Raw genomic sequence first — 144,179 nt, forward strand, 5'->3', positions numbered from 1 at the left:
TACATTCAAGTTCAGGTAGAAATTTTGATTCAGTGGTGAAAATTGTTTCAAAGGAACATATGATGTCCTTTCCTGGTTTCCAGGATCATGCATCATGCACACGGTTGCACAGCCATATCTAGATGTATATGTTTCACACCCACAAACACATACACACACACACATACACGCGTGCGCGCGCACACACACACACACACACACACACACACTCACACTCACATACCATACAAGACAAAAGAAGAAATGTCTATTTCCCTTCATTGACATTGAACTGTGAGCCACTGACCTGACAATGAAAGGTGAAACCTTGGAAATCACTTAAGATTTCTAATAAGCAATAACATTTAAAATAAGTGTAAAAAAATGTTTATTGGGAATAAGTCTAGCTGATTTTGAAACAGAACTTTAAAAAGGGTTTTTTTAAGTTGTGCCTTTATGTATTTTTTGGGTTTGTGTGTGTGTGTGTGTGTGTGTGTGTGTGCATGTACGTGTCTTCTCCAAACAGAGGTTATTATGCCCTTCTGTACACACCATCATCTTAGTCCCTAAAGTCTAGGCATGGAGCAAAAGCCCCCATCTAAATGCACACCAGATGTATCCTTCAGCAAGTGATCTCTAAGAGTCTGAAAAATGTCTGAAAAAAACTCCTGGCCATGCCCTCAATTCTGGGAGCTTCACTGTGCATATCAGAAAGTTGGAAGTTTTGACTTGTGTAATGAGTGTTTATAGGTCATCCATCCTTGGGGATGAAGCTTGTGGGCAGAGCATTTGTTTACCTAGCAGGAAAAAGTCCCTTGTTTCAATCCCCAGAACTGTAAAAACAGAAACATAAAACCCCCCACGAACAAAGAGATCAAAGCTTAAGTCAGGTCTTTTAGATCCTTTTGGCTATTAACCTCCATCATTTCTCTCCCTGTGTTGGGAAACATTCCTGAATCCAGTTCTCATTTGCATATGGCAAGATGGGTACATGGGCAGGTCTGGAAGTGGGGTTTTAGGATGTCTAAAGAGCTCAGATAGAATAGGGCAAACTTGAGATTGCTGAATGGAAATAATTAACCCAGGCAGTTTCCATCTCAATCCAGCCTTCCCAACTAAGTGCTTCTGCCCCAGTAAAGCTCATTCCTTGTCAAGGCTATACTGGTCATTGGCATCTCTCTAGATTTTCATTTTATCTGCCTTGGAAACTCAGGAGGAGAGAGATTCCCTCAATATATTCAGCCAAAGAGATTAATTTTCGCCAACTTCAGGAGTGGTCAAAGATATTTCCCTTCTCATGACCCAGGAACAGCCAGTTAAGCCTGCTAAATGTTTGATTGGCACTTACGATGATCTTTACTGGGATGGAGCATAGAGGAAGTTGGAAACAGCTATTTGAAGTATTGATGCATTGGCTAACTTTCATACCAATGAAGCCTCCAGTAAGTGATCGTCACACTTGGACAGGTCAGGAATGAGGACCCTGAACAGTGTTAGGAGTAACAAAAGCAGTCTGGTCCCAAAGAACTTTTGAGAAGTCGCTCTTCTCACACCAATCCATCACGGAAGAAACTTACATCTGAGATGAAGATAGAGGAGAAAGGGAGCAGTGCAACCTGAAAAATGAGAGCATACACCTGAGGCTGGTGCTCTTCAGAACCTAGGGTGCTGAAACCCAACCTTTGGCTAATGGCAAAAGCATATAGGAAACTTAGTGTGGCAGGGGCTACTAGGCAGTTGGTGAGCAGAGATTCCAAGCCCACTAACTCCAGAACAGGCCCTGGATCTCCCAGTTTTCTAACTGCGGAGCTGTGATGAGCCTATGAGTTAGTTGAAAGTTCCCAAAAATTCTGTTGTCTGTCTAGTTCAGATTATGGGCCTTGGAACACCCACCTATGGCTGTGGAAAAGAAGCAGGACCCAGGGGGGTAGAGGAGAATCCCAGCCTGGAGGATTCTAATCTGAGGGCAGACTTTGTATTTCAGGAGAGATATAGGTTCAGTGGTGGCAAACAGAAACTACAACAGAGGAGGTTTGAATCTGAATGTATCTAGGAGCTCTAAATAAGTATTTTTATACAAGAAGAGTTGCCATTACCATTTCAAAAGATGTAGCCAGTAAGTCAGGCACAATTATTATAAGCATTTGGCACAAGGAAATGCAAAATCAATCAGGCACAATGCTTCTCATGTAACAGATTTAGAGGATCAATTTACAGATACTTGATAGTATCTGTAGATACTTGGTAGTATCTTCCTGATTAGAATACAGAGCTACTTGTAGTTAACAGCAAACCTTTAAAAAGAGTTTCAAGTTTCTTATACACCCTGGGGCTTAATGAGTTCCCAGGTGAAATTCTTATCTATCATTTACCTTTTAACTTGTAAAAACTTATAAACTTAATCAATGCTTTCCTTAGTACAGTGTCAGAGCCACCCTCTTCTAGATATGCATAGCCATATAAACCTGCATGATGTTGGGGGTTGTAATTATGTAAATGACTATGAGGTAAAATGTTGTAGCTCTTAAAAACAGTTTGCAGTCAGTGATTCCACTTCAAAATATGGAGTATCGGCCAGGGCTCTTAGGATCAACTTGTGAGAGAAGAAAAGAGGAAATTTTAGAGAAAACTGATTTTGAGAACAAAGGCACAGAATTATTCTCCAACTGGAGATTTCCACAGACTTTCCAGGAGACTTACTCCTTTGAGTCAAATGCCTCATTCTGTGGAAAATTTTTGCCAGACAGAATATACTGGGGTTGGTGTGGCATCTCTCCCTTTTCTAGTTTTTTAATTGAAGCTCTTAAATATCTCTTTTGGCAGAAATGGAGGAGAAGACTAGTCTGAAAATGAATGGAAGAATAAGGAGGAGAAAAAGGGTTATTCCTGTAGCCATAGTGATGACAATGATCCAATGTAAACAATTTAGAGGGTTCAGAGACTGCAGACCAAGACTAATAGATTGAGCTAAGTCTTCTAGATTTGTGGACCCATCATATGCCTTGCTCATAGCTGAAATTTGAGTTAGTAATTGAGCCATATCATGAGTAATACTATTATCTTTCCAAATTCCCAACACATGATTTTTAATAAGAGTCCAATTATGTTGTTTATCATAAGCTAATGGCATTATGCATATGTAGCGAATGCTTGCATGGCACCTGGTAGAAAGCTGAATCTTAATATTTTCTACCTCTTGTCCTAATCCTAAAACTACATCCACTAAAGCATCAAACTGTGCTTCTACTTTCTTATCTATAATTTGTTGCTTTAGTAGTATCAAAGAAATATTTTTATTTAAATCATTAACGAGGTATGCAGGCTTCATTTCTGAGACTAGAGTCACTGATGAAGCTTTAAATGAAGTTATAATTGTAATCAAAGGACTAATATTTAATATCAAGGCTGTCATAAAATGCTTTGGTCTAATAAGCCCCTTCAATCTTTTAAATAGCAGTAAATTTTCCTTGTTAAACCAAGCATCTTAGAAATCTATAGGAAGCATAACATATGTAGAATCATATGTTGTATGATTCTAGAATCATGACTGTTATATATTTATCTATGTCAGAATCCACACAATTGGTAAGTCTACATGCATAGCAATTAATCATACAATGCAAGGAAAATAAATTTAAGAGTTTGTGGCTGCTACTGAACAGTCACCAACTCTATAACTTCTCTTGTTAGCTTCTTTAGCTGCGTCCATGTCAGCAGTCAGCAGTCTCTTTGGAGCCAGTGAAAGGTTTTGTAGCTTCTCTTTTGTCTTCTGTCTCTCTTGCTTTTCTTTTCTCTGCTGTCTCTCTGAACAGCTGAAGATCACACATGCTGCTCAGGGATCTCAAGTGAGGAGTTAGTATCCTGTGGAGACATATATGAATATCCCCTCTTGAAGGAGATTAAAGTATTTGGTCCTTTTTAGGCTCCCTGCCTAAAGGACAGGAATTTAAGGCCCATACCTAAACATAGTAAAAGCAAAATACAGCAAACTGGTAACCAGCATCAAACTAAATGGAGAGAAACTTGAAGCAATCCCACTAAAATCAGGGACTAGATAGGTCTGCCCCCTTTCTACTTATCTTTACAATATTGTACTTGAGGTAATAGCTCGGGCAATTAGACAACATAAGGACGTCAAAGGGATACAAATTTTAAAGGAAGAAGTCAAACTATCATTATTTGCAGATGACATGCTAGTCTACTTAAGTGACCCAAAAAACTCCACTAGAGAACTCCTACAGCTGATAAACAACTTCAGCCAAGTGGCAGGTTATAAAATCAACACAAGCAAATCAGTAGCTTTCCTAACTGAAAGGATAAACAGGCCGCGAAAGAAATTAGGGAAATAACACCCTTCACAATAGCCACAAACACTCTAAAGTACCTTGGGGTGACTATTACCAAACATGTGAAAGATCTGTATCACAAGAACTTCAAGACTCTGAAAAACGAAACAGAAGAAGACCTCAAAAAATGGTAAAACCTCCCAATGTCATGGATTGGCAGGATTAATATAGTTAAAATTTTCATTTTGCCAAAAGCAATATACAGATTCAACGCAATACCCATCAAAATCCCAACGCAATTCCTCATAGAGTTATAAAGAGCAATTCTCAAATTCATCCGGAATAACAAAAAATCCAGGATAGCTAAAACTATTCTCAACAACAAAAGAAACTCTGAGGGAATCAGTATCCCTGACCTCAAGCAATACTACAGAAAAATAGTGTTAAAAACTGCATGGTATTGGTACAGTGACATGCAGGCAGATCAATGGAACACGATTGAAGATCCAGAAATGAACCCACACACCTATGGCCACTTGATCCTCGACAAAGGGGCTGAAAATATCCAATGGAAAAAAGATAGCCTTTTCAACAAATGGTGCTGGTTCAACTGGAAACCAGCATGCAGAAGAATGTGAATTGATCCATCCTTGTCTCCTTGTACTAAACTCAACTCCAAATTGATGAAGGACCTCCTCATAAAGCCAGACACCCTGAAGCTAATAGAAAAGAAACTGGGGAAGACCCTTAAGGACATCAGTACAGGGGGAAAGTTCCTGAACAGAACACTAATAGAACTTGCTCTTAGAACTTGGCGCTAAGATCAAGAATTAAGAAATGGGACCTCATGAAATTACAAAGTTTCTGTAAAGCAAAAGACACCATCAAAAGGACAAATTAGCAACCACCAAATTGGGAGAAGATCTTCACCAACCCCTACATCAGAAAGAGGGCCAATATCCAATACATACAAAGAACTCAAGAAAGTAGACCCCAGAAAACCAAGTAAACCTATTAAAAATGGGGTACAGAGTTGACTTTCTTTATTACAGATATGTAAGTATTTAAAGGACTGTTATTTTTCTTAATATGTTTCTTTGCCAATTGTTTTTGTACAAGTTTATTTATAGCCTGTATTTTTTTCTTCCGTTAGGAGCCATAATTGAGCCATATAGGATTTTTTTCATTTTTATTTCACCTTATCTATATTAAAAGAGCCTTTATTGGCCCTTATGAAAAATGCTGTTTATTTTGCTTGTCTGAGGTTACTAGTTCTGTGTCCATATTAACAGCAGTTTCCTCTCTTTCAAGTTTGTGGCTGAGGGGCTGCCTCTGATTTAAAAAATCTAAGTTGAGTTTTCCTTTCTTTTCCCCTATAAGGGGTGGTCGATCCTTGTGGAGCTTTGATTTCAATTCATCATTCCAATGCTTGCCTTTTTGGCAATGAGCGCAAACTCCTGGAGGAGCACTCCTTTTATTGGAGTTGCTCTTATTATTTCCTAGACATTGCCTTTGCATATGTCCTGACTCTCTACATTTAAAACAAGTAGGCTTGGAGGTTCCTTTTCCTCCTCTACCATAGGATTGTTTAACATATGTGCTGAATTTCTGACCTTTCATAGCTGCAGCATAAGCCATTCCTTGCACTATGGCTGGTGAGGCATCTATGCAGGCCTTTATATGTTCCTGCACTGTTCCTGTTTTCACTGTTCCTGTTCCAGCTACAGAGCGACAGCGCCATCCATGCTAAAGAGACTTTCTGCTTAATGGAAATGGAAGTAAGAGCAGATAACCTGGGAGGGCCAGAGACACACACAGTTGACAAAGGAAGACCAAGGGAATACTGTTACAGAAGACATTTTAATCCATGAATGCACGTTTTTATCACATACGCTATAGCTCAACAGAAGCACACATATATATTTATACATATAACTTTTCTTTTGGTGTGGGAGCTTTTTAATTGGCCACCAGTTGAGAACAGCACACAGAATGAAATACTGAAACTCAGCGTGTCATATTGAACAGGCACACTGAAATTGCAGTGACTAGCAATCACAGGTAAACAGGAGTAAAAGACAGATATCTTGAGGACAGAACACAGGAACATGGAGGGGCTGAGCTAAGCAATTTCCATGCTTGGCAACTGAGCATATGAAACACTGCAGCCCAGAATCCCTGTCAACCTTGAGCAGCAACAAGAGTATCAATAGCTGCATTAATACCAACAGCTGCCTTCCTAATTACTATTTCAAGAGTCACCAAGACAGCCATAAAGATAGGAAATCCAGGCATTTCTGGACTTCCACTAATTAATTAGATCACTGGGGTTAATTTAGAAATGCTGGCCCAGGCTGTGGTGGCACACACTTTCAATCCCAGCACTTGTGAGGCAAAGGCAAGCAGATTTCTGAATTCAAGGACAGCCTGGACTACAAGTTGAGTTCCAGGACAGCCAGGGCTACACAGAGAAACCCTGTCTCAAAAAATGCTCTATTCTGCTTGAGATTCATGCCTATCACCAGGGTTGCAATAAGATCATTGGCTCTTAGGTGGATGCATCATTCTAGGGAGTCAGGATCTTACCAGGGTTGCCCAAAGTTAGCTACCTGCACCATCCCTCCACAAAGAGTAGGTGGGAATGCCCTGAAGATTTCTGACTGCAGTGCCCAGAGTGATTTACATCCAGGACATTTTGATTTTCAAACACAGCTCACGCCTTTGAAATGCTCTGTAGAATAAGGGGGGTAGGAATCTGCTTGGACAGATTGCACTGGGAACAGAAGAAAGGATAAAGTAGTCCCACTGGTTTCTGAAGTTCTCAGAACTAATCCTTCTCAGAAATAAGTATATTTCATCTGGTGGGTGCTAAGTTTTAGCCCAAATTAGGAAGTAAAACAAAGAAGCAATTACCAGTTTTTGGAAAAGTTGTTCTTTGTTTGTTTGCTTGCTTGGTTTGTTTTCTTCTTGATGTTTTTCCTCTTCTTAAAATGCACAGCAGTAAGTGGTGCTCAGAACCAGCTATTCTACACAGCCAGATTCAGTGATTCTATCTCTGTGTGTGTGCTGGGAATCTACCCAAGTTTTCACTCATGCTGAGCACATATTCTTCTACTGAGTCACAGCACAACCCACTGCATTTGTTTCTGTTTGTTTTTCTTTCTAACTAGCCACACACTGTGTACCAGTCATTTACCCAACTCCTACCCTGCATGGTAACCAGCATATCCCCACTTCTGGAAGCAACAGTGCTCAGAAAGATGCAAAATGGGAATACAATCTAGAGATTAAATTTTAGAGGTCACATGAGCTCCTACCCCCATCTAAATGTTTAAAGACACAAAACCAAACAATCCAAATCACCCTGTGGAGACCTGTTGGCCCTGCAGGCCTTTAGGCTCCTGTTTTGGAGCATGTTGACAAGGTCCAAGAGCAGGAGTGGCCAGATGAGGGAAGTTAAATGCATAACACATCCAACACATGATGTCATCAATACAGAAGAACAAAAGATGGAATCTGGAGCATGCACATGGACCCTGACACTTGCAGGTTCATCTCTGGGTTGCTCTGTTACACCCATTCACACCTCTGAAGGTCAGGAAAATGCTCTGAGTTAAACACTGATGGAGTACAACCAAAATGTCACAAATAACATTTGCGAATTTCCGAGACAGGGGCTGAATGAAAGAAGTGGGCTTTGAGCCTTTATATGTTTCTACATGTGTGTGTGTGTGTGTGTGTGTGTGTGTGTGTGTGTGTGTGTGTGTCTGTGTGTTTTCTCTTAGTAGAGAAGCACCATGTCCCAGTCACACTAGAATATGGAGATTTATAAATGCTAGTCTCACCTTCAGGTCTTGTTTCTCTACACAAGCTTTCTTTCCTAGGTGTCGACCAATTACTTCCACCTGTCTGCCTTTTCCAAATGACATCTGTTAATCAAGCTGGCCCTTTGGACCAGAGTGCTGTCACCATGGTTATGCCTGTACTATCCATAGGGAACACCATTAGATGGCCTCAGTTTCCCACGAGTTGGAAACAGTGCTCTGTACAACTATCTATATCTTGGTTTTACCCAGTGTAACCAGTGGGGCACCTGAAGAAGTTCTTCAAACATCTCATATTCATGAGCTCAGTAGAGTTACAACATATGAACAGTTAGGAGAATTATACTTTGCACATAACTGAAATACACAGACAACAAAGAGTCAGACCTCAACAATATTTTTAGTAGCAAGACGATTCTGCCAGCCTTCTCAGAGTGATTATATAGTGTGAGGGCATCAGTATCCCTGAATTTGACCTCTGGGATCTATAAGCCATCTTGAAGCTTTAAATGTAACTCAGGAGGGAAGACATGTAGGCATATGTAAAATTGTTCCATATTTTAGTTAAGCTCTATGAAAAACAAAGGTCCAAAGAATACAAAATCATGTTGATGTTTCTTGACAACAAAAAGCTATTAACTTTTTTCCCTTTTACTTTGGAGAGCTAGGAGTTTCTCAAGGAATAGTTTGCTGGCTTCCAAATGTAGCATGCAAAACTCTACTATATGGTGTAACATCACTGAACAGGTGCAAGTAACCCTTTAGTTCAGCAGTACTGTCTGATCCTCTGCAGAAGCTGGTCTCTGATAATCTTGAGGGACATTTGCCCTCAAGGTAGAAAAATACAGGCATATGATATTTTGCAACTGCCATGCTGAAAAAAAAAAAAACTGTTTCCCAACCCGCAGAATTTGCTCAACTTCTGTGTGTGTGACTCCTATCAGTGGAATTTTGTTCAATTGATCAAGGCTATGTCAAAGGCAGAAGAGAAGGGAGAGGCCACATGCACAGGAGGCACTTGCAAACAGATTCCTTGCAGATGCAGTCTCCCACTGCAAGGTCCTACTTCTAATCTGACCTATGTATTTATTCCTGATGGAACATCTTTATTCCTCCACAATTAAGCTTTGGAATTCTGGCCACTGTGTCATATTCTCTAGTCCTGGAGCGGCTCACTGTGTACAGAGTGTTCATGTTTCACAGTGTCATCAAAAGGAATAAAGAATAAATCTACATTCAAATATTCATTTAAAAATAAGAATGAAGGCTGTTTAGAACAACTGAAGCATTAAAAGAGCAAAGACCAGTTCTTCTGAAATAACCCTCTACCTTTTCAGTGGGGAACTAAAACAGAGGAAGTAGTTAAATGATTCCCTTAAGGTCACAGACTCAGTGTGTACAGAAGCCAGAACTGAAGTGCTCAGAACCAGGAATTCACTTCCTCTCCTGTTGCTGCAGAGTGGCACCACTTTTGAGGACTTTTCAATCACATTCTCTAAGTCATGAGGTACTGGAGTGGCAAGAACTGCTGTCAGGTCTTCTGTTGTGGTAATCAGGAGTTTCCAGCCAGGTGCCAAACACTGTCCTACAAAGCATTTTATGGGTTGTTATTCTGCCAATCCTCCTCTTCTGTGTTGTTTTTGGTTTGTTCCAAGGCTACATTTCCTTGTCTTTGATTAGATTCTCTTTTTACTCTTAATGGAAAAAAGTATGGAGAGAGAGGGATGGTGGGAGAGAGTATCATTCATTAAAGGAGAAAGGAATTTAAACTTTTGAAATGATAGCATATAATCCAAATTTTTTCATTCTTTTAAAATGTAATTAAAAGATAATTAAAACATTTCTATGTCCATTTTCTCACTACTACCCATTTCTTGTCTGACCCAGCCCCTCCCAAATCCACGGCCTTCTTGTCTTTAATCATTGTTGTTACAAAAGTAAATGAATAAATATATGAATGTAAGCTCTACATGAAAAAACAAATGAATAACTATATGAATTTAACACTAAAGTTCATTCACTGTTGCCTCAATTTATAACAAAGTCTGAGCTAAGAAAGCTTTTACAAGTCATCATGTTGGGCTCAGTAGTTAGAGCCATTGAGGAATAAGCCTGACTTTAATTCCAAGGGCCCACAAATGGTAGAAAGGGGAGAACTGGCTCCTGCAGCTTGTCCAGTGGCTACCTCTCATTCATCTCATGCCTGAAAATGTTAAGACTTTATAAATAGTCACCATGCTTACATTCCAGTTCACAAATATACTACACAGGGGTAATTTAACAATTAAAAAACAGCGACAAAAAAAGGCTCCTGCTATTTCAAAATCTCCATCCTGGAATTGCATTCTTTTTTATTGTCATAAAAATAAAAACTTAAAAATATATTGCCATGATGGCCCAGTGAAACCTGGAAAATCATATTTTACAGACAGAGGTGAGAAAAGTCTCCTAGGAAAAAGTGGAACTCCCTGTATATTCATAAGATGAAAATCTCACTTGGCAATTTACTATACTTCTGAAAACTCTCCTCCATCCTAGTGACAGGGAAATAGTATAACCAAGCAAATATAGATATGAAAGAATCCATCTTGTAGCCAAAATTCTGTTAAGCTTTGCTCTAATCATTTATGTAATCACTGTAAAAAAATTCCAGGAACTCTAAATCACAGGTTCTTTCTTTCTTGCTTGCTTTCTTTTCTTCCTTCCTTCCTTCCTTTCTTCCTTCCTTCCTTCCTTCCTTCCTTCCTTCCTTTCTTTCTTTCTTTCTTTCTTTCTTTCTTTCTTTCTTTCTTTCTTTCTTTCTTTCTTTCTTTCTTTCTTTCTTTCTTTCTTTCTTTGTTTCATTCTTTCTTCTCTTTCTTTCTTCTCTTCTCTTCTCTTTCTTTCTTTCTTTCTTTCTTTCTTTCTTTCTTTCTTTCTTTCTTTCTTTCTTTCTTTCTTTCTTTTATTCTTTCTCTCTTAAGAGCAGGTAGATTACAACAATAGGTCCAGCCTAAGGATATTTACATCAGAAAAACCTTACAAGGTTCTTGCCATATGAATGGATATTGGACAAAATAGAAAGATTTTACATTTGAGTTGGTACCTGGCTCATAGCTACCTTCCCCCATTCCAGAGGCCAGGCTTTCTGTCTTGCAACTGAATTTGGATATCCCAGGGACATCCACTGACATGTTAAGCCTGTTCTGCTTTTAACTCTTGAGCTTGCTTGTTATGCAGACAGGATATGTCTTCCAAGGCCCACCTGGATGGCAAGGGAAGTTTGTGAAGAACTGCTTTTGTGTTACAGACTCCACCTAGGGAGTTTTTGACCAAAACAACATTTTTACCTTATCCATGTGAGATTCAGGAGACAGTAGGTACTTTTAATTCAGAGAGATAATTGGAGTAGTAGTGAGTTAGTTAGCACACCAAGCTGAGCCTAAGGGTTGCAGCTGGTTAGTTCACCAGGCTGGGCCTTAGGGCTACAGCTGGTGAGTTCATCAGGCTGGGGGCTAGAGGCTGCTATCAGAGCTGATCATCAGGGGCCTCAGAGGCCTATGGTGGCACCGGGCATGGCACAGAGAAGAATACAATTGGCGGACTAGGCATAAGTGCTCTTTGAAGACAGCTCGAGCCAGGCAGCTTCCCAAACTTTTCAATACCGCCATCTTTTTCCTGAAGAGCAGACATGGGAACCATCCTTCTTCAGCTCCCAGGATAGCATTATGGTGGAGCCAAGGTGAGGAAACCCTTTAACTGCATGTGCCCTGGACTTTGGGTAAACATCCTATATTGCCCTAGAAACCCTAGCATTTTACAGAGGAATGTGATGCTTAATTTGAGATGTTAACTTGACTGTGTTGGGGTTTTGTCTAAGCTCCACCCCACACCTATCTGGCAATAGCCTGTTATGCCCCGCACCAGAGATCTGGCCCACTATAAGAGGTGCTACTTGCTCCTCCTTTCTCTCTTTGCTCTCCGATCTCCCACACTCTCTCACCTCTCTGCCCCTGGGGCTCTTCCCCCCTCCACGTGGTCATGGCCGGCCTCCACTCTCTCTCTCTCTCTCTCTCTCCTCTCTCTCTCTCTCTCTCTCTCTCTCTCTCTCCCTCTCTCTCTCTCCCACTAACTCCCATCCCCTATTCTGAATAAACTCTATTCTATACCATGTATGTGTGTGTGTGGTCCCTCAGGGGCAGAGATGCCCAGGCAAGGGCCCGCCTGGACACCTTCCCCCCACGCCGCCTAGCCACACTCACCTAACCCCCTATACTCCCCCCTTTTAAGCCCCTTCATCTTGCTGCCGAAAGTCCTTCACTTGGTGCTGAAACCTAGGAATGAGAAACACCATGGGATATTACACCTCTGTGTAAGTCTTACACCCCCACTGGTGAGAGCAATAGTCTCTGCACTTCCCGCATTTCCCCGCTGCTGTTCTGTTCCCTCCCTCTATCCGGGTGGAACTCAGCAGTGTGCAGAGGCAATGCCCTGCCAGGCAAGTGCCACCAGGCTCAGCTATCTAATTCACTCCTGCATCTTATTGATATGACAGCATCATTTATTCTACTGGTTCCCCTTGTTTTCCCGCGTGCTGGCTTTGTGGCCCGTGGGGCTCATGGCACGCTGGCCAAGCCCCGGCCTTGGCTGTGGCTGCTTCAGCCCACGCCAGACCCCCTCCTGCTCCAGAACTGCTGATGAAGCTGCTGTGGCTGCTGCCACATCCTTGGCAGCTCTGCCCCTCCTGCGCCATTGCTAGGATAAGAAACAAGCTACTTCCCAGCCACTGCAGGCTACCTAACTTCCTACTTCCACTGCTGACAGGAAGTTCTGCCCTGCGCATGCGCGATCACTAACTTTCATCAGAACCGCTGCAGAGTTGGGACAGTGACTGCTACCCATGGCGAGGTCTCTCCAGGCTCTCTGAATCTGCTGTGATCCATCCCTGCCGAGCAATGCTGCCTCCTCGCCACAACAAGCATGCACTCCTTTCTTGTTGCTGCACACCCCCACCACCATACTGTCCCGCTCTGCTGGCTACAATGCAGATTTCTAGGGCCTTTACCTGCAAAAGCCTAGCCACAGACCATGCCCAGCTCTGCATTGGCTGCTGGGATGCCCCATCAATTCTACTACCCGATTCTCTCACAGCTCTATGGGTTCTCCCTACAACCCTGTCTTTCCTCTTCTTCACTGCGAGGTCCCACCACTCCCAATGTCCTCTACTGTTAATAGAGCAGGCCATGACTGGTCTTGCAGCCACGCACAACCAGGAGAAGCAAGGTTGGGGGACCGGGTCCCACAGTCAAGCCGTCTACACTGGCTTCCACTGATGTGTGCTACATGTCAGATTCTTCCCTCTAGCAGATTAAAAATTTAAATAAACATTAACCATAATAGTAAATAACCCTTAGCTTTCAAATGAAGTCTGGCCAACCTCTTTTGGAACGAAGGGTTTCCTCTCATGCCAAGTCGACACTCCTGCTTAGGACTTCTAGACCCACCCTCGGGTGTATCCTAATCCGGAAGTGATCCTGAGTCTCCCTTTGGCTTTTGCAGCTGTCCTCGAAAATCCTGGTCCAGGAGGGATGCTTCCTCCCGCTTTTAAAGCTCCGGCATTTCTAGCCCTGGCTCCCAAGGGTCCTCATGACTATCTGGACTCTTTGGCTTAGCTGCCTTTCAGTTGTTTCTGCACTCTTTAGGACGCTAAGTTTGCAGAAAAACTCTCTCCCCTACCCAGTGGGTGCTACTTGTCTTCGACTGTATACTTTTAAAATTAACAGTCTGGTAAATGATGAAGAATCTGAACCTCACCTATTCTGTGTTCCCACACCCTTAACTCATTTGCTCCTATAGCTTGTGTGCTCAAGTTGATGTTAACAAGCCTAAATCTGCCTAGACAAACTCATTTTCTGTCACCACAATTTTATCCATTGCTGCCAGCTTTCTAACTCTGATCCTAGCATCTTTACTAACCAAGTCAATATACTTTCCTCTACCTATGCAACCTGTCAAAGCTACTTAAGATTTCCATTCCTATTCTCTATTAACTATTGCTCTCCTCTCTTGTGCTCAATTTTGTCAGACATTTGTTATTAAATATAAGACAGATAGAATTCCCAAAGGCTTGACAGCTTCTCCCAGGAGGTCTCAGAAGAAAGATGGACACCGCCACAGGATGCTGCGTGAAAGAGTGCAGTGGACAAAACTGGATTCCTTGAGTCAAATGACTTAGTTAAACAAAAGTAAGCCATTTCTCATGTCATGGGTATCCATTCCACAGAAAAAGCTGTGCATCGTCTGTGCTTGAAAGCCAGACTGACAACCAAAGCCGCCATGGAGACCAGAGACCACAGAGAACTGCTGGCTACTGAAATCTGTCATTCTTTAATAATATAACTGCTAAATTATTGTTTATTCCTCAGACTTCTGACTACATTGACAGCTAGACAGTTATCTCCTTACCTAAACTCTGCTTCCATTAAATGCTTCATATTTCCCCTTTTGCTCTGTCACTGTCCCAACCTTCAATTCTATTCCTTCTGATCCACAAAGGCTCATCTTAAAGACTGTTCATGTGTTTAGCTCTTGTTGTTATCTCTTTAATAAACTTGTTAGCTACAGGAAACCTACCCAGATCTACTGCTCATGGACCAAGTAGGCTCCATCCAGATAAGTACATCTGCCCAAGTTCCCACTTTACTACCTTTCCAAAGGGTGGGATTCCTCTGGGTTTCAATTGTACATCTTAAGAAAATTTTCCTTTCTCCCAAATGTACTTAGTCTTATTCCCTAACTATACTAATGTGTTCCAACATCTTGTTAAGTCCAGGCCCTTGCCATATCCAGGACAGCTCCAGAGAAGCAACCTTCAGATGCTCCAATCTCCTCTCAACTTCTCCAAATGCAGACAGCTTCTACTGGACCTGTTCTCCTGACCTATCTTCAAATGGCTCTATAAACCCTGGACAGCAAAGAAGCAGCCTGTCCTCCTGAGACTGGACAATCACCCCCCCATACCGCTTTCTCTAGGTTCCGCAGAGACACGTCGCCCCAATGTCAGCATGAAGCAGCCAGATCTCAAGAACGACCCTATTCCTGCTTCACTGTATTCTCCGTCCCTTCTTTTCTTTTTTCTTTTTCTTTACTTAATTAACCAAACCTTGGGGTATGTTGGGGTTTTATCTAAGCTCCACCCCACACCTACCTGGCAATAGCCAGGTATGCCCTGCCCCAGAGATCTGGCCCACTATAAGAGGGGATACTTGCTCCTCCTCTCTCTCTTTGCTTTCTGCGCTCCCACACTCTCTCGCCTCTCTGCCCCTGGGGCTCTTCCCCCCTCCACGTGGTCATGGCCGGCCTCCACACTCTCTCTCCTCTCTCTCTCTCTCTCTCTCCCTCTCTCTCTCTCTCCCTCTCTCTCCACCCTGTCTCTCTACCACTAACTCCCATCCCCCATTCTGAATAAACTCTATTCTATACCATGTATGTGTGTCTGTGGTCCCTCATGGGCAGAGGTGCCCAGGATGCCTCCTAGCCACACTAACCTAACCACCTATACTCCCCCCTTTTAAGCCCCTTCATTCTGGTGACGAAAGTCCTTCAGACTGGACTAGGGGACATCCAGAAATATACATTCTTATTTCATACTGCTTCTGTGGTCCTGTCAGTTTGTCATCACCCTGGACCTGTGCCTTCCTGGACCAAAGAATCCTGGTTATCTTGTGGCAGATTTTTGTCTATAACATATATGAAATCCCTGCAAACAAAATCTGCCTATATGACATCATTTTAAGTCACTGGTATACAGCTCAGAGTTACTTACTTTTCTTTGTTGAAAATAATAAATTCTTTCAGAACAGCATCAAGATGCACTTGAAGAAGGCATGTCTTCAAGGGGAACATGACAAAGAAACAGAGGCACACTTATTTGACACATGGGGACCTCAAATGTCCCATACACCATAGAGCATTCAGTGAGCACCATATATAGAGGAATACCTGTTTCCAGATGCACAAAGTGTCCGACATATATATATAACCTTGGCCAAATTAATTGGCAAAGGGAGTGGCACGACTAGAAATTGTGGCCCTTTTGCAGTAGGTATGTCAATGTGGGTGTGTGCTGTAAGACCCTTATCCTAGCTGCCCAGAAGTGCGAATTCTGGTAGCAGCCTTCAAAAGAAGATGTAGAACTCTCAGCTCCTCCAGCGCCATGCCTGCCTGGGTGCTACCATGTTCCTGCCTTGATGATAATGGACCGAACCTCTGAACCTGTAAGCAAGCCCCAATAAAATGTTTTCCTTATAAGCATTGCCTTGGTCATGGTGTCTGTTCACAGCACTAAAAGCCTAACTAAGATAGTTCTCAACGTTGTATCATTGCTCTATCAGAATTAGGTACAATGTTTTTGGAACTCTAGAATATAGACATACATATTGTGTGTGTGTGTGTGTGTGTGTGTGTGTGTGTGTGTGTGTATGTAATCACGCATAACTTCCATGAGTAGGTGCAGATAAATTGCAATTTCACTGCTAATACTGTAGCGGTTATTCCACCCATTGTGTCTCTGAGAGGAATCCTGCACATGTACCTTCAGAAACCTGTACCACACCTTACAGATGGGAAATTGTGACAATATCTTTTAAATCCTGGGAAACTGTCTTCTGCTTGCTGCTTGATGCTGCATCACAGGGCTGAAGACAAATAACATAATGTCCTCTGTTGCTGAGCCTCCCTTATTATTATAAGCCCCCAACATCATGCAGGTGCAAGCTTCCAAGATGTACTGCCTTAGCAGATCTGAAATGAACTGCCCTTCCCTTAGCTTGGTTGGGAGCCTATCTACCTGAGAGGAGTCACTTTTCCTCATTTCCTACTCCTTTTTTTGCCAGGAGCCTCTTTTTTTTGTGAAGAGTTTTAGACTCCAAAATCACTTCTTCCAGTTCAAAGTGGGATCACAATTGAGCCTGCCTTTCTGTAAGAAGGAAAGCAGGGCTCAGTCCTCAGATCCCTGTATCATTCCTAAAACATAGAAGACTAACAGAGAGAGTAATGAATAGTCTTGATGGGGTAGCCCAAGAATAATAACAGGTTCTCTCTCTCTCTCTCTCTCTCTCTCTCTCTCTCTCTCTCTCTCTCTCTCTCTCTCTCTCTCAGAATTTATAGCATTTAATGGCAGCATTCATTGTTACATTCTTTGATAGTATAGTTTAGTTAATTTTACAAATATCTAACTATACCTAGGTGAGCAATGAGGCAGACCATACTATAACAATATTGCTAAGGTTTGAAATTATGGGATTCTCAGTAGACCAGTATCATGGCCACTGCTTGGTCACCATCCAAGTTCCACAACCAGGTTTCAATATCAGGATTTCTGAATGTGAGGCCAAGAATTTGAAACTTGATAAATTCTGCAAAGAGTCAGATTTACAGAAAGGGCCAAGATCTATAAGGTGGATATTCTCTTAGGATGTGAGGAGCAGCTAAAAGAAGGAAGGTGTTGTCTGTGGCAGGTGGCACCCAGGGTCCCCCATAGTCACCTCACTTTCCTCTTAATCACTAGAGTAGACACTGACATACTTGAATGCCACCACACTGTTCCAACTTCCACAAGGCTTTCATCTGACACATTGACAATGCACCGTTTCCAGCTGTTCATTGAAACAGCCAGTTGCCCATGTCTCCAGGACAAGTGCCTCGCTTGGACATGAAGAGAAAACCACGATTTATCTCTATACGCCTCTGCAGAGCACATTGCTCTTGCCAATATTCCTATATCCTGTAGTATAATTTAAATACCAAGGAAAGAAAAAGAGAGAGGAGCTTCAGTATGGCTCCAGACTAACACTTACCCAGCAATATTCCATGGGACACAATATCCCTTGATTGGGTACTGAACCAACGGAAAATATTTCTCTGTCACTATTAGTTTTTTTTAACTTTTATTAATTTATTTATATTATTATTATTAATTATACTATTAGTCCGGAATACTATGGATCAGTACAATAAAACTAACAAAAGAGGAGGAATGATCCTGGAATTTTACCATTAACCAAATCATAGATTTCAATGGACATTAAAGAGTACCTCATTGCAATAAGGAAACTTCTTTTTCTATGAGAATATTTCTGAAAATGACTATTAGGAACACTAGAACCACTTATAGAAAAATGTGTGGCTAAAGCCTAGAAGTTCATATGTTGACATCCTGCTTAGTGACTTGCCAATCATGTGACTTAGGGTTTTCAACTTACCATACATATGCCTCCATTTTCTTCTCTGTAAAACTAGCATCAGGGTGTTATTTTACTGGTGTACTCATCAAGTGCGACCCAGGGTGGAGTTGTGCACAGAGTAATGGGAAAAGAGTGTGGGAGCGTTTTGGACTTGTAAGGCTTGACTCACCGTTGAACAAAGCCTAGAATAAGCCTCTTCTGCAGGACTGTGTCCCAGTTCATTTCACTCATGTAAGGGAAATTCTGAATGTCAGTCAAGTGAAAAAAGCTTTGGTCTGGATTAGGTTCAAGCATCTGCCAATGATATACAAGTATTTTTATTCCTAGGAAGGCCAGACAGGTGGACCAAGTACGCAGATACCCACTAAGTGTTCTAAACTGAGTGTCCAATGGAAGTCTAACGTTCTGATCCAAATAAAGTATATCGTGGAGAATTCTATGCTAGAATAAATGCTTAAACAACCACAAAATTTTCTAAAATAATTAGTGTCATCTATAACGGCCAAGGACCAACCTTGGCTTAAAGAAGGGTTCTAAGAGAAGGGGTGTGTGTCAACGGTTGAAAACAAACTCAAATCAGCTGTCCAAGCTGATGACCTGTTTGGCTCAAGGCATCTGGGAGATTGCTTTTTTTTTTTTTTTTAATTTGCTCAGTTTGGAGATTACCAAGCAGCTTTTTCTCTTTTGATAGCTGTTGTTGTTGTTGTCGTTGTCGTCGTTGTTGTTATTTTGGTTTTTTGAACTATGGTTTGCCTTATAACCCTAGTTGTCCTGGAAATGACTGTAGAGCAGGCTGGCCTCAAACTCAGAAATCCACCTGCTTGTGCTTCCCAAGTGCTAGAATTAAAGATTTGTGCCAGGACTGCCTGGCTATCTTTATTCATCTAACACTTCACACTGTTGTTCATCACCAAAGCAAGTCAGGGCTGGAAGTCAAGCAGGTCAGGAAGCAAGAGCTAATGTAGAGTTCTTGGAGGGATGTGACTTATTGGATTGTTCTCCTGACTTGCTCAGCTTGCTTTCTTATAGAGTCCAAGACTACCAGCCCAGGGACAGCACCACCAACAATTGGCCCTCCCACCATTGATGACTAATTGAGAAAATGCCTTACAGCTGATGAGCAACAATAGTAATATTATCTCATGGAGACATTTCCTCAACTGAGACTCCTTTCTCTGTGATAACTCCAGCCTCTATCAAGTTGACAAACAAAACTGACAATACAACTCCATTATTGTTTTAGTTTTTTGTTAACTTATTCACTTTACACTCTGGTCACTGCCCGCCTGCTGGTCACACCCTCTCACAATAGATCCAATAGAGTGATAGGGACACAAACCCACCCACCAAACTCTAGACACAAAATGTATCCTGTCCACAAGAAATGTAGGGATGGAGGATGGAGCAGAGACTGAGGGAAAGGACAACAAATAACCAGCCCAACTTAAGACCCATCCCACCGGCAAGCACCAATCTCCAACACTATTAATGATACCCAGGTATGCTTAAGACAGAAGACTAACATGGCTGTCCTCTGAGGCACTCCACCCAGCAGCTGACACAAATAGATGCAGATACACCCACAATTATATAAAAATATGTATCAGCAGGATGCAGAGAATAGTGGTGTTAACACTTACAGAACACTTAGCATGCAACAGGTATCGGTGAAGCACCTTATATATGCATCATTCACTTAGTCAAATTGCAAACTTAGATGGAAAATAATATCAGAAAATGTTCCCTATTTACTTAACACCCATTTTTAAGAAAAGAAAGTCTAGGTTTCAGAAAGCTAGCAATTTGTTCCAAGTCCTGGAGTCTACTAAGCAGGAAGGACCAGGAATGAGGCAGGGAGACCAAGCTGTGTCTGAGTCACACATTTTGCCCTCTGTCTTCAGTTGACCATGTGGTGCTTGAACCTGAGTCTAACCTGACAGAGGCCTATGAAAAGTGGCATAAGTCGGCTGATGCTAACAGCTGCTGCAACTATGCTTTGCATAGCGTGATGTGGACATCACACACTTGAATGACAGTGTCTAGCAGGAAGTGCAGAACCTCATAAAAGCAAAAGGTGAGCCAAAGCAAGTTCACCAGCCTTGTCTCTCTGCTGCCTTGTCTGCACCTCCCACAACTTCCCATGCATGTGAGTCATTACTCTTGATTGGAGTCTGATAACTAAAACATGAGTGATGCCTGAGGGGCTTTTACCTTGTTCCAGGCACTTTCTTTTTATGAAACTTTACTTTTTGTAGGATCTTCATGAGATAAATATTCACTATGCAGATGAAAAACGCAGGAAGGAATCCAGCGGGACCATGCGGGAGCCTTCAGGTGTCTGCTTCAAGTGTGCTCTGGTGAACCCAGCAGGCTCCGGCAGGAGCATTCAGGGGTCTACGTTGGGATCTGAACAGCCTGGGCCACAGCACTCGGTCTCCAGGAAGTGCGGGAGACCTGGTGTGCACCCGGAGGCAGTCTAGGAGCACACAGCTTACTCCGGTGGCACGCAGCTTACATTCTAGTCCTGAGGCCTCTGGCGGGAGCCCTCAGATCGCTCTGCTTCCAGATCCAGATCAGCCTGGGTGGCAACACCACGCACTTCTCCAGGTCCTGCAAGAGGCAATAGGGGCTTCTGGGAGGCCAGCTGGGAGTAGTCAATGTGCTCTGGTGAATCCAGCGGGCCCCCAGCAGGAGCCTTCAGGTCCTGCTCCAGGCAGTGCAGGAGGTAAGCTGTGCACCAGAGGCCACCTGGGAAGAGGCAGCTTGCACTGGTGAGTCCAGCATTGACAAGACCAACTAACACCAGTGAGAACTAGATGGCAAAAGGCAAACACAGGAATGTCACTAACAGAAATCAAGGCAATATGTTAATATCTGAACCCAATTCTCCTTTAACAGGATTTCCTGGATACCCCATCACACCAGTAAAACAAGACTTGGATTTAAAATCACTGGTCATGATGCTGGTACAGGAACACATGAAGGACATACATAAAGAAATTCAAGAGAATATGGATCAAAAGTTAGAAGCCCTTGCAAGGGAAACACAAAAATCATTGAAAGAAATTCAGGAGAATACAAAAGCCAATAAGGAGGAAACGCAAAAAAACACTTAATGAAATACAGGAGAACTTTGGTCAACAGGCCAATGTCATGAAAGAGGAAACACAAAAATCTCTTAAAGAATTACAGGAAAGCACAAACAAGCAAGTGAAGGAGCTAAGCAAAGCCATCCAGGATCTAAAATCCGAAGTAGAAACAACTAAGAAAACTCAAAGGGAGAAAACTTTGAAGATAGAAAGCCTTGGGAAGAAATCAGGGGACATAGATGCAAATATCAACAACAGAATACAAGAGATAGAAGAAAGAATCTCAGATGCTGAAGATACCATAGAAACCATGGACTCAACAGTTAAAGAAAATGCAAAATGCAAAAAGCTTGTAACCTAAAATATCCAGGAAATCCAGGACACAATGAGAACACCAAACCTAAGGATTATAGGAATAGATGAGAGTGAAGATTTACAACTTAAAGGGCCATCAAATATCTTCAATAAAATTATGAAAGAAAACTTCCCTAACTTAAAGAGAGAGATGCCCATGAATATACAAGAAGCCTACAAAATGCCAAACAGACTGAAGCAGAACAGAAATAATTCCCATCACATAATCAAAACACCAAATGTACTAAACAAAGAAAGAATATTAAAGGCAGTAAGAGAAAAAGGCCATGTAACATATAAATTAAGACCTATCAGATTCACAGCAGACTTTTCACCTGAGACTATGAAGGCTAGAACATCCTGGGCAGATCTCATGCAGAGTCTAAGAGAACACAAATGCCAGCCAAAACTACGATATCCAGCAAAACTCTCAATCACCATAGATGGAGAAACTAAGATATTCCATGACAAAACCAAGTTTACCCAATATCTATCCACAAACCCAGCCCTACAAAGGATAATGGGAGGAAAACAGCCATACAAGGAGGGAAACTTCACCCTGGAAAAAGCAAGATAGTAACCTTTCATCAAACCCAAATCAAGTTAACCAATCAAATGTAAAAAAAATAACGTCATAAATGACAGGAAGTAACAATCACTATTCCTTATTATCTCTTAACATCAATGGACTAAATACCCCAATAAAAAGACATAGACTAGCCGGGTGGTGGTGGCCCACGCCTGTAATCCTAGCACTCTGGGAGGCAGAGGCAGGTGGATCTCTGAGTTCGAGGCCAGCCTGGTCTACAGAGTGAGTTCCAGGACAGCCAGGGCTACACAGAGAAACCCTGTCTCGAAAAAACCAAATCCAAAAAACAAAAAGACATAGACTAACTGACTGGATACGTAAACAGGACCCTATATTTTGCTGTATACAGGAAACACACCTCAGGGTCAAAGACAAACACTACCTTAGAGTAAAAGGCTGGAAGACAATTTTACAAGCAAATGGTCTCAGGAAACAAGCTGGAGTAGCCATTTTAATATCAGATAAAATTGACTTTCAACCCAAAGTCATCAAAAGAGACTCTGAGGGACACTTCTTGCTGGTCAAAGGAAAAATACAACAAGAAGAACTCTCAATCCTGGACATATATGCTACAAATGCAAGGTCACCCTCATTTATAAAAGACAGTTTATTAAAGCTCAAAGCACACATTGCACCTAACACAATAATTGTGGGTGACTTCAACACTACAATTTCCTCAATGGACCGATCAGGAAAACAGAAACTAAACAGGGACACAATGAAACTAATTGAAGCTTTGGACCACTTAGATTTAACAGATATGTATAGAACAATCTATCCTAAAGCAAAAGAATATACCTTTTTCTCAACACCTCATGGTACCTTCTCCAAAATCGGCCATATAATTGTTCACAACACAGACCTCAACAAATATAAGAAGATCAAACTAATCCCATGCCTCCTATCAGATTACTATGGAGTAAAAGTAGTCTTCAATATCAACAAAAACAACAGAAAACCCACATACAGGTGGAAACTGAACATTATCCTACTTAATGATACCTTGGTCAAGGAAGAAATAAAGAAAGAAATTAAAGACTTTTTAGAACTTAATGAAAATGAAGACACAACATACCCAAATCTATGGGACACAATGAAGTAGTGCTAAGAGGAAAACTCATAGCCCTGAGTGCCTCCAAAAGGAAAATGGAGAGAGCATACACTAACAGCTTAATGACACACCTAAAAGCCCTGGAACAAAAAGAAGCAATTTAACCCAGGAGGAGTAGAAGGCAGGAAATCATCAAACTCAGGGCCGAAATCAATCAAGTAGAAACAAAGAGAGCCATACAAAGAATCAACAAAACCAGGAGCTGGTTCTTTGAGAAAATCAACAAGATAGATAAACCCTTAGCCAGACTAACCAATTGACATAGAGATAGTGTCCAGATTTACAAACTTATAAATGAAAAGCGAGATATAACAACAGAAACTGAGGAAATTCATAAAATCATTAGATCCTACTACAAAAGCCTATACTCAACACAACTGGAGAATCTGGAGGAAATGGACAGTTTCCTAGACAGATATCTGACACCAAAACTAAATCAGGATCAAATAGATCAACTAAACAGTCCCATAACACCTGAAGAATTAAAAAGGGTCATAGAAAGTCCCCCAAACAAAAAAAGCACGGGACCAGATGGCTTCTGTGCAGAGTTCTATCAGACCTTCATAGAAGACCTAACACCAATACTCTTCAAACTATTCCACAAAATAGAAACAGAAGGAACTCTACCCAACTCGTTCTATGAAGCCACAATTACGATGATTCCAAAACCACACAAAGATCCAACAAAGAAAGAGAACTTCAGGCCAATTTCTCTTACGAATATTGATGCAAAAATACTTAAAAAAATTCTTGCAAATTGAATCCAAGAACACATCAAAATTATCATCCACCACAATCAAGTAGGCTTCATCCCAGGGATGCAGGGATGGTTCAATATAAGGAAATCCAACAATGCAATCCACTACATAAACAAACTCAAAGAAAAAAATCATATGATCATCTCATTAGATGCAGAAAAAGCATTTGACAAAATCCAGCATCCTTTCATGCTAAAAGTCTTGGAAAGAACAGGAATTCAAGGCCCATACCTAAATATCGTTAAAGCAATATACAGCAAACCGGTAGCCAACATCAAACTAAATGGAGAGAAACTTGAAGCAATCCCACTAAAATAAGGGACTAGAAAAGGCTGTCCTCTCTCCATATAATTTTAATATAGTACTTGAAGTTCTAGCTAGAGCAATTAGACAACATAAGGAGGTCATGCGGATAAAAATTGGAAAGGAAGAAGTCAAATTATCACTATTTGCAGATGACATGATAGTCTACTTAAGTGACCCAAAAACCTCCACCAGAGAACTCCTACAGCTGATAAACCACTTCCACAGAGTGGCTGGTTATAAAATCAACTCAAGCAAATCAGTTGCCTTCCTATACTCAAAGGATAAGCAGGCTGAGAAAGAAGTTAGGGAAATGACACTCTTCAAAATAGCCACAAACAATATAAAGTATCTTGGTGTGACTCTAAACAAACAAGTGAAAGATCTATATGAGAAGAACTTCAGGTCTCTGAAGAATGAAATTGAAGAAGACCTCAGAAAATGGAAAAATCTGCCATGCTCCTGGATTGTCAGGATAAATATAGTTAAAATGGCCATCTTGCCAAAAGCGATCTAAAGATTCAATGCAATCCCTGACAAAATCCCAACTCAATTCTTCACAGAGTTAAAAAAAAAGCAATTCTCAAATTCATCTGGAATAACAAGAAACCCAGGATAGCTAAAACTATTCTCAACAACAAAAGAACTTCTGGGGGAATCAGTATCCCTGACTTCAAGCAATACTACAGACCAATAGTGTTAAAAACTGCATGGTATTAGCACAGTGACAGACAAGTGGACCAATGGAATAGAATTGAAGATCCAGAAATGAATCCACACACCTATGGTCACTTGATCTTCGACAAAGGAGCCAAAAACAACCAGTGGAAAAAAGATAGCCTTTTCCACAAATGGTGCTGGTTCAATTGGAGATCAGCATGCAGAAGAATGCGAATTGATCCATTCTAATCTCCATGTATTAAAATTCACTTCAAGTGGATCAAGGACCTCCCTGTAAAACCAGACACACTGAAACTAATAGAATAGAAAGTGGGGAAGACACTTGAGGACATGGGAACAGGGGAAAAGTTCCTGAACAGATCACCAATAGCTTATGCTTTAAGATCAAGAATTGACAAATGGGACCTCATAAAATTACAAATTTCTGTAAGGCAAAGGACACTGTTAAAAGACAAAACGGCAACCATCAAATTGGGAAAGAATATTCACCAACCCCACATCTGATAGAGGGCTAATATCCAATATATACAAAGAACTCAAGAAGTTAGACCCCAGGGAACCAAATAACGCTATTAAAATGGGGTACAGATCTAAACAAAGAATTTTCACCTGAAGAAATTCGGATGGACGAGAGGCACCTTAAGAGGTGCTCAACATCATTAGTCATTAGGGAAATGCAGATCAAAACAACACTGAGATTTCACCTTACACCAGTCAGAATGGCTAAGGTCAAAAACTCAGGAGACAGGAGGTGTTGGCGAGAATGTGGAGAAAGAGGAACACTCCTCCACAGCTGGTACAACCACTGTGGAAATCAGTCTGGAGGTTCCTCAGTAAACAGGACATGAGACTTCCAGAGGACCCTGCTATACCTCTCCTGGGCATATTCCCAAAGGATTCCCCAGCATGCAATAAAGACACATGGTCCATTATTTTCATAGTAGCCTTATTTATAATAGCCAGAAGCTGGAAAGAAACCAGATGCCCCTCAAAGGAAGAATGGATTCAGAAAATGTGGTATATTTACACAATGGAATACTACTCAGCAATTAGAAACAATGAATTCACAAAATTTTTAGGCAAATGGTTTGATTTGGAATATATCATCCTAAGCGAGGTAACCCAAGCACAAAAGAATACACATGGAATGCAATCTCTGATAAGTGGATATTAATTAGCCCAGAAGCCCTGAAAACCCACTGCACAAATCGCTTAACAAATGACTCCCAAGAAAAAGTATGGAGAGGCTCCTGATCCTGGAAAGTATTGATCTAGCATTGGAAGGGAATGTAAGGAAAAAGAAAAAGGAGGGAGGTGATTGGAGAAGCGATGGAGAAAAGAAGGTTTATGGGACATGTGGGGAGGGGGGATCTGGTAAAGGGGAAATCATTTGGAATGTAAACAAAGAATATAGAAAATAAAAATATTAAAAAAAAAGAAAAAAGAATGCATAACGTATTTTTGAGCCATTTTTCTTTGTAAGAGTGAACAGAATGGCTGGTTTACTTATGTATTGTGAAGTCTGTGTTGTATTAGCAGGGTCCTTGTCAAGAATTTCTTAGAATTAAAACCCCACTGCCCTGTCTCTTTCTTGTTCCAGAGTTGAAGAAGATCATTTATGAGCTCACGGATTTAAAGATCATCATATCTAAGACTGTACAAACAAGCACAGGGAGACAGACATTTCCCCAGATCAAGTACAGCTGAGACAAGATCAGACACTCGAAAGCAAAAAAAGGACATGTATAAAGTTGTAACTTCCTTTCTAAATAAAAGCTGTTTTTAAAGCCAAAATAAATAAATAAATAAATAAATAAATAAATAAATAAATAAATAGAAAAAAAAAAAGAAAAACGCAGGAAGTCAGGATAACTGCCTAGGGTGACATTTAATAGGCAACAGATCTGCACAAAGATGATGATTTCCACCTTCATGGGCATCTGAGTTAATTATTGCTATGATTAAAAACCATGATAAAAAACAAATCAAGGACTAAAGGGTTTCTTACATCTTACAGCTGGTAGTCTGTCACTGAAGGGAGGCAGGACATGAACTCAAGCAGGACAGGAACCTGGTGGTCAGAGTGGAAGTATAGACCTTGAAGAAGCACCTCTGACTGGCTTGCTCCTCATGGCTTGCTTAGTCTGCCTCTTACAGCACATAGAACTATCATCCCAGGGATAACTCTGTCCACAGTGAGCTAGATTTCCCACATTAGCCACCATTCAAGAAAAATATATTACAGGTTTGCCCACAGTAGAAACATTTTCTCTGTCTGGGTTCCCTCTTCCAAAATGACTCTAGCTTGAATCAGGTTGACATGAAACTACCCAGCACAATGCATCAATACCAGTACTACAAAGGCAGAACTTGCAGCAAGGGCACTAATCTTTCCTGAGGTCACATTCCTAACAAATCTGAGAAAAAATGATTCTAACCTCTATCTGTTTTATAAGACCAAATGTTAATATCATGTAATAATGACACATCTTTAAGAAAGTCTAAAACATGCAAGGAGCAAGGATAGATTGATAGTAATAAAAAATGCACTTTGTGTGTGTGTGTGTGTGTGTGTGTGTGTGTGTCCGTCTTATCATTGCAATGATGATTTGGGTTCCATTATCATCATAGATTCTTCTGGTCTCTTCTTATGTTCTTGTCATTAGACTCTGTACATCCACAGGATCACACATAGTTATGCAAATGTGTGTCATGTGCTTAGCTTTGTAAGGTGATCCAGAATATCAGAGATGGATAAACAACAGCCTCTGCTGATGGTGTGGTGCAAAGGAAAGCAGTTGAAGGAATGACAGCAGATAGGATGCTTCAAAGCACCAGTTCTGTTTTGCCACTGTGCAAAAACTTTAGGGAAATATTATGTGTCTTAGTTGGAGGAGAGAGGATGCTCCCTCAAAGGATGCCTCTTCCTTTCTATCCCTTCCTGCACCCTATCAATCTTGCCCAATCCTTGAGCACACAAAACAACAATTAGCCCCATCCTCCTTCTCTGTTACCTGACACACAGAGAATCTTAATAGTAGTAAAAATTCAGCTGTTTTAAGGAAATTACACCACTTGGGTCATTCCAAGAATTATTTGGAGGCTTTTGGAAATGAGAATATTGTGGAAAACTGCCCTCAGATGACCCACACTGAGTTCCACCATCCCAACTACTTATTGATTTGGTTGAAAATCCAATAGATCTTTTCCTATAATGCTGATGACTTAGGTATGAGAGTACAAGGCAAAGATGCAAGTCACAAATTGCTATCTGTACATTCTGTTAATTGACTGAAGCCAGGTTTTATATCTAATTTTTATTTCTACATTTGAAATTTAGAAACTGCATTCAAAGCTTAGAAACTTCACACGTGAAAGAGTTATTCTTCAAACTGTTGAACATTGTCTTAGTCAATGTTATTTGCTGTGAATATACCATGACCACAGCAACTCTTATAAAACTGAAACATGTCATTGAGGCCACCTTACAGATTTGGCTGTTTACTCCTTTATTCCCATGCTGGGAAGGATGGCACTACCCAACAGACATGGGGCTGGAGATGTAGCTGAGGCTTAGACATTTAGATCTGTAGGCAGGAGGAAGAGAGAAAAACACTAAATCTGCAATTGAAAACTCCAAATCACACCACCTGTGACAAGTTTGCTTCAATAGGCCATACTAAACCCAACAAGGCTACATCGTTATCAGTGTCAAGCATTGTCACTCCCTAATGACCATTTAAATAACTCAGCCTATGGGAGTCACTCCTATCCAAACAGCCACACTGAGTAGATAGTATGCACCCTTTTCTAATAAAAGTCATGGTATTTTTACATGGAAAACTAGCTTATTTTTTCTTTCTGAGATAGGGTTTCTCTGTAGCCTTGGTTGTCCTGGATCTTGCTCTGTGGACCAGGCTGACCTTGGACTCAGATTTTTGCCTGTCTCTGCCTTTTTAGTGCTGGGATAAAAGTAGATTTGGGCCACCACCACCTGGTTTATTCTTCAAACAAATTGTAGAGAATGGTGGGAAAATAATATAGTTAGAAAAAACTGTGCAGGTGTGCTGTTTATGTGTGAATGCTCGTGTACATGTGCTGTGTATGTGTGTATTGAAAAGTGTAAGTTCCATGACAGAAAATATTGCATCCTATAAGTATATACATTCTACAAATTACAAAATAGTTTTTATGGAGGATACAAGGCTTTCAGATATTTGGCTTTAATTTTATTTTGATGCAAAGCCTTACTGGGTGGCCAGATAAGTTTTATGTAGCCCAGGCTACTGGCAAAACTCATGGGATACACCAAGTAATAGAAAGAAAATTCAAGGTAATCTTCCTGCCTTAGCCAACCCAATAATAGGATGAGAAGCTTGTCCCATCACCAGGTCTAACCCATAAGTAGTTTTTAAGGTTAGTTTTATTGTATTCTTTCTCCTCTTTGGCACATCAGCCTGAAGCATATTATATAACAGTCTTTAACCAAATAGTGAAATAAACCCACCCCATGGAGACCATATGCTTGCCTCACAGGGACTAAAAGACCATTGGCTCCTTTAAAGGTGAACTACTTCCTTATGAAGTGAGTGCTATTTTCCAATTTACAAGGGTGGAGGAACAGATGCCCCAAAGGGAAGCATTCCCAGGTGATCGTGGTTTGGTGGTACATTCATGTTCTACAACCACTAGTGTCTTTGCACAGATGGTATGTTAATGTAACTTCTTGGTATCTGCTTCCTCAAACAATATCAATTTTGCTCTTCTAAATTCTGGCAGTGCTTGGAATTGGGATTAGCTAAAGCTGCAGAAGGGAGACACCATTCTGCCAAGACACTACTAACAAACTATGGATTTTACAGGACAAGAAAGGACTTGATAGGATAAAAGCATTGCAAATGTCTTCACCTCTATTGGACAGGCATCTGAGCCATGTGCTCAGGGTCTTTCTGTCTCTCTGTCTCTGTCTCTGTCATTCTCTCTCTCTCTCTCTCTCTCTCTCTCTCTCTCTCTCTCTCTCTCTCTGTGTGTGTGTGTGTGTGGGGGGGGATTGGGTGGGTGGGTGCGGTTTTGTATATATATATGATAAACATGAGACGACTATGTTGATAGCTAATCATGACTTTTCCCTGACTTTTTTCCTTTTCTTGCCTGGCAGGTGTAAATTCCTTCATGGTTTACATGGCCTACAAGGATTTATATCAACTGTTCAACACTGATGTAACACCCCATTAGGCTGTCTGGTTTGGATGGTCTGCATGGTTTTCCTATTGTTGCTGTTGACCCTGGCTTTTGAGACATGAGCCACTATGGTTGCTTGTGGGTGGCCACTATGCCAGGTCATTTATTGAAGACCTTGCTGTACATACTACATTTTAAAGAAGGTTATGTGTTGGGTACCTAAGGTGCTTGAATAAGGGAAAGCTGGTCTCTGAACCTCTTATAAACCTGGTGAAAGTGTGCATTTGTCTACCTCATAGAATCAGGTAGGCTTCCTGCTCGTTGCACTGGCTTGGCTGTCATATTTGTATCAGTTTGCCTTTTCCTAGAAAATATCATGGATGTGCATGAGATTTGATAAACATGAATCAATCATGGGAAATGCAAGAAAATAGTAGTCTTAACTTGGTGGAGAGTAAGGGTAATTTTGTCTTGAAAGACTCAGAGTAATAGTTTGAATATGTGTGTTAGCTTTGACCAGGCCCTTGGGGGCTGTTGGAGCACTTGTTGAAAAGAATTCTAGTGTACCATGTCTAAGCTCAATGAAAAATTCCTCCATTCAATCTGGATGCCTGAGAGAAGGTTCCTCAGATACTGGTCCAAACTGTATGTAAGTCCTGACAAATCTTTTATAGAGACAAAGCCTCTTAAATCTCTTTGGACTATATTCCTATCCATTTTAAGACAGGTTAAGTCCTGGTTTTAATAAATGGCCATTTTTGTCATGATGCTAAAAGATGCTGTGGTGCTGTTTATTTCTGTTTTAGCTCAATGAGATCTTCGCCTTCCTGGAAAAGCTGGAGGCCATTGCTCAAGTTCATGCCAAGAGTGCAGATATCATTGCCCAGGTAACTGCATGGAGTGAGTAATCTGTGTGAACTTGGTTCTGCTTCCCATCCATTTCTTCTCTTCAGCATAGCTTGAACACCCCACGTGTTCATGACTCTGGCATATACACATTGCTAAAATCAAAATCCATGCTCAAAAAGCTTATAGCTCCGGGCTTACCTTTTACTCCAAATATTAGGTCTGCAGAGGTAGGAGGGTACTCAAAATTTCAAGGCAATTAGATGTGATTTCAAGCTTTTTGTTCCTGGGTGGAAGTACTGTGTCTTTGTTCTTTAAGAATCAAAATGATCATCCACGAGGATCAAGTAGGCTTCATCCCAGGGATGCAGGGATGGTTCAATATAAGGAAATCCATCAATGCAAACCACTACACAAACAAATGCAAAGAAAAAATCCACATGATCATTTCATTAGATGCTGAAAGGGCATTTGACCAAATTCAGCATCCTTTCATGCTAAAAGTCTTGGAAAGGACAGGAATTCAAGGCCCATATCTAAGCATAGTAGAAGCAATATACAGCAAACCGGTAGCCAACATCAAACTAAATGGAGAGAAACTTGAAGCAATCCCACTATAATCAGGGACTAGACAAGGCTGCCCCCTCTCTCCCTATCTTTTCAATATAGTTCTTGAAGTCCTTGCTAGAGAACTTTGACAACATAAGAAGATCAAATGGATACAAGTTGGAAAGGAAGAAGTCAAACTATCACTATTTGCAGATGATATGATAGTATACTTAAGTGACCCAAAAAACTCTACTAGAGAACTTCTACAGCTGATAAACAACTTCAGCAAAGTGGCTGGCTACAAAATCAACTCAAGCAAATAAGTAGCCTTTATAAACTCAAAGTATAAGCAGAATGAGAAAGAAATTAGAGAAATGACACCCTTCAAAATAGCCACAAACAGCATAAAATACCTTGGGGTGTCTCTAACCAAACATGTGAAATAACTATATGACAAGAACTTTATGGTTTACATGGCCTACAGGGATTTATATCAACTGTTCAACATTGAGGTAACAACACATTAGTCTGTCTGATTTGGATTGTCTGCATGGGTTTCCTATTGTTGCTGTTGACCCTAGCTTTTGGGACATGAGCCACTATGGATGCTTGTGGGTGGCCACTATGCCAGGTCGTTTATTGAAGACCTTGCTGTACATACTACATTTTAAAGAAGGTTATGGGTTGGGTACCTAAAGTGCTTGAATAAGGGAAAGCTGGTCTCTGAACCTTTTATAAACCTGGTGAAAATGTGTATTTGTCTGCCTTATAGAATCAGGTAAGCTTCCTGCCCGTTGCGCTGGCTTGGCTGTCATATTTGTATCAGTTTGCCTTTTCCTAGGAAATATCATGGATGTGCATGTGTTTTGATAAACCTGAATCAATCATGGAAAATGCAAGAAAATAGTACTCTTAACTTGGTGGAGAGTAAGGGTAATTTTGTCTTGAAAGACTCAGAGTAATAGTTTGAATATGTGTGTTAGCTTTGACCAGGCCCTTCGGGGCTGTTGGGGCACTTGTTGAAAAGAATTCTAGTGTACCATGTCTAAGCTCAATGAAAAATTCCTCGATTCAATCTGGATGCCTGAGAGAAGGTTCCTCAGATACTGGTCCAAACTGTATATAAGTCCTGACAAATCACTTATAGAGAAAAAGCCTCTTTAATCTCTTTGGACTATATTCCTATCCATTTTAAGACAGGTTAAGTCTTAAACGCAAAGAAAAAATCCACATGATCATTTCATTAGATGCTGAAAGGGCATTTGACAAAATTCAGCATCCTTTCATGCTAAAAGTCTTGGAAAGGACAGGAATTCAAGGCCCATATCTAAACATAGTAAATGCAATATACAGCAAACCGGTACCCAACATCAAACTAAATAGAGAGAAACTTGAAGCAATCCCACTAAAATCAGGGACTAGACAAGGCTGCCCCCTCTCTTCCTATCTTTTCAATATAGTTATTGAAGTCCTTGCTAGAGAAATTAGACAACATAAGAAGATCAAATGGATACAAATTGGAAAGGAAGAAGTCAAACTATCACTATTTGCAAATGATATGATAGTATACTTAAGTGACCCAAAAAACTCTACTAGAGAACTTGTACAGCTGATAAACAACTTCAGCAAAGTGGCTGGCTACAAAATCAACTAAAGAAAATCAGTAGCCTTTATATACTCAAAGTATTAGCAGAGTGAGAAAGAAATTAGAGAAATGACACCCTTCACAATAGCCACAAACAGCATAAAGTACCTTCGGGTGACGCAAACCAAACAAGTGAAAGAACTATATGACAAGAACTTCAGATCTCTGAAGAAGAAAATTGAAGAAGATCTCAGAAAATGGAAAAATCGTCTTGCTCGTGGATTGGCAAGACTAATATATTTAAAATGGTCATATTGCCAAAGGCAATGTTCAGTTTCAATGCAATCCCCATCAAAATCACAACCCACTTCTTCATAGAGCTGGAAAGAGCAATGCTCAAATTCATCTGGAATAACAAAAAACCCAGGATAGCTAAAACTATTCTCAACAGTAAAAGAACTTCAGGGGGATTTAGTATCCCAGACCTCAAATTTTACTACAGAGCAATAGTGATTAAAACTGCATGGTATTGGTACAAAGTTAGGCAAGCAGATCAATGGAATAGGATTGAAGACCAAGAAATGGACTCACACATCTATGGTCACTTGATCTTGGACAAAGGAGCTGAAAGCATCCAGTGGAAAAAAGATAGTCTTTTCAACAAATGGTGCTGTTTCAATTGGAGGTCAGCATGCAGAATCATGCGAATCGATCCATTCTTTTTTTTTTTTTTTCATTGTTTTTTTTTTTTTGTTTTGTTTTTAATTTTTTTATTCGATATAATTTATTTACATTTCAAATGATTTCCCCTTTTCTAGCCCCCCACTCCCCGAAAGTCCCGTAAGCCCCCTTCTCTTCCCTTGTCCTCCCACACACCCCTTCCCACTTTCCCGTTCTGGTTTTGTCGAATACTGCTTCACTGAGTCTTTCCAGAACCAGGGGCCACTCCTCCTTTCTTCTTGTATCTCATTTGATGTATGGATTATGTTTTGGGTATTCCAGTTTTCTAGGTTAATATCCACTTATTAGTGAGTGCATACCATGATTCACCTTTTGAGTCTGGGTTACCTCACTTAGTATGATGTTCTCTAGCTCCATCCATTTGCCTAAGAATTTCATGAATTCATTGTTTCTAATGGCTGAATAGTACTCCATTGTGTAGATATACCACATTTTTTGCATCCACTCTTCTGTTGAGGGATACCTGGGTTCTTTCCAGCATCTGGCAATTATAAATAGGGCTGCTATGAACATAGTAGAGCATGTATCCTTATTACATGGTGGCAATCCTCTGGGTATATGCCCAGGAGTGGTATAGCAGGATCTTCTAGAAGTGAGGTGCCCAGTTTTCAGAGGAACCGCCAGATTGCTTTCCAGAGTGGTTGTACCCATTTGCAACCCCACCAGCAGTGGAGGAGTGTTCCTCTTTCTCCACACCCTCTCCAACACCTGCTGTCTCCTGAATTTTTAATATTAGCCATTCTGACTGGTGTAAGATGAAATCTCAGGGTTGTTTTGATTTGCATTTCCCTAATGACTAATGAAGTTGAGCATTTTTTAAGATGCTTCTCCACCATCCGAAGTTCTTCAGGTGAGAATTCTTTGTTTAACTCTGTACCCCATTTTTTAATAGGGTTGTTTGGTTTTCTGGAGTCTAACTTCTTGAGTTCTTTATATATATTGGATATTAGCCCTCTATCTGATGTAGGATTGGTGAAGATCTTTTCCCAATGTGTTGGTTGCCGATTTGTCCTCTTGATGGTGTCCTTTGCCTTACAGAAACTTTGTAATTTTATGAGGTCCCATTTGTCAATTCTTGCTCTTAAATGCAATACCCATCAAAATCCCAACTCAATTCTTCACAGAGTTAGAAAGAGCAATTATCAAATTCATCTGGAACAACAAAAAACCCAGGGTAGCTAAAACTATTCTCAGCAACAAAAGAAAATCTGGGGGAATCTGTATCCCTGACCTCAAGCAATACTACAGAGCAATAGTGTTAAAAACTGCATGGTATTGGTACAGTGACAGGCAGGAGGATCAATGGAACAGGATTGAAGATCCAGAAATGAACCCACACACCTATGGCCACTTGATCCTCGACAAAGAGGCTAAAAACATCCAATGGAAAAAAGATAGCCTTTTCAACAAATGATGCTGGTTCAACTGGAGGGCAGCATGCAGAAGAATGCGAATTGATCCATTCTTGTCTCCTTGTACTAAGCTCAAATCCAAATGGATCAAGGACCTCCACATAAAGCCAGACACTCTGAAGCTAATAGAAAAGAAACTGGGGAAGACCCTTGAGGACATCGGTACAGGGAGAAAGTTTCTGAACAGAATCGATCCATTCTTATCTCCTTGTACTAAGCTCAACTCCAAATGAATCAAGGACCTCCACATAAAACCTGACACACTGAAAGTAATAGAAAATAAACAGGGAAGACCCTTGTGGACATGGGCACAGGGGAAAAGTTCCTGAGTAGAACACCAATAGCTTATGCTCTAAGATCGAGAATTGACAAATGGGACCTCATAAACCTACAAAGTTTCTGTAAGGCAAAGAACACTGTAAAAAGGACAAAATGTCACCCAACAGATTGGGAAAGGATCTTCACCAGCTCTAAATATGACAGAGGGCTAATATCTAATATATACAGAGAATTCAATAAGTTATAACGTAGAGAACGAAATAACCCCATTAAAATGTGGGGTACCGAGCTAAACAAAATTTTTCACATGAAGAACTTCGGAGGGCTGAGAAACACCTTAAGAAATGTTCAACATCATTAATCATTAGGGAAATGCAAATCAAACAACCCTGAGATTTCACCTCACACCAGTCTGAATGGCTAAGGTCAAAAACTCAGGAGACAGCAGGTGCTGTCAAGGATGTGGAGAAAGAGGAACACTGATCCATTGCTGGTGGGATTGTAAGATGGTGCAACCACTTTGGAAATCAATCTGGCGGTTCCTCTGAAAACTGGGCATGGCACTTCCGGAGGACCTTGTTATACCACTCCTGGGCATATACCCAAAGGATTTCCTAGCATCTAATAAGGACACATGCTCCACTATGTTCATAGCAGACCTATCTGTAGTAGCCAGAAGCTGTAAACAACCCAGGTGTCCCTCAACAGAGGAATAGATACAAAAAATGTGGTATATTTATATAGTGGACTACTATTCAGTCATTAGAAACAATGAATTCATGAAATTCGCAGATAAATTGATGGAGCTGGAGAACATCATACTATGTGAGGTAACCCAGTCTCAAAAGGTCAGTCATGGTATGCACTCACTTATAAGTGGATAATAACCTAGAAACTTTGAATACCCAAGAAATATTTCACATATTAAATGATGTACAAAAAGAACAGAGGAGTGGCTCCTGGTTCTAGAAAGACTCAATGCAACAGTATAGGGGAATACCAGAACAGGGAAGTGGGAAGGAGTTGATGGAGGAACAGCGGGAGGAAAGAGGGCTTATGGGACTTGTAGGGAGTGGGGACCAAGAAAAGGGGAAATCATTTTATATGTAAATAAAGAATGCATCGAATAAAAAAAAATAGAATTGGTCATCAGCCAGGCAGTGGTAGCAAATGCTTTTTAATCCCAGCACTCTGGAGTCAGAGGATGTAGGGTCTCTGAGTTTTTGGCCAGAATGGTCTACAAATCCAGGTTAAGAACAACCAGGACTACACAAAAAAGGCTATCTCAAAATCAAAACAAAACGCAAAAACACATGTTAATTTTCAAGGTCAGTTAATGGTGTGTACCTTTAATCCCAGCACTAAGGAGTCAGAAGAAAGGTAGATCCTGTGAATTCCAAGACAACCAAAACTGTATAGTAAAACCCTGTTTCAGAAAACCAAAGCCCATACAAACAAACAAACAAAACCCCCAACCAAAAAAAGATGAATCTTCAAATTTTCACCATAAATCTGGTTACTAAATTTTCTTTCTAATTTGACTGATATCTTCTCCAATTGTTTTTAATTTTGAGGCAGCAATTTCAACTTATATATTTAGTTAGATAAGAAGTGAAGAAAGGAATATCTAAAAGTTACATGCGAAGTAAGTCTTTTGTCACTAAAAGAGTTTACATCTAGAAAATTTTGATTGGATGATTGGCCGTTCTTTTCATTGCATCTGGAATCAAAAACAAATACCTGAACAAGGTCGTGCACAGCTCCTCTCTCTCTCTCTCTCTCTCTCTCTCTCTCTCTATCTCTGTCTCTCTCTGTTGCATATCTCTCTCTACCTCCCTCCTTCCATCTACAACTTTCTATATACACAAGTCCCCAATGGAGCTCAAAGAAATCCCCTTGCTTCTACTACCAGAATTCTTGGATTAAAGGTGTGTGTTACTATGCCCAGATACCAAGGAGTTTTCTGTAATTGACCATTTGATGTGAGGCCCTCCCTAAATGTGGGCGGGGCCTTTTGCCTGGGGCATCTATAAAAGGGCTTGATGGAAGGAACCTTTGCTTTTCTGCCACTTGCCCTCCTTCTTGCTGGCAAGTTACATTGTCCTGCTGGTTGCTGCTCTGTCACTGGAAGTAGGACCAAGTTCCTTGCGATTTCACCAAAGACCAAAGACTGCAGAACAGTACAACAGGATTCTGTTCAGATTTTTATGCCAGATTGAGACTGTGGAGAAGTCCAGCTTGGTGCACTGAGCAGCTCTGGATTGTCAGCTTTTTCAGATTAAGAAAGACACTGACTGTTGGATTATGCAGACCACGTCCTTATCTATGAAAGAAGGCTTCTTCTACAGAGTTCAAGAAATGAAACTCCTCGGAGATAACTCTACATCCAATATCCTCAACATGGCGGAACCTGAGATTGAGGTGGAAATCAAAGATGACCAAGAGGTAATTGCTGCTGAAGAGAATAGCATTTTCCATGATCCTGCGTTAGGCCTCGTGGACAACCCCGAGTACCAGGGTATCCTGAACCAACAGGGTGATAAGAACCTGGGAGTCAGCTTCAATGACCTTGGTGTTGATGTCGGCTTCTGGAATCACGAGAGTCATCAAAACCCCAAACATCTACAGTTGGAGGGATTGGACACCTTAGATGCCAGAGTTCAACAACCACAAGTACTTGCTGCTGAAGAGAACAGCGTTCTCCTAGAACATGTACTAAGCTTTCTGGACAACCCCGAGCACCATGGTATCCTGAATCAACAGGGTGATAAGAAGCTAGAAGTCAGCTTGAACGACCTTGGTGGTGATGTCACCTTCTCAAACCAAGAGAGCCATCAAAACCCCAGACATCTACAGTTGAAAGGATTGGAGACCATAGTTGCCAGAGTTCCAAAACCTCAGCCCCGGCGCACTCGACCACGAATACGTAGAGGTCTTACACCCTGGCAGCAAGGCACACTTGAGCAAGCTTTTCAAGAAGTTCAGTACCCTAATGATATCACAAAGAAGATCCTTGCAAGACAGCTGTATATGGGACAATCCGAAGTGCACCGGTGGTTTAAGATGAGAAGAGCTAAGTTCAGGAAAATTCAGAGACTGCAAAAGCTCAAAAGTGTCCCTAACGGTACCCAAATTTCCATTGACTAACATTTCTGGAGAAGTCCTGGCATGCCATCTTAGTCCAGGAGCAACCTAACCCCTTTCATCAGTCACAATCAGAGTATTAAGAAAGAGAAACAAGTTTTCATTTCAAGGCCAACCATAGCTACTTAGGGAGATGCTGAGTTAGCAGAAAACATCTGTAAAATAAACCCTTGAGCTTCCTGGTCTCTGAGAGAAGAACAAAAAACACCAGAAACAACAAGTATAAAAAAAGATAGAGCAAGTCATGAAAAGTAAAACAAGCAAGGAGAGGACTGGACAGTCTAGGGAACCAGGCTATAATAGAAAGAAGAGTTTGAGAGTGAGCCAAAGCAATGTGATGTTATGCCTGTGCTAAGGCAGCATTTCTTCAGAAATTTGACCCAGGACAGCACATCTGAGAGCCTTCCATAATAATGAATTTAGGTCATGTTGGGATCCACTGGCTTCTCAGGAACCATATTAACTTGCTAAAGAAATGATGAAAGGAAGAGCTACAAGGTCCACAATGATCATCTGTAGGAAGCAAAGCCATTCACTACCCATTTCCTGGACTGCCTAATCAGATGGATGCACAGTCCCGACATGCTTTGAGAAATGCACTCAGCCCTGAACCAGGAGGAACCAGGATGAAAAGGAGATGGAGATCTCCATTCATCTGATGACATTCACAGCGAGGAAAACAGTTCCTTCCTGCAGCATCTCTTGAACACCTGGTGCCAGGCACTTGACTGTAGAGGCCATCACAAACAGGCTTTGCATAGCCTTCGATGCCAAAGAGAATTTGAACTAATCTCCTTCAGAACATAAGCAGAGGTCAGTGACTGTGGCAGTCAGGCCTACAGGAGTGGTATATAGGCTCTCATGTTGTTCTGTGACCCCTTCCATTCTCACCATGTAGCTTAGGCTGTCCTTGAATTTACAGAGATAGATCTGCCTGCCTCTGTCTCCTTTGTGCTGGGATTAAAAGTATGTGCCACAAGACCATTTTAAATAAAATAAATAAAGAAAACTTGGTCTCTCAGTGCAGTTATTTGGGGACTAATATAAGTTTGAAACTGTGGGAGGGGTAGCTGGGAAAGGGACAACATTTGGGATGTAAATAAAATGATTAATTTAAAAATCAAAAGAGCCACTCAACTTCAGGCTCAACAGAATGTTACCACTGGCTTATGGATCATAATGAATAACCAGTAGAAGCAATTTTAATCTCTCAAATTGATATCCCCCAGCATGGATCTTTACTCAGAGATACTGTATCTGGGGCTCCTTTCCTTTTCAAGTCCCAAAATACAGGACTCTAGTTGTTGTGATTTCAGAGGCTCAGCAATATCTTGAGATAGGAGGAGGTGAGCGAAGTATACAATTCACTCTGATATGTTTTAGTGCAGTGATATGCTTTCTTCCTATGTCTCCTGAACACCCAAACTTAAATCTATTTACCCAGAGTCCGCAGTTTGTAGTGCTCTCATGGGATAGACCATGGGTGCTAGAACTGTTACCCCTTCCCCCTTCCCATGTGTTCAGTCCAGCAGCCAGAGGCCCTAGCTCTTCCTGGCAGCCATGAAATCCAGTCTGCTTGTTGTATTTCAGACTTGTAGTGCCATTGCTTGGTTGGAAAGTCTCCCCCCTGTGGCTCCTCAGTGCAGATGCTCTCCCCATCCTCTTCACCCCACTTCTTCCTGATATTGGAAAGATCTGTTCTCCATATGGAAGAAGAATCGGGGCATTTTTCCATTTGGATAAGTTTCTAGTGTGTTTTTATTAGATTCAGCTACAGCTGAACATTATATCACGTCACCTAAATGAAGGCTACTGCTATCCTCAAGAGTTTTCCTGTATGCTTCCACAGGAGTAAGAGCAAAATGCAATCTCCATGTGGTAGAAACAAGGAGAATTTTCAAGTCTCCCAAATTGCCAAGCTAGGGCTGAGCTTTCTTAAATGACACAATGTCATTAAACCCACAGAGAAATGTTTCTCCCCTCCTCATTAGATGTGTAGATCTGACCTTGCCTTAAAGATGGCGCTGCCCTAGCCTGGCCATCCAGAGTAAATAAGCCCGTATAAAGCTTGGATCACTCGGTGGCGTGATCTCACGCCATGTTGCTTGGCCAATGGTAGCGCGAAGTGTCATCTTGGACCATGGGCCGACCTAGCAAAGGTATATCAGTCACGCTCTAGGGAGATTCGGGCGCACACCCAGCAAGCTGTAGCTAAACATTCATTCTGAGTAAACTCTCTCTGGAAGGAACTGGTGTGCTAATCTTTCTTCCCTGCTGGTCAGGGAACCGGCATGGCATATTTGGTGGCCTGTCCGGGCACCCTTTTTTCTTCATGTCCCCGGGAGTTCCAGAACCTGTTGAGAGTCAGAGCAAGTGCTTGGTAAGTGGCCGGTAAGTTGGGCCCCACATTAGAAAGTCCTCAGAAGGAGGCCTCATCCCTTTTAGGTCCTTGGAAGGAGGCATCATAAAGTGAAAGTAAAAGCAGCCAGCAGACTATGTTCATACTGGGAGGAATCCCTCCATTAATTGTCATTCTGGTGTTTGTAGCAGTGGTTCTGATAACTTTAATCAGCTGTTTTTGCCTCCACTGCCATAACTTCAAAGGCAAAACTATTCAGAACTTTTTAACGAGAGTGTGGGGATTGTGGAAAGTTATCCGCAGCTGTCTGACTTGTGAGAATTGCCTGCCTGCGATACAGGCTACAGCTGAGGCCTTAGAGCAGGTTAAACAGGCCCGCTCTGATCCACGCTCTGTTAAATCTCAAGAGCCTCCTAGCAAACCACCGCGTCTGTATCCTAGCTTGAAAGGAATAGAGGGGGAGCAGGATTCAGGAACAGATGGCATCTCTGAGAGTGAGCTAGATATGGAGGATCTAGAAGAAGCTATACGGGAGCTCCTAGTAAAGGTAGAACGAAGGAGAAAAAAGAAAGAGAAGAAGGAAAAGCAAGACAAGGAGTTAAAGGGGGAGAACATGGAAGTGAGACACAGGGTGTTGCCAACAGCCCCTCCGCCCTATGCGGAAGTGTCTGCTGGTCCATCATCCCTAGGATCAGCAGAGGGCACCAAAGCATCTCATACCTTTTGCCCTAATACATGGAGAGAAGCCGCTATGGCTTTCCCAGTCTATGAAGATGCTAATCAAGTGAGATCTCATGAACTGCCCGACATCAAGCTCCTAAACAATTTGGCAGAGTCAGTTCAAGCATATGGCATTAATGCCTCTTTAACCCTTGCGCTGGTTGAGCGCATATCTGGGAATGTTATGATGCCCTCTTATTGGCAATCCACAGTTAAGGCGTGTTTGACTATGGGGCAATATCCAGACTAGAAGTCCATATACGCTGAACTGGTACAACAACAAGCCAGGGAGAATGTTGCTAATGGCCAGGCTGCTTGGACTTATGACATGCTCATGGGCAAGGGACAGTGGCTGAACAATCAGATTAACTTTCCCATCCAGGTGTATGATCAGGTGAGACAGATAGTCAAGAAGGCCTGGAAGTCTCTCCCATATAAAGGAGAGGTTTCTGGGAACAGCCAGATTCAGGGAGGCCTCATGGTAGTCAATCAGCGAATTGACTTAGTGCAAGAACAAATAGATACACTCTGGCAGATAGCCCAATTGGGATGTGAGTGGAAGTTTTCTGGATTGTGTGTGACCTCTGTATATTATAATAATTATTCTCAAGCTGCAAATTTTTCTAAAGAATTGTCTAGCTATCTTACAGGTAATTGGTCCAGATCATTTGACAGTCTCATGAAAGAATTGCGTGTCTCCATTACCATGGTTAATTCTCCACGTTTGGATGCCTCGATTGCTGAAGGATTTTCTTCTTGGATTCTTCAAGCAATGTCTCACCTAAAGGAGTGGGCAGGAGTAGGAGTGTTGACTCTTGCCCTGCTGGGGGCCTGTGCTCTGGGTGAGTTTTATCTCTGCCGGATGGCTCTAGAGCATAGGCCCTTGAGGCAGGAGATTCTCCTCAGGCGTGGCTGGCAGTGATTGATTAGCTCTAACCTTCTTTCCCCAATTTCTCGAGCGTAAGACAGCCCTTGCACCCCACGTGACATTGTTCACATTCTACTGTGGATGGGTGTCCATTTGTTTTGTGGCCCAGCCTTTGCACCTGGAGGAATTCTTGCACATTGCACTCAGTAAGGTGGGTCAACTTCTTGGCCTAATCGTTCTTGATCACAGGACCATTCATGAAGGGTTTTGTTTGAACAAATGGTATCAGCCTTTTATAAAAACAAAAAGGGTGAACTGTGGAGATCTGACCGCGCCTTAAAGATGGCGCTGCCAGAGCCTGGCCATCCGGAGTAAACAAGTCCGAATAAGGCTTGAGGCTTGGATCACTCAGTGGTGTGATCTCACGCCATGTTGCTTGGCCAATGGTAGAGCGAAGCGTCGTCTTGGACCATGGGCCATCCTAGCAAGGGTATGTCAGTCACGCTCTAGGGAGATTCAGGGGGATACACCCAGAAAGCTGGACCTAAACATTCATTCTGAGTAAACTCTCTGGAAGGAACTGGTGTGCTAGTCTTTCTTCCCTGCTGTTCAGGGAACCAGTGTGGCACAATTAGGAAATATCCATTTGCAGTAGACAGAGACAATCAGAAAACTGCACCAGGTCAAAGACAGAGAAGTACTATCTAAGTGGTTATAGCTACAACAGAGCTGCTCTCACACTGACAGGACTTAGAGGAGTCAGAATTGTTGTAAGATCCTCTAGGAAGTCAGCCGTGAGAGTGTGTCTTCAGGAAACAACTGGCAAACCTCAACCCTGTTAACACCATCTTAGAACATCAAAACAAGACCCAAGCAAAAACACTAGTAGATATGATGACCCAGAAGAACAAACTAGGCAAAGAATTGCAGGTAAAATAAGAACTAGCTTCTCCCAGGATTAGTATAGTATAGATATCTAATATAAATTAGTTAATCCTGAAATTATGTGCATATGAGTGCCTCCAAAAAGATTCAACTTGATTAGATGTCTCTGCTATTACATTTTCATTTCAAGGCCAGCCATAGCTACTTAGGGAGATGCTGACTTAGCAGAAAACATCTGTGAAATAAACACTTGAGCCTCCTGGTCATCAGGTTGATTAGATTTCTCTGCTATTACATATATGTAACAATAACAATATTTTTAAAAACCATGTCAACAGGCCATGCTTTTGAGGGGAAGTTACAGGCAGGTATTTGAGAGGGGGTGGAAGGAAAAAGGGAAGGGAGAAAGTAATATAATCATATTTGAATCAAAAGAAATAAAAATTAAAAAAAAACATTTAATCTGTATATCCTAGGTTCCAAGCAAAAATAAAACAAGGGTCATTTGCTCATTCGTGCAAGGAAGCCACAGCTGTGCTTTGTCCAGAATAGTGAAGTCTTTATTGTTGTGATGGACTCATGGAAGCTGTGTGTTAAGAGTTTGACCCTGATAAACTGGCTTCATTATGCGTTAACACATGTTACCCGAAGATAGTTGATATAAGGCAGAAGATATTTCATTGTAAACCTTAACCTTTATGTGCCTCATTAGGGAGGAGGGCTCTTACTAGGGCCTTAAAGAAAATATTTCTAGAATTCAATCAATGAGAATGGCCAGAAGACAAAAGGAGGTTGATATACTAGAAAAATCAGCCTCTGAGGTGTTAAGAGATGTTTTCATAGTGTGTGTGATATAAGTTTTTAAGGCATCCTCCTATGTGTTCACCCTGCCATACCACACCAACCATCCCCATGCCAGATTTGTTTTTCTGAGATAGGGTTTCTCTGTATAGCCCTAGCAGCCCTGGAACTTGATCTGCAGACTAAGATAACCTTGAACTCAGATATTTGCTTGCCTCTGCCTCCCTAGTGCTGGGCATTTGGCTTTCTTTTTTGTTTTGTTTTGTTTTGTCTTGTTTGGTTTGGTTTGCTTGGCTTTGGTTTGCTTTGGTTTGCGTTGGTTTGCTTTGGTTTGCTTTGGTGTGGTTTGGTTTTTTCAAGACAGGTTTGCTCTGTATAGGCCTGGCTGTCCTGGAACGAACTCTGTGGAGCAGGTTAGCCTCAAAGTCAGAAATCCCCAAGCCTCTACCTCCCAAGTGCTGGGATTACAGGTGTGTACCACCACTGTCTGGCCCTTGGCTTTCTGTTGGTTGTTTGAATTGTCTGGAAGAATTTGGCCCACCCTCAGTTAATCTGCACACACACCCAGAAGTATTACTCACTAATCTAGTCTCCTAGGTGATAACAAATTCAATCACGTTGCAGAAAGAATGCTAAGGCTGAGGTAACTATTTTCTGTCTAGTCTGCCATTTTTTGCTATCTTTAGAGCTATAAGAAAGTCTTCTCACATATATTTGCTGCTCTTATTAGGATGTTCTGCACTTTGGTGTTCTTAGAATCCAATCACAACGGAAGTCAGTTAGAACTGCTGTGTATACTTAGCCACAATAAGCTTGGATCTGAATCAACCACTCAGCTATATTTCCTGATTCTGTGTGTGACCTTTTATGCTATTGCATTTATAAGCTGCCCCTGGGATGGACTCCAAGAAAAGAGAGACACTTGCACCTATTTAGCATAAGAGTTCCATTTTGAATAGGAGTTGAATAAAATTTTTTAGCCCTCAATTTTATTTTATTTAATTTTTTCCTGCAAAGAAAATTTATTGTAAGTACAATATAATTAAACATTTATATAAGTGTTGCCAATTGAAAGATTTTATAAATGATAATATTTTCTGATACATTGTTTTATAACATTTGCATGTCCTAAAGAACTTTGATAACCATGGTACTGTTCCTTATAAAGTGTTATAGATCAATGAGAGATGAATACATATGACAATAGTGAGTAATTTTTCCAAGCAAAACTGAGTGATATATTAAGTTTAATTTGTCCCAGGCTGCTTTATCTGCCTAGACTATCCTATCTCACAACATCTGTTCCTTTACAAACCATCAAAATATCAAATGCTTAAATATATTCTATTGTATATTTCTGTAAACACCAGAGAAAAGAACGTCGATTTTCAATTATCTTTTGGTTCTTTTATAGTTGGTTATATTGCACTTTTAATTTTTTTAAAGAATACTTTGTACCTCATAGTTTAAAAATAATTCTATTAGCATACACATTGCTGAACATATGAACTTATTTATTTTCTGCTTTAAATGGTTAAATAATTCTATTATGGATTTTTAACACTCTAGTAAAATTTCTTCTCTAGAGACATCACTAATTATTTAATGATGATCTCTAAGTTGGGTTTTGACTAGAATTTGAATAAAATCTTCCAGAAAAGCTTTTATTAAATAGAGTCATGTTAAAATCATGACTTCTGTATACAGTCCCAGTTAGTGAATGCAAGCCACAATATTTTACATTTGAAGTTCTTCATATAATATCACTCCCAACTTTTCTTAGTATGTCTTAAAATATTTACAAGTTTCTACTTTATGCAGTAGCTTACAAGGTATTTCATATCACCACACCCTGCACTGTATCAATACCACAGAAATGAGAAAAAGATACATTGCTCTCTGTAAGAGCATTACCAAAGTGCTAATAATGAAAGAACATCATAACTAGGATGTGGAACCAGAGACAACTAGAAGTTTTAAATAAAAAGTAAATGGATTCAGCATCCATTGTAAGTAGAAATACTTGAACACCAGTGTCAGTAGCTATAAAACAAAATCACTCATTAATCAGGATGTTCATCTTTTATTGACTGGATAAAATAGTACCAGTGAACTAACTCTAAGTACTGACATGAGTAGGTTTATTACTGTGGGTGTGTATATTCATTTCCAGATACAGATTGTTGTTCATAGGTCTCTTTTTTTAAATGATACATTTACTAAAACTAACCAGGTAATTAACATTTCACATTGTACAAGACCTGTATTTTATATATACACACACATTCTTTGTTTCCATTGCAAATGATTTCTCTTTCCCAGTTCACCCCTCCCCATAAGTTTCATTAACCCTATACCCTCAGCCCATTCTCTAATCAACCCTTCCTAATTCTCTGTCCTGTTACTCCCCTACAATGCAGGAACAAATCTTTCCAAAACCAAGGCCCTTTCTTCCCTCCTTCTTGGGAATCATTTGATATGTGAATTATGTCTTGGGTATTCAGAGCTTCTGTGCTAATAACCACTTATCAGTGACTGCATTCCATGTGTGTTCTTTTGTAATTAGGTTACATCACTTAGGATGATATTTTCTAGTTCCAAACATTTGCCCAAGAATTTCATGAAATCATCATTTTTATTTGCTGAGTAGTATTCCATTGAGTAAGTATACCACATTTTCTGTATCCATTCTTTCCTTTCATTGAATACAAATAAAGCAAAGATTGACCCATTCACCAAGTATGCAAGGAGATGTTCTCAGGGTGTTGCGTATGAAAAACGTGGAGAATAAGTGACATTTTATTGGTAATGTAGATAAAACAGGGACACTCTTCTCAAGAGATTTTAATAATAATGATAGAAATATTAATAATAATGATAAAATAAAACAGGTAACTTTTTAAATATTTGACTATATTGCTCCAAATGTGCAAATATATTTTCATTGCGTGTGATGTAAGTCCTTAAGGCTTACTCCTGTGTGTTCCCCCTGACATACCACACCAACCAACCCCACGCCGGATTTGTTTTGTTTTCTTTGATTTTCTGAGATAGGATTTCGCTGTATAGCCCTAGCTGTTCTGGAACTTGATCTGCAGACTCGGATAGCCTTGTACCCAGATATCTGCTTGCCTCTGCCTCCCAATGGCTGGACATTTGGCTTTCTATTTTGTTTGGTTTGTTTGTTTGTTTGTTTTGTTTTGTTTTTTTGTTTTGTTTGTTTTGTTTGTTTTTGTTTGGTTTTGTTTGGTTTGCTTTGGTTTGCTTTGGTTTGCTTTGGCTTGCTTTGGTTTGGCTTTGTTTGGTGTGGTTTTTTTTTATTTTTTTTTTTTTTTATTTTTTTTTTTTTTCCCCCGAGACAGGGTTTCTCTGTATAGCCCTGGCTGTCCTGGAACAAACTCTGTAGACCAGGCTGGCCTTGAACTCAGAAATCCGCAAGCTTCTACCTCCCAAGTGCTGGGATTAAAGGTGTGTACCACCCTTGTCTGGCCCTTGGATTTCTTTTGGTTGATAGAATTATCCAGAAGAATTTTGCCATCCCTCAGTTAATATATAGACACACCCAGAAGTATGCCTCACCAATCTAGTCTCCTAGGTGATAACAAATTCAATCAAGTTGCAGATAGTTGAGGTAAGTATTTTATGTCTAATCTGACATTTTGTGCTATCATTAGCACCATAAGAAAACTTTCTCACATACTTTACTGCTCTTATTAGGATGTTCTGCACTTTTGTGTTCTTAGAAGCCAATCATACCAGAAGTCAATTAGAACTGCTGTAGATACTTAGCCACAATAAACTTGGATCTGCACCAACCACTCAGCAACACTTCCTGATCCTCTGTGTGACCTTTTATGGTATTGCCTGTCTAATCTGCCCCTGGGATGGACTCCAAGAAAAGAGAGACACCTGTACCTATTTAGAATAAGACTTCCATTTTGAGTAGGGGTTGAATGAACTTTTTTTAGCCCTTTATTTAATTTTATTTTTTTTCATGCAAAGAAAATTAATTGTATGTACAATATAATTAAACATTTGTATCAGTGTTACCAATGGAAAGATTTTATAAATGATAATATTTTCTGATATATTGTTTTATAACATTTGCATGTCCTAAATAACTTTGATAACTATGGTACAGTTCCTTATAATGTTTTATAGATCAATGAGAGGTGAATACATATGACAATAGTAAGAATTTTTTCCAAGCAAAAACTGTGTGATATAATAAGTTTTAATTTTCCCAGGCTGTTTTATCTGCCTAGACCATCCTATCTCACAACTTCCGTTCCTTTACAAACCATCAAAATATCCAAATGCTTAAATATATCCTATTGTATATTTCTGAAAACACCAAAGAAAAGAACATTGATTTTCAATTATACTTTGATTCTTTTGTAGATGGTTTTATTGCATTTTTAATGTTTTAAAGAATAATTTCTACCTCATAGTTTGGATAGAATTCTATTAGCATCCACAATGCTGAACATATACGATCTTATTTATTTTCAATTTTAAATGGTTTAAATAATTCTATTATGGAATTTTATATCTCTATTTAAAGTTTTGTTTTTTGTTTTCTAGAGACATCACTAATTATTTAATAATGATCTCTAAGTTGGGATTTGACTAGAATTTGAATAAAATCTTCCAGAAAAGCTTTTATAAAATAGAGTAATATTAAAATCATTACTTCTGAATACAGTCCAAGTTAGTGAATGCAAGCCACAATACTTTACATTTGATGTTATTCATATAATATCACTCCAACTATTCTTAGTATGTCATAAAATATTTACAAGTTTCTTTTTTATGCTGTAGCTTACAAGGAATTTCATATCACTACACCCTGTACTGTATTAATACCACAAAAATGAGAAAAAGATACACTGCTCTCTGTAAGAGCATTACCAAAGTGCTAATAATGAAAGAACATCATAACTAGGATGTGGAACCAGAGACAATCCAGAAGTTTTAAATAAAAAGTAAATGGATTCAGCATCCCTTGTAAAGTAGAAATACCTGAACACCAGTGTCAGTAGCTATAAAACAAAATCACTCATTAATCAGGATGTTCATCTTTTATTGACTGGATAAAATAGTACCAGTGAACTAACTCTAAGTACTGACATGAGTAGGTTTATTACTGTGGGTGTGTATATTCATTTCCAGATACAGATTGTTGTTCATAGGTCTCTTTTTTCTATGATACAGTTACTAAAACTAACCAGGAAATTAACACTTCACATTGTACAAGACCTGTATTTTATATTTACACACACTTTCTTTGTTTGTAGACCTGTAGACACATTCTTTGTTTCCATTGCAAATGATTTCTCTTTCCCAGTTCACCCCTCCCCATAAGTTCCATAAGCCCTCTTCCCTCAGCCCATTCTCCAATCAACCCTTCCTAATTCTCTGTCCTGGTACTCCCCTACAGTGCAGGAACACTCCTTTCCAGGACCAGGGCCCTCTCCTTCCTTCTTCTTGGGAATAATTTGATATGTGAATTATGTCTTGGGTATTTAGAGCTTCTGGGCTAATACCCACTTATCAGTGACAGCTTTCCATGTGGGTTCATTTGTGATTAGTTTACATCACTTAGGATGATATTTTCTAGTTCCAAACATTTGCCTAAAAATTTCATAAATTCATCATTTTTATTTGCTGAGTAGTATTCCATTGAGTAACTATACCACATTGTCTGTATCCATTCTTCCTTTTCATTGAATAGAAATAAAGGAAAGATTGACCCAGCCAGCAAGTAGGCAAGGAGTTGTTCCCAGTGAGTTGGGTCTGAAAGACTTGAAGAATAAGTGACATTTTATTGGTAATGTAGATAAAACAGGTACACGATTATCAAAAGATCTTAATAATAATGATATTAATAATGATGATGATGATTATGAAAGAAACCAGTTAACTTTTTAAAGATTTGACTATATTGCTCCAAATGCAGAAATATTTATTTGCCCAACATAATAAATTTTGTACTTTTACCCCTTGAATGCATTTTAGCCCAGAGCATACAAATATAATTTTCTCAAATGCTGCCTTCAGTCATCTAAGAATATTTCCCATTTTGTTTCTCTTATTTTAGGAGCAGACATGGATGCTAGACATGTGGATAACTGACCTAGAAGCCCATATTCTGAGCTGACAGGAGGAGGTGGGTTTCACGGGGGTTGAGGGGATAAGCACAGGGTGAAAATCCAAGATGGGCATGAGACTTGTTTTCACCAGTGTTTTCTGGGAGACTGGTTGTCACAGTCCTAGCTTGCCAGTCCCTTAATGTACTCTGGGATGTTTCTATTTGTTTTTGCTTGAGCCACTTCCACAGAGTTTAGGCACAAGTGCGACTGGAAGAATGTGATAGAATCTAAGATTCAATTTATCATTGTTGGGTGACTTCTCTCAGAGACCTCTTCTGGCTAGGAAGTGTAATGGAGATGCTCTCTGCCCTTCAATTACTTATGCTCCCTAGTGCTTGATTAGTAGAGCTGTATGTCTCCTCCTTTGCTAATCATCCCAAATTCTAGAGAAATTCTATGCACTTTTTTCACATTGCTGTGAGTCTTACAAAACATTGACAAGGGGGGAAGGAAGTTCAACAGACTTTTCAGTCAATATGCCTAGTGGTTCTTGTCTCTTTTGTCAGCACCTGCTACTGGCACAGGGCACAGAACTTGAAATTAGTTGCCCACCAATCTGAGATCAGTGTTGTTCTGACCTTCCACATTATGGGATCTCAAGGCTCCCATATCAATGAAGCTAATCCTCTTTTGGCAAACTCCACTGAAGAAGCAGAACCTAAACATTTAGATCTTCCCTCATCTCTTCTATAGCCAGCAAGAATTTTACATGTAACACAGATATAGGGAAAGTTTCCTATTACAATGGTGCTATACATTTTTGCAAGCTGAATAATACATTTGTATCAGGTACATCCAGAAGGAGATGTAGAACATGGTCAGCTTTCTAGATGTTGTCAGTTGATATTATCTGTAAATTAAGGATGGGCATTCCAGTCACACACAACATTTGTGAAAAAAATATGTGCCTTATTGATTCCAGGGTCTTTGTTAGAGACACTTATCCCAGCTGTGTTAACTTCATTCATTATTTCAGGTATTATTGCTTCCGTTCAATGTACTGGCCATTCGTAGGTAAAGTTAGAGGTCAGCCATGGGCTAATCGTGTTTGAAGGATTAAAAATTCATTTCTATGGAGTTAGCTGGCCATACTGGTCAACACTTTGTGAAACCGGAAATTCTGGTCTCTGGAGAGATAGGCTGGCAAGACAGATTTCTTCAGAAGCAATCAGGGATTTCACAGCAAAGTTTATTTTTGTTCCTTGGTTTCATTTCTCAACCTTGCTCTACATCCACCACCTCAACCATTGCCAGATCCTTCTCCTTTTTAGGATGAAGGCCACTTAGCTGTAAGTCTCTCCAGCTGTTGAAGCTCTTTTGAGTATAGTTGAAACGAGAAGTAACCTTCTAGAGATAGTCATGTCATCCAAGTGCAGGAAATCCTTTGTCAGCTGGAGGGAACAGGATCAAAGGGGCCAGGGCTGGAGTAATAGAGGCTGCTGAAGTGGTCAGCAAAGGTATGAAGGGGAGGAGGGCTGAGCCTAGGTAAAGCCAAAGCCTTTCAGCTCAAAGATCACCAAGACATAATCTCAATTGATGCTGTTCAGAAAGCAGAGCAATGGGCACTGAACATATTCTCCGGGGTGCTGTGTCTGAGTGCTTGCAGTTACCTGCACCCCAAAGCCATCTGGAACATTCCAGCTCAGTCAACCCAGTTCCTCAACATGACTGAACCATATATACAATGGAGTGACTCCTTTGCTTTATGAAGCCACTAGCATCTGTAAGCCATTTGAAGCAATTTTTTTAGTATTGGTCTGTGCAAGCTAATCCAGAAAGTTATATCCATATGAAAAGAAATGGCTGCTGAATCCATGATGAATCACCACTGTGTCTGTACTCTAGAAGGAGCTGGACTTGCTCAGGGTTTAGGCAATGGCAGACTTAGCATTGGTCAGAAACTGACCAACAATCACACCAACAGCCACTGGTCCAGGCAGTGATTTCTCAAAGGGATTAATCATTTCATCCTTACAATGGCTCCAGAGATCAGGATTCTTTGGTGCTCCCACTTAGCCAGGAGAGCAGCAGCACCACTGAGAGATTCTGAGATCTACCAGAGGTTCCCTGCCTTGTACATAACAGAACCAATTTTTACTCTCAGTCAATCAAGAGAGCCCAAGCTCTCAGATCACCATTGGTTAATCAAGTGTGGGTAAACTAATCAGTATTCCCCATATGGATTAAGTGCAGCTGGCTTAGTTGGCATATTTGGAAGCATGAACTCTACATTGTAGTAGGCTTGAAGAGATCAGTAATAAAAAGAGTTGCTGTGCTTTGCGGCTTGGTAAAAATTCTAATAAGAAATCCTATGTAGAACTAACCCTTTCCTGACAACATAGCTGCAGGAAATCTCTTGAAGAACTCATGTTCCTAATAGTCTTCACCTGTGAATGATGGGATTTTGCTTTCCCAGATACTCTGCCCTGAGGTTGGGGAATAGAGGCATATTGGAGGGGGGTGCTTCATACTAACTATAGGAGAGGAGAAAGGTACAATGACAGGCAGTGCCCTGGGCACAACCCTATGATATTCTCCTCCTCCCAGACAGAGGGAAACACAGGAATGTAGGAAGAGGAATCCCAGAGGCAGATCCAAGTCATGTAAATTCAAATCCTCCTGGGTGGTTCTTATTCTCATCAAAGTACTTTATCAGCACCTGTTATAGAGGCAGGACCTGTCAATGGTGAGGAGCTCTGTTTTACTGATTGGGTCTATTTATAGTTGGAAACTGAGGCTGTGTTCCGTGCCATCACTGTCACCAGCCAGAACAACTATCCACTCTATGTCACCAAGGTCATGAGCAAGAGTGTCGCTGATGTCCTCTCACATGCCAGGAAGAAAGGTGATCTGTTCTTCCAGGATGGTGAAATTCCCACTGCCCTATGTAGCCCCTCCCCTACCTCTCAGGGTGCCCAGTGTAAAAGAAATGGCATTTCTTCTGTTCCTTGCCATTGTCTCTAGGAAGTCCTATCTATAACTAGAATTCTGAGGCGTCTTTCCATCTTTCATTTGAGTAAACTAAACTCAGAATGCTTAAGTAATTTGCCCAAAATAACACCACAAATTAATTTCTCTAAGACTTAGTTCATGTTCCACTCATTTTCCATCTGTCTTCAGTCAGTCCACATTATATAAGAATCAAAAATAGATAGTTCACTAAATATTATGCATACTATACAAATCAAAGATCCTGGTCAAAACTGGGTTAAACCAACCATCAACAAGTAAAATATTGCTTCTGATTGGGGCACAGTTAGCTTGGCAGGTTTCAGCAATGACATTAGGACACTAACCCTCTCATCCACCATTTTTTGTAGTTCTTTATCTCCCTGTTGGTTCCACAATCAGTATTAACTGTGAAAGGAATAGATGATAAGGGAAAGGGGGTATCTATTGTACTCAATTCACAGTGAAGGAAACAATGAAGAAATGGCCCAAGCAAGCATCTAAGAATTTGATTATTTTGCCTGGGTTCTGGTTGCATGTCTGAATCAGAGGCTGCCCCAGAGCCAGTATCATCAGGCCAGTCCCCAGAGCTTATCAGAGGTGTTGTCACTGTACCTGAACATTCAGGTCAGAACAAGCTAGTTTAGAAAGGAGTAGAATGACTTTTGTGCTGTGGTCTTCAGGACACAGGGCTCTGTCCTCCTTGCCTTTCTGCCTTCTGCTGTCCACTGCTTTTAATTTAATCAGGGCTTGCAGTGTCTAGAACTCCCTGTTCAAATGTTTTATTTTATTTTTTTAATTTTGTGTCTGTCCTTTCTGAAAGGCTCTTGGGCTTAGTGTATTTGAGAAACTAGAGATGTGGACTCTCTTGATTGTGAAAGAAGCTTCCCTAGGCAGTCATGCATTGTTGGTGCTGTGTTCTGATGACCATCTGCTCGCAGAGACCTAAGATGAGTGATTCATTAACTAAGTGGTCCCATGGAAAATCCATTTCATAGTGACTATGGTGCTTAGGGGCAGTCCAGCTGAATGCTGACGATGTTTCTCAGTTCTCTGGCTTTTTGGACCCTTTTCCAATGGGACAAGAATCTCTCTAAGTGTCCAATTGTCTTTCTAGTGGTGAAGTTCTGTGGTATTTCTCACTTTTCCATGTTTATGGAAAAACTGCTGGTTTATTACTCAGCAGTTAATGATCCTACTGCAGTGGATAAGAGGCATTTGGGAGAACTAGAAAAGCAGTCAAATTATCCTTACTAGAAGTGAGGTTTGGATAGGAAGTGGTAAAACGGAGGGAGAAAGGAAGAGCAGGAGAGACCATTACACTCACCCTATCCACCCAGTATATTAACCTCTCCTGCCCTCAGCTGGTGTATCCCACATGAGCTCTGTGCTTGGAATAACCCTCAGACAGTGTGTTTTCAAGTGTAAGCTACCCTTGCTTCATATTTCACGATAGAAAATTCATTGCATTAGCATTCTGACTTGTGATTGTCTGGTAAGGAGGACTCACTCAGCTCTTCTTCCATGGTTAAGGAGGACATGCAATTGTGGGACAGACTAAAGGGCTTCAGATATTGAAACTATGAACATTTTTTTGGACAACCGTTCTCAGGGAGAATTGAGAGTACTGCCAACAGAGAGATGGAATATGGCTTCCTCCTGGATTTATTAAAGCTCAATTTCCAAAGGATCTCATCATCCAACATCAGTGCTTTTTAAGACCTCTGGTTCTCATAATTAATATAAAAAAGCCTAACTTAGGGCTGGTGGGTAGGGGAGGTGCCCTAAGCACCTGTGTAAAAGCACTTGTGACAAAGAACAAGGATCTGGGTCAGGCTCTTTCTACACACACACATATTCAAACGCACACACAAACTGTGTAATAAAGCAAGCAATGACGTGAGTATTATAAATACAGTATTCTCAAACAAATCTAAGTCATATGATGTGGGCATTGTTATCACCTTGTTTTGAATTAAAAATTTAGTTCAATCAGCTGAATGGACCAGTATTCTAATTCCAATCAATTGAGAATGCTACTTTCTATAAATTCTATTCTAAATATAGTCCTAAGGAACAGATGGTCCTCTCAAGGATATGTTTCTTATCATTGCTGAGCGTTTTCCTTGAATCTCACTTCTTAATTTCCTTTTGCCCCTATATTTTTGTCAATCCTTTTCGTTACCACCCCATCAAAATGGATGCATATGTCAATCACTGCTATTCTTGTATTGTTTTCTGTAACAGATACCACTAATCAATCATGGATATCTTCTAGTGAAGACACAATACACAATAGACACACAAAGAGAATTCCCCCCCTACCTACTATTCCAGGGAATTGTTAACAGTTGAAATTGAAACAAAGTAATACCTCTTTATAACGCTCGCTGCAAAACCTCATAGAACATGATTGTGCAAACTCTGGAGGCAGAAGGTAGAAAAAGATGAAAGCCAAAAAACTTGTAAGGATTATCGACATATGTTTGTCCCTTATGCTGAACTAATGAAATGAGGGGCTGACCAAATTTAAGGAATAGCATTTCCTTCTGAATCTCTACCTACTTTTTAAGAAGTATAACATAGGCCTCATACAGCATCACAAGGCCAGTTCCATCTTGATGCATTTCAAAGGAGGGAGGTGAGTACCAGCGATGTATGATGGTTAGAAGGTGTTAAGAATCTCATGAATTCCCTGGGATTTTTAGGACTAGGCTCCCTCAGACACTCCCAGGCACGGCCATAGCAACAGATTCTTGCCAAAGCAATGGTGGGCAGAATTCAAAGTATGAAAACAGGATTTCTAAACAAGTTTGGCCAAAGAAAATTTCGTTTCCCCCAATAATTCTTACATATTATTATAATACTTAAGTTTCAAATTGGAAGGATTTGACATAATGATAATATTTTTATAGACAAATTCTTCCCAAAAGGCTTAATACAAGAACAACTTGATAACTAGCCATCTAGCTTGCCCAAGGTTGCTCCATTGGGAACATGCTTACAGCTTTCAATTACTGTGGTTCATATGAACTCTCTCTCTCTCTCTCTCTCTCTCTCTCTCTCTCTCTCTCTCTCTCTCTCACACACACACACACACACACACACACACAACTGGAGTAGTCTGGGTGATTTAAAGATGGGGTCTCCGTCCTCATTTCTCTGAGTCCTTCTTCTCTCCTCATCACCTTCCAGTATTCTTGGAATTCTCCTCAAGTGAGTTATCCGAGACCCTGAGAATGTGATAACAGTGGATGTCTTGAGTTCTCTACTTTAGTTTTTGGCTTACTAGAAAAGAGAATGAAAGCCAAACTTCCCCAGTATAGACATTTTCTTACTGTAATTTATATTCTGGGACTGAAGAAATGGCATTCTTCAGTGTAGCTGGATGAGCAGTACTGATTACTCCCCCATCACTCATACTATGTGGACAGGGTCACTGTGCCTGGTCAATGCACAGAAGGCAGGGGTAGGGCTCCACATGCTTCATCCTTCCTTGACCGGTTCATAGGGATACACATTCTCCCTGCGTCAGTATGGCCCATGATGTGACAAGGATTGGATTGGATTTCTGCTGCTTGGGTGGTCTAATCATGCTTGTCTCATAGGCCATAAACACCGCTGTGGGACATGGCATATTTCACAGGGATATAAACCCCAGCCCTTGGCATAATCTCTGCACAACACACAAAGGTGATTGATATTGCTGACTGACTACACAGTCCCCAGGCAAATTTATAGCTGAAGGTCAATGATGGAACAGTAGACACTCAGTTTTGGGCCTTGAATGCCCAACTTGAGAAAAGACCTGAAATGCCCTGAGTGAACCTCCCTTAGGATCTTATTCTGCCAGTGTATGTGACCGCTTCTTAAGACTCCTGTCCTTGCTACTGGCGCTACTCCAACTGCCTTAATAGTTCTTCCATTCTATCATGTTCCTTCTTCTAGCTAGCTATACTTGCTGATCTTTTGCTGCCTCTATTGACATCTACAGCAATATTTAGTATCCTCTCAGCCATTTCCCTCTCTAGAGGCCAAGATGGTCATTTGATCCTTTAGAACAGTTGTTCTCAACTGGTAGATCTTAACTGCTTTGAGGGGGATACGGGGGGGGGGGGGGAGGCGCGGGGGGGGGCGGGATGGGGATTGTGATCTTCCCTTTATATTGGCTTGTGTAAAACATAAAATTTGACAGCTTAATTGGGATTAGACTTGCTGTCGGTTTCTTTGTGTTTTTGCCCCTCTGCCCTCATTTTATGTAGCTCCAGGAACACTGTTGGCTGTCCTGCAGGTCAGGACACTCTGGCACCCAACAGTGAAGTAACTGTGGAACTAGTAAAATGAAGAAGGCCATAGGAAAGAAAGGAGGAGGACCCTTCACATACAGCTCCCAGAGTAGATTAGTTCAAGGCATAGTTGACAGGCCAGTGCAATTTGCCAGAGGAAAATCTCCATGTCAGCTCATCTCGAAGGTGTGACACAATGGGGCAAAATTCATTCAGCCTGATTTAAGGCTCTAGACACAAGGGGCTGGTTTAAGAAAAGGAGATCTTAGTTAATTCTTTGAGAAGTACTTAGGGTCTTAAGCATTATCCCGGACAAATTTTCCCAGTTCCCAGAGGAAGGACCCATAGATAAGAAAACATGTGCTGGAGTAAGAGATTACAATGCAATTTTTTTTCCGGGAACTAAAAATGTTCCGGTTACTGCCTTTAACTTCTGGTCTCTCATTAATGACATTATTCAGAATTCTTCCCGCTTCCAGCATTTAGTTCTCTGAAAATGTGCTCGTCCAGACACTGTCTCTATGCTTTCTTATCCCTCCTGCCTCTGACAGATATGGAGGACGGACATTTCAAATGGTCTCTCTCTATGTCTCCATTTTTCACTAATTCTCAAAAAGACCAAAGTCTATCCTTCTTTATAAACTCTTAAATCTAGTCATAATTCAGGTGCTGACACTCTCTCTCCCGGGGAGCAAGTCAACTTGGAGGAGAAAGCTGCCAGCAGAAGAGCCACTGGAAAATATCTTCTCTCTGCCAAATGATAGCCAAAGAAAGCAAGTAGCCCTCTTAAAGGAGCTACGAGACTTAAAGGGACAAATGGTCACTCTAACTTCAAGATTTATTTCAAAGACAAACATCTAGAAAAAGCAGAATCAAAACAAACCCCTTGACTTTAAAATTTTAGAAAAATTAAGGTCCACAGTCACAGCCTATGAGCAGACTGCTCCCTTTACTTTGGCACTTAGAATCTTTCACTGAGAGCTGGATCACACCTGAGGAATTTATCCAGGTTGTCCAACCTGAGCTCTCTGGGCGAGAATTTTTTCTTTGGAAGTCAGAGGCAGCTGAAGCACCCAGAGAAATCAAAAGTAAAAGCCACTCATTGGCAGAGTATAAGTCTTGGACTGCAACAAAATTCCTGGGCTCTCCTCGCCTCCCACCTCCCTACACATGGTCATAATCAGTCTCTAAGTAGCTATACACACTCTCTCTGCCTTTCTCTGTCTCTACTACCCCATTTACTCTCATTCTCTGTCCTGGATAACGTTTATTCTATACCATGTCTGTGTGGTAGCCTAGGCACCCCCCCTTCCATATACCAACATATATCATATTCTCTAAAACTCTTTCTCTTTTGATGAACCCAATAGGGATAAAAGCAGGGTACTATGGAGTAACTATCAGTGCTTTCCACTGTGCTTCCCCTCCCGTCTCGGGCAGAATTCCCAGAAGAAAAAGAAGATTAGGAGTTAAATCTTAGACAAGAGAAAAAGCAGGTTTCAGAAAAGCAGTTTTCCCTTGTGCAGGGTGTGCTATCAAAAAAATGGTTAAAAGCTATTTCAAAACTCTCCCGGGGAGGAGAGTAAAATAGAAGATGTCCTGATTCCTCTATGAATCCTACTGGAGATATCCTGAGTTCTGGTTTAGATATTTAGATCTCTTTAAAACATCAAGATCCCTCTCTGTCTGTTGTCTGTCTTTGGTGCACCAAAACCTGTCCATATGTGTGTCAATTTATGTTTGCCTATTGTTTTGATTGGCTGAATGATTTTTTTTTAATCTTTTATGTTGAACAGAAAAAAACATGGTAAAAAAGCATTATATGTTGGCAGTCCTGCCAGTCTGCAATTTACACAGAGGAGGGTGATTTAAGGTGCCTCACATTAATAACTAGGAGTCAAACACAGCTGAACAAAAGCTACTTCTTAAAGGGCCAACAGTCTCAACCTCTAGGACAAGTAGGAATGGTTAATTCTCCTAGAAAAATTCTACCATGGTGATGATTGGTTTCAAAGTGCGTTATTCCCCTGAAATTACAGCTGGAAAAAATGTATTTGTTTTAAATTTATGAGATTTGTGTGATCACTTTTCTTTATTTCTAATTGATCTTAAAGGTATAAATGTTTTATGTGCCTTGACTATAGAGTATTGGCTCATAAGTTATTGGACATCATTTAAAAAATATAATGATGGTAACAAAAGGAAAGTTTAAAACTGATAATTCAGGGTTAGAGCTATCTTAAGCAGCATGTGACTTGACACAACCCAAGATAAACAGACCTCTGAGATATTTCTAAATTGGCATAATGTTTTAAGTGGTTCTTATTCTAGAAATCAGACTTATAAAAATAAGATTTAAAATATTAAGTTACACTGTCATACATTCAAACATACAAGATGATGGACAAACTTTGCAATGTGAAAGTGCTGTGTTTGACATTAATTTTGAGAAGAAGAGATTGTTTAAAACTGGGTTTTGCTTTCAAAAAATTGTAGTTATGCTTTGATATTACAGGTTCCTTTTGTTATTTGACCTTCATACAGTGGGGTCTAGTTAAAAGGCTACTCCTTGCCAGACTGATGTGTGTAGGTCTGGTCTTAGAGATAATCAACTCAGATCAGAAGTTTTACATTTGATTTAATACAAAGCTCAGAGCTGTCTAAGCAGAGGCTTGAGAGATGCAACTTTCCTCTTGCAGGCCTCACCTAGAGAGTTTCTGTCCAAAAGAACCCTTTTAACACATTTATACAGATGTGGTTCAAAATAAATTCAAACTTAGATCTGTGAAAGGTTAATATGGCTTTATAGAAGCTAACTTAAAAAAAAAACAATAAAGTAATTTCATTAAAAAGTTCTTCCTCAAGAAATGGCTTTCTCTTAACAATGTGCTTCAAAAATTTTAAGTAAATGATTTTCAAAAATGTTAAGATAATTTCTTTGGCTAAGATACTGCTTTAAGTTTGCCATAAGAGTTTGCTTCTGATGTTCTCAACGTAAATGCAAAATAAATATTGAGAGACATAACTTGGAGAAAGCTACAATAAGTATTTGTTTCCAGTTTATGATATATCTTCATTTCCATTGCTTGACAAAGAGAACTTTAATGTAAAATCTCTCCAAATAAAGTTCTAACACCTCGAATAATGATTTGGTGTAATAATAAAGTGTTGCAAGATAAAATCATAAAAAAATTTTTGAAAGGAATGTTTTAACAGCATGATGAAATGGTTGTTCCTTATTTTAAACAGCAATCAAATTGATTATTATTAACTGATAATCTATTACATGGCAAGCCTTTCTTGACAAAATTAATAATTGTTTTCTAAAAGATGAATTGTTTAAAATGTGCCTCCATACATGTTTTTATATATTTATAGACTTATACATGTTTCCTATAAAAATGCATCTACTGTGGGAGTAAAGCAAATATAATTAGATCACATCTTTTTTCCTTTGAGCTTCCCCTTGTTTTAGCACAGATAACTGAATTGGGTGTGGTAGCTGCTCTTTTTACAATGTTAAAAATCAAACTATTTATTTATATGTTAATAATATATATACTTCATGGCTTATAATTGCTTGAAAATTTTTTATACTACTAATTCTTACCTTTTAACTATTTATACAAATACAATTTAAAAAGTTTAATTAAAGATATACATATGATTATTAACAGCTTTTCAGGGTTTCTAGTTATAAATGTTTTACAGAAGAAATAACAACAAAAATTAAAATTAGTCATTACATATATTATTTTTTCTATACTGAATGTTCCATATCAGATTAAGACAAATATAATAACTGATTATTAAAGTCAGTAAGATGTTTTCTTATTTATTTATTATTATTCATATTACTGAGATTCCTTATAACCCTCAAGGACAAAATATTATGGTACAGGCCCATAAAACTTTACAACAATATTTTAATGAATAAAAGAGGGGAGAATCATATCTTTATATACAACAAAAATTTTAAAATTTTAATGCCAGGGAACACTCTGAGTGTAGAAAAGAGGGCATGCTTGTATTTTTTTTCTACAGGATGCAGAAGGAACATGTTAGCTGTCAAACTATGCTAATGCTGAGACAAATAATGATGCTGATTATAATCATTAAAAATGGATACAGTCCTCAACACCTTTGGATATCTCCTACTAATGCTTACACCACAGACATCAACATCCCTCTTTGCATGGCAATGTTATTTAGCTGAAAATTACAAAATTATAAGCAGATTAAAGGGGAAATACTGGCTACTGCTGATTGCCCCTCCTTCAGGGTGTCAAAAGGCTGTATATTTAAATATTACAAATTTCAAGTGTAGACAAGATAGAAGGTGGCCTGCCATTTATTTTCTTTAAGACATCCACAGGATTTACTTTGGTTGTTTGGGACCCTTGAGAGAGCCTTTAAACTTCTTGTGGGATTTCATTCAAGTAAAGCATAATGTTACACGCTTAGCTAGATCTCAAAAATATGATGAGTACTGCCTGGCCTCTAATCCTTCTACAAAAGAATGGTGCACACCTTTATGAACTACATTCACTACCCATGCAAAATCTCCCAATCTACACTGGCAAATAGGCTATGAATGAGGTCTTCGCCTCTATGTACTTGGCATTGATGCAGGTATTATTTTCTCTATTAAGCTCCTTAAAGAGCCTTTATATCATGCCCAGCCAGTCCCCATGGGACCTAATTCTATGTTGATACCTAACCCTGTTCCTCCTAAAGGAATTGATCAAGACACCACCCTTGCTCCTGCTTTTAAAGGCACCTCCCTACCTTCTGTAGAAAATACCTTCTGTATTTCCCCTCCAGCCAGCAGCTAAGGCACCAAAACTAAATTGCCTGTACAGACAACTTACACTAAAAATCTTGTACCTTGTTTAGTTAATGAGATATTTCTCACCTTAAATGACATTTCCTCTGAACTTGTTGAGGATTGCTGGTTGTACTACCATTCCCTACCACACTTTTATGAAGGAACTGCTGTTCTTGGTGATACTCCCCATGCTGATGATCCATAGCACTGCCATTGGCAAAAGGGCAATTTTACAGGTCTTTCATTAACCCAAATATATGGCCTGCGAATTTGTGTGATCTCTAGTGGAACAAATGACCCCTCAGTTTATGCTCACATGTGTAATCAAACCTAATTTTCCCCTCCTGGCAATTATTTTATTCTGCCCCCCAGAAGGAACATGGTTGGCATGCCTTGATGGCCTTATACCTTGTCTCACCACCTCAGTTTTTCAAAATCAAAAGAATTGTGTGAGGCCTGAGTTTTTTATCCTTATTAAGATGATTCTTCACTTAGTTTATTATCACTCTGAAGACTTTTTTCACTTGTGGGATCAATCCACATCCACTGAAGTTTCCACTTCTTTGAGCCACCCTTGCAGAGAACCTTTCTCTGCTGTTACTCTCTCTGTCCTACTTGGCCTTGGATCTGTGAGAGTGGGGACAGGTATTTCTTCCCTTATTCTTTGCAACTCTAGGTACACAGAGCTAAGTGCCACCATCGATCAAGATGTCCAACGCCTTCAGTAGGGGATAATTGATCTCTCTGACTCCATTGACTCCCTAGCTCAGGATGTCCTCCAAAATAGGCAAGGACTTGATTTAATGTTCTTCCAACAGGGTGCACTTTGTGCAGCTTTAAAAGAAGTGTTCTGTTTTTATGCTAGTAAGACAGGAGTTGTAAACAATAGCATGAAAATAGAAAAGGACTAGAAAAACATAAGAGAGAGAACAGAAAGAAAGTTGGTATGAAAATTGGTTTTCCACCTCTCCATGGCTCAATAAACTTTTACCCTGTATATTAGGACTCTTTGTAGGAATATTACTGTTATTTTCTTCTGTACCATGGGCTTTTAAATGTGTCACTGCCCTAATTAAGAAGCAGGAAGATGACTTGGCAGCCAAGCCTATTCAGGTATATTACCATCATTTGGTTTTGTAGGATTGAGTGATGGCTACCTATATCCCCAGAGCAAAACAGCCCAAACAGCACACTCTAGTAACTTAACAGAGAGTGCATCTTTGTCACAGCCATTCCAGCTGGGATTCCAGAAGGAGCCCCACAAGCTGAAAGCATCAGTAACAATTAAATTTCTGGGTAGTTAGCCAATGACTCGCAACTTCCCAGATCCAGTCCCACCTAAGACAGGAGTTTCTGGAGGCTGGCAGAGACATCATAATGGGAATAGGATGTTGGATGACTGGGTCGATTGTTAAGACAAGCACTGTACCATTATTTTGATTCCTTATCTGCTTTACATCAATGGCTGTCTGAACTCTGGTCTCTACTATACAGAGAAGGTGGAGATGTCAGGAGACATCCTCACTTAGATCTCAATGCCAAGAAATCTCCATACCAGAAGCCATCCCCACCCGGATCTCAATGCCAGGAGACCTTGATAACAGTGGTCATTCTCATTTAGATCTCCATTCCAGGAACCAATCATACATAGATGTCGATACCCCTTCCTTTCGAAGCTCTTCTGTGGATAGGCGACTATAGCAACCCTTTTCCACTTTACCTTCTCCTGACCCCCTTTATCATGCCAAAATTCCAGCATCAATAACTAGCTTTACCCAGAAATTATGTTTCTTAGAATGATGCCAACCCCCTGAGATTGTTCCCCCCTTTACACCTCCCAAACCGTGTGAGCTTCCCTTTATATTGGCTTATGTAAAACATAAAATTTGTCAGCTTGATCAGGATTAGACTTGCTGTCAGTCTCTTTGTGTCTTTGCCCTTCTGCCCTTGTTTTAGGTAGCTCCAGGAACCCTGTTGTCTGCCCTACTGATCGGGGCAGTCTGTCAGAGATGGAAGCCCATCTTCCTCTCATACCATTTCCAGAATCAATCATGACCCACATTCTGTGAGCAAGGCAGGGGTGTGTATTAGCCAGCTACTCTCCTGCAGAAGACATGGCAGCCACCTTGGCTCAGACTTCTGTGCTCTGGGGGCCATCTTGGTGAGAACTATTGCACTGAGCATTAATTATCCTGAGGAACAGAGCAGGCCTCATACACTTTCTACTTACTTATGAAAAACCACTATCTCTGCCTGTAGGTATTGTTTGTTTTTGCCAAGTTATCTTTTTTATTCGATATATTTTTTATTTATATTTCAAATGATTTTCCCTTTTCTGGCCACCCACACCCAGAAAGTCACATTAGCTCCCTTCCCTCCCCCTGTTCTCCCATCCCCTCCTTCTCTATTCCCTGTTCTGGTTTTGCCCTATACTGCTATACTGAGTCTTTCCAGAACCAGGGGCACCTCCTCTGTTCTTCTTGTAAGTGATTTGATGTGTGGATTATGTTTTGGGTATTGTTTTTGAGGTGGGGAATTTTTGTTTATTTCATTTTGTGGTGCTGAACAACTGAGTCCAGGGCCTCTTGAATGCTAGGTAAAACTCTGCCACTGTGCCCTTGCCCCGAGCCCTGACTGTAGGCTGTAATAAAACTGAAAACTAGAGAAATATGAGCAGTTTGGATACATAAAGTCTTGGAAGTAGCAGAGAATGGAATTTCCTTAAGAAAGCTCCCTTCTGTTCTAATCATCGAAAAGACTCTTTTAACTCATAATTGGAATCTTGTTACTTTAAAGGTCTCATGGTGCTTTCATTCTAAAGGCAACATTAGCAGAAAAAGACAGGAATGAAGTTTTGAACTACAATTCAAATTTGGGGACATATCCAGGAAAACAGAAGGACTTTTAGATGCAAAGGGTGTTTGCCAGTTCTGCAGCATGTAAACTAAATACCTCAATAGCCAGGTTTGGCAGCCACACAGGATATACTACCACCACTGGCCACATAATGGGGAAGAGACATGTAAATGAACTGTAATTCTGGGCCTCCAGCATTGTCTGGTTGCCCATACCTGAGGCCCTCCAGGGTCTCCCTGGTCATGAAAAATGAATTCAGCTGGGTCATCTGCACTGCACTTGGCACTTCCAAAGTATCCCAAAAACCTTATATTCCACTCAAGCAAGGAGCAGCTAGCTTCTCCAAGTTCTCAAGGTGCCATCTCAGTATGTGCCCCTATCTTCATTCACTATAAGTAGCACCAAGGATAGTATATCCTGAGCATTCCTGAGCAGCTCCAAAACTGTAATTTTTCTTGGCAACTGTGTTACTAGGAATTACAAGTTTAAATGTAAATTGTTTTTGCTTCACAGACAAGACAGCCCCAGTCAGTGGGTTTCAGGGAGGAAAATGACAGTGAGCTGCATTTTGCTCTATGGTTGCTCTCCAAGATCGCTGGCACGTGAGTGAAGCTCAGGCGAGTATGCTTTCTTAAGAGGCTTTGTCTTCTGGGTTTTTCACCAATCCCCCTCTAAGAAAACCCTGCAATCTCCCACTGCCACGTTATTTCTGAGATCGCAGTGGCAATCTGTTTATCAACATTCTTTCTGAAACGGCCACAGATTCAAGAGCTTGATATGGTCTCTCTGGAACAATTAAAGCAGCTTCTCCAGAGGAAAATCTGAGATCTCAATGTTTTGGGGGGTTGGTTGTTTTTCTAAAACTAATAGGATTATAGTTATGTGCCAAAATAGCCTCACTCCATCTTCAAAGTTCAGTAGCACTTTGGATTTTCTTTATTGTGATATACAGAGGTCTAACTCCCAAGGCCTGAGTCCTAACCCTGGAAACATTTCTGCTCTTTCTGTTAAGTCCCTTCCAAAAGGCGAGTGCTTCCTGACATTGTTTCTTTCCCCAAGCCTCGCAACTTCTCCCCTAGACAGCCCAGCTTGAGTTGTGATGCAGTCATGCGCTGGTCCAGGCAGTCAGCATTCCTCGAAATTCCCCATTGAGACATGGTGTGTGTGTGTGTTCAGTTCTGTGTCTTGTGGCTTTGGAAAGATAGTGAGTCCCCCTGTGACCTGTGCTAATTGTGAGGCAGCTTGGAGACTGAAGAGTTATTTGGTTTGAACCATGAAGAAAACTGTGTATTGAGTTAGCTGAGATTAAAGGATCAAACAAAATAGCTCACCAACTGACTGTTAATGTAAACCTGGTTACTCAAATAATTACAAAGTGACCACCTTTGCTCTCCAGTAGTTTTTGTGAGGGAAACCATTTCACCTAATATATTGAAAATTTGGGAGTCTAGGAAATGTTTCAGTGAATAAGAAAACTCACAGTAGAAGAAAGAAGACCTGAGTTCCAATCTCAGTGCCTACCTAAAAACCTAGATATGACTAACATGTGTACCCATAACCATGGTGCTGGGGATGAGGTAGAGACAGAAGGACAGCTGGGTTTGGTAGCTTCAAGTTCAGGTAGAGATTTTGATTCAGTGGTGAAAATTGTTACAAAGGAACATATGATGTCCTTTCCTGGTTCCAGGATCATGCATCATGCACACAGATGCACAGCCATATCTAGATGTATATGTTTCATACACAGAAACACATACACACACACACACACACACACACACACACACACACTCACATACCATACAAGACAAAAGAAGAAATGTCTATTTTCCTTCATTGACATTGAACTGTGAGCCACTGACCTGACAATGAAAGGTGAAACCTTGGAAATCACTTAAGATTTCTAATAAATAATAGCATTTACAATAAGTGTAAAAAAAGTTTATTGGGAATAAGTCTAGCTGATTTTGAAACAGAACTTAAAAAGGGTTTTTTTAAGTTGTGCCTTTATGTATTTTTGGGGTTGTGTGTGTGTGTGTGTGTGTGTGTGTGTGTGTGTGTGTGTGTATGCATGTACGTGTCTTCTCCCAAAAGAGGTTATTATGCCCTTCTGTACACACCATCATCTTAGTCCCTATAGTCTAGGCATGAAGCAAAAGCCCCCATCTAAATGCACACCAGATGTATCCTTCAGCAAGCTGATCTCTAAGAGTCTGAAAAATGTCTGAAAAAAACTCCTGGCCATGCCCTCAGTTCTGGGAGCTTCACTGTTCATATTAGACAGTTGGAAGTTTTGACTTGTGTAATGAGTGTTTATAGGTCATTTATCCTTGGGATGAAGCTTGTGGGCAGAGCATTTGTTTACCTAGCAGGCAAAAGGCCCTAGTTTCAATCCCCAGAACTGTAAAAACAGAGACATAAAACCCCCCACGAACAAAGAGATCAAAGCTTAAGTCAGGTCTTTTAGATCCTTTTGGCTATGAACCTCCATCATTTCTCTCCCTGTGTTGGGAAACATTCCTGAATCCAGTTCTCATTTGCATATGGCAAGATGGGTACATGGGCAGGTCTGGAAGTGGGGTTTTAGGATGTCTAAAGAGCTCAGATAAAATAGGGCAAACTTGAGCTTGCTGAATGGAAATAATGAACCCAGGCAGTTTCCATCTCAATCCAGCCTTCCCAACTAAGTGCTTCTGCCCCAGTAAAGCTTATTCCTTGTCAAGGCTATACTGGTCATTGGCATCTCTCTAGATTTTCATTTTATCTGCCTTGGAAACTCAGGAGGAGAGAGATTCTCTCAATATTCTCAGCCAAAGAGATTAATTTTCGCCAACCTCAGGAGTGGTCAAAGATATTTCCCTTCTCATGACCCAGGAACAGCCAGTTAAGCCTGCTAAATGTTTGATTGGCTTCTAAAGGGGTGGTAGTCACTTACAATGATCTTCACTGGGATGGAACATAGAGGAAGTTGGAAACAGCTCTTTGAAGGATTGATGCATTGGCTACCTTTCATGCCAATGAAGCCTCCAGTATGTGATCGTCACACTTGGACAGGTCAGGAGTGAGGACACTGAACAGGGTTAGGAGTAACAATAGCAGTCTGGTCCCAAAGAACTTTTGAGAAGTCGCTCTTCTCACACCAACCCATCATGGAAGAAACTTACATCTGAGGAGAAGATAGAGGAGAAAGGGACCAGTGCAGCCTGAAAAATGAGAGCTTACACCTGAGACTGGTGCTCTTCAGAACCTAGGGTGCTGAAACCCAACCTTTGGCTAATGGCAAAAGCATATAGGAAACATAGTGTGGCAGGGGCTATAAGGCAGTTGGTGAGCAGAGATTCCAAGCCCACTACTCCAGAACAGGCCCTGGATCTCCCAGTTTTCTAACTGTGGAGCTGTGATGAGCCTATGAGTTAGTTGAAAATTCCCAAAGATTCTGTTGTCTGTCTAGTTCAGATTATGGGCCTTGGAACATCCACCTATGACTGTGGAAAAGAAGTAGGACCCAGGGGGGTAGAGGAGAATCCCAGTCTGGAGGATTCTAATCTGAGGGCAGACTTTGGATTTCAGGAGAGATATAGGTTCAGTGGTGGCAAACAGAAACTACAACAGAGGAGGTTTGAATCTGAATGTATTTAGGAGCTATAAATAAGGATTTTTATACAAGAAGAGTTGCCATTACCATTTCAAAAGATGTAGCCAGTAAGGCAGGCACAATTATTATAAGCATTTGACACAAAGAAATGCAAGATCAATCAGGCACAATGCTTCTCATGTAACAGATTTAGAGGATCAATTTACAGGTACTTGATAGTATCTGAAGCTACTTGGTAGTATCTTCCTGATTAGAATACAGAGCTACTTGTAGTTAACAGCAAACCTTTAAAAAGAGTTTCAACTTTCTTATACACCCTGGGGCTTAATGAGTTCCAAGGTGAAATCCTTATCTAACATTTACTTTTTAACTTGTAAAGACTTATGAACTTAATCAATGCTTTCCTTAGTACAGTGTCAGAGACACCCTCTTCTACATATGCATAGCCATATAAACCTGAATGATGTTGGGGGTTGTAATTATGTAAATGACTATGAGGCAAAGTGTTGTAGGTCTTAAAAAGTGTTTGCAGTCACTGATTCCACTTCAAATATGGATTATCGGCCAGGGCTCTTAGGACCAACTTCTGAGAGAGGATAAGAGGAAATTTTAGAGAAACTGATGTTGAGAACAAATGCACAGAATTATTCTCCAACTGGAGAGTTCCACAACCTTACCAGGAGACTTTCTCCTCTGAGTCAAAGCCTCATTCTGTGGAAAATTTTGGCCACACAGAATATACTGGGGTTGGTGTGGCATCTCTCCCTTTTCTAGTTTTTTCTATTGAAGCTCATAAATATCTCTTTTGGCAGAAATTGAGAAGAAGACTAGCCTGAAAATGAATGGAAGAATAAGGAGGAGAAGAAGGGTTATTCCTGTAGCCATAGTGATGACAATAATCCAATGTAACCAACTTATAGGATTCAGAGACTGCAGACCAAGACTAATAGATTGAGCTAAGTCTTCTAGATTTTTGGACCCATCATATGCCTTGCTCATAGCTGAAATTTGAGTTTGTAATTGAGCCATATCATGAGTAATACTATTATCTTTCCAAATTCCCAACACATGATTTTTAATAAGAGTCCAATTATGTTGTTTATCATAGGCTAATGGCATTATGCATATGTATCGAAAGCTGGCATGGCACCTGGTAGAAAGCTGAATCTTAATATTTTCTACCTCTTGTCCTAATACTAAAACTACATCCTCTAAAGCATCAAACTTTGCTTCTACTTTCTTATCAATAATTTGTTGCTTTAGTAGCATCAAATAAATATTTTTATTTAAATCATTAATGAGGTGTGCAGGCTTCATTTCTGAGTCTAGAGTCACTGATGAAGCTTTAAATGACGTTATAATTGTAATCAAAGCACTAATATTTAATATCAAAGCTGTCATAAAATGCTTTGGTCTAATAAGCCCCTTCAATCTTTTAAATAGCTGTAAAATTTCCTTGTCAAACAAAGCATCTTTGAAATCTATGGGAAGCATAACATATGTAGAATCATATGTTGTATGATTCTAGAATCATGACTGTTATATATTTATCTATGTCAGAATCCACACAATTGGTAAGTCTACATGCATAGCAATTAATCATACAATGCAAGGAGAATAAATTTAAGAGTCTGTGGCTGCTACTGGACAGTCACCAACTCTATAGCTTCTCTTGTTAGCTTCTTTAGCTGAGTCCATGTCAGCAGTCAGCAGTCTCTTTGGAGCCAGTGAAAGCTTTTGTAGCTTCTCTTTTGTCTTCTGTCTCTCTTGCTTTTCTTTTCTCTGCTGTCTCTCTGAACATCTGTAGATCACACAAGCTGCTCAGGGATCTCAAGTGAGGAGTTAGTATCCTGTGGAGACATATATGAATATCCCCTCTTGAAGGAGATTAAAGCATTTGGTCCTTTTTAGGCTCGCTGCCTAAAGGACAAGAATTCAAGGCCCATACTTAAACATAGTAAAAGCAAAATACAGCAAACTGGTAACCAGCATCAAACTAAATGGAGAGAAACTTGAAGCAATCCCACGAAAATCAGGGACTAGATAGGTCTGCCCCCTTTCTCCTTATATTTTCAATATTGTACTTGAGGTAATAGCTCGGGCAATTAGACAACACAAGGAGGTCAAAGGGATACAAATTTGGAAGGAAGAAGTCAAACTATCATTATTTGCAGATGACATGATAGTCTACTTAAGAGACCCAAAAAACTCTGCTAGAGAACACCTACAGCTGATAAACAACTTCAGCCAAGTGGCAGGTTATAAAATCAACAGAAGCAAATCAGTAGCATTCCTATACCCAAAGGATAAGCTGGCCGTGAAAGAAATTAGGGAAATAACACCCTTCACAATAGCCACAAACAGTATAAAGTACCTTGGGGTGATTCCTACCAAACATATGAAAGATCTCTATGACAAGAACTTCAAGACTCTGAAAAATGAAACAAAAGAACACCTCAAAAAATTTTGAAACCTCCCAAGCTCATGGATTGGCAGGATTAATATAGTCAAAATTTTCATTTTGCCAAAAGCAATATACAGATTCAACGCAATACCCATTAAAATCCCAACTCAATTCTTCATAGAGTTATAAAGAGCAATTCTCAAATTCATCTGGAATAACAAAAACCCCAGGATAGCTAAAACTATTCTCAACAACAAAAGAAACTCTGGGGGAATCAGTATCCCTGACCTCAAGCAATAGTACAGAAAAAGAGTTAAAAGCTGCATGGTATTGGTACAGTGACAGGCAGGCAGATCAATGGAACAGGATTGAAGATCCAGAAATGAACCCACACACCTACGGACACTTGATCTTCGACAAAGGGGCTGAAAACATCCAATGGAAAAAAAGATAGCCTTTTCAACAAATGGTGCTGGTTCAACTGGAGACCAGCATCCAGAAGAATGTGAATTGATCCATCCTTGTCTCCTTGTACTAAGCTCAACTCCAAATGGATGAAGGACCTCCACATAAAGCGAGACACTCTGAAGCTAATAGAAAAGAAACTGGGGAAGACCATTAAGGACATCGGTGCAGGGGGAAAGTTCCTGAACAGCACACTAATAGAACTTGCACTAAGATCAAGAATTAAGAAATGGTACCTCATGAAATTACAAAGTTTCTGTAAAGCAAGGGACACCATCAAAAGGACAAATTAGCAACCACCAAATTGGGAGAAGATCTTCACCAACCCCTACATCAGACAGAGGGCCAATATCCAACATTTACAAAGAACTCAAGAAAGTAGACCCCAGAAAACCAAATAAACCTATTAAAAAATGGGGTACAGAGTTGACTTTCTTTATTACGATATGTAAGTATTTTGAGGACTATTATTTTTCTTAATATTTTTCTTTACCAATTGTTTTTGTATAATTTTATTTATAGCCTGTATTTTTTTCTTCCGTTAGGGGCCACAATTGAGCCATATAGGCTTTTTTCATTTTTATTTCACCTTATCTATATTAAAAGAGCATTTATTGACCCTTATGAAAAATGCTGTTTATTTTGGTTGTCTGAGTTTCCTAGTTCTACGTCCATATTAACAGCTGTTTCCTCTCTTTCAAGTTTCTGGCTGAGGGGCTGCCTCTGACTTTGAAAATGTAAGTTGAGTTTTCCTTTCTTTTGCCCTGTAAGGGGTGTTCGATCCTTGTGGAGCTTTGATTTCAATTCATCATTCCAATGCTTGCCTTTTTGGCAATGAGCGCAAACTCCTGGAGGAGCACTCCTTTTATTGGAGTTGCTCTTATTATTTCCTGGACATTGCCTTTGCATATGTCCTGACTCACTATGTTTAAAACAAATAGCCTTGGAGGTTCCTTTACCTCCTCTACCATAGGATTGTTTAACATAGGTGCTGAATTTCTGTCCTTTCATAGTTGATAACAGCACACAGAATGTAATACAGAGACTCAGGGTGTCATATTGAGCAGGCACACTGAAATCGCAGTGACTAGCAATCACAGGTGAACAGGAGTAAAAGACAGATATCTTGAGGACAGAACACAGGAACACGTAGGGGCTGAGCCAAGCAATTTCCATGCGTGGCAACTGAGCATATGAAACACTGCAGCCCAGAATCCCTGTCAACCTTGAGCGGCAACAAGAGTATCAATAGCTGCAATAATACCAACAGCTGCCTTCCTAGTTACTAATTCAAGAATCACCAAGACAGCCATAAAGATAGGAAATCCAGGCCTTTCTGGACTTCCACTAATTAATTAGATAACTGGGGTTAATTTAAAAATGCTGGCCCAGGCTGTGGTGGCACACACTTTCAATACCAGCACTTGGGAGGCAAAGGCAGGCAGATTTCTGAATTCAAGGCCAGCCTGGACTACAAGTTGAGTTCCAGGACAGCCAGGGCTACACAGAAAAACCCTGTCTCAAAAAATGCTCTATTCTGCTTGAGATTCATGCCTATCACCAGGGTTGCAATAGGATCATTGGCTCTTAGGAGGATGCATCATTCTAGGGAGTCAGGATCTTACCAGGGTTGCCCAAAGGTAGCTCACTGCCCCACCCCTCCACGAAGAGTCAGTGGGAATGCCCTGGAGATTTCTGACTTCAGTGCCCAGAGTGATTTACATCCAGGACATTTTGGTTTTCAAACACTGCTCAGGCTTTCAGATGCTCTGCAGAATAAGGGGGGTAGGAATCTACTTGGACAGATTGCACTGGGAACAGAAGAATGGATAAAGTAGTCCCACAGGTTTCTGAAGTTCTCAGAACTAATCCTTCCCAGAAATAAGTATATTTCATCTGGTGGGTGCTAACTTTTAGCCAAAATTAGGAAATAAAACAAAGAAGCAATTACCAATTCTTGGGAAAGTTGTTGTTTGTTTGCTTGCTTGGTTTGTTTTCTTCTTGATGTTTTTTCTCTTCTTAAAATGCACAGCAGTAAGTGGTGCTCAGAACCAGCTATTCTACACAGCCAGATTCAGTGATTCTATCTCTGTGTGTGTGCTGGGAATCTACCCAGGTCTTCACTCATGCTGAGCACATATTCTACTACTGAGTCACAGCACAACCCACTGCATTTGTTTCTGTTTGTTTTTCTTTCTAACTAGCCACACACTGTGTACCAGTCATTTACCCAACTCCTACCCTGCATGGTAACCAGCATATCCCCACTTCTGGAAGCAACAGTGCACAGAAAGAAGCCAAATGGGAATACAATCTAGAGATTTAAATTTTAGAGGTCACCTGAGCTCCTACCCACATATAAATGTTTAAAGACACAGAACATAACAGTCCGAATCACCCTGTGGAGACCTGTTGGCCCTGCAGGCCTTTAGGCTCCTGTTTTGGAGCATGTTGACAAGGTCCAAGAGCAGGAGTGGCCAGATGAGGGAAGTTAAATGCATAACACACCCAACACATGGTGTCATCAATAGAGAAGAACAAAAGGTGGAATCTGGAGCATGCACTTGGACCCTGACACTTGCAGGCTCATCTCTGGGTTGCTATGTTTCACCCATTCATGCCTCTGAAGGTCAGGGAAATGCTCTGAGTTAAACAGTGATGGAGTCCAACCAAAATATCACAAATAACATTTGAGAACTTCAGAGACAGGGGCAGAATGAAAGAAGTGGGCTTTGAATCTTTATATGTTTCTACACGTGTGTGTGTGTGTGTGTGTGTGTGTGTGTGTGTTTTCTCTTAGTAGAGAAGGACCATGTCTCAGTCACACTAGAATATGGAGATTTATAAATGCTAGTCTCACCTTCTTGTCTTGTTTCTCTACACAAGCTTTCTTGCCTCGGTGTCGACCATTTACTTCCACCTGTCTGCCTTTTTCCAAATGACATCTGTTAATCAAGCTGGCCCTTTGGGCCAGAGTGCTGTCACCATGGTTATGCCTGTACTATCCATAGGGAACACCATTAGATGGCCTCAGTTTCCCAAGACTTGAAAACAGTGCTCTGTAAAACTATCTATATCTTGGTTTTACCTAGTGTCACCAGTGGGACACCTGAAGAAGTTCTTCAAACATCTCATATTCATGAGCTCAGTAGAGTTACAACATATGAACAGTTAGGTAAATTATACTTTGCAAATGACTGAAATACACGGACAACAAAGAGTCAGACCTCAACAATATTTTCAGTAGCAAGACAATTCTGCCAGCCTTCTCACAGTGATTAAATAGTGTGGGGGCATCAGTATACCTGAATTTGACCTCTGGGATCTATAAGCCATCCTGCTGCTTTAAATGTAACTCAGGAGGGAAGACATGTAGGCATATGTAAAATTGTTCCATATTTTAGTTAAGTTCTATGAAAAACAAAGGGCCAAGGAATACAAAATCATGTTTATGTTTCTTGACAACAAAAAGCTATTAACCTTTTTCCTTTTCACTTTGGAGAGCTAGGAGTTTCTCAAGGAAAAGTTTGCTGGCTTCTAAATGTAACATGCAAAACTCTACTATATGGTGTAACATCACTGAACAGGTGCAAGTAACCCTTTAGTTCAGCAGTACTGTCTGATCCTCTGCAGAATCTGGTCTCTGATAATCTTGATGGACATTTGCCCTCAAGGTAGAAACATACTGGCATATGATATTTTGCAACTGCCATGCTGGAAAAAAAAAACTGTTTCCCAACCCGCAGCATTTGCTCAACATCTTTGTGTGTGACTCCTATCAGTGGAATTTTGTTCAATTGATCAAGGCCACCTCGAAGGCAGAAGATAAGGGGAGAGCCCACACACACAGGAGGCACTTGCAAACAGATTCCTTGCAGAAGCAGTCTCCCACTGCAAGGTACTGCTTCTAATCTGACCTATGTATTTATTCCTGATGGAACATCTTTATTCCTACACAATCAAGCTTTGGAATTCTGGCCCCTGTGTGATATTCTCTAGACCTGAAGCGGGTCACTGTGTACAGAGTGCTCATGTTTCACAGTGTCATCAAAAGGAATAAAGAATAAATCTACCTTCAAATATTCATTTAAAAACAAGAATAAAGGCTGTTTAGAACAACTGTAGCATTAACACTGCAAAGACCAGTTCTTCTGAAATAACCCTCTACCTTTTCAGTAGGGAACTAAAACACAGGAAGTAGTTAAATGATTTCCTTAAGGTCACAGTCTCAGTGTGTACAGAAGCCAGACCTGAAGTTCTCAGAATTAGGAACTCTCTTCCTCTCCTGTTGCTGCAGAGTGGCACCACTTTTGTGGACTTTTCAATCACATTCTCTAAGTCATGAGGTACAGGAGTGGCAAGAACTGCTCTCAGCTCTTCTGATGTGGTAATCAGGAGTTTCCAGCCAGGTGCCAAACACTGTCCTACGAAACATTTTATGGGTTGTTATTCTGCCAATCCTCCTCTTCTGTGTTGTTTTTGGTTTGTTCCAAGGCTACATTTCCTTGTCTTTGATTAGATTCTCTTTTTACTCTTAATGGAAAAAAGTATGGAGAGAGAGGGATGGTGGGAGAGAGTATCATTCATTAAAGGAGAAAGGAATTTAAACTTTTGAAATGATAGCATATAATCCAAAATTTTTCATTCTTTTAAAATGTAATAAGATAATTAAAACATTTCTATGTCCATTTTCTCACTACAACCCATCTCTTGTCTTACCCAGCCCCTCCCAAATCCATTGTCCTTCATGTCTTTAATCATTTTTGTTACAAAAGTAAATGAATAAATATATGAATGTAAGCTCTACATGAATAAACAAATGAATAACTATATGAATGTAACACTAAAGTTCATTCACTGTTGCCTCAATTTATAACGAAGTCTGAGCTAAGAAAGCTTTTACAAGTCATCATGTTGGGCTCAGTAGTTAGAGCCATTGATGAATAAGGCTGACACCCTGACTTTAATTCCAAGGGCCCACAAATGGTAGAAAGGGGAGAACTGGCTCCTGCAGCTTGTCCAGTGGCTACCTCTCATTCATCTAATGCCTGAAAATGTTAATTCTTTATAAATAGTCCCCATGTTTACATTCCAGTTCACAAATATACTACACAGGACAAAAAAAGGCTCCTGCTATTTCAAAATCTCCATCCTGGAATTGCATCCTTTTTTATTGCCATAAAAATAAAAACTTAAAAATATATTGCCATGATGGCCCAGTGAAACCTGGAAAATCATATTTTACAGACAGAGGTGAGAAAAGTCTCCTAGGAAAAAGTGGAACTCCCTGTATATTCATAAGCTGAAAATCTCACTTGGCAATTTACTATACTTCTGAAAACTCTCCTTCTTCCTAGTGACAGGGAAATAGTATAACCAAGCAAATATAGATATGAAAGAATCCATCTTGTAGCCAAAAATTCTGCTTAGCTTTGCTTTAATCATTTATGTAATCACTATAAAAAAAATTCCAGGAACTCTAAATCACAGGTTCTCTCTTTCTTTCTTTCTTTCTTTCTTTCTTTCTTTCTTTCTTTCTTTCTTTCTTTCTTTCTTTCTTTCTTTCTTTCTTTCTTTCTTTCTTTCTTAAGGGCAGGTAGATTCTAAACAATAGGTCCAGACTAAGGATATTTACATCACAAAAACCTTACAAGGTTCTTGCCATATGAATGGGTATTGGACAAAATAGAAAGATTTTACATTTGAGTTGGTACCTGGCTCATAGCTAACTTCCCCCATTCCAGAGGTCAGGATTTCTGTCTTGCAACTGAATTTGGATATGCCAGGAACATCCACTGACCTGTTAAGCCTGTTCTGCTTTTAACTCTTGAGCTTGCTTGTTATACAGACAGACTATGTCTACCCAGGCCCACGTGGATGGCAAGAGAAGTTTGTGAGGAACTACTTTTGTGTTGCAGACTCCACCTAGGGAGTTTTTGACCAAAACAACATTTTTACCTTATCCATGTGAGATTCAGGAGACAGTAGGTACTTTTAACTCAGAGAGATAATTGGAGTAGTAGTGAGTTAGTTAGCACACCAAGCTGGGCCTAAGGGTTGCAGCTGGTTAGTTCACCAGGCTGGGCTTTAGGGCTGCAGCTGGTGAGTTCATCAAGCTGGGGGCTAGAGGCTGCTACCAGAGCTGATCATCAGGGGCCTCAGAGGCCTATGGTGGCACTGGGAATGGCACAGAGAAGAATACAATTGGCGGACTAGGCATAAGTGCTCTTTGAAGACAGCTTGAGCCAGGCAGCTTCCCAAACTTTATAATGCCGCCATCTTTGTCTGGAAGAGCAGACATGGGAACCATCCTTCTTCAGCTCCCAGGATAGCATGACAGTGGAGCCAATGTGAGGAAACCCTTTAACCGCATGTGCCCTGGACTTTCGGTAAACATCCTATATTGCCCTAGAAACCCTAGCCTTTTACAGAGGAATGTGATGCTTAATTTGAGATGTTAAATTGACTGTGTTGGGGTTTTGTCTAAGCTCCAACCCACACCTATCTGGAAATGGCCAGGTATGCCCTGCCCCAGAGATCTGGCCCACTATAAGAGGGGCTACTTGCTCCTCCTTTCTCTCTTTGCTCTCCGCTCTCCCACACTCTCTCACCTCTCTGCCCCTGGGGCTCTTCCCCCCTCCACGTGGTTATGGCCGGCCTCCTCTCTCTCTTCTCTCTCTCTCTCTCTCTCTCGCTCACTCTCTCTCTACCTATCTCTCTCTACCACTAACTTCCATCCCCTATTAGGATTAAACTCTATTCTATACCATGTATGTGTGTGTGTGATCCCTCAGGGGCAGAGATGCCCAGGCAAGGGCCCGCCTGGACACCTTCCCCCACGTCGCCTAGCCACATTCACCTAACCCCCTATACTCCCCCCTTTTAAGCCCCTTCATCTTGCTGCCGAAGGTCCTTCACTTGGTGCCAAAACCTAGGAATGAGAAACTCCATGGGATATTAAGGCTCTGGGTAAGTCTTACTCCCCCACTTGTCAGAGCAATAGTCTCTGCACTTCCCGCATTTCCCCGCAGGAACACTGCTGTTCTCTTCCCTCCCTCTTTCCCAGTGGAACTCAGCAGCAAGCAGAGGAAATGCCCTGCCAGGCGAGTGCCACCAGGCTCACCTATCTAAGTCACTCCTGCATCTTATTGCTATGATAGCAGCATTTATTCCTCTGGTTCCCCTTGGTTTCCCGTGTGCTGGCTTGGTGGCCCGGGGGGCTCCTGGTGTGCTGGCCAAGCCCGTCCTTGGCTGCGGGTGCTGCAGCCTATGCCAGACCCCCTCCTGCTCCAGAACTGCTGACGAAACTGCTGCGGCTGCTGCCACTTCCCCGGCAACTCTGCCCCTCCTGCACCATTGCTAGGATATGAAACAAGCTACTTCCCAGCCACTGCAGGCTACCTAACTTCCTACTTCCGCTGCAGACAGGAAGTTCTGCCCTGCGCGTGTGCGATCACTAACTTTCATCAGAACCGCTGCAGAGTTGGGACAGTGACTGCTACCCATGGCGAGGTCTCTCCAGGCTCTCAGAATCGGCTGTGCTCCATCCCTGCCGAGCGATGCTGCTTCCTCGCCACAACAAGCCTGCACTCCTTTCCCGTTGCTGCACCCCACCCCCCACCACCATACTTTCCCGCTCTGCTGGCTACAGTGCAGATTTCTAGGGCCTTTACCTGCAAAAGCCTAACCACAGACCATGCCCAGCTCCACACTGGCTGCAGGGATGCCCCATCAATTCTACTACCCGATTCTCTCACAGCTCTATGGCTTCTCCCTACCACCCTGTCTTCCCTCTTCTTCACTGTGAGGTCCCACCACTCCCAATGTCCTCTACTGTTAATAGAGCAGGCCATTACTGGTCTTGCAGCCATGCACAGGCAGGAGAAGCAAGGTTGGGGGACCAGGTCCCACAGCCAAGCGGTCTACACTGGCTTCCACTGATGTGTGGTACATGTCAGGTTCTTCCCTCTAGCAGATTAAAAATTTAAATAAACATTAACCATAATAGTAAATAACCCTTAGCTTTCAAATGAAGTCTGGCCAACGTCTTTTGGAATGAAGGGTTTCCTCTCATGCCTAGTCCACACTCCTGCTTAGGACTTCTAGACCCACCCTCGGGTGTATCCTAATCCAGAAGTGATCCTGAGTCTCCCTTTGGCTTTTACAACTGTCCTCGAAAATCCGGGTCCAGGCGGGATGCTTCCTCCGGCTTTTAAAGCTCCGGCTTTTCTAGCCCCGGCTCCCAAGGGTCCTCACGACGGTCTGGACTCTTTGGCTTAGCTGCCTTTCAGTTGTTTCTGCACTCTTTTGGACGCTAAGTTTGCAGAACAACTCCCTCCCCTACCCAGTGGGTGCTACTTGTCTTTGACTGTATACTTTTAAAATTAACAGTCTGGTAAAGGATAAAAAATCTGAACCTCACCTATTCTGTGTTCCCAAACCCTTAACTCATTTGCTCCTATATCTAGCGTGCTCAAGTTGAGGTTAACAAGCATAAATCTGCCTAGACAAACTCATTTTCTGTCACCACAATTTTATCCATTGCTGCCAGCTTTCTTACTCTGATCCTAGCATCTTTACTAACCAAGGCAATATACTTTCCTCTACCTATGCAACATGTCAAAGCTACTTAAGATTTCCATTCCCATTCTCTCTTAACTATTGATCTCCTCTCTTGGCTCAATCTTGTCAGAAGTTTGTTATTAGATTTAAGACAGACAGAATTAGCAAAGGCCTGACAGCTTCTCCCAGGAGGTCTCAGAAGAAAGATGGACACCGCCACAGGATGCTGCCTGAAAGAGTGTAGTGGACAAAACTGGATACCTTGAGTCAAATGACTTTGCTAAACAAAAGTAAGCCATTTCTCATGTCCTGGGTATCCATTCCACAGAAAAAGCTGTGCATTTGACATTCTTTAATAATATAACTGTTAAGTTATTGTTTATTCCTCAGACTTCTGACTACATCGACAGCTAGACAGTTATCTCCTTATCTAAACTCTGTTTCCATTAAATGCTTCATATTTCCCCTTTTGCTCTGTCACTGTCCCAACCTTCAATTCTATTCCTTCTGATCCACAAAGGCTCATCTTAAAGACTGTTCATGTGGTTAACTCATGTTGTTATCTCTTTAATAAACTTGTTAGCTACAGGAAACCTACCCAGATCTACTGCTCATGGACCAAGTAGGCTCCATCCAGATAAGTACATCTGCCCAAGTTCCCACTTTACTAACTTTCCAAAAGTGGGATTCCTCTGGATTTCTATTGTACATCTTAAGAAATTTTTCCCTATTCCCAAATGTACTTAGTCTTCTTCCCTAACTATACTAATATGTTCCAACATCTTGTTAAGTCCAGGCCCTTGCCATATCCAGGACAGCTCGAGAGAAGCAACCTTCAGATGCTCCAATCTCCTCTCAGCTTCTCCAAATGCAGACAGCTTCTACTGGACATGTTCTCCTGACCTATCTTCAAATTGCTCTACAAACCCTGGACAGCAAAGAAGCAGCCTGTCCTCCTGAGACTGGACAATCACCCCCCATACCCCTTTCTCTAGGTTCCGCAAAGACACATCGCCCCAATGTCAGCATGAAGCAGCCAGATCTCAACAACGACCCTATTCCTGCTTCACTGTATTCACCGTCACTTCTTTTCTTTTTTCTTTTCCTTTTATTAATTTACCAAACCTTGGAGTATGTTGGGGTTTTGTCTAAGCTCCACCCTACACCTCCCTGGCAATAGCCAGGTATGCCCTGCCCCAGAGATCTGGCCCACTATAAGAGGAGCTACTTGTCCTCCTCTCTCTCTTTGCTCTACGCTCTCCCACACTCTCTCACCTCTCTGCCCCAGGGGCTCTTCCCCCATCCACGTGGTCATGGCCGGCCTCCACACTCTCTCTCCTCTCTCTCTCTCTCTCTCTCTCTCTCTCTCTCTCTCTCTCTCTCCCCCCTCTCTCTCCCCCCTCTCTCTCTACCACTAACTCCCATCCCCCATTCTGAATAAACTCTATTTTATACCATGTATGTGTGTGTGTGGTCCTTCATGGGCAGAGGTGCCCAGGCAAGGGCCTGCCTGGACACCTTCCCCCATGCGGCCTAGCCACACTAAACTAACCACCTGTACTCCCCCCTTTTAAGCCTCTTCATCCTGGTGACAAAGTACTTCAGACTGGAGTTGGAGACATCCAGAAATATACATTCTTATTTCACACTGCTTCTGTGGTTCTGTCAGTTTGTCATCACCCTGGACCTGTGCCTTCCTGGACCAAAGAATCCTGGTTATCTTGTGGCAGACTTTGGTCTATAACATATATGAAATCCCTGCAAACAAAATCTGCCTATATGATATCATTTTAAGTCACTGGTCTACAGCCCAGAGTTACTTACTTTTCTCTGTGGAAAATAATAAATTCTTTCAGAACAGCATCAAGATGCACTTGAAGAAGTCATGTCTTCAAGGGGAACATGACAAAGAATCAGAGGCACACTTACTTGACACATGGGGACCTCAAATGTCCCATACACCATAGAGCATTCAGTGAGCACCATGTATAGAGGAATACCTGTTTCCAGATGCACAAAGTGTCCGACATATATATATGTATATATATATATATATAAAACCTTGGCCAAATTAATTGGCAAAGGGAGTGGCACGACTAGAAATTGTGGCCCTTTTGCAGTAGGTATGTCAATGTGGGGGTGTGCTGTAAGACCCTCAACCTAGCTGCCCAGAAGTACGAATTCTGAAAGCAGCCTTCAAAAGAAGATGTAGAACTCTCAGCTCCTCCAGTCCCATGCCTGCCTGGGTGCTGCCATGTTCCCGCCTTGATGATAATGGACTGAACCTCTGAACCTGGAAGCAAGCACCAATAAAATGTTGTCCTTATAAGCATTGCCTTGGTCATGGTGTCTGTTCACAGCACTAAAAGCCTAACTAAGACAGTTCTCAACCCTGGATAATTGAGCTATCAGAATTAGGTACAATGTTTTTGGAACTCTAGAATATAGACATACATATTGTGTGTGTGTGTGTGTGTGTGTGTGTGTGTGTGTGTGTGTAATCATAGATAACTTCCATGAGTAGGTGCAGATAAATTGCAATTTCACTGCTAATACTGTAGAGGTTATTCCACCCATTGTGTCTCTGAGAGGAATCCTGCACATGTACCTTCAGAAAGCTGTACCACACCTTGCAGATGGGAAATTGTGACAATATCTTTTAAATCCTGGGAAACTGTCTTCTGCTTGCTGCTTGTTGCTGCATCACAGGGGTGAAGACAAATAACCTAATGGCCTCTGTTGCTGTGCCTCCCTTATTATTATAAGCCCCCAGCATCATGCAGGGGCAACCTTCTAAGATGTACTGCCTTAGCGGCTCTGAAATGTACTGCCCTTCCCTTAGCTTGGTTGGGAGCCTATCTACCTGAGATTAGTCACTTTTCCTCATTTCTTACTCCTTTTTTGCCAGGAGCCTCTTTTTTTTTTTTTTTTTTTTTTTTTTTTTTTTTTTTTTGTGAAGAGTTTTGGACTCCAAAATCACTTCTTCCAGTTCAAAGTGGGATCACAATTGAGCCTGCCTTTCTGTAAGAAGGAAAGCAGGGCTCAGTCCTCAGATCCCTGTATCATTCCTAAGACATAGAAGCCTAACACAGAGAGTAATGAATAGTCTTGATGGGGTAGCCCAAGAAAAATAACAGGTTCTCTCTCTCTCTCTCTCTCTCTCTCTCTCTCTCTCTCTCTCTCTCTCTCTCAGAATTTATAGCATTTAATACCAGCATTTATTGTTACATTCTTTGATAGTATAGTTTAGTTAATTTTACAAATATCTAACTATACCTAGGTGAGCAATGAAGCAGACCATATTGAAACAATATTGCTAAGGTTTGAAATTCTGGGTTTCTCAGTAGACCAGAATCATAGCCATTGCTTGGTCACCATCCAAGTTCCACAACCAGGTTTCAATATCAGGATTTCTGAATGTGAGGCCAAGAATTTAAAACTTGATAAATTCTGCAAAGAGTCAGATTTACAGAAAGGGCCAAGATCTATAAGGTGGATATTCTCATAGGGTGTGAGGAGCAGCTAAAACAAGGAAGGTGGTGTCTGTGGCAGGTGGCACCCAGGGTATCCCATAGTCACCTCACTTTCCTCTTACTCACTAGAGTAGACACTGCCATACTTGAATGCCACCACACTGTTTCAACTTCCACAAGGCTTCCATCTGACACATTAACAATGTACCTTTTCCAGCTGTTCATTGAAACAGCCAGTTGCCCATGTCTCCAGGACAAGTGCCTCGCTTGGACGTGAAGAGAAACCCCCGATTTCTCTCTATTCGCCTCTGCAGAGCACATTGCTCTTGCCAATATTCCTATATCCTGTAGTATAATTTAAATACCAAGGAAAGAAAAAGAGGGAGGAGCTTCAGTAGGGCTCCAACCTAACACTTACCCAGCAATATTCCATGAGACACAATATCCCTTGATTGGGTACTGAACCAACAGAAATTATTTCTCTGTCACTATTAGTTTTTTTTTAACTTTTATTAATTAATTTATATTATTATTAATTTTACTATTAGTCCAGAAAACTATGGATCAGTACAATAAAACTAACAAAAGAGGAGGAATGATCCTGGAGTTTTACCATTAACCAAATCAAAGATTTCAATGGAAATTAAAGAGTACCTCTTTGCAATAAGGAAACTTCTTTTTCTATGAGAATATTTCTGAAAATGACTATTAGGAACACTAGAACCACTTATAGAGAAATGTGTGGCTAAAGCCTAGAAGTTCATATGTTGTCATCCTGCTTAGTGACTTGCCAATCATGTGACTTAGGGTTTTCAACTTACCCTACATATGCCTCCATTTTCTTCTCTGTAAAGCTAGCATCAGGGTGTTATTTTACTGGTGTACTCATCAAGTGCGACCCAGGGTGGACTTGTGCACAGAGTAATGGGAAAAGAATGTGGGAACGTTTTGGACTTGGAAGTCTTGACTCACCGTTGAACAAAGCCTAGAATGAGCCTCTTCTGCAGGACTGTGTCCCAGTTCATTTCACTCATGTAAGGGAAATTCTGAATGTCAGTCAAGTGAAAAAAGCTTTGGTCTGTATTAGGTTCAAGCAGCTGCCAATGATATACAAGCATTTTTATTCCTAGGAAGGCCAGATAGGTGGACCAAGTATGCAGATACAAACTAAGTGTTCTAAACTGAGTGTCCAATCGAAGTCTAACGTGTGGGAAGCCACTTTATCCAGCGCTGTTGCAAGACAGCGCTGGTAGGAAATATTTAGTCCATGCAAACAACTTTAACACACGTGCAGTTGGCAAACAACTGTAACACACGTGCAGCTGGTAAACAACTTTAACACAGGTGCAGTTGGCAAACAACTGTAACACACGTGCAGCTGGTAAACAACTTTAATGACTCAACATTGGCATGCTAATGAGGTGAACCTTAGTTCTCCTATCACAATGCGACATGCCCCTAAGCGAGGGCTGCTGGGCTATATAAGGGCTGCAAAAGACAGGCTTGGGGCCCCGTGTAGAAGAAGAAAAGGAAGGTCCTAAATAAAGTGCTGCAGAGAAGAACCTGGTCGTGTCGCGTCTTTCCTTGCGGGACAAGGTTAGGCACCGACAGTTGGTGGCCCGTCCGGGGACGGTTCAGAACTCTCAGCCGCAGGAGTGGTACCGAAAAGCTGTACAGTAAAGAATGTCCGCAGAAGAATCCTGCAGAAGAATCCTGTTGCCGTGCGTCCTTCGTGAGAGACGATAGGCGCGCGACACTAACGCTCTGATCCAAATAAAGTATATAGTGGAGAATTCTATGCTAGAATAAATGCTTAATCAACAACAAAATTTTCTAAAATAATTAGTGTCATCTTTAACTGCCAAGGACAAACCTTGGCTTAAAGAGGGGTTCTAAGTGAAGGGGTGTGTGTCAATTGTTGAGAACAAACTCAAATCAGCTGTCCAAGCTGATGACCAGTTTGGCTCAAGGCAGCTGGGATACTGCCTGTTTATTTTATTTTATTTTTTTTTAATTTGCTCAGTTTGGAGATTACCAAGCAGCTTTTTCTCTCTAGATAGCTGTTGTTGTTATTGTTGTTGTTGTTGTTGTTGTTGGTATTTTGGTTTTTTGAACTAGGGTTTGCCTTATAACCCTATTTATCCTGGAAATGACCGTAGAGCAGGCTGGCCTCAAACTCAGAAATCCACCTGCCTGTTCCTCCCAAGTGCTGGGATTAAAGATTTGTGCCAGGACTGCCTGGTTAGCTTTATTCATTTAACACTTCGCACTGTTGTTCATCACCAAAGCAAGTCAGGGCTGGAAGTCAAGCAGCTCAGGAAGCAAGAGCTAATGTAGAGTTCTTGGAGGGATGTGACTTACTGGATTGTTCTCCTGACTTGCTCAGCTTGCTTTCTTATAGAGTCCAAGACTATCAGCCCAGGGACAGTACCACCAACAATTGGCCCTCCCACCATTGATGACTAATTGAGAAAATGCCTTACAGCTGATGAGCAACCATATGAATATTATTTCATGGAGACATTTCCTCAACTGAGACTCCTTTCTCTGTGATAACTCCAGCCTCTATCAAGTTGACAAACAAAACTGACAATACAACTATATTATTGTTTTAGTTTTTTGTTAACTTATTCACTTTACACTCTGGTCACTGCCCGCCTGCTGGTCACACCCTCTCACAATAATTCCAAGAGAGTGATAGGGACAAAAACCCACCCACCAAACTCTAGACACAAAATGTATCCTGTCCACAAGAAATGTAGGGATGGAGGATGGAGCAGAGACTGAGGAAAAGGACAACAAATAACCAGCCCAACTTAAGACCCATCCCACCGGCAAGCACCAATCTCCAACACTATTAATGATACCCAGGTATGCTTAAGACAGAAGACTAACATGGCTGTCCTCTGAGGCACTCCACCCAGCAGCTGACACAAATAGATGCAGATACACCCACAATTATATAAAAATATGTATCAGCAGGATGCAGAGAATAGTGGTGTTAACACTTACAGAACACTTAGCATGCAACAGGTATCTGTGAAGCACCTTATATATGCATTATTCACTTAGTCAAATGGCAAACTTAGATGGAAAATAATGTCAGAATATGTTCCCTATTTACTTAACACCCATTTTTAAGAAAAGAAAGCCTAGGTTTCAGAAAGCTAGCAATTTGTTCCAAGTCCTGAGGTCAACTAAGCAGGAAGGACCAGGAATGAGGCAGGGAGACCAAGCTGTGTCTGAGTCACACATTTTGCCCTCTGTCTTCAGTTGACCATGTGGTGCCTGAACCTGAGTCTAACCTGACAGAGGCCTATGAAAAGTGGCATAAGTGGGCTGATGCTAACAGCTGCTGCAACTATGCTTTGCATAGCATGATGTGGACATCACACACTGGAATGACAGTGTCTAGCAGGAAGTGCAGAACCTCAGCAGAGCAAAAGGTGAGCCAAAGCAAGTTCACCAGCCTTGTCTCTCTGCTGCCTTGTCTGTACCTCCCACAACTTCCCATCCATGTGAGTCATTACTCTTGATTGGAGTGTGATAATTAAAACATGAGGGATGCCTGAGGGCTGTTTACCTTGTTCCAGGCACATTCTTTTATGAAACTTTAATTTTTGTATGATCTTCATGAGATAAATAACCACTTTGCAGATGAAAAACGCAGGAAGAAATCCAGCAGGCCCCTGTGGGAGCCTTCAGGTGTCTGCTTTAAGTGTGCTCTGGTGAACCCAGCAGGCCCTGGCAGGAGCATTCAGGGGTCTACATTGGGATATGAACAGCCTGGGCCACAGCACTCGGTCTGCAGGAAGTGCGGGAGACCTGATGTGCACCCGGAGGCAGTCTAGGAGCACACAGCTTGCTCTGGTGGCACGGAGCTTACATTCCAGTCCTGAGGCCTCTGGCGGGAGCCCTCAGATCGCTCTGCTTCCACATCCAGATCAGCCTGGGTGTCAACACCACATCTCCAGGTCCTGAAAGAGGCAATAGGGGCTTCTGGGAGGCAAGCTGGGAGTAGTCAATGTGGTCTGGTGAATCCAGCGGGCCCCCAGCAGGAGCCTTCAGGTGTCTGCTTCGGGATCTGAACAGCCTGGGCAACAGCACCCTGTCTCCAGGCAGTGCAGGAGGTAAACTGTGCACCAGAGGCCACCTGGGAAGAGGCAGCTTGCACTGGTGAGTGCAGCATTGACAAGACCAACTAACACCAGTGAGAACTAGATAGCAAAAGGCAAACACAGGAATGTCACTAACAGAAATCAAGGCAATATGGGAACATCTGAACCCAATTCTCCTTTAACAGCATGTCCTGGATACCCCATCACACCAGTAAAACAAGACTTGGATTTAAAATAACTGGTCATGAATCTGGTACAGGAACACATGAAGGGCATACTTAAATAAATTAAAGAGAAAATGGATCAAAAGTTAGAAGCCTTTGTAAGGGAAACACAAAAATCATTGAAAGAAATTCAGGAAAATACAAAAGCCAATAAGGAGGAAACGCAAAAACTACTTAATGAAATACAGGAGAACTTTGGTCAACAGGCCAAGGTCATGAAAGAGGAAACAAAAAAATCTCTCTTTTTTTTTATTCGATATAATTTATTTACATTTCAAATGATTGTCCCTTTTCTAGCCCCCCCCCATTCCCCGAAAGTCCCGTAAGCCCCCTTCTCTTCCCCTGTCCTCCCTCCCACCCCTTCCCAGTTCCCCGTTCTGGTTTTGCCAAATACTGTTTCACTGAGTCTTTCCAGAACCAGGGACCACTCCTGCTTTCTTCTTGTATCTCATTTGATGTGTGGATTATGTTTTGGGTATTCCAGTTTTCTAGGTTAATAACCACTTATTAGTGAGTGCATACCATGATTCACCTTTTGAGTCTGGGTTAACTCACTTAGTATGATGTTCTCTAGCTCCATCCATTTGCCTAAGAATTTCATGAATTCATTGTTTCTAATGGCTGAATAGTACTCCATTGTGTAGATATACCACATTTTTTGTATCCACTCTTCTGTTGAGGGATACCTGGGTTCTTTCCAGCATCTGGCAATTATAAATAGGGCTGCTATGAACATAGTAGAGCATGAATCCTTATTCCATGGTGGGGAATCCTCTGGGTATATGCCCAGGAGTGGTACAGCAGGATCTTCTGGAAGTGAGGTGCCCAGTTTTCAGAGGAACCGCCAGACTGCTTTCCAGAGTGGTTGTACCAATTTGCAACCCCACCAGCAGTGGAGGAGTGTTCCTCTTTCTCCGCACCCTCTCCAACACCTGCTGTCTCCTGAATTTTTAATCTTAGCCATTCTGACTGGTGTAAGATGAAATCTTAGGGTTGTTTTGATTTGCATTTCCCTAATGACTAATGAAGTTGAGCATTTTTTAAGATGCTTCTCCGCCATCCGAAGTTCTTCAGGTGAGAATTCTTTGTTTAACTCTGTACCCCATTTTTTAATAGGGTTGTTCGGTTTTCTGGAGTCTAACTTCTTGAGTTCTTTATATATCTTGGATATTAGCCCTCTATCTGATGTAGGATTGGTGAAGATCTTTTCCCAATTTGTTGGTTGCCGATCTGTCCTCTTGATGGTGTCCTTTGCCTTACAGAAACTCTGTAACCTTATGAGGTCCCATTTGTCAATTCTTGCTCTTAGAGCATACGCTATTGGTGTTCTGTTCAGAAACTTTCTCCCTGTACTGATGTCCTCAAGGGTCTTCCCCAGTTTCTTTTCTATTAGCTTCAGAGTGTCTGGCTTTATGTGGAGGTCCTTGATCCATTTGGATTTGAGCTTAGTACAAGGAGACAAGGATGGATCAATTCGCATTCTTCTGCATGCTGACCTCCAGTTGAACCAGCACCATTTGTTGAAAAGGCTATCTTTTTTCCATTGGATGTTTTCAGCCTCTTTGTCGAGGATCAAGTGGCCATAGGTGTGTGGGTTCATTTCTGGATCTTCAATCCTGTTCCATTGATCCTCCTGCCTGTCACTGTACCAATACCATGCAGTTTTTAACACTATTGCTCTGTAGTATTGCTTGAGGTCAGGGATACTGATTCCCCCAGATTTTCTTTTGTTGCTGAGAATAGTTTTAGCTATCCTGGGTTTTTTGTTGTTCCAGATGAATTTGATAATTGCTCTTTCTAACTCTGTGAAGAATTGAGTTGGGATTTTGATGGGTATTGCATTGAATCTGTATAGTGTTTTAGGCAAAATGGTCATTTTAACTATATTGATTCTACCGATCCATGAGCATGGGAGGTTTTCCCATTTTTTGAGGTCTTCTTCCATTTCCTTCTTCAGAGTCTTGAAGTTCTTGTCATACAGATCTTTCACATGTTTGGTAAGAGTCACCCCAAGATACTTTATACTGTTTGTGGCTATTGTGAAGGGGGTCATTTCCCTAATTTCTTTCTCAGCCTGCTTATCCTTTGAGTATAGGAAGGCCACTGATTTGCTAGAGTTGATTTTGTAACCTGCCACTTTGCTGAAGTTGTTCATCAGCTGTAGGAGCTCTCTAGTGGAGTTCTTTGGGTCACTTAGGTAGACGATCATGTCGTCTGCAAATAATGATAGTTTGACTTCCTCCTTTCCAATTTGTATCCCTTTGACCTCCTTATGTTGTCGAATTGCCCGAGCTAGTACCTCAAGTACAATATTGAAAAGATAAGGAGAAAGGGGGCAGCCTTGTCTGGTCCCTGATTTCAGTGGGATTGCTTCAAGTTTCTCTCCGTTTAGTTTGATGCTGGCTACCAGTTTGCTGTATATTGCTTTTACTATGTTTAGGTATGGGCCTTGAATTCCTGTTCTCTCCAAGACTTTAAGCATGAAAGGATGCTGAATTTTGTAATGAAAGAGGAAACACAAATATCTCTTAAATAATTAGAGGAAAGCACAAACAAGCAAGTGAAGGAGCTAAGCAAAACCATCCAGGATCTAAAATCAGAAGTAGAAACAACTAAGAAAACTCAAAGGGAGACAATTTTGGAGATAGAAAGCCTTGGGAAGAAATCAGAGGACATAGATGCAAATATCAACAACAGAATACAAGAGATAGAAGAAAGAATATCAGATGCTGAAGATACCATAGAAACCATGGACTCAACAGTTAAAGAAAATGCAAAATGCAAAAAGCTTGTAACCTAAAATATCCAGAATAAACAGGACACAATGAGAAGACCAAACCTAAGGATTATAGGAATAGATGAGAGTGAAGATTTACAACTTAAAGGGCCAGCAAATATCTTCAATATAATTATGGAAGAAAACTTCCCTAACTTAAAGAGAGAGATGCCCATGAATATACAAGAAGTCTACAGAATGCCAAACAGACTGGATCAGAACAGAAATACTTCCCGTCACATAATCAAAACACCAAATATACTAAACAAAGAAAGAATATTAAAGGCAGTAAGAGAAAAAGGCCATGTAACATATAAATTAAGACCTATCAGATTCACAGCAGACTTTTCACCTGAGACTATGAAGGCTAGAAGATCCTGGGCAGATCTCATGCAGACTCTAAGAGAACACAAATGCCAGCCAAAACTACGATATCCAGCAAAACTCTCAATCACTATAGATGGAGAAACTAAGATATTCCATGAAAAAAACCAAGTTTACCCAATATCTATCCACAAACCCAGCCCTACAAAGGATAATGGGAGGAAAACAGCAATACAAGGAGGGAAACTTCACCCTGGAAAAAGCAAGATAGTAACCTTTCATCAAACCCAAAACAAGTTAACCAATCAAATATAAAAAAAATAAATAACGTCATAAATGACAGGAAGTAACAATCACTATTCCTTAATATCTCTTAACATCAATGGACTCAATGCCCCAATAAAAAGACATAGACTAGCCGGGTGGTGGTAGCCCACGCCTGTAATCCTAGCACTCTGGGAGGCAGAGGCAGGTGGATCTCTGAGTTCGAGGCCAGCCTGGTTTACAGAGTGAGTTCCAGGACAGCCAGGGCTACACAGAGAAACCCTGTCTCGAAAAAACCAAATCCAAAAACAAAAAGACATAGACTAACCGACTGGATATGTAAACAGGACCCTACATTTTGCTGCTTACAGGAAACACACCTCAGGGTCAAAGACAAACACTACCTTAGAGTAAAAGGCTGGAAGACAATTTTACAAGCAAATGGTCTCAGGAAACAAGCTGGAGTAGCCATTTTAATATCAGATAAAATTGACTTTCAACCCAAAGTCATCAAAAGAGACTCCGAGGGACACTTCTTGCTGGTTAAGAGAAAAATACAACCAGAAGAACTCTCAATCCTGAACATATATGCTCCAAATGCAAGGTCACCCTCCTTTATAAAAGACAGTTTATTACAGCACAAAGCACACATTGCACCTAACACAATAATTGTGGATGACTTCAACACTACACTTTGCTCAATGGACCGATCAGAAAAACAGAAACTAAACAGGGACACAATGAAACTAATTGAATCTTTGGACCAATTAGATTTAACAGATATATATATATATAGAATAATCTATCCTAAAGCAAAAGAATATACCTTTTTCTCAGCACCTCATGGTACCTTCTCCAAAATTGGCCATATAATTGGTCACAAGGCAGACCTCAACAAATATAAGATCAAACTAATCCCATGCCTCCTATCAGATCACTATGCAGTAAAAGTGTTCTTCAATAGCAACAAAAACAACAGAAAACCCACATACACGTGGAAACTGAACAATATCCTACTCAATGATACCTTGGTCAAGGAAGAAATAAAGAAAGAACTTAAAGACTTTTTAGAACTTAATGAAAATGAAGACACAACATACCCAAATCTATAGGACACAATGAAAGCAGTGCTAAGAGGAAAACTCACAGCCCTGAGTGCCTCCAAAAGGAAAATGGAGAGAGCATACACTAACAGCTTAATGACACACCTGAAAGCCCAGGAACAAAAAGAAGCAATTTCACCCAGGAGGAGTACAAGGCAGGAAATCATCAAACTCAGGGCCGAAATCAATCAAGTAAAAACAAAGAGAGCCATACAAAGAATCAACAAAACCAGGAGCTGGTTCTTTGAGAAAATCAACAAGATAGATAAACCCTTAGCCAGACTAACCAATCGACATAGAAACAGTATCCAGATTAACAAACTTATAAATAAAAAGCGAGATATAACAACAGAAACTGAGGAAATTCATAAAATCATTAGATCCTACTACAAAAGCCTATACTCAACACAACTGGAGAATCTGGAGGAAATGGACAGTTTCCTAGACAGATATCTGACACCAAAACTAAATCAGGATCAAATAGATCAACTAAACAGTCCCATAGCACCTGAAGAATTAAAAAGGGTCATAGAAAGTCTCCCAAACAAAAAAAGCACGGGACCAGATGGATTCAGTGCAGAGTTCTATCAGACCTTCATAGAAGACCTAACACCAATACTCTTCAAACTATTCCAAAAAATAGAAGCAGAAGGAACTCTACCCAACTCGTTCTATGAAGCCACAATTATGCTGATTCCAAAACCACACAAAGATACAACAAAGAAAGAGAACTCAGGCCAATTTCTTTTATTAATATTGATGCAAAAATACTTAATAAAATTTTTGCAAACCGAATCAAAGAACACATCAAAACGATCATCCACCATGATCAAGTAGGCTTCATCCCAGGGATGCAGGAATGGTTCAATATAAGGAAATCCAACAATGCAATCCACTACATAAACAAACTCAAAGAAAAAAATCATATGATCATCTCTTTAGACGCAGAAAAAGCATTTGATAAAATCCAGCATCCTTTGATGCTAAAAGTCTTGGAAAGAATAGGAATTCAAGGCCCATACCTAAACATCTTTAAAGCAATATGCACAAAACCGGTAGCAAACATCAAACTAAATGGAGAGAAACTTGATGCAATCCCACTAAAAATCAGGGAAAAGACAAAGCTGTCCTCTCTTTTTAATATAGTACTTGAAGTTCTAGCTAGAGCAATTAGACAACATAAGAAGGTCAAGGGGATACAAATTGGAAAGTAAGAAGCCAAATTATCACTATATGCAGATGACATGATAGTCTACTGAAGTGACCTGAAAACCTCCACCAGAGAACTCCTACAGCTGATAAACAACTTCCACAGAGTGGCTGGTTATAAAATCAACTCAAGCAAATCAGTTGCCTTCCTATACTCAAAGGATAAGCAGGCTGAGAAAGAAGTTAGGGAAATGACACTCTTCAAAATAGCCACAAACAATATAAAGTATCTTGGTTTGACTCTAAACAAACAAGTGAAAGATCTATATGACAAGAACTTCAGGTCTCTGAAGAAGGAAATTGAAGAAGACCTCAGAAAATGGAAAAATCTGCCATGCTCCTGGATTGTCAGGATTAATATAGTTAAAATGGCCATCTTGCCAAAAGCGATCTACAGATTCAATGCAATCCCCGACAAAATCCCAACTCACTTCTTCACAGACATAAAAAAAGCAATTCTCAAATTCATCTGGAATAACAAGAAACCCAGGATAGCTAAAACTATCTCATCAAATTGGGAAAGGATATTCACCAACCCCCACATCTGATAGAGGGCTAATATCCAATATATACAAAGAACTCAAGAAGTTAGACCCCAGGGAACCAAATAACGCTATTAAAATGGGGTACAGATCTAAACAAAGAATTTTCACCTGAAGAAATTCGGATGGCCAAGAGGCACCTTAAAAAGTGCTCAACATCATTAGTCATTAGGGAAATGCAGATCAAAACAACCCTGAGATTTCACCTTATGCCTGTCAGAATGGCTAAGGTCAAAAACTCAGGAGACAGCAGGTGTTGGCGAGGATGTGGAGAAAGAGGGACACTCCTCCACTGCTGGTAGGGCTGCAAGATGGTACGACCACTGTGGCAATCAGTCTGCAGGTTCCTCAGAAAACTGTACATGAGACTTCCAGAGCACCCTGCTATACCTCTCCTGGGCATATACCCAAAGGATTCACCAGCATGCAATAAAGACACATGCTCCATTATGTTCATAGCAGCCTTATTTATAATAGCCAGAAGCTGGAAAGAACCCAGATGCCCCTCAAAGGAGGAATGGATACAGAAAATGTGGTATATTTACACAATGGAATACTACTCAGCAATTAGAAACAATGAATTCACAAAATTTTTAGGCAAATGGTTTGATCTGGAAAATATCATCCTAAGCGAGGTAACCCAAGTACAAAAGAATACACATGGAATGCAATCTCTGACAAGTGGATATTAATTAGCCCAGAAGCCTTGAAAACCCACGGCACAAATAGCATAACAATGACTCCCATGAAGAAGTATGGAGAGGGTCTTGATCCTGGAAAGGGTTGATCTAGCATTGGAAGGGTATATAAGGAAAAAGAAAAAGGAGGGAGTTGATTGGAGAAGGGATGGAGAAAAGAAGGTTTATGGGACATATGGGGAGGGGGGATCCGGTAAAGAGGAAATCATTTGGAATGTAAACAAAAAATATAGAAAATAAAAAATATTAAATAAAAGAAAAAAAAAGAATGCATAACGTATTTTTGAGCCATTTTTCTTTGTAAGAGTGAACAGAATGGCTGGTTTACTTATGTATTGTTAAGTCTGTGTTGTATTAGCAGGGTCCTTGTCAAGAATTTCTTAGAAATAAAATCCCACTGCCCTGTCTCTTTCTTGTTCCAGAGTTGAAGAAGATCATTTATGAGCTCACTGATTTAAAGATCATCACATCTAAGACTGTACAAGCAAGCACATGGAGACAGACATTTCCCCAGATCAAGTACAGCTGAGACAAGATCAGACACTCGAAAGCAAAAAAAGGACATGTATAAAGTTGTAACTTCCTTGATAAATAAAAGCTGTTTTTAAAGCCAAAATAAATAAATAAATAAATAAATAAATAAATGAATAAATAAATAAATAAATAAATAGAAAAAAAAAGAAAAACGCAGGAAGTCAGGATAACTGCCTAGGGTGACATTTAATAGGCCACAGATCTGCACAAAGATTATGATTTCCACCTTCATGGGCATCTGAGTTAATTATTGCTATGATTAAAATCCATGACAAAAGCAAATCAAGGACTAAAGGGTTTCTTACATCTTACAGCTGGTAGTCTGTCACTGAAGGTAGGCAGGACATGAACTCAAGCAGGACAGGAACCTGGTGGTCAGAGTGGAAGTATAGACCTTGAAGAAGCACCTCTTACTGGCCTGCTCCTCATGGCTTGCTCAGTCTGCCTCTTACAGCACATAGAACTATCATCCCAGGGATGACTCTGTCCACAGTGAGCTAGATTTCCCACATTAGTCACCATTCAAGAAAAATATATTACAGGTTTGCCCACAGTAGAAACATTTTCTCTGTCTGGGTTCCCTCTTCCAAAATGACCTTAGCTTGAATCAGGTTGACATGAAACTACCCAGCACAATGCATCAATACCAGTACTACAAAGGCAGAACTTGCAGCAATGGGACAAATCTTTCCTGAGGTCACATTCCTAAGAAATCTGAGAACAAATGATTCTAACCTCTATCTGTTTTATAAGACCAAATGTTTATATTATGTAATAATGACACATCTTTGAGAAAGTCTAAGACATGCAAGGAGCAAGGATAGATTGATAGTTAGTAATAAAAAATGCAGTGTGTGTGTGTGTGTGTGTGTGTGTGCTATCATTGCAATGATGATTTTGGTTCCATTAGCATCATAGATACTTCTGGTCTCTTCTTATGTTCTTGTCATTAGACTCTGTACATCCACAGGATCACAGATAGTTACGCAAATGTGTGTCATGTGCTTAGCTTTGTAAGGTGATCCAGAATATCAGAGATGGATAAACAACAGCCTCTGCTGATGGTGTGGTGCAAAGGAAAGCAGTTGAAGGAATGGCAGCAGATAGGATGCTTCAAAGCACCAGTTCTGTTTTGCCACTGTGCAAAAACTTTAGGGAAATATTATGTGTCTAAGTTGGAGGAGAGAGGATGCTCCCTCAAAGGATGCCTCTTCCTTTCTATCCCTTCCTGCACCCTATCAATCTTGCCCAATCCTTGAGCACACAAAACAACAATTAGCCCCATCCTCGTTCTCTGTTGCCTGACACACAGAGAATTTTAATAGTAGTAAAAATTCAGCTGTTTTAAGGAAAGTACACAACTTGGGTCATTCCAAGAATTATTTGGAGGCTTTTGGAAATGAGAATATTGTGGAAAACTGCCCTGAGATGACCCACACTGAGTTCCACCATCCCAACTACTTATTGATGCGGTTGAAAATCAAATAGATCTTTTCCTATAATGCTGATGACTTAGGTATGAGAGTACAAGGCATAGATTCAAGTCACAAATTGCTAACTGTACTCTCTGTTAATTGACTGAAGCCAGGTTTTATATCTAATTTTTATTTCTACATTTGAAATTTAGAAACTGCATTCAAAGCTTAGAAACTTCACACGTGAAAGAATTATTCTTCAAACTGTTGAACATTGTCTTAGTCAATGTTATTTAATGTGAATATACCATGACCACAGCAACTCTTATAAAACTGAAACATGGCATTGAGGCCACCTTACAGATTTGGCGGTTTACTCCTTTATCCACATGCTTGGAAGGATGGCACTACACAGACAGACATGGGGCTGGAGATGTAGCTGAGGCTTAGACATTTAGATCTGTAGGCAGGAGGAAGAGAGAAAACACAAAATCTACAATTGAAAACTCCAAGTCACACCACCTGTGACAAGTTTGCTTCAATAGGCCATACTAAACCCAACAAGGCTACATCTTAATCACTGTCAAGCATTGTCACTCCATAAAGACCATTTAAATAACTCAGCCTATGGGAGTCACTCCTATCCAAACAGCCACACTGAGTAGATAGTATCCACCCTTTTCTAATAAAATTCATGATATTCTTACATGGAAAACTAGATTATTTTTTCTTTCTGAGATAGGGTTTCTCTGTAGCCTTGGTTGTCCTGGATCTTGCTCTGTGGACCAGGCTGACTTTGGAATCACAGATTGTTGCCTGTCTCTGCCTTCTTAGTGTTGGGATAAAAGTAGGCTTGGGCCACCACCACCTGTTTTATTCTTCAAACAAATTGTAGAGAATGGTGGGAAAATAATATAGTTAGAAAAAAACTGTGCAGGTGTGCTGTGTATGTGTGAATGCATGTGTACATATGCTGTGTATGTGTGTATTGAAAAGTGTAAGTTCCATGGCAGAAAATATTACATCCTATAAGTATATACATTCTACAAATTACAAAATAGATTTTATAGAGGATACAAGGCTTTCAGAGATTTGGCTTTAATTTTATTTTGATGCAAAGCCTTACTGGGTGGGCAGATAAGTTTTATGTAGCCCAGGCCACTGGCAAAACTCATGGGATACACCAAGCAATAGAAAGAAAATTCAAAGTAATCTTCCTGCCTTAGCCAACCCCATAATAGGATGAGAAGCTTGTCCCATCGCCAGGTCTAGCCCATAAGTAGTTTTTAAGGTTAGTTTTATTGTATTCTTTCTCCTCTTTGGCACATCAGCCTGCAGCATAGTATATAACAGTCTTTCACCAAATAGTGAAAAAACCCACCCCATGGAGACAATATGCTTGCCTCACAGGGACTAAAAGACCATTGGTTCCTCTAATGGTGAACTACTTCCTCATGAGGTGAGTGTTATTTTCCAATTTTCAAGGCTGGAGGAACAGATGCCCCAAAGGGAAGCATTCCCAGGTGATCGTGGTGTGGTGGTACATTCAGGTTTTACAACCCCTAATGTCTTTGCACAGCTGGTATGTTAATGTAACTTCTTGGTATCTGCTTCCTCCAACAATATCAATTTTGCTCTTCTAAATTCTCACAATGCTGGAAATTGGGAGTAGCTAAAGCTGAAGAAGGGAGACACCATTCTGCCAAGACACTACTAACAAACTATGGATTTTACAGGACAAGAAGGACATGATAGGATAAAAGCACTACAAATGTCTTCACCTTTATTGGACAGGCATCTGAGCCATGAGCTCAGGGTCTTTCTGTCTCTCTGTCTCTGTCTCTGTCTCTCTCTATATATATATGTGGGGGGGGGAGTTCTTGCGGTTTTGTATGTATAAATGATAAACATGAGACGACTATGTTGATAGCTAATCATGACTTTTTCCTGACTTTTTTCCTATTCTTGCCTGGCAGGTTTAAATTCCTTTATGGTTTACAGGGCCTACAAGGATTTATATCAACTGTTCAACACTGAGGTAACAATCCATTAGGCTGTCTGGTTTGGATGGTCTGCATGGGTTTCCTATTGTTGCTGTTGACCCTGGCTTTTGGGACATGAGCCACTATGGTTGCTTGTGGGTGGCCCCTATGCCAGGTCGTTTATTGAAGACCTTGCTGTACATACTACATTTTAAAGAAGGTTATGGGTTGGGTACCTAAGGTGCTTGAATAACAGAAAGCTGGTCTCTGAACCTCTTATAAACCTGGTGAAAGTGTGCATTTGTCTGCCTCATAGAATCAGGTAGGCTTCCTGCCCGTTGCGCTGGCTTGGCTGTCATATTTGTATCAGTTTGCCTTTTCCTAGGAAATATCATGGATGTGCATGAGTTTTGATAAACCTGAATCAATCATGGGAAATGCAAGAAAACAGTACTCTTAACTTGGTGGAGAGTAAGGGTAATTTTGTCTTGAAAGACTCAGAGTAATAGTTTGAATATGTGTGTTAGCTTTGACCAGGCCCTTGGGGGCTGTTGGAGCACTTGTTGAAAAGAATTCTAGTGTACCATGTCTAAGCTCAATGAAAAATTCCTCCATTCAATCTGGATGCCTGAGAGAAGGTTCCTCAGATACTGGTCCAAACTGTATGTAAATCCTGACAAATCTTTTATAGAGACAAAGCCTCTTAAATCTCTTTGGACTATATTCCTATCCATTTTAAGACAGGTTAAGTCCTGGTTTTAATAAATGGCCATTTTTGTCATGATGCTAAAAGATGCTGTGATGCTGTTTATTTCTGTTTTAGCTCAATGAGATCTTCGCCTTCCTGAAAAAGCTGGAGGCCATTGTTCAAGTTCATGCCAAGAGTGCAGATATCATTGCCCAGGTAACTGCATGGAGTGAGTAATCTGTGTGAACTTGGTTCTGCTTCCCATCCATTTCTTCTCTTCAGCATAGCTTGAACACCCCAAGTGTTCATGACTCTGGCATAAACACATTGCTAAAAACAAAATCCATGCTCAAAAAGCTTATAGCTCCGGGCTTACCTTTTACTCCCAATATTAGGTCTGCAGAGGTAAGAGGGTACTCAAAATTTCAAGGAAATTAGATGTGATTTCAAGCTTGTTGTTCCTGGCTGGAAGTACGGTGTCTTTGTTCTTTAAGAATCAAAATGATCATCCACGAGGATCAAGTAGGCTTCATCCCAGGGATGCAGGGATGGTTCAATATAAGGAAATCCATCAATGCAAACCACTACACAAACAAACGCAAAGAAAAAATCCACATGATCATTTCATTAGATGCTCAAAGGGCATTTGACAAAATTCAGCATCCTTTCATGCTAAAAGTCTTGGAAAGGACAGGAATTCAAGGCCCATATCTAAATATAGTAGAAGCAATATACAGCAAACCGGTAGCCAACATCAAACTAAATGGAGAGAAACTTGAAGCAATCCCAATAAAATCAGGGACTAGACAAGGCTGCCCCCTCTCTCCCTATCTTTTCAATATAGTTCTTGAAATACTTGCTAGAGAAATTTGACAACATAAGAAGATCAAATGGATACAAGTTGGAAAGGAAGAAGTCAAACTATCACTATTTGCAGATGATATGATAGTATACTTAAGTGACCCAAAAAACTCTACTAGAGAACTTCTACAGCTGACAAACAACTTCAGCAAAGTGGCTGGCTACAAAATCAACTCAAGCAAATCAGTAGCCTTTATAAACTCAAAGTATAAGCAGACTGAGAAAGAAATTAGAAAAATGACACCCTTCAAAATAGCCACAAACAGCATAAAGTACCTTGGAGTGACTCTAACCAAACAAGTGAAATAACTATATGACAAGAACTTCAGATCTCTGAAGAAGAAAATTGAAGAAGATCTCAGAAAATGGAAAAAATCTTCTTGCTCGTGGATTGGCAGGACTAATATAGTTAAAATGGTCATATTGCCAAAGGCAATGTGCAGTTTCAATGCAATACCCATCAAAATCCCAACCCACTTCTTCATAGAGCTAGAAAGAGCAATGCTCAAATTCATCTGGAATAACAAAAAAACCCAGGATAGCTAAACCTATTCTCAACAGTAAAAGAACCTCAGGGGGATTTAGTATCCCAGACCTCAAATTTTACTACAGAGCAATAGTGATAAAAACTGCATGGTATTGGTACAAAGTCAGGCAAGCAGATCAATGGAATAGGATTGAAGACCAAGAAATGGACTCACACATCTATGATCACTTGATCTTGGACAAAGGAGCTGAAAGCATCCAGTGGAAAAAAGATAGTCTTTTCAACAAATGGTGCTGGTTCAATTGGAGGTCAGCATGCAGAAACATGCGAATCGATCCATTCTTATCTCCTTGTACTAAGCTCAACTCCAAATGAATCAAGGACCTCCACATAAAACCTGACACACTGAAAGTAATAGAAAATAAACTGGGGAAGACCCTTGGGGACATGGGCACAGGGGAGAAGTTCCTGAATAGAACACAGATAGCTTATCCTCTAAGATCGAGAATTGACAAATGGTACCTCATACAACTCCAAAGTTTCTGCAAGGCAAAGGACACTGTAAAAAGGACAAAACGTCAACCAACAGATTGGGAAAGGATCTTCACCAGCTCTAAATATGACAGAGGGCTAATATCTAATATATACAGAGAATTCAAGAAGATAGAACCTAGAGAACGAAATAACCCCATTAAAATGTGGGGTACCGAGCTAAACAAAATTTTTCACATGAAGAACATCGGAGGGCTGAAAAACACCTTAAGAAATGTTCAACATCTTTAATCACTAGGGAAATGCAAATCAAAACAACCCTGAGATTTCACCTCACACCAGTCTGAATGGCTAAGGTCAAAAACTCAGGAGACTGCAGGTGCTGTCAAGGATGTGGAGAAAGAGGAACACTGCTCCATTGCTAGGATGTGGAGAAAGAGGAACACTGCTCCATTGCTGGTGGGATTGTAAGATGGTGCAACCACTTTGAAAATCAATCTGGCGGTTCTTCAGAAAACTGGGCATGGCACTTCCGGAGGACCTTGTTATAACACTCCTGGGCATATACCCAAAGGATTTCCCGGCATCTAATAAGGACACATGTTCCACTATGTTCATAGCAGACCTATTTGTAGTAGCCAGAAGCTGTAAACAACCCAGGTGTCCCTCAACAGAGGAATGGATACAAAAAATGTGGTATATTTATATAATGGACTACTTACTATTCAGCCATTAGAAACAATGGATTCATGAAATTCGTAGACAAATGGATGGAGCTGGAGAACATCATACTAAGTGAGGTAACCCAGTCTCAAAAGGTCAGACATGGTATGCACTCACTGATAAGTGGATAATAACCTAAAAACTTTGAATACCCAAGAAATAATCCACATATTAAATGATGTCCAAAAAGAACAGAGGAGTGGCTCCTGGTTCTGGAAAGACTCAATGCAACAGTATAGGGGAATACCAGAACAGGGAAGTGGGAAGGAGTTGATGGGGGAACAGAGGGAGGGAAGAGGGCTTATAGGACTTGTGCGGAGTGGGGACCAAGAAAAGGGGAAATCATTTGATATGTAAATAAAGAATACATCGAATAAAAAAAAGAAAAAGAATTGGTCATCAGCCAGGCAGTGGTAGCAAATGCTTTTAATCCCAGCACTCTAGAGTCAGAGGTTGTAGGGTCTCTGAGTTTTTGGCCAGAATGGTCTACAAATCCAGGTTAAGAACAACCTGGACTACACAAAAAAGGCTATCTCAAAATCAAAACAAAACGCAAAAACACATCTTAATTTTCAAGGTCAGTTAATGGTGTGTACCTTTAATCCCAGCACTAAGGAGTCAGAAGAAAGGTAGATCCTGTGAGTTCCAGGACAACCAAAACTGTATAGTAAAACCCTGTTTCAGAAAACCAAAGCCCATACAAACAAACAAACAACCAAACAAAAAACCCAAACAAACAAAAATGAATCTTCAAATTTTCACCATAAATCTGGTTACTAAATTTTCTATCTAATTTGACTGATATCTTCTCCATTTTTTTTTAATTTTGAGGTAGCAGATTCAACTTATATATTTAGTCAGATAAGAAGTGAAGAAAGGAATATCTAAAAGTTACATGCTAAGTAAGTCTTCTGTCACTAAAAGAGTTTACATCTAGAAAATTTTGATTGGATTATTGGCCGTTCTTTTAATTGCATCTGGAATCAAAAACAAATTCCTGAACAAGGTCGTGCACAGCTTCTCTCTCTCTCTCTCTCTCTCTCTCTGTCTCTCTCTGTTGCATATCTCTCTCTACCTCCATTCTTCCATCTAGAACTTTCTATATACACAAGTCCCCATGGAGCTCTAATAAATCCCGTTGCTTCTACTTCCAGAATTCTTGGATTAAAGGTGTGTGCTACTATGCCCAGATACCAAGGAGTTTTCTGTAATTGACCATTTGATGTGAGGCGCTCCCTAAATGTGGGCGGGGCCTTTTGCCTGGGACATCTATAAAAGGACTTGATGGAAGGAATGTTTGCTTTTCTGCCACTTGCCGTCCTTCTTGCTGGCCAGTTACCTTGTCCTGCTGGTTGCTGCTCCATCACTGGAAGTAGGACCAAGTTCCTTGCGATTTCACCAAAGACCAAAGACTGCAGAGCAGTACAACTGGATTCTGTTAAGATTTCTATGCCAGATTGAGACTGTGGAGAAGTCCAGCTTGGTGCACTGAGCAGCTCTGGATTGTCAGCTTTTTCAGATTAAGAAAGACACTGACTGTTGTATTATGCAGACCACGTCCTTATCTATGAAAGAAGGCTTCTTCTACAGAGTTCAAGAAATGGAACTCCTCGGAGATAACTCTACATCCAATAACCTCAACATGGCGGAACCTGAGATTGAGGTGGAAATCAAAGATGACCAAGAGGTAATTGCTGCTGAAGAGAATAGCATTTTCCATGATCCTGCATTAGGCCTCGTGGACAAACCCGAGTACCAGGGTATCCTGAACCAACAGGGTGATAAGAACCTGGAAGTCAGCTTCAATGACCTTGGTGTTGATGTCGGCTTCTGGAATCATGAGAGTCATCAAAACCCCAGACATCTACAGTTGGAGGGATTGGACACCTTGGAAGCCAGAGTTCAACAACCACAATTACTTGCTGCTGAAGAGAACAGCGTTCTCCTAGAACATGCACTAAGCTTTCTGGACAACCCCAAGCACCATGGTATCCTGAATCAACGGGGTGATAAGAAGCTAGAAGTCAGCTTGAACGACCTTAGTTGTGATGTCACCTTCTCCAACCAAGAGAGCCATCAAAGCCCCAGACATCTACAGTTGGAAGGATTGGAGACCATAGTTGCCAGAGTTCCAAAACCTCAGCCCCGGCGTACTCGACCACGAATACGTAGAGGTCTTACACCCTGGCAGCAAGGCACACTTGAACAAGCTTTTCAAGAAGTTAAGTACCCTAATGAGATCACAAAGAAGATCCTTGCAAGACAGCTGTATATGGGACAATCCGAAGTGCACCGGTGGTTTAAGATGAGAAGAGCTAAGTACAGGAAAATTCAGAGACCGCAAAAGCTCAAAAGTGTCCCTAACGGTACCCAAATTTCCATTGACTAACATTTCTGGAGAAGTCCTGGCATGTCATCTTAGTCCAGGAGCAACCTAACCCCTTTCATCAGTCACAATCTGAGTATTAAGAAAGAGAAACAAGTTTTCATTTCAAGGCCAGCCATAGCTACTTAGGGAGATGCTGACTTAGCAGAAAACATCTGTAAAATAAACCCTTGAGCTTCCTGGTCTCTGAGAGAAGAACAAAAAACACCAGAAACAACAAGTACAAAAAAAGATAGAGCAAGTCATGAAAAGTAAAACAAGCAAGGAGAGGACTGGACAGTCTAGGGAACCAGGCTATAATAGAAAGAAGAGTTTGAGAGTGAGCCAAAGCTATGTGATGTTATGCCTGTGCTAAGGCAGCATTTCTTCAGAAATTTGACCCAGGACAGCAGATCTGAGAGCCTTCCATAATAATGAATTTAGGTCATGTTGGGATCCACTGGCTTCTCAGGAACCATATTAACTTGCTAAAGAAATGATGAAAGGAAGAGCTACAAGGTCCACAATGATCAGCTGTAGGAAGCAAAGCCATTCACTACCCATTTCCTGGACTGCCTAATCAGATGGATGCACAGTCCCGACATGCTTTGAGAAATGCACTCAGCCCTGAACTCTGCTAGGAGGAACCAGGAAGAAAAGGAGATGGAGATCCCCATTCATCTGATGACATTCACAGCGAGGAAAACAGTTCCTTCCTGCAGCATCTCTTGAACACCTGGTGCCAGGCACTTGACTGTAGAGGCCATCACAAACAGGCTTTGCATAGCCTTCGATGCCAAAGAGAATTCGAACTAATCTCCTTCAGAACATAAGCAGAGGTCAGTGACTGTGGCAGTCAGGCCTACAGGAGTGGTATATAGGCTCTCATGTTGTTCTGGGACCCCTTCCATTCTCACCATGTAGCTTAGGCTGTCCTTGAATTTACAGAGATAGATCTGCCTGCCTCTGTCTCCTTTGTGCTGGGATTAAAAGTATGTGCCACTAGACCATTTTCAATAAAATAAATAAAGAAAACTTGGTCTCTCAGTGCAGTTATTTGGGGACTAATATAAGTTTGAAACTGTGGGAGGGGTAGCTGGGAAAGGGACAGCATTTGGGATGTAAATAAAATGATTAATTTAAAAATCAAAAGAGCCACTCAACTTCAGGCTCAACAGAATGTTACCACTGGCTTATGGATCATAATGAATAACCAGTAGAAGCAATTTTAATCTCTCAAATTGATATCACCCAGCAGGGATCATTACTCAGAGATACTGTATCTGGGGCTCCTTTCCTTTTCAAGTCCCAAAATACAGGACTCTAGCTGTTGTGATTTCAGAGGCTCAGCAATATCTTGAGATAGGAGGAGGTGAGCGAAGTATACAATTCACTCTGATATGTTTTAGTGCAGTGCTATGCTTTCTTCCTATGTCTCCTGAACACCCAAACTTAAATCTATTTACCCAGAGTCCCCAGTTTGTAGTGCTCTCATGGGATAGACCATGGGTGCTAGAACTGTTACCCCTTCCCCCTTCCCATGTGTTCAGTCCAGCAGCCAGAGGCCCTAGCTCTTCCTGGCAGCCATGAAATCCAGACTGCTTGTTGTATTTCAGACTTGTAGTGCCATTGCTTGGTTGGAAAGTCTCCCCCCTGTGACTCCTCGGTGCAGATGTTCTCCCCATCCTCTTCACCCCACTTCTTCCTGATCTTGGAAAGATCTGTTCTCCATAAGGAAGAAGAATCCGGGCATTTTTCCATTTGGATAAGTTTCTAGTGTGTATTTATTAGATTCAGCTACAGCTGAACATTATATCACGTCACCTAAATGAAGGCATCTGCTATCCTCAAGAGTTTTCCTGTATGCTTCCACAGGAATAAGAGCAAAATGCAATCTCCATGGCGTAGAAACAAGGAGAATTTTCAAGTCTCCCAAATTGCCAAGCTAGGGCTGAGCTTTCTCAAATGACACAATGACATTAAACCCACAGAGAAATGTTTCTCCCCTCCTCATTAGATGTGTAGAGCTGACCGTGCCTTAAAGATGGCGCTGCACTAGCCTGGCCATCCAGAGTAAATAAGCCCGTATAAGGCTTGGATCACTCGGTGTCGTGATCTCACGCCATGTTGCTTGGCCAATGGTAGAGCGAAGTGTCATCTCGGACCATGGGCCGTCCTAGCAAAGGTATATCAGTCACGCTCTAGGGAGATTCGGGTGCACATCCAGCAAGCTGTAACTAAACATTCATTCTGAGTAAACTGTCTCTGGAAGGAACTGGTGTGCTAATCTTCCTTCCCTGCTGGTCAGGGAACCGGCATGGCATATTTGGTGGCCTGTACGGGCACCCTTTTTTCTTCATGTCCCCGGGAGTTCCAGAACCTGTTGAGAGTCAGAGCAAGTGCTTGGTAAGTGGCCGGTAAGTTGGGCCCCACATTAGAAAGTCCTCAGAAGGAGGCCTCATCCCTTTTAGGTCCTTGGAAGGAGGCATCATAAAGTGAAAGTAAAAGCAGCCAGCAGACTATGTTCATGCTGGGAGGAATCCCTCCATTAATTGTCATTCTGGTGTTTGTAGCAGTGGTTCTGATAACTTTAATCAGCTGTTTTTGCCTCCACTGCCATAACTTCAAAGGCAAAACTATTCAGAACTTTTTAACGGGAGTGTGGGGATTGTGGAAAGTTATCCGCAGCTGTCTGACTTGTGAGAATTGCCTGCCTGCCATACAGGCTACAGCTGAGGCCTTAGAGCAGGTTAAACAGGCCCGCTCTGATCCACGCTCTGTTAAATCTCAAGAGCCTCCTAGCAAACCACCGCGTCTGTATCCTAGCTTGAAAGGAATAGAGGGGGAGCAGGATTCAGGAACAGATGGCAGCTCTGAGAGTGAGCTAGACATGGAGGATCTAGAAGAAGCTATACGGGAGCTCCTAGTAAAGGTAGAACGAAGGAGAAAAAAGAAAGAGAAGAAGGAAAAGCAAGACAAGGAGTTAAAGGGGGAGAACATGGAAGTGAGACACAGGGTGTTGCCAACAGCCCCTCCGCCCTATGCGGAAGTGTCTGCTGGTCCATCATCCCTAGGATCAGCAGAGGGCACCAAAGCATCTCATACCTTTTGCCCTAATACATGGAGAGAAGCCGCTATGGCTTTCCCAGTCTATGAAGATGCTAATCAAGTGAGATCTCATGAACTGCCCGACATCAAGCTCCTAAACAATTTGGCAGAGTCAGTTCAAGCATATGGCATTAATGCCTCTTTAACCCTTGCGCTGGTTGAGCGCATATCTGGGAATGTTATGATGCCCTCTTATTGGCAATCCACAGTTAAGGCGTGTTTGACTATGGGGCAATATCCAGACTAGAAGTCCATATACGCTGAACTGGTACAACAACAAGCCAGGGAGAATGTTGCTAATGGCCAGGCTGCTTGGACTTATGACATGCTCATGGGCAAGGGACAGTGGCTGAACAATCAGATTAACTTTCCCATCCAGGTGTATGATCAGGTGAGACAGATAGTCAAGAAGGCCTGGAAGTCTCTCCCATATAAAGGAGAGGTTTCTGGGAACAGCCAGATTCAGGGAGGCCTCATGGTAGTCAATCAGCGAATTGACTTAGTGCAAGAACAAATAGATACACTCTGGCAGATAGCCCAATTGGGATGTGAGTGGAAATTTTCTGGATTGTGTGTGACCTCTGTATATTATAATAATTATTCTCAAGCTGCAAATTTTTCTAAAGAATTGTCTAGCTATCTTACAGGTAATTGGTCCAGATCATTTGACAGTCTCATGAAAGAATTGCGTGTTTCCATTACCATGGTTAATTCTCCACGTTTGGATGCCTCGATTGCTGAAGGATTTTCTTCTTGGATTCTTCAAGCAATGTCTCACCTAAAGGAGTGGGCAGGAGTAGGAGTGTTGACTCTTGCCCTGCTGGGGGCCTGTGCTCTGGGTGAGTTTTATCTCTGCCGGATGTCTCTAGAGCATAGGCCCTTGAGGCAGGAGATTCTCCTCAGGCATGGCTGGCAGTGATTGATTAGCTCTAACCTTCTTTCCCCAATTTCTCGAGCGTAGAACAGCCCTTGCACCCCACGTGACATTGTTCACATTCTACTGTGGATGGGTGTCCATTTGTTTTGTGGCCCAGCCTATGCACCTGGAGGAATTCTTGCACATTGCACTCAGTAAGGTGGGTCAACTTCTTGGCCTAATTGTTCTTGATCACAGGACCATTCATGAAGGGTTTTGTTTGAACAAATGGTATTAGCCTTTTATAAAAACAAAAAGGGTGAACTGTGGAGATCTGACCGTGCCTTAAAGATGGCGCTGCCAGAGCCTGGCCATCCGGAGTAAACAAGTCCGAATAAGGCTTGAGGCTTGGATCACTCAGTGGTGTGATCTCACGCCATGTTGCTTGGCCAATGGTAGAGCGAAGCGTCGTCTTGGACCATGGGCCATCCTAGCAAGTGTATGTCAGTCACGCTCTAGGGAGATTCAGGGGGATACACCCAGAAAGCTGGACCTAAACATTCATTCTGAGTAAACTCTCTCTGGAAGGAACTGGTGTGCTAGTCTTTCTTCCCTGCTGTTCAGGGAACCAGTGCGGCACAATTAGGAAATATCCATTTGCAGTAGACAGAGACAATCAGAAAACTGCACCAGGTCAAAGACAGAGAAGTACTATCTAAGTGGTTATAGCTACAACAGAGCTGCTCTCACACTGACAGGACTTAGAGGAGTCAGAATTGTTGTAAGATCCTCTAGGAAGTCAGCCGTGAGAGTGTGTCTTCAGGAAACAACTGGCAAACCTCAACCCTGTTAACACCATCTTAGAACATCAAAACAAGACCCAAGCAAAAACACTAGTAGATATGATGACCCAGAAGAACAAACTAGGCAAAGAATTGCAGGTAAAATAAGAACTAGCTTCTCCCAGGATTAGTATAGTATAGATATCTAATATAAATTAGTTAATCCTGAAATTATGTGCATATGAGTGCCTCCAAAAAGATTCAACTTGATTAGATGTCTCTGCTATTACATTTTCATTTCAAGGCCAGCCATAGCTACTTAGGGAGATGCTGACTTAGCAGAAAACATCTGTGAAATAAACACTTGAGCCTCCTGGTCATCAGGTTGATTAGATTTCTCTGCTATTACATATATGTAACAATAACAATATTTTTAAAAACCATGTCAACAGGCCATGCTTTTGAGGGGAAGTTAGAGGCAGGTATTTGAGAGGGGGTGGAAGGAAAAAGGGAAGGGAGAAAGTAATATAATCATATTTGAATCAAAAGAAACAAAAATTTAAAAAAAAACATTTAATCTGTATATCCTAGGTTCCAAGCAAAAATAAAACAAGGGTCATTTGCTCAATCGTGCAAGGAAGCCACAGCTGTGCTTTGTCCAGAATAGTGAAGTCTTTATTGTTGTGATGGACTCATGGAAGCTGTGTGTTAAGAGTTTGACCCTGATAAACTGGCTTCATTATGCGTTAACACATGTTACCCGAAGATAGTTGATATAAGGCAGAAGATATTTCATTGTAAACCTTAACCTTTATGTGCCTCATTAGGGAGGAGGGCTCTTACTAGAGCCTTAAAGAAAATATTTCTAGAATTCAATCAATGAGAATGGCCAAAAGACAAAAGGAGGTTGATATACTAGAAAAATCAGCCTCTGAGGTGTTAAGAGATGTTTTCATAGTGTGTGTGATATAAGTTTTTAAGGCATCCTCCTATGTGTTCACCCTGCCATACCACACCAACCATCCCCATGCCAGATTTGTTTTTCTGAGATAGGGTTTCTCTGTATAGCCCTAGCAGCCCTGGAACTTGATCTGCAGACTAAGATAACCTTGAACTCAGATATTTGCTTGCCTCTGCCTCCCTAGTGCTGGGCATTTGGCTTTCTTTTTTGTTTTGTTTTGTTTTGTCTGGTTTGGTTTGGTTTGCTTGGCTTTGGTTTGCTTTGGTTTGCGTTGGTTTGCTTTGGTTTGCTTTGGTGTGGTTTGGTTTTTTCAAGACAGGTTTGCTCTGTATAGGCCTGGCTGTCCTGGAACGAACTCTGTGGAGCAGGTTAGCCTCAAAGTCAGAAATCCCCAAGCCTCTACCTCCCAAGTGCTGGGAGATTACAGGTGTGTACCACCACTGTCTGGCCCTTGGCTTTCTGTTGGTTGTTTGAATTGTCTGGAAGAATTTGGCCCACCCTCAGTTAATCTGCACACACACTCAGAAGTATTGCTCACTAATCTAGTCTCCTAGGTGATAACAAATTCAATCACGTTGCAGAAAGAATGCTAAGGCTGAGGTAACTATTTTCTGTCTAGTCTGCCATTTTTTGCTATCTTTAGAGCTATAAGAAAGTCTTCTCACATATATTTGCTGCTCTTATTAGGATGTTCTGCACTTTGGTGTTCTTAGAATCCAATCACAACGGAAGTCAGTTAGAACTGCTGTGTATACTTAGCCACAATAAGCTTGGATCTGAATCAACCACTCAGCTATATTTCCTGATTCTGTGTGTGACCTTTTATGCTATTGCATTTATAAGCTGCCCCTGGGATGGACTCCAAGAAAAGAGAGACACTTGCACCTATTTAGCATAAGAGTTCCATTTTGAATAGGAGTTGAATAAAATTTTTTAGCCCTCAATTTTATTTTATTTAATTTTTTCCTGCAAAGAAAATTTATTGTAAGTACAATATAATTAAACATTTATATAAGTGTTGCCAATTGAAAGATTTTATAAATGATAATATTTTCTGATACATTGTTTTAGAACATTTGCATGTCCTAAAGAACTTTGATAACCATGGTACTGTTCCTTATAAAGTGTTATAGATCAATGAGAGATGAATACATATGACAATAGTGAGTAATTTTTCCAAGCAAAACTGAGTGATATATTAAGTTTAATTTGTCCCAGGCTGCTTTATCTGCCTAGACTATCCTATCTCACAACATCTGTTCCTTTACAAACCATCAAAATATCAAATGCTTAAATATATTCTATTGTATATTTCTGTAAACACCAGAGAAAAGAACGTCGATTTTCAATTATCTTTTGGTTCTTTTATAGTTGGTTATATTGCACTTTTAATTTTTTTAAAGAATACTTTGTACCTCATAGTTTAAAAATAATTCTATTAGCATACACATTGCTGAACATATGAACTTATTTATTTTCTGCTTTAAATGGATAAATAATTCTATTATGGATTTTTAACACTCTAGTAAAATTTCTTCTCTAGAGACATCACTAATTATTTAATGATGATCTCTAAGTTGGGTTTTGACTAGAATTTGAATAAAATCTTCCAGAAAAGCTTTTATTAAATAGAGTCATGTTAAAATCATGACTTCTGAATACAGTCCCAGTTAGTGAATGCAAGCCACAATACTTTACATTTGAAGTTCTTCATATAATATCACTCCCAACTTTTCTTAGTATGTCTTAAAATATTTACAAGTTTCTACTTTATGCAGTAGCTTACAAGGTATTTCATATCACCACACCCTGCACTGTATCAATACCACAGAAATGAGAAAAAGATACATTGCTCTCTGTAAGAGCATTACCAAAGTGCTAATAATGAAAGAACATCATAACTAGGATGTGGAACCAGAGACAACTAGAAGTTTTAAATAAAAAGTAAATGGATTCAGCATCCATTGTAAGTAGAAATACTTGAACACCAGTGTCAGTAGCTATAAAACAAAATCACTCATTAATCAGGATGTTCATCTTTTATTGACTGGATAAAATAGTACCAGTGAACTAACTCTAAGTACTGACATGAGTAGGTTTATTACTGTGGGTGTGTATATTCATTTCCAGATACAGATTGTTGTTCATAGGTCTCTTTTTTTAAATGATACATTTACTCAAACTAACCAGGTAATTAACATTTCACATTGTACAAGACCTGTATTTTATATATACACACACATTCTTTGTTTCCATTGCAAATGATTTCTCTTTCCCAGTTCACCCCTCCCCATAAGTTTCATTAACCCTATACCCTCAGCCCATTCTCTAATCAACCCTTCCTAATTCTCTGTCCTGTTACTCCCCTACAATGCAGGAACAAATCTTTCCAAAACCAAGGCCCTTTCTTCCCTCCTTCTTGGGAATCATTTGATATGTGAATTATGTCTTGGGTATTCAGAGCTTCTGTGCTAATAACCACTTATCAGTGACTGCATTCCATGTGTGTTCTTTTGTAATTAGGTTACATCACTTAGGATGATATTTTCTAGTTCCAAACATTTGCCCAAGAATTTCATGAAATCATCATTTTTATTTGCTGAGTAGTATTCCATTGAGTAAGTATACCACATTTTCTGTATCCATTCTTTCCTTTCATTGAATACAAATAAAGCAAAGATTGACCCATTCACCAAGTATGCAAGGAGATGTTCTCAGGGTGTTGCGTATGAAAAACGTGGAGAATAAGTGACATTTTATTGGTAATGTAGATAAAACAGGGACACTCTTCTCAAGAGATTTTAATAATAATGATAGAAATATTAATAATAATGATAAAAGAAAACAGGTAACTTTTTAAATATTTGACTATATTGCTCCAAATGTGCAAATATATTTTCATTGTGTGTGATGTAAGTCCTTAAGGCTTACTCCTGTGTGTTCCCCCTGACATACCACACCAACCAACCCCACGCCGGATTTGTTTTGTTTTCTTTGATTTTCTGAGATAGGATTTTGCTGTATAGCCCTAGCTGTTCTGGAACTTGATCTGCAGACTCGGATAGCCTTGTACCCAGATATCTGCTTGCCTCTGCCTCCCAATGGCTGGACATTTGGCTTTCTATTTTGTTTGGTTTGCTTGTTTGTTTGTTTTGTTTTGTTTTTTTGTTTTGTTTGTTTTGTTTGGTTTTGTTTGGTTTTGTTTGGTTTGCTTTGGTTTGCTTTGGTTTGCTTTGGCTTGCTTTGGTTTGGCTTTGTTTGGTGTGGTTTTTTTTTTTTTTTTTTTTTTTTTTTTTTTTTTTTTTTTTTTTTTTTTTTTTTTTTTCCGAGACAGGGTTTCTCTGTATAGCCCTGGCTGTCCTGGAACAAACTCTGTAGACCAGGCTGGCCTTGAACTCAGAAATCCGCAAGCTTCTACCTCCCAAGTGCTGGGATTAAAGGTGTGTACCACCGTTGTCTGGCCCTTGGATTTCTTTTGGTTGATAGAATTATCCAGAAGAATTTTGCCATCCCTCAGTTAATATATAGACACACCCAGAAGTATGCCTCACCAATCTAGTCTCCTAGGTGATAACAAATTCAATCAAGTTGCAGATAGTTGAGGTAAGTATTTTATGTCTAATCTGACATTTTGTGCTATCATTAGCACCATAAGAAAACTTTCTCACATACTTTACTGCTCTTATTAGGATGTTCTGCACTTTTGTGTTCTTAGAAGCCAATCATACCAGAAGTCAATTAGAACTGCTGTAGATACTTAGCCACAATAAACTTGGATCTGCACCAACCACTCAGCAACACTTCCTGATCCTCTGTGTGACCTTTTATGGTATTGCCTGTCTAATCTGCCCCTGGGATGGACTCCAAGAAAAGAGAGACACCTGTACCTATTTAGAATAAGACTTCCATTTTGAGTAGGGGTTGAATGAATTTTTTTTAGCCCTTTATTTAATTTTATTTTTTTTCATGCAAAGAAAATTAATTGTATGTACAATATAATTAAACATTTGTATCAGTGTTACCAATGGAAAGATTTTATAAATGATAATATTTTCTGATATATTGTTTTATAACATTTGCATGTCCTAAATAACTTTGATAACTATGGTACAGTTCCTTATAATGTTTTATAGATCAATGAGAGGTGAATACATATGACAATAGTAAGAATTTTTTCCAAGCAAAAACTGTGTGATATAATAAGTTTTAATTTTCCCAGGCTGTTTTATCTGCCTAGACCATCCTATCTCACAACTTCCGTTCCTTTACAAACCATCAAAATATCCAAATGCTTAAATATATCCTATTGTATATTTCTGAAAACACCAAAGAAAAGAACATTGATTTTCAATTATACTTTGATTCTTTTGTAGATGGTTTTATTGCATTTTTAATGTTTTAAAGAATAATTTCTACCTCATAGTTTGGATAGAATTCTATTAGCATCCACAATGCTGAACATATACGATCTTATTTATTTTCAATTTTAAATGGTTTAAATAATTCTATTATGGAATTTTATATCTCTATTTAAAGTTTTGTTTTTTGTTTTCTAGAGACATCACTAATTATTTAATAATGATCTCTAAGTTGGGATTTGACTAGAATTTGAATAAAATCTTCCAGAAAAGCTTTTATAAAATAAAGTAATATTAAAATCATTACTTCTGAATACAGTCCAAGTTAGTGAATGCAAGCCACAATACTTTACATTTGGTGTTATTCATATAATATCACTCCAACTATTCTTAGTATGTCATAAAATATTTACAAGTTTCTTTTTTATGCTGTAGCTTACAAGGAATTTCATATCACTACACCCTGTACTGTATTAATACCACAAAAATGAGAAAAAGATACACTGCTCTCTGTAAGAGCATTACCAAAGTGCTAATAATGAAAGAACATCATAACTAGGATGTGGAACCAGAGACAATCCAGAAGTTTTAAATAAAAAGTAAATGGATTCAGCATCCCTTGTAAAGTAGAAATACCTGAACACCAGTGTCAGTAGCTATAAAACAAAATCACTCATTAATCAGGATGTTCATCTTTTATTGACTGGATAAAATAGTACCAGTGAACTAACTCTAAGTACTGACATGAGTAGGTTTATTACTGTGGGTGTGTATATTCATTTCCAGATACAGATTGTTGTTTATAGGTCTCTTTTTTCTATGATACAGTTACTAAAACTAACCAGGAAATTAACACTTCACATTGTACAAGACCTGTATTTTATATTTACACACACTTTCTTTGTTTGTAGACCTGTAGACACATTCTTTGTTTCCATTGCAAATGATTTCTCTTTCCCAGTTCACCCCTCCCCATAAGTTCCATAAGCCCTCTTCCCTCAGCCCATTCTCCAATCAACCCTTCCTAATTCTCTGTCCTGGTACTCCCCTACAGTGCAGGAACACTCCTTTCCAGGACCAGGGCCCTCTCCTTCCTTCTTCTTGGGAATAATTTGATATGTGAATTATGTCTTGGGTATTTAGAGCTTCTGGGCTAATACCCACTTATCAGTGACAGCTTTCCATGTGGGTTCATTTGTGATTAGTTTACATCACTTAGGATGATATTTTCTAGTTCCAAACATTTGCCTAAAAATTTCATAAATTCATCATTTTTATTTGCTGAGTAGTATTCCATTGAGTAACTATACCACATTGTCTGTATCCATTCTTCCTTTTCATTGAATAGAAATAAAGGAAAGATTGACCCAGCCAGCAAGTAGGCAAGGAATTGTTCCCAGTGAGTTGGGTCTGAAAGACTTGAAGAATAAGTGACATTTTATTGGTAATGTAGATAAAACAGGTACACGATTATCAAAAGATCTTAATAATAATGATATTAATAATGATGATGATGATTATGAAAGAAACCAGTTAACTTTTTAAAGATTTGACTATATTGCTCCAAATGCAGAAATATTTATTTGCCCAACATAATAAATTTTGTACTTTTACCCCTTGAATGCATTTTAGCCCAGAGCATACAAATATAATTTTCTCAAATGCTGCCTTCAGTCATCTAAGAATATTTCCCATTTTGTTTCTCTTATTTTAGGAGCAGACATGGATGCTAGACATGTGGATAACTGACCTAGAAGCCCATATTCTGAGCTGACAGGAGGAGGTGGGTTTCACGGGGGTTGAGGGGATAAGCACAGGGTGAAAATCCAAGATGGGCATGAGACTTGTTTTCACCAGTGTTTTCTGGGAGACTGGTTGTCACAGTCCTAGCTTGCCAGTCCCTTAATGTACTCTGGGATGTTTCTATTTGTTTTTGCTTGAGCCACTTCCACAGAGTTTAGGCACAAGTGCGACTGGAAGAATGTGATAGAATCTAAGATTCAATTTATCATTGTTGGGTGACTTCTCTCAGAGACCTCTTCTGGCTAGGAAGTGTAATGGAGATGCTCTCTGCCCTTCAATTACTTATGCTCCCTAGTGCTTGATTAGTAGAGCTGTATGTCTCCTCCTTTGCTAATCATCCCAAATTCTAGAGAAATTCTATGCACTTTTTTCACATTGCTGTGAGTCTTACAAAACATTGACAAGGGGGGAAGGAAGTTCAACAGACTTTTCAGTCAATATGCCTAGTGGTTCTTGTCTCTTTTGTCAGCACCTGCTACTGGCACAGGGCACAGAACTTGAAATTAGTTGCCCACCAATCTGAGATCAGTGTTGTTCTGACCTTCCACATTATGGGATCTCAAGGCTCCCATATCAATGAAGCTAATCCTCTTTTGGCAAACTCCACTGAAGAAGCAGAACCTAAACATTTAGATCTTCCCTCATCTCTTCTATAGCCAGCAAGAATTTTACATGTAACACAGATATAGGGAAAGTTTCCTATTACAATGGTGCTATACATTTTTGCAAGCTGAATAATACATTTGTATCAGGTACATCCAGAAGGAGATGTAGAACATGGTCAGCTTTCTAGATGTTGTCAGTTGATATTATCTGTAAATTAAGGATGGGCATTCCAGTCACACACAACATTTGTGAAAAAAATATGTGCCTTATTGATTCCAGGGTCTTTGTTAGAGACACTTATCCCAGCTGTGTTAACTTCATTCATTATTTCAGGTATTATTGCTTCCGTTCAATGTACTGGCCATTCGTAGGTAAAGTTAGAGGTCAGCCATGGGCTAATCGTGTTTGAAGGATTAAAAATTCATTTCTATGGAGTTAGCTGGCCATACTGGTCAACACTTTGTGAAACCGGAAATTCTGGTCTCTGGAGAGATAGGCTGGCAAGACAGATTTCTTCAGAAGCAATCAGGGATTTCACAGCAAAGTTTATTTTTGTTCCTTGGTTTCATTTCTCAACCTTGCTCTACATCCACCACCTCAACCATTGCCAGATCCTTCTCCTTTTTAGGATGAAGGCCACTTAGCTGTAAGTCTCTCCAGCTGTTGAAGCTCTTTTGAGTATAGTTGAAACGAGAAGTAACCTTCTAGAGATAGTCATGTCATCCAAGTGCAGGAAATCCTTTGTCAGCTGGAGGGAACAGGATCAAAGGGGCCAGGGCTGGAGTAATAGAGGCTGCTGAAGTGGTCAGCAAAGGTATGAAGGGGAGGAGGGCTGAGCCTAGGTAAAGCCAAAGCCTTTCAGCTCAAAGATCACCAAGACATAATCTCAATTGATGCTGTTCAGAAAGCAGAGCAATGGGCACTGAACATATTCTCCGGGGTGCTGTGTCTGAGTGCTTGCAGTTACCTGCACCCCAAAGCCATCTGGAACATTCCAGCTCAGTCAACCCAGTTCCTCAACATGACTGAACCATATATACAATGGAGTGACTCCTTTGCTTTATGAAGCCACTAGCATCTGTAAGCCATTTGAAGCAATTTTTTTAGTATTGGTCTGTGCAAGCTAATCCAGAAAGTTATATCCATATGAAAAGAAATGGCTGCTGAATCCATGATGAATCACCACTGTGTCTGTACTCTAGAAGGAGCTGGACTTGCTCAGGGTTTAGGCAATGGCAGACTTAGCATTGGTCAGAAACTGACCAACAATCACACCAACAGCCACTGGTCCAGGCAGTGATTTCTCAAAGGGATTAATCATTTCATCCTTACAATGGCTCCAGAGATCAGGATTCTTTGGTGCTCCCACTTAGCCAGGAGAGCAGCAGCACCACTGAGAGATTCTGAGATCTACCAGAGGTTCCCTGCCTTGTACATAACAGAACCAATTTTTACTCTCAGTCAATCAAGAGAGCCCAAGCTCTCAGATCACCATTGGTTAATCAAGTGTGGGTAAACTAATCAGTATTCCCCATATGGATTAAGTGCAGCTGGCTTAGTTGGCATATTTGGAAGCATGAACTCTACATTGTAGTAGGCTTGAAGAGATCAGTAATAAAAAGAGTTGCTGTGCTTTGCGGCTTGGTAAAAATTCTAATAAGAAATCCTATGTAGAACTAACCCTTTCCTGACAACATAGCTGCAGGAAATCTCTTGAAGAACTCATGTTCCTAATAGTCTTCACCTGTGAATGATGGGATTTTGCTTTCCCAGATACTCTGCCCTGAGGTTGGGGAATAGAGGCATATTGGAGGGGGGTGCTTCATACTAACTATAGGAGAGGAGAAAGGTACAATGACAGGCAGTGCCCTGGGCACAACCCTATGATATTCTCCTCCTCCCAGACAGAGGGAAACACAGGAATGTAGGAAGAGGAATCCCAGAGGCAGATCCAAGTCATGTAAATTCAAATCCTCCTGGGTGGTTCTTATTCTCATCAAAGTACTTTATCAGCACCTGTTATAGAGGCAGGACCTGTCAATGGTGAGGAGCTCTGTTTTACTGATTGGGTCTATTTATAGTTGGAAACTGAGGCTGTGTTCCGTGCCATCACTGTCACCAGCCAGAACAACTATCCACTCTATGTCACCAAGGTCATGAGCAAGAGTGTCGCTGATGTCCTCTCACATGCCAGGAAGAAAGGTGATCTGTTCTTCCAGGATGGTGAAATTCCCACTGCCCTATGTAGCCCCTCCCCTACCTCTCAGGGTGCCCAGTGTAAAAGAAATGGCATTTCTTCTGTTCCTTGCCATTGTCTCTAGGAAGTCCTATCTATAACTAGAATTCTGAGGCGTCTTTCCATCTTTCATTTGAGTAAACTAAACTCAGAATGCTTAAGTAATTTGCCCAAAATAACACCACAAATTAATTTCTCTAAGACTTAGTTCATGTTCCACTCATTTTCCATCTGTCTTCAGTCAGTCCACATTATATAAGAATCAAAAATAGATAGTTCACTAAATATTATGCATACTATACAAATCAAAGATCCTGGTCAAAACTGGGTTAAACCAACCATCAACAAGTAAAATATTGCTTCTGATTGGGGCACAGTTAGCTTGGCAGGTTTCAGCAATGACATTAGGACACTAACCCTCTCATCCACCATTTTTTGTAGTTCTTTATCTCCCTGTTGGTTCCACAATCAGTATTAACTGTGAAAGGAATAGATGATAAGGGAAAGGGGGTATCTATTGTACTCAATTCACAGTGAAGGAAACAATGAAGAAATGGCCCAAGCAAGCATCTAAGAATTTGATTATTTTGCCTGGGTTCTGGTTGCATGTCTGAATCAGAGGCTGCCCCAGAGCCAGCATCATCAGGCCAGTCCCCAGAGCTTATCAGAGGTGTTGTCACTGTACCTGAACATTCAGGTCAGAACAAGCTAGTTTAGAAAGGAGTAGAATGACTTTTGTGCTGTGGTCTTCAGGACACAGGGCTCTGTCCTCCTTGCCTTTCTGCCTTCTGCTGTCCACTGCTTTTAATTTAATCAGGGCTTGCAGTGTCTAGAACTCCCTGTTCAAATGTTTTATTTTATTTTTTTAATTTTGTGTCTGTCCTTTCTGAAAGGCTCTTGGGCTTAGTGTATTTGAGAAACTAGAGATGTGGACTCTCTTGATTGTGAAAGAAGCTTCCCTAGGCAGTCATGCATTGTTGGTGCTGTGTTCTGATGACCATCTGCTCGCAGAGACCTAAGATGAGTGATTCATTAACTAAGTGGTCCCATGGAAAATCCATTTCATAGTGACTATGGTGCTTAGGGGCAGTCCAGCTGAATGCTGACGATGTTTCTCAGTTCTCTGGCTTTTTGGACCCTTTTCCAATGGGACAAGAATCTCTCTAAGTGTCCAATTGTCTTTCTAGTGGTGAAGTTCTGTGGTATTTCTCACTTTTCCATGTTTATGGAAAAACTGCTGGTTTATTACTCAGCAGTTAATGATCCTACTGCAGTGGATAAGAGGCATTTGGGAGAACTAGAAAAGCAGTCAAATTATCCTTACTAGAAGTGAGGTTTGGATAGGAAGAGGTGAAAAGGAGGGAGAAAGGAAGAGCAGGAGAGACCATTACACTCACCCTATCCACCCAGTATATTAACCTCTCCTGCCCTCAGCTGGTGTATCCCACATGAGCTCTGTGCTTGGAATAACCCTCAGACAGTGTGTTTTCAAGTGTAAGCTACCCTTGCTTCATATTTCACGATAGAAAATTCATTGCATTAGCATTCTGACTTGTGATTGTCTGGTAAGGAGGACTCACTCAGCTCTTCTTCCATGGTTAAGGAGGACATGCAATTGTGGGACAGACTAAAGGGCTTCAGATATTGAAACTATGAACATTTTTTTGGACAACCGTTCTCAGGGAGAATTGAGAGTACTGCCAACAGAGAGATGGAATATGGCTTCCTCCTGGATTTATTAAAGCTCAATTTCCAAAGGCTCTCATCATCCAACATCAGTGCTTTTTAAGACCTCTGGTTCTCATAATTAATATAAAAAAGCCTAACTTAGGGCTGGTGGGTAGGGGAGGTGCCCTAAGCACCTGTGTAAAAGCACTTGTGACAAAGAACAAGGATCTGGGTCAGGCTCTTTCTACACACACACATATTCAAACGCACACACAAACTGTGTAATAAAGCAAGCAATGACGTGAGTATTATAAATACAGTATTCTCAAACAAATCTAAGTCATGTGATGTGGGCATTGTTATCACCTTGTTTTGAATTAAAAATTTAGTTCAATCAGCTGAATGGACCAGTATTCTAATTCCAATCAATTGAGAATGCTACTTTCTATAAATTCTATTCTAAATATAGTCCTAAGGAACAGATGGTCCTCTCAAGGATATGTTTCTTATCATTGCTGAGCGTTTTCCTTGAATCTCACTTCTTAATTTCCTTTTGCCCCTATATTTTTGTCAATCCTTTTCGTTACCACCCCATCAAAATGGATGCATATGTCAATCACTGCTATTCTTGTATTGTTTTCTGTAACAGATACCACTAATCAATCATGGATATCTTCTAGTGAAGACACAATACACAATAGACACACAAAGAGAATTCCCCCCCTACCTACTATTCCAGGGAATTGTTAACAGTTGAAATTGAAACAAAGTAATACCTCTTTATAACGCTCGCTGCAAAACCTCATAGACCATGATTGTGCAAACTCTGGAGGCAGAAGGTAGAAAAAGATGAAAGCCAAAAAACTTGTAAGGATTATCGACATATGTTTGTCCCTTATGCTGAACTAATGAAATGAGGGGCTGACCAAATTTAAGGAATAGCATTTCCTTCTGAATCTCTACCTACTTTTTAAGAAGTATAACATAGGCCTCATACAGCATCACAAGGCCAGTTCCATCTTGATGCATTTCAAAGGAGGGAGGTGAGTACCAGCGATGTATGATGGTTAGAAGGTGTGAAGAATCTCATGAATTCCCTGGGATTTTTAGGACTAGGCTCCCTCAGACACTCCCAGGCACGGCCATAGCAACAGATTCTTGCCAAAGCAATGGTGGGCAGAATTCAAAGTATGAAAACAGGATTTCTAAACAAGTTTGGCCAAAGAAAATTTCGTTTCCCCCAATAATTCTTACATATTATTATAATACTTAAGTTTCAAATTGGAAGGATTTGACATAATGATAATATTTTTATAGACAAATTCTTCCCAAAAGGCTTAATACAAGAACAACTTGATAACTAGCCATCTAGCTTGCCCAAGGTTGCTCCATTGGGAACATGCTTACAGCTTTCAATTACTGTGGTTCATATGAACTCTCTCTCTCTCTCTCTCTCTCTCTCTCTCTCTCTCTCTCTCTCTCACACACACACACACACACACACACACACACACACACACAACTGGAGTAGTCTGGGTGATTTAAAGATGGGGTCTCCGTCCTCATTTCTCTGAGTCCTTCTTCTCTCCTCATCACCTTCCAGTATTCTTGGAATTCTCCTCAAGTGAGTTATCCGAGACCCTGAGAATGTGATAACAGTGGATGTCTTGAGTTCTCTACTTTAGTTTTTGGCTTACTAGAAAAGAGAATGAAAGCCAAACTTCCCCAGTATAGACATTTTCTTACTGTAATTTATATTCTGGGACTGAAGAAATGGCATTCTTCAGTGTAGCTGGATGAGCAGTACTGATTACTCCCCCATCACTCATACTATGTGGACAGGGTCACTGTGCCTGGTCAATGCACAGAAGGCAGGGGTAGGGCTCCACATGCTTCATCCTTCCTTGACCGGTTCATAGGGATACACATTCTCCCTGCGTCAGTATGGCCCATGATGTGACAAGGATTGGATTGGATTTCTGCTGCTTGGGTGGTCTAATCATGCTTGTCTCATAGGCCATAAACACCGCTGTGGGACATGGCATATTTCACAGGGATATAAACCCCAGCCCTTGGCATAATCTCTGCACAACACACAAAGGTGATTGATATTGCTGACTGACTACACAGTCCCCAGGCAAATTTATAGCTGAAGGTCAATGATGGAACAGTAGACACTCAGTTTTGGGCCTTGAATGCCCAACTTGAGAAAAGACCTGAAATGCCCTGAGTGGACCTCCCTTAGGATCTTATTCTGCCAGTGTATGTGACCGCTTCTTAAGACTCCTGTCCTTGCTACTGGCTCTACTCCAACTGCCTTAATAGTTCTTCCATTCTATCATGTTCCTTCTTCTAGCTAGCTATACTTGCTGATCTTTTGCTGCCTCTATTGACATCTACAGCAATATTTAGTATCCTCTCAGCCATTTCCCTCTCTAGAGGCCAAGATGGTCATTTGATCCTTTAGAACAGTTGTTCTCAACTGGTAGATCTTAACTGCTTTGAGGGGGATACGGGGGGGGGGGGGGGCGCGGGGGGGGGGGGCGGGATGGGGATTGTGATCTTCCCTTTATATTGGCTTGTGTAAAACATAAAATTTGACAGCTTAATTGGGATTAGACTTGCTGTCGGTTTCTTTGTGTTTTTGCCCCTCTGCCCTCATTTTATGTAGCTCCAGGAACACTGTTGGCTGTCCTGCAGGTCAGGACACTCTGGCACCCAACAGTGAAGTAACTGTGGAACTAGTAAAATGAAGAAGGCCATAGGAAAGAAAGGAGGAGGGCCCTTCACATACAGCTCCCAGAGTAGATTAGTTCAAGGCATAGTTGACAGGCCAGTGCAATTTGCCAGAGGAAAATCTCCATGTCAGCTCATCTCGAAGGTGTGACACAATGGGGCAAAATTCATTCAGCCTGATTTAAGGCTTGAGACACAAGGGGCTGGTTTAAGAAAAGGAGATCTTAGTTAATTCTTTGAGAAGTACTTAGGGTCTTAAGCATTATCCCGGACAAATTTTCCCAGTTCCCAGAGGAAGGACCCATAGATAAGAAAACATGTGCTGGAGTAAGAGATTACAATGCAATTTTTTTTCCGGGAACTAAAAATGTTCCGGTTACTGCCTTTAACTTCTGGTCTCTCATTAATGACATTATTCAGAATTCTTCCCGCTTCCAGCATTTAGTTCTCTGAAAATGTGCTCGTCCAGACACTGTCTCTATTCTTTCTTATCCCTCCTGCCTCTGACAGATATGGAGGACGGACATTTCAAATGGTCTCTCTCTATGTCTCCATTTTTCACTAATTCTCAAAAAGACCAAAGTCTATCCTTCTTTATAAACTCTTAAATCTAGTCATAATTCAGGTGCTGACACTCTCTCTCCCGGGGAGCAAGTCAACTTGGAGGAGAAAGCTGCCAGCAGAAGAGCCACTGGAAAATATCTTCTCTCTGCCAAATGATAGCCAAAGAAAGCAAGTAGCCCTCTTAAAGGAGCTACGAGACTTAAAGGGACAAATGGTCACTCTAACTTCAAGATTTATTTCAAAGACAAACATCTAGAAAAAGCAGAATCAAAACAAACCCCTTGACTTTAAAATTTTAGAAAAATTATGGTCCACAGTCACAGCCTATGAGCAGACTGCTCCCTTTACTTTGGCACTTAGAATCTTTCACTGAGAGCTGGATCACACCTGAGGAATTTATCCAGGTTGTCCAACCTGAGCTCTCTGGGCGAGAATTTTTTCTTTGGAAGTCAGAGGCAGCTGAAGCACCCAGAGAAATCAAAAGTAAAAGCCACTCATTGGCGGAGTGTAAGTCTTGGACTGCAACAAAATTCCTGGGCTCTCCTCGCCTCCCACCTCCCTACACATGGTCATAATCAGTCTCTAAGTAGCTATACACACTCTGGCAGATAGCCCAATTGGGTTGTGAATGGAAGTTTTCTGGATTGTGTGTGACCTTGGTATATTATAACAATTATTCTCAAGCTACAAATCTTTCTAAAGAATTGTCTATCTATCTTACACTAATTGGTCCAGATCATTTGACAGCCTCATGAAAGAATTGCGTGTCTCCATTACCATGGTTAATTCTCCACGTGTGGATGCCTCGATTGCTGAAGGATTTTCTTCTTGGATTCTTCAAGCAATTTCTCACCTAAAGGAGTGGGCAGGAGTAGGAGTGTTGACTCTTGCCTTGCTGGGGGCCTGTGCTCTGGGTGAGTTTTATCTCTGCCAGATGGCTCCAGAGCACAGGCCCTTGAGGCAGTAGCTTCTCCTCAGGCGTGGCTGGCAGTGATTGATAAGTGCTAACCTCCTTTCCCCAATTTCTTGAGCGTATGACAGCCCTTGCACCCCACGTGACATTGTTCACATTCTACTGTGGATGGGTGTCCATTTGTTTTGTGGCCCAGCCTTTGCACCTGGAGGGATTCTTGCACATTGCACCCAGTAAGGCGGGTCAACTTCTTGGCCAAACCGTTCTTGATCACAGGACCACTCATGAAGGGTTTTGTTTGAACAAATGGTATCAGCCTTTTATAAAAACAAAAAGGGAGAACTGTGCAGAGCTGACCGCGCCTTAAAGATTGCGCTGCCGGAGCCAGGCCATCCGGAGTAAACAAGTACAAATAATGCTTGAGGCTTGGATCACTCAGTGACGTGATCTCACGCCATGTTGCTTGGCCAATGGTAGAGCGAAGCGTCATCTCGGACCATGGGCCATCCTAGCAAGGGTATGTCATTCACGCTCTAGGGAGATTCGGGGGGCACACCCAGCAAGCTGGACCTAAACATTCATTCTGAGTAAACTCTCTCTGGAAGGAACTGGTGTGCTAGTCTTTCTTCCCTGCTGTTCAGGGAACCAGCGCGGCACAATTAGGAAATATCCATTTGCAGTAGACAGAGACAATCAGAAAACTGCACCAGGTCAAAGACAGAGAAGTACTATCTCAGTGGTTATAGCTACAACAGAGCTGCTCTCACACTGACAGGACTTAGAGGAGTCAGAATTGTTGTAAGATCCTCTAGGAAGTCAGCCGTGAGGGTGTGTCTCCAGGAAACAACTGGAAAACCTCAACCCTGTTCACACCATCTTAGAACATCAAAACAAGACCCAAGCAAAAACACTAGTAGATATGATGACCCAGAAGAACAAACTAGGCAAAGAATTGCAGGTAAAATAAGAACTAGCTTCTCCCAGGATGAGTTCAGAGATAGATATCTAATATAAATTAGTTAATCCTGAAATTATGTGCATATGAGTGCCTCCAAAAAGATTCAACTTGATTAGATGTCTCTGCTATTACATTTTCATTTCAAGGCCAGCCATAGGTACTTAGGAAGATGCTGACTTAGCAGAAAACATCTGTGAAATAAACACTTGAGCCTCCTGGTCATCAGGTTGATTAGATTTCTCTGCTATTACATATATGTAACAATAACAATATTTTTAAAAAACATGTCAACAGGCCATGCTTTTGAGGGGAATGAGAGGCAGGTATCTGAGAGGGGGTAGAAGGAAAAAGGGAAGGGAGAAAGTAATATAATCATATTTGAATCAAAAAAACAAAAAATTTAAAAAAAACATTTAATCTGTATATCCTATGTTCCAAGCAAAAATAATACAAAGGTCATTTCCTCATTCGTGAAAGGAAGCCACAGCTGTGCTTTGTCCAGAATAGTGAAGTGTTTATTGTTGTGATGGACTCATGGAAGCTGTGTGTTAAGAGTTTGACCCTGATAAACTGGCTTCATTATGCGTTAACACATGTTACCCGAAGATAGTTGATATAAGGCAGAAGATATTTCATTGTAAACCTTAAACTTTATGTGCCTCATTAGGGAGGAGGGATCTTACTAGAGCCTGAAAGAAAATATTTCTAGAATTCAATCAATGAGAATGGCCAGAAGACAAAAGGAGGTTGATATACTAGAAAAATCAGCCTCTGAGGTGTTAAGAGATGTTTTCATAGTGTGTGTGATATAAGTTTTTAAGGCATCCTCCTATGTGTTCACCCTGCCACACCACACCAACCATCCCCATGCCAGATTTGTTTTTCTGAGATAGGGTTTCTCTGTATAACCCTAGCTGCCCTGGAACTTGATCTGCAGACTAAGATAGCCTTGAACTCAGATATCTGCATGCCTCTGCCTCCCTAGTGCTGGGCATTTGGCTTTCTTTTTTGTTTTGTTTTGTTTTGTCTGGTTTGGTTTGGTTTGCTTGGCTTTGGTTTGCTTTGGTTTGCGTTGGTTTGCTTTGGTTTGCTCTGGTGTGGTTTGGTTTTTTCGAGACAGGTTTGCTCTGTATAGGCCTGGCTGTCCTGGAACGAACTCTGTGGAGCAGGTTAGCCTCAAAGTCAGAAATCCCCAAGCCTCTACCTCCCAAGTGCTGGGATTAAAGGTGTGTACGACCACTGTCTGGCCCTTGGCTTTCTGTTGGTTGTTTGAATTGTCTGGAAGAATTTGGCCCACCCTCAGTTAATCTGTAGACACACCCAGAGGTATCCCTCACTAATCTAGTCTCCTAGGTGATAACAAATTCAATCAAGTTGCAGAATGAATGCTAAGGCTGAGGTAACTATTTTCTGTCTAGTCTGCCATTTTTTGCTATCATTAGAGCTATAAGAAAATTTTCTTACATATATTTGCTGCTCTTATTAGGATGTTCTGCACTTTGGTGTTCTTAGAAGCCAATAACAACGGAAGTCAGTTAGAACTGCTGTGTATACTAGCCACAATAAGCTTGGATCTGCATCAACCACTCAGCTATATTTCCTGATTCTGTGTGTGACCTTTTATGCTATTGCATTTATAAGCTACCCCTGGGATGGAGTCCAAGAAAAGAGAGACACTTGCACCTATTTAGCATAAGAGTTCCATTTTGAATAGGAGTTGAATAAAATTTTTTAGCCCTCAATTTTATTTTATTTAATTTTTTCCTGCAAAGAAAATTTATTGTAACTACAATATAATTAAACATTTATATAAGTGTTGCCAATGGAAAGATTTTATAAATGATAATATTTTCTGATACATTGTTTTATAACATTTGCATGTCCTAAAGAACTTTGATAACCATGGTACTGTTCCTTATAAAGTGTTATAGATCAATGAGAGATGAATACATATGACAATAGTGAGTATTTTTTCCAAGCAAAACTGAGTGATATATTAAGTTTAATTTGTCCCAGGCTGCTTTATCTGCCTAGACTATCCTATCTCACAACATCTGTTCCTTTACAAACCATCAAAATAGCCAAATGCTTAAATATATTCTATTGTATATTTCTGTAAACACCAGAGAAAAGAACGTCGATTTTCAATTATCTTTTGGTTCTTTTATAGTTGGTTATATTGCACTTTTAATTTTTTTAAAGAATACTTTGTACCTCATAGTTTAAAAATAATTCTATTAGCATACACATTGCTGAACATATGATCTTATTTATTTTCTGTTTTAAGTGGTTAAATAATTCTATTATGGATTTTTAAAACTCTAGTAAAATTTCTTCTCTAGAGACATCACTAATTATTTAATGATGATCTCTAAGTTGGGTTTTGACTAGAATTTGAATAAAATCTTCCAGAAAAGCTTTTATTAAATAGAGTCATGTTAAAATCATGACTTCTGAATACAGTCCCTTTTAGTGAATGCAAGCCACAATACTTTACATTTGAAGTTCTTCATATAATATCACTCCAACTTTTCTTAGTATGTCTTAAAATATTTACAAGTTTCTACTTTATGCAGTAGCTTACAAGGTATTTCATATCACCACACCCTGCACTGTATCAATACCACAGAAATGAGAAAAAGATACATTGCTCTCTGTAAGAGCATTACCAAAGTGCTAATAATGAAAGAACATCATAACTAGGATGTGGAACCAGAGACAATCCAGAAGTTTTAAATAAAAAGTAAATGGATTCAGCATCCCTTGTAAAGTAGAAATACCTGAACACCAGTGTCAGTAGCTATAAAACAAAATCACTCATTAATCAGGATGTTCACCTTTTATTGACTGGATAAAATAGTACCAGTGAACTAACTCTAAGTACTGACATGAGTAGGTTTATTACTCTGGGTGTGTATATTCATTTCCAGATACAGATTGTTGTTCATAGGTCTCTTTTTTTAAATGATACATTTACTAAAACTAACCAGGAAATTAACACTTCACATTGTACAAGACCTGTATTTTATATATACACACACATTCTTTGTTTCCATTGCAAATGATTTCTATTTCCCAGTTCACCCCTCCCCATAAGTTTCTTTAACCCTATACCCTCAGCCCATTCTCCAATCAACCCTTCCTAATTCTCTGTCCTGGTACTCCCCTACAATGCAGGAATAAGTCTTTCCAGGACCAAGGCCCTTTCTTACCTTCTTCTTGGGAATCATTTGATATGTGAATTATGTCTTGGGTATTCAGAGCTTCTGTGCTAATAACCACTTATCAGTGACTGCATTCCATGTGTGTTCTTTTGTAATTAGGTTACATCACTTAGGATGATATTTTCTAGTTCCAAACATTTGCCCAAGAATTTCATGAAATCATCATTTTTATTTGCTGAGTAGTATTCCATTGAGTAAGTATACCACATTTTCTGTATCCATTCTTTCCTTTCATTGAATACAAATAAAGCAAAGATTGACCCATCCAGCAAGTATGCAAGGAGATGTTCTCTGGGTGTTGCGTCGGAAAACGTGAAGAATAAGTGACATTTTATTGGTAATGTAGATAAAACAGGGACACTCTTCTCAAGAGATTTTAATAATAATGATAGAAATATTAATAATAATGATAAAAGAAACCAGTTAACTTTTTAAATATTTGACTATATTGCTCCAAATGTGCAAATATATTTTCATAGTGTGTGATGTAAGTCCTTAAGGCTTACTCCTGTGTGTTCCCCCTGACATACCAAACCAACCATCCCCACACCCGGATTTGTTTTGTTTTCTTTGATTTTCTGAGATAGGGTTTCTCTGTATAGCCCTAGCTGTTCTGGAACTTGATCTGCAGACTCGGATAGCCTTGTACTCAGATATCTGCTTGCCTCTGCCTTCCAATGGCTGGGCATTTGGCTTTCTATTTTGTTTGGTTTGTTTGTTTTGTTTTGTTTTGTTTTGTTTTGTTTTGTTTCGTTTTGTTTTGTTTGGTTTGGTTTGCTTGGTTTGCTTTGGCTTGCTTTGGTTTGGCTTTGGTTTGGCTTTAGTTTGGGTTTGGTTTGGCTTTGTTTGGTGTTTTTTTTTTTTTTTTTTTTTTTTTTTTTGAGACAGGGATTCTCTGTATAGCCCTGGCTGTCCTGGAACAAACTCTGTAGACCAGGCTGGCCTTGAACTCAGAAATCCCCACCGTTGTCCGGCCCTTGGATTTCTGTTGGTTGATAGAATTATCCAGAAGAATTTTGCCCACCCTCAGTTAATATATAGACACACCCAGAAGTATGCCTCACCAATCTAGTCTCCTAGGTGATAACAAATTCAATCAAGTTGCAGATAGTTGAGGTAAGTATTTTATGTCTAATCTGACATTTTGTGCTATCATTAGCACCATAAGAAAACTTTCTCACATACTTTACTGCTCTTATTAGGATGTTCTGCACTTTTGTGTTCTTAGAAGCCAATCACACCAGAAGTCAATTAGAACTGCCACAATAAACTTGGATCTGCACCAACCACTCAGCAACACTTCCTAATCCTGTGTGTGATCTTTTATGGTATTGCCTGTCTAATTTGCCCCTGGGATTGACTCCAAGAAAAGAGAGACACCTGTACCTATTTAGAATAAGCCTTCCATTTTGAGTAGGGGTTGAATGAATTTTTTTAGCCCTTTATTTAATTTTATTTTTTTTTCATGCAAAGAAAATTTATTGTAAGTACAATATAATTAAACATTTGTATCAGTGTTACCAATGAAAGATTTTATAAATGATAATATTTTCTGATACATTTTTATAACATTTGCATGTCCTAAAGAACTTTGATAACTATAGTACAGTTCCTTATAATGTTTTATAGATCAATGAGAGGTGAATACATATGACAATAGTAAGTATTTTTTCCAAGCAAAAACTGTATGATATAATAAGTTTTAATTTATCTGCCTAGAACATCCTATCTCACAACTTCCGTTCCTTTACAAACCATCAAAATATCCAAATGCTTAAATATATCCTATTGTATATTTCTGAAAACACCAAAGAAAAGAACATTGATTTTCAATTATACTTTGGTTCTTTTGTAGATGGTTTTATTGCATTTTAAAACATTTTTAATGTTTTAAAGAATAATTTCTACCTCATAGTTTGGATATAATTCTATTAGCATCCACAATGCTGAACATATATGATCTTATTTATTTTCAATTTTAAATGGTTTAAATAATTCTATTATGGAATTTTATATGTCTAGTTAAAGTTTTTTTTCTAGAGACATCACTAATTATTTAATAATGATCTCTAAGTTGGGTTTTGAATAGAATTTGAATAAAATCTTCCAGAAAAGCTTCTATAAAATAGAGTAATATTTAAATCATGACTTCTGAATACAGTCACAGTTAGTGAATGCAAGCCACAATACTTTACATTTGATGTTATTCATATAATATCACTCCAACTTTTCTTAGTATATCATAAAATATTTACAAGTTTCTTTTTTATGCTGTAGCTTACAAGGCATTTCATATCATTACACCCTGTACTGTATCAATACCACATAAATGAGAAAAAGATACACTGCTCTCTGTAAGAGCATTACCAAAGTGCTAAAAGTGAAAGAACATCATAACTAGGATGTGGAACCAGAGACAATCCAGAAGTTTTAAATAAAAAGTAAATGGATTCAGCATCCATTGTAAAGTGGAAATACCTGAATACCAGTGTCAGTAGCTATAAAACAAAATGACTCATTAATCAGGATGTTAATCTTTTATTGACTGGATAAAATAGTACCAGTGAACTAACTCTAATTACTGACATGACTAGGTTTATTACTGTGGGTGTGTATATTCATTTCCAGATACAGATTGTTGTTCATAGGTCTCTTTTTTTCTATGATAGTTACTAAAACTAACCAGGAAATTAACACTTCACATTGTACAAGACCTGTATTTTATATTTACACACACATTCTTTGTTTGTAGACCTGTATTTTATATATACACACACATTCTTTGTTTCCATTTCCAAATGATTTCTCTTTCCTAGTTCACCCCTCCCCATAAGTTCCATAAGCCCTCTTCCCTCAGCCCATTCTCCAATCAACCCTTCCTACTTCTCTGTCCTGGTACTCCCCTACAATGCAGGAACACTCCTTTCCAGGACCAGGGCCCTCTCCTTCCTTATTCTTGGGAATCCTTTTATATTTGAATTATGTCTTGGGTATTTAGAGTGGGTATTAGCCACTTATCAGTGACTGCTTTCGATGTGTGTTCTTTTGTGATTAGGTTACATCACTTAGGATGATATTTTCTAGTTCCAAACATCATTTTTAATTGCTGAGTAGTATTCCATTGAGTAAGTATACCACATATTCTGTATCCATTCTTCCCTTTCATTGAATAGAAATAAAGGAAAGATTGACCCAGCCAGCAAGTAGGCAAGGAGATGTTCCCAGTGAGTTGGGTCTGAAAGACTTGAAGAATAAGTGACATTTTATTGGTAATGTAGATAAACAGGGACACGATTATCAAAAGATCTTAATAATAATGATAGTAATGATGATGATGATGATGATGATGATGATGATGATTATAAAAGAAACCAGTTAACTTTTTAAAGATTTGACTATATTGCTCCAAATGCAGAAATATGTATTTGCCCAACATAATAAATTTTGTACTTTTACCCCTTGAATGCATTTTAGCCCAGAGCATACAAATATAATTTTCTCAAATGCTACCTTCAGTCATATAAGCATATTTCCCAATTTGTTTCTCTTATTTTAGGAGCAGACATGGATGCTAGACATGTGGATAACTGGCAAGAAGCCCACATTCTGATCTGACAGGAGGACGTGGGTTTCACGGGGGCTGAGGGGAGAAGAACAGGGTGAAAAGCTAAGATGGGCATGAGACTTGTTTTCACCAGTGTTTTCTGGGAGACTGGTTGTCACAGTCCTAGCTTGCCACTCACTTAATGTACTCTGGGATGTTTCTATTTGTTCTTCCTTGAGCCACATCCACACACAGTTTAGGCCCAAGTGCGACTGGAAGAATGTGATAGAATCTAAGATTCAATTTATCATTGTTGGGTGACTTCTCTCAGAGACCTCTTCTGGCTAGAAAGTGTAATGGAGATGCTCTCTGCCCTTCAATTGCCTTATGCTCCCTAGTGCTTGATTAGTAGAGCTGTATGTCTCATCCTTTGCTAATCATCCCAAACTCTAGAGAAATTCTATGCACTTTTTTTCACATTGCTGTGAGTCTTAGAAAACATTGACAAGGGGGGAAGGAAGTTGAACAGACTTTTCAGTCAATATGCCTAGTGGTTCTTGTCTCTTTTGTCAGCACCTGCTGCTGGCGAAGGGCACAGAACTTGGAATTAGTTGCCCACCAATCTGAGAGCAGTGTTGTTCTGACATTCCACATTATGGGATCTCAGGGCTCCCATATCAATGAAGCTAATCCTCTTATGGCAAACTCCACTGAAGAAGTAGAACCTAAACATTTAGATCTTCCCTCATCTCTTCTATAGCCAGCAAGAAATTTACATGTAACACAGATATAGGGAATGTTTCCTATTACAATGGTGCTATACATTTTTGCAAGCTGAATAATACATTTGTATCAAGTGCATCCAGAAGGAGATGTAGAACATGGTCAGCTTTCTAGATGTTGTCAGTTGATATTATCTGTAAATTAAGGATGGGCATTCCAGTCACACACAACATTCCTGAAAAAAATATGTGCCTTAATGATTCCAGGGTCTCCGTTAGAGACACTTATTCCTAACTGTGTTAACTTCATGCATTATTTCAGGTATTATTGCTTCCGTTCAATGTACTGGCCATTCGTAGGTAAAGTTAGAGGTCAGCCATGGGCTAATCATGTTTGAAGTACTAAAAATTCATTTCAATGGAGTTAGCTGGCCATACTGGTCAACACTTTGTGAAACTGGAAATTCTGGTCTCTGGAGAGATAGGCTGGCGAGACAGATTTCATCAGAAGCAATCAGGGATTTCACAGCAAAGTTTATTTTTGTTCCATGGTTTCATTTCTCAACCTTGTTCTACATCCACCACCTCAACTTTTCCCAGACCCTTCTCCTTTTTAGGAAGAAGGTCACTTAGCTGTAAGTCTCTCCAGCTGTTGAAGCTCTTTTGAGTATAGTTGAAATGCGAAGTAACATTCTAGAGATAGTCATGTCATCCAAGTGCAGAAAATCCTTTGTCAGCTGGAGGGAACAGGATCAAAGGGGCCAGGGCTGGAGTCATAGAGGCTGCTGAAGTGGTCAGCAAAGGTATGAAGGGGAGGGGGGCTGAGCCTAGGTAAAGCCAAAGCCTTTCAGCTCAAAGCTCACCAAGACATAATCTCAATTGATGCTGTTCAGAAAGCAGAGCAATGGGCACTGAGCATATTCTCTGGGGCGCTGTGTCTGAGTGCTTGCAGTTACCTGCACCCCAAAGCCACCTGGAACATTCCAGCTCAGTCAACCCAGTTCCTCAAGCTGACTGAACCATATATACAATGTAGTGACTCCTTTGCTTTATGAAGCCACTAGACATCTGTAAGCTATTTGAAGCATTTTTTTTAGTATTGGTCTGTGCAAGCTAATCCAGAAAGTTATATCCATATGAAAAGAAATGGCTGCTGAATCCATGATGAATCACCACTGTGTCTGTACTCTAGGAGGAGCTGGACTTGCTCAGGGTTTAGGCAATGGCAGACTTAGCATTGGTCAGAAACTGACCAACAATCACACCAACAGCCACTGGTCCAGGCACTGATTTCTCAAAGGGATTAATCATTTCATCCTTACAATGGCTCCAGAGATCAGGACTCTTTGGTGCTCCCACTTAGCCAGGAGAGCAGCAGCACCACTGAGAGATTCTGAGATCTACCAGAGGTTCCCTGCCTTGTACATAACAGAACCAGGTTTTACTCTCAGTCAATCAAGAGAGCCCGACCTCCCAGATCACCATTGGTTAATCAAGTGTGGGTAAACTAATCAGTATTCCCCATATGGATTAAGTGCAGCTGGCTTAGTTGGCATATTTGGAAGCATGAACTCTACATTGTAGTAGGCTTGAAGAGATCAGTAATAAAAAGAGTTGCTGTGCTTTGAGGCTTGGTAAAAATTCTAATAAGAAATCCTATCTAGAACTAACCCTTTCCTGACACCATAGCTGCAGGAAATCTCTTGAAGAACTCATGTTCCTAATAGTCTTCACCTGTGAATTATGGGATTTTGCTTGCCCAGAGACTCTGCCCTGGGGTTGGGGAATAGAGGCATGTTGGAGGGGGGTGCTTCATGCTAACTATAGGAGAGGAGAAAGGTACAATGACAGGCAGTGCCCTAGGCACAACCCTATGATATTCTCCTCCTCCCATACAGAGGGAAACACAGGAATGTAAGAAGAGGAATCCCAGAGGCAGATCCAAGTCATGTAAATTCAAATCCTCCTGGGTGGTTCTTATCCTCATCAAAGTACTTTATCAGCACCTGTTATAGAGGCAGGACCTGTCAATGGTGAGGAGCTCTGTTTTACTGATTGCTGGGTCTAGGATTTATAGTTGGAAACTGAGGCTGTGTTCCATGCCATCACTGTCACCAGCCAGAACAAAGGTCCCCCTATGTCACCAAGGTCATGAGCAAGAGTGTCGCTGATCTCCTCTCACATGCCAGGAAGAAAGGTGGTCTGGTCTTCCAGGATGGTGTCCTTCCCCCTGCCCTATGTAGCCCCTCCCCTCCCTCTCAGGGTGCCCAGTGTAATAGAAATGGCATTTCTTCTATTCCTTGCCATTGTCTCTAGGAAGTCCTACCTATAACTAGAATTTTGAGGCGTCTTTCCGTCTTTCATTTGAGTAAACTAAGGTCAGAATGCTTAAGTAATTTGCCCAAAATAACACCACAAATTAATTTCTCTAAGACTTAGTTCATGTCCCACTCATTTTCCATCTGTCTTCAGACAGTCCACATTTTCTAAGATTCAAAAATAGATAGTTCAGTAAATATTGTGCAGACTATACAAATCAAAGATCCTGGTCAAAACTAGGTTAAACCAACCATCAACAAGTAAAATATTGCTTCTGATTGTGGCACATTTAGCTTGGCAGGTTTCAGCAATGACATTAGGACACTAACCCTCTCATCCACCATTTTTTATAGTTCTTTATCTCCCTGTTGGTTCCACAATCAGTATTAACTGTGAAAGGAATTGATGATAAGGGAAAGGGGGTATCTATTGTACCCAATTCACAGTGAAGGAAACAATGAAGAAATGGCCCAAGCAAGCATCTAAGAATTTGATTATTTTGCCTGGGTTCTGGTTGCATGTCTGAATCAGAGGCTGCCCCAGAGCCAGCATCATCAGACCAGTCCCCAGAGCTCATCAGAGGTGTACCTGAACATTCAGGTCAGTACAAGCTAGTTTAGAAAGGAGTAGAATGACTTTTTTGCTGAGGTCTTCAGGACACAGGGCTCTGTCCTCCTTGCCTTTCTGCCTTCTGCTGTGCTGTCCACTGCTTTTAATTTAACCAGGACTTGCAGTGTCTAGAACTCCCTGTTCAAATGTTTTATTTTATTTTTTTTAATTTTGTGTCTGTCCTTTGTGAAAGGCTCTTAGGCTTAGTGTATTTGAGAAAGTAGAGATGCGGACTCCCTTGATTGTGAAAGAAGCTTCCCCAGGCAGTCATGCATTGTTGGTGCTGTGTGCTGATGACCATCTGCTAGCAGAGACCTAAGAAGAGTGATTCATTAACTAAGTGGTCCCAAGGAAAATCCATTTCATAGTGACTATGGTGCTTAGGGGCAGTCCAGCTGAATTCTGACGATATTTCTCAGTTTTCTGGCTTTTTGGACCCTTTTCCAATGGGACAAGAATCTATCTAAGTGTCCAATTGTCTTCCTAGTGGTGAGGTTCTGTGGTATTTCCCACTTTTCCATGTTTATGGAAAAACTGCTGGTTTATTGCTCAGCAGTTAATGATCCTACTGCAGTGGATAAGAGGCATTTGGGAGAACTAGAAAAGCAGTCAAATTATCCTTACTAGAAGTGAGGATTGGATAGGAAGAGGTGAAAAGGAGGGAGAAAGGAAGAGCAGGAGAGACCATTACACTCACCCTATCCACCCAGTACATTAACCTCTCCTGCCCTCTGCTGGTGTATCCCACATGGGCTCTGAGCTTGGAATAACCCTCAGACAGTGTGTTTTCAAGTGTAAGCTACCCTTGCTTCATATTTCATGATAGAAAATTAATTGCATTAGCCTTCTGACTTGTGATTGTCTGGTAAGGAGGACTCACACAGCTCTTCTTCCATGGTTAAGGGGGACGTGCAATTGTGGGACAGAATAAAGGGCTTCAGATATAGAAACTATGAACATTTTTTTGGACAACCATTCTCAGGGAGACTTGAGAGTACTTCCAGCAGAGATATGGAATATGGCTTCCTCCTGGAGTTATTAAAGTTCAATTTCCAAAAGATCTCATCATCCAATATAAGTGCTTTTTAAGACCTCTGGTGCTCATAATTAATATAAAAAAGCCTAACTTAGTGCTGCTGGGTAGGGGAGGTGCCCTAAGCACCTGGGTAAAAGCACTTGTGACAAAGAACAAGAACCTGGGTCAGGCTCTTTCTACACACACACATATTCACATGCACACACAAACTCTGCAATAAAGCAAGCAATGACGTGACTATTATAAATACAGTATTCTCAAACAAATCTAAGTCATGTGATGTGGGCATTGTTATCACCTTGTTTTGAATTAAAAATTTAGTACAATCAGCTGGATGGAACAGTATTCTAATTACAATCAATTGAGAATGCTACTTTCTCTAAATTCTATTCTAAATATAGTCCTAAGGAACAGATGGTCCTCTCAAGGATGTGTTTTTTATCATTGCTGAGCATTTTCCTTGAATCTCACGTCTTAATTTCTTTTTGCCCCTATATTTTTGTTAATCCTTTTCGTTACCACCCCATCAGAAAGGGATGCACATGTCAATCACTGCTATTCTTGTATTGTTTTCTGTAGTAGATACCACTAATCAATCATGGATATCTTCTAGTGAAGACACAATACGCAATAGACACACAAAGAGAATTCCCCCCCTACCTACTATTCCAGGGAATTGTTAACAGTTGAAATTGAAACAAAGTAAAACCTCTTTATAATGCTGGCTGCAAAACCTCATAGGACATGATTGTGCAAACTCTGGAGGCAGAAGGTAAAAAAAGATGAAAGCCAAAAAATTTGTAAGGATTATCGACATATGTTTGTCCCTTATGCTGAACAAATGAAATGAGGGGCCGACCAACTTTAAGGAACAGCATTTCCTTCTGAATCTCTACTTACTTTTTAAGAAGTATAACATAGGCCTCATACAGCATCCAAAGGCAATTTCCACCTCGATGCATTTCAAAGGAGGAAGGTGAATACCAGCGATGTATGATGGTTAGAAGGAATGAAGAATCTCATGAATTCCCTGGGACTTTTAGGACTAGACTTCCTCAGACACTCCCAGGCACAGCCATAGCAACAGATTGGTGCCGAAGCAATGGTGGGCAGAATTCAAAGTATGAAAACAGGATTTCTAAACAAGTTTGGCCAAAGAAAATTTCGTTTTCCCCAATAATTCTTACATATTATTATAATACATAAGTTTCAAATTGGAAGGATTTGACATAATGATAGTAGTATTTTTTATAGACAAATTCTTCCCAAAAGGCTTAATAGAAGAACAACTTGATACCTAGCCATCTAGCTTGCCCAAGGTTGCTCCATTGGGAACATGCTTACAGCTTTCAATTACTGTGGTTCATTTGAACTCTCTCTCTCTCTCTCTCTCTCTCTCTCTCTCTCTCTCTCTCTCTCTCTCACACACACACACACACACACACACACACAAAACTGGAATAGTCTGGGTGATTTAAAGATGGGGTCTTGGTCCTCATTTCTCTGAGTCCTTCTTCTCTCCTCATCACCTTCCAGTATTCTTGGAATTCTCCTCAAGTGAGTTATCCGAGACCCTGAGAATGTGATAACAGTGGACGTCTTGAGTTTTCTACTTTAGTTTTTGGCTTACTAGAAAAGAGAATGAAAGCCAAACTTCCCCAGTATAGACATTTTCTTACTGTAATTTATATTCTGGGACTGAAGAAATGGCATTGCTACAGTGTAGCTGGATGAGCAGTACTGATTACTCCCCCATCACTCATACTATGTGGACAGGGTCAATGTGCCTGGTCAATGCACAGAAGGCACGGGTAAGCTCCACATGCTTCATCCTTCCTTGACCGGTTCATAGGGATACACATTCTCCCTGCCTCAGTACTGCCCATGATGTGACAAGGATTGGATTGGATTTCTGCTGCCTGGGTGGTCTAATCATGCTTGTCTCATAGGCCATAAATGCCGCTGTGGGACATGGCATATTTCACAAGGATATAAACCCCAGCCCTTGGCATAATCTCTGCACAACACACAAAGGTGATTGATATTGCTCACTGACTACACAGTCCAGTCCCCAGGCAAATTTATAGCTGAAGGTCAATGAGTGGGACCACAGACACTCAGATTTGGGCCTTGAATGCCCAACTTGAGAAAAGCCCTGAAGAGTCCTGAGTGGACCTCCTTTAGGATCTTATTCTGCCAGTGTATGTGACCGCATCTTAAGACTCCTGTCCTTGCTACTGGCTCTACTCCAACTGCCTTAATAGTTCTTCCATTCTATCATGTTCCTACTTGTAGCTAGCTATACTTGCTGATCTTTTGCTGCCTCTATTGACATCTACAGCAATGCTTAGTATCCTCTCAGCCATTTCCCTCTCTGGAGGCCAAGATGGTCATTTGATCCTTTAGAACAGTTGTTCTCAACTGGTAGATCTCAACTGCTTTGAGGGGGATACAGAGGGGCGGGATAGGGATTGTGATCTTCCCTTTATATAGTCTTGTGTAAAACATAAAAATTGACAGCTTAATTGGGATTAGACGTGCTGTCGGTTTCTTTGTGTCTTTGCCCCTCTGCCCTCATTTTATGTAGCACCAGGAACACTGTTGACTCTCCTGCACTTCGGGACACTCTGGCACCCAACAGTGAAGTACCTGTGGAACTAGTCAGATGAAGAAGGCCATAGGAAAGAAAGGAGGAGGGCCCTTCACATAGAGCTCCCAGAGTAGATTAGTTCAAGGCATATTTTACAGGCCAGTGCACTTGGCCAGAGGAAAATCTCCATGTCAGCTCATCTCGAAGGTGAGACACAATGGGGCAAAATTCATTCAGCCTGATTTAAGGCTCGAGACACAAGGGGCTGGGCTAAGAAAAGGAGATCTTAGGTACTTCTTTGAGAAGTACGTAGGGTCTTAAGCATTATCTCGGACAAATTTTCGCAGTTCCCAGAGGAAGGACCCATAGATATGAAAATATGTGCTGGAGTAAGAAAATACAATGCAATTTTTGGTCCGGGAACTAAAAATGTTCCGGTTACTGCCTTTAACTACTGGTCTCTCATTAATGACATTATTCAGAATATTTCCTGCTTCCAGCATCTAGTTCTCTGAAAAAGTGCTCGTCCAGACACTGTCCCTATGCTTTCTTATCGCTCCCGCCTCTGACAGATATGGAGGACGGACATTTCAAATGGTCTCTCTCTATGTCTCCATTTTTCACTAATTCTCAAAAAGACCAAAGTCTATCCTTCTTTATAAACTCTTAAATCTAGTCATAATTCTGGTGCTGACACTCTCTCTCCCAGGGAGCAAGTCAACTTGGAGGAGAAAGCTGCCAGCAGAAGAGCCACTGAAAAATATCTTCTCTCTGCCAAATGATAGCCAAAGAGATCAAGTAGCCCTCTTAAAGGAGCTACGAGACTTAAAGGGACAAATGGTCACTCTAACTTCAAGATTTATTTCAAAGACAAACATCTAGAAAAACCCAGAATCAAAACAAGCCCCTTGACTTTAAAATTTTAGAAAAATTAAAGTCCACAGTCACAGCCTATGAGCAGACTGCTCCCTTTACTTTGGCACTTAGAATCTTTCACTGAGAGCTGGATCACACCTGAGGAATTTATCCAGGTTGTCCAACCTGAGCTCTCTGGGCGAGAATTTTTTCTTTGGAAGTCAGAGGCAGCTGAAGCGCCCAGAGAAATCAAAAGATAAAACCACTCATTGGCAGAGTGTAAGTCCTGGACTGCAACAAAATTCCTGGGGTCTCCTCTCCTCCCACCTCCCTACACATGGTCATAGTCAGTCTCTACTTATCTATACACACTCTCTCTGCCTTTCTCTGTCTCTATTACTCCATTTACTCTCATTCTCTGTCCTGGATAATGTTTATTCTATACCATGTCTGTTTGGTAGCCTAGGCACCCCCCCCCCATTCCATATACCAACATATATCATATTCTCTAAAACTCTTTCTCTTTTGATGAACCCAATAGGGATAAAAGCAGGGTACTATGGAGTAACTATCAGTGCTTTCCACTGTGCCTCCCCTCCCTTCTCTGGCAGAATTCCCAGAAGAAAAAGAAGATTAGGAGTTAAATCTTAGACAAGAGAAAAAGCAGGTTTCAGAAAAGCAGTTTTTCCTTGTGCAGGATGTGCTATCAAAAAAATGGTTAAAAGCTATTTCAAAACTCTCCTGGTGAGGAGAGGAAAATAGAAGATGTCCTGATTCCTCTCTGAATCCTACTGGAGATATCCTGAGTTCTGGTTTAGATATTTAGATCTCTTTAAAACATCAAGTTCCCTCTCTGTCTGTTGTCTGTCTTTGGTGCACCAAAACCTGTCCATAAGTGTGTCAATTTATGTTTGCCTATTGTTTTGATTGGCTGAATGGTTTTTTTTAATCTTTTATGTTGAAAAGAAAAAAATGGTAAAAAAGCGTTATATGCTGGCATTCCTGCCAGTCTGCAATTTACACAGAGGAGGGTGATTTAAGGTGCCTCACATTAATAACTAGGAGTCATCAAACACAGCTTAACAAAAGCTACTTCTTAAAGGGCCAACAGTCTCAACCTCTAGGACAAGTAGGAATGGTTAATTCTCCTAGAAAAAAATCCTACCATGGTGATGATTGGTTTAAAAGTGCGTTATTCCCCTGAAATTACAGCTGGAAAAAATGTATTTGTTTTAAATTTATGAGATTTGTGTGATCACTTTTCTTTATTTCTAATTGATCTTAAAGGTATAAATGTTTCATGTACCTTGACTATAGAGTATTGGCTCATAAGTTATTGGACATCATTTAAAAATATAATGATGGTCACAAAAGGAAAGTTTAAAACTGATAATTCAGGGTTAGAGCTATCTTAAGCAGCATGTGACATGACACAACCCAAGATAAACAGACCTCTGAGATATTTCTAAATTGGCATAATATTTTAAGTGGTTCTTATTCTAGAAATCAGACTTATAAAAATAAGATTTAAAATATTAAGTTACACTGTCATACATTCAAACATACAAGATGATGGACAAACTTTGCAATGTGAAAGTGCTATGTTTGACATTAATTTTGAGAAGAAGATATTGTTTAAAACTGGGTTTTGCTTTCAAAAACTTGTAGTTATGCTTTGATATTACAGGTTCCTTTTGTTATTTGACCTTCATACAGTGGGGTCTAGTTACAGGCTACTCCTTGCCAGACTGATGGGTGTAGGTCTGGCCATAGAGATAATCAACTCAGATCAGAAGTTTTACATTTGATTTAATACAAAGCTCAGAGCTGTCTAAGCAGAGGCTTGAGAGATGCAACTTTCCTCTTGCAGGCCTCACCTAGAGAGTTTCTGTCCAAAATAACCTTTTTAACATATTCATACAGATGTGGTTCAAAATAAATTCAAACTTAGATCTGTGAAAGGTTAATATGGCTTTATAGAAGCTAACTTTAAAAAAAAAACAGTAAAGTAATTTCATTAAAATTTCTTCCTCAAGAAATGGCTTGCTCTTAACAATGGGCTTCAAAAATTTTTAAGTAAATAATTTTCAAAAAAGGTTAAGATAATTTCTTTGGCTAAGACACTGCTTTAAGTTTGCCATAAGAGTTTGCCTCTGATGTTCTCAACGTAAATGCAAAATAAATATTGAGAGATATAACTTGGAGAAAGCTACAGTAAGTATTTGTTTCCAGTTTATGATATATCTTCTTTTCCATTGCTTGACAAGGAGAACATTAATGTAAAATCTGTCCAAATATAGTTCTAACAGCTTGAATAATGATTTGATGTAATAATAAAATGTTGCAAGATAAAATCATAAAAAAATTTTAAAAGGAATGTTTTAAGAGCATGATGAAATGTTTTTTCCTTATTTTAAACAGCAATCAAATTGATTATTATTAACTGTTAATCTATTACGTGGCAAGCCTTTCTTGACAAAATTAATAATTGTTTTCTAAAAGATGAATTGTTTAAAATGTGCCTCCATACATGTTTTTATATATTTATAAACTTATACATGCATCCTATAAAAATGCATCTACTGTGGGAGAAAAGCAAATATAATTAGATCACATCGTTATTCCTTTGAGCTTCCCCTTCTTTTAGCACAGATAACTGAATTGGGTGTGGTAGCTGCTCTTTTTACAAGTTAAAAATCAAACTATTTATTTATATATTATATTAATAATATATATAGCTCGAGGCTTATAATTGCTTGAATTTTTTTTAATACTGCTAATTCTTTCGT

Source organism: Apodemus sylvaticus, chromosome 13 (assembly GCF_947179515.1).
Source record: "Apodemus sylvaticus chromosome 13, mApoSyl1.1, whole genome shotgun sequence".
NCBI lineage: Eukaryota > Metazoa > Chordata > Mammalia > Rodentia > Muridae > Apodemus > Apodemus sylvaticus.